The sequence below is a fragment of the Mauremys reevesii genome, linkage group 13, assembly GCF_016161935.1.
Source record: "Mauremys reevesii isolate NIE-2019 linkage group 13, ASM1616193v1, whole genome shotgun sequence".
Taxonomy (NCBI): domain Eukaryota; kingdom Metazoa; phylum Chordata; order Testudines; family Geoemydidae; genus Mauremys; species Mauremys reevesii.
Window position 1 is genome coordinate 7,039,526 of NC_052635.1, and position 120,688 is coordinate 7,160,213.

At 50.1% G+C, this 120,688-nt stretch overlaps 5 protein-coding genes and 2 pseudogenes across 8 annotated transcripts; 4 read left to right on the forward strand and 3 right to left on the reverse strand.

Moving 5' to 3' along the window:
• The first annotated feature begins 7,514 nt into the window (after positions 1 to 7,514).
• Positions 7,515 to 14,078, forward strand: LOC120381068 (mast cell protease 1-like). Its single transcript, XM_039499111.1, has 3 exons — positions 7,515 to 7,550; positions 10,766 to 10,901; positions 13,863 to 14,078. Exons 1-3 carry the CDS (start codon positions 7,522 to 7,524, stop codon positions 14,007 to 14,009), a joined length of 312 nt encoding a protein of 103 aa, XP_039355045.1. The 5' UTR covers positions 7,515 to 7,521; the 3' UTR covers positions 14,010 to 14,078.
• Positions 14,079 to 17,576: 3,498 nt separating this feature from the next.
• LOC120381065 (mast cell protease 1A-like) lies at positions 17,577 to 41,557 on the reverse strand. 2 transcript variants are annotated; one of them, XM_039499107.1, is made up of 5 exons: positions 40,007 to 41,557; positions 22,359 to 22,506; positions 21,128 to 21,263; positions 20,800 to 21,051; positions 17,577 to 17,875 (listed from the first exon to the last, which is right to left on the reverse strand). In XM_039499107.1, the coding sequence occupies exons 2-5, from the start codon at positions 22,457 to 22,459 to the stop codon at positions 17,690 to 17,692; spliced, it is 675 nt and encodes a 224-aa protein (XP_039355041.1). In that variant the 5' UTR covers positions 22,460 to 22,506; positions 40,007 to 41,557; the 3' UTR covers positions 17,577 to 17,689. The 2 variants fall into 2 exon arrangements, with proteins under 2 accessions (XP_039355041.1, XP_039355040.1); XM_039499106.1 differs by lacking the exon at positions 40,007 to 41,557 and having other exon boundaries at positions 22,359 to 22,528.
• Positions 41,558 to 52,175: 10,618 nt separating this feature from the next.
• LOC120380335 (duodenase-1-like) lies at positions 52,176 to 60,658 on the forward strand. Of its 2 annotated transcripts, XM_039497971.1 has the most exons (6): positions 52,176 to 52,290; positions 53,417 to 53,561; positions 56,013 to 56,148; positions 56,458 to 56,712; positions 59,318 to 59,486; positions 60,519 to 60,658. In XM_039497971.1, the coding sequence occupies exons 1-5, from the start codon at positions 52,218 to 52,220 to the stop codon at positions 59,462 to 59,464; spliced, it is 756 nt and encodes a 251-aa protein (XP_039353905.1). In that variant the 5' UTR covers positions 52,176 to 52,217; the 3' UTR covers positions 59,465 to 59,486; positions 60,519 to 60,658. The 2 variants fall into 2 exon arrangements, with proteins under 2 accessions (XP_039353905.1, XP_039353904.1); XM_039497970.1 differs by lacking the exon at positions 60,519 to 60,658 and having other exon boundaries at positions 52,177 to 52,290; positions 59,318 to 59,806.
• Positions 60,659 to 65,452: 4,794 nt separating this feature from the next.
• Positions 65,453 to 69,680, reverse strand: LOC120380337 (cathepsin G-like). The gene is made up of 5 exons (XM_039497972.1): positions 69,641 to 69,680; positions 68,288 to 68,435; positions 67,596 to 67,731; positions 66,585 to 66,860; positions 65,453 to 66,231 (listed from the first exon to the last, which is right to left on the reverse strand). Exons 1-5 carry the CDS (start codon positions 69,672 to 69,674, stop codon positions 66,082 to 66,084), a joined length of 744 nt encoding a protein of 247 aa, XP_039353906.1. The 5' UTR covers positions 69,675 to 69,680; the 3' UTR covers positions 65,453 to 66,081.
• Positions 69,681 to 74,084: 4,404 nt separating this feature from the next.
• Positions 74,085 to 81,446, reverse strand: LOC120379868 (annotated as a pseudogene).
• Positions 81,447 to 86,705: 5,259 nt separating this feature from the next.
• On the forward strand, positions 86,706 to 94,991 carry LOC120380334 (mast cell protease 1A-like). 2 transcript variants are annotated; one of them, XM_039497968.1, is made up of 5 exons: positions 86,706 to 86,781; positions 91,820 to 91,967; positions 93,914 to 94,049; positions 94,227 to 94,499; positions 94,848 to 94,991. In XM_039497968.1, the coding sequence occupies exons 1-5, from the start codon at positions 86,706 to 86,708 to the stop codon at positions 94,989 to 94,991; spliced, it is 777 nt and encodes a 258-aa protein (XP_039353902.1). The 2 variants fall into 2 exon arrangements, with proteins under 2 accessions (XP_039353902.1, XP_039353903.1); XM_039497969.1 differs by lacking the exons at positions 86,706 to 86,781; positions 94,227 to 94,499 and adding an exon at positions 90,506 to 90,557.
• A 10,491-nt stretch (positions 94,992 to 105,482) lies between these two features.
• Positions 105,483 to 113,376, forward strand: LOC120380336 (annotated as a pseudogene).
• Positions 113,377 to 120,688: the final 7,312 nt, after the last annotated feature.

Below are 120,688 nucleotides of genomic sequence, written 5' to 3' on the forward strand. Positions count from 1 at the left end.
GACCTCAGGAGGTTATCTAGTGTACCCCCCTGCTCAAAGCAGGACCAATCCCCAGACAGATTTTTGCTCTGGTCCCTAAATGGCCCCCTCAAGGATTGAATTCACAACCCTGAGTTTAGCAAGCCAATGCTCAAACCACTTGAGTTAGCCCTCCCCCCTCAGCTGTCTTGTCATTATATTATGAATGGGGGATTTGGCGATGTACCAGATCGTCTGTGTCCCCGGTTCCTCTATTTCAATGTTGTGGGCCCCCAGCAGCTCGGTGATGTTACTATGAAATACAAGGGGATGCAGATACTGCAGACAGGCCACTACTATGGATTCAATTCAGGGTTGTTAAGCTTGTTAAAGTGGGTGTGTGTAGATGCTACCTTGGATTCAGGATGAATGTACGGAAGCCAATGCTCGGGGGATGGGGGGCAGCCTTGAACTGGTCCAGGACAGGGACCGGCTGGCTCAGGGACAGAGGATCTTCCATTTTTTACCCCAGGTTGCAGTTACAAAGAGCTGTCGTCAGCACCACGTCCTCTTGGATCAGGAATCCCCTGCAATCTTTTGCTCTTTTTTCTTCTGTCTCTGTGTTCACAAAGGCCATGTAGGGTCTGGAGGGAGGCTGGGCTTCCTGTCCCGCGATGATCTCCCCTGTCAGTGCCCCCAAAACAAAGAGTTAGTTCAGGCCCCAAATTCTGCAAGCTGGTGAACCCCTCCCCTGACTGAGACCAGGGCTCTGTTGTGCCAGGCACTGCAGAGATTTGGACCGAGATCAGGACCCCCACTGTGCCAAGCGCTGCACCGATCATGATGGCAATCAGGGCCCCATTGTACCAGGTGCGGCACAGAATCCCTGCCCCAGGGCATTTAAAGGAAGCAGCCTTATCCCCCTTTCACAGACTGGGAAGTCCAGGCACAAGGAGATAAAGTGACTCACTCCAAGTCACTGCCAGCGTGCACGGTGGAACTGCAAAATGAACCCAGGGGTCTCCCCCGCTCTAACCACAGGCTGTACAGATCTGCCATCCCTGTCCTGGCACTGGCTGTTCACACACTGATGCCACCCCGAGACCTTATGGCCCTGGGGCTCTCCAGTTGTGTCCTGGGCACACACCAGCCCCCTGATCCCACCGCACCCCAGCTGGGTGCATGGGACACACCAATGGCTCTGGGGAAAGCATCTGACTCTGGGGAGGAGTCAGGCTTTGTAGACAGCTCTGATAGCCCCATCACCTACTAGGCTGGGGATATTATTCCCCGTGTACTCCCCAGCCTCAGCCCCAGGGCGGGAGGGAACAGGAGCTGCAGTAGCATTGTCAGAGGGAGCCCGGGAAAAGGGCTGATGTGTCTGCCTCGGGGGTCACTTATAGACCTGGCTGGGGGAGAGGGAAAGGGAGATGCTGCCCCCACAGGTGATGCTTGACTCAGGGCAAACCCCAGCCCCCTGGGAGGAATTCACATGTTGGGTAAGTCAATCAGCAGCTGCCCTGCAGAGCTAGCACAAAGCATCTGGCCAGGGCTGTGCATCTGTGGGCTGGAAATATCTAGGATCCTGCATCCCTGGGGGCTGTGCACATCTGGGACCCTGTACCCAGTGCCGGATTAACGCAGGGGCTTTAGGGGCTGCAGCCCAGGGCCCCTGGAAAAATATCTCCAGGCCACCAAAAGTCCAGAACTTTTTGCAGGGCTCCTTAGCCCAGGGCCTGGGCTGCAGCCATTAGGCTGCATTATTAGGCCCTGCCTGGCAGGGGAAGGGGAGGCGGCTCCATGCGCTGCCGTTCCTCCCTGCTGGGCTGCTAACAGGGAAGCTCCGTCCACACGCTGCCAGCACCTGCAGGCGCTGCCCCCACAGCTCCCATTGGCTGGGAATCACGGCCAATGGGAGCTGCAGGATTGGTGCCTGCAGGCGAGGACAGTGCATGGAGCCACCTGCCCCCCCCGGCCACAGCCAGGGAGATTCCAGTAGCTTCCGGCACTGGCGTGGGGCCAGGGCTGCTGTGCCACCAAATGGGATCTGCCCCAGGTGAGCGCCCCATCCCCCCATCCCTGCCCCAGCCCTGAGCCCCCTCCCGCACCCGAACTCCCGCCCAGACCTCCCACCCCCACCACAACCTCCTGCCCTGAGCCAGCTCCCACACTCCAAACCCATTGACCCTAGCATGGAGCCCCCTTCTCCAACCCAAATCCCCCATCCCCAGGCCCATCCCAGAACCCGCACCCCCAGACGGAGCCCTCACACCCTCCTGCACCCCAACCTCTGCCCCAGCCTGGAGCCCCCTCCTGCACTCTGAACCCCTCATTTTTGGCCCCACCCCAGAGCTTAGGGGAAGCCCCGAGACTCTTCCCCACCCCTCATATGTGACCATTTTGTTCTAAATTAGGAAAAATATTATTTATACAGGGGCCACACCAAATCTAACAGCCCTGGGCCCACAGAAGACATAGGAGCAGCACTGTCAGATTTGTGGGGTGGGGCATCTGCATGGGGGTGTGTTCTCCGGCTGAGTGGATGCAAGGCAGGAAACCTCAGGGTCATGTGATAAGGGCCTTGGGTGGGAGTCTTGCTGTCTCCGCGCTTGAACCCCCAATCTCACCAACTGGGGGTGGGAGGGCGAAAAAGGGGCATCGCCCTCTGCAGCCACTTAGCCGCTGAGTTCATTCTGGTGGAGCCCTGGGCATTGCAGGGCTGCGCTCACCCTGGGCAGTGCCCTGCAGCCCTGCTGAGTGGGGGGAGGTGGCTCAGCTGCTAAGAAGAGGGGCCCAGTTTGAGGTGCAGGCTGTGGCTAACCCGGCCTCGTCTCAGCATCTCTCTGCACTGGGAGGGCTCCTGTGTCTGGTTGGGACCTTTAGAAGCTGCAGGCTCACAGCCTCACTGGCCTGGTGACTTGCAAAGCAACCCCCCCCACACACACACACACACCCCACCTCTGCTCCGTGCATGCACCAAGTGGGGCATGTGGCTAGGGCTGAGACAGCCGCTGACACGGCTTTGCTGGCCTCTTCCTCCAGGCGCCTGGGTCGGAGCAGAGATGTGGGGGAGGGGGAGACCCCAGTGTGATGTTTCCACCGTCCGTTCCTGGAAACCCCACCACACAGGCTGGGCGGAAGATCAGGCCCAGCTGGGTCACACCCCTGCATAGCTGAGCCCCTGGAGCCCTGCCCAGTGGGGGCTGCCTGTTCTGGTGCCAGGCACAGCTGGGGCACACCTAGTTAGGACTGCGCAGCAGCCGTGCACCACTCGGTACTGGGCACAGCTGGAGCAGAGCTGGGGGAGGTGGCTCAGCAGCTAATAACAGCGTCTGAGCTCTCGCCCCGGCTTGGTGCTACTGTGGTGGGAGCCGTGGTTTTATCAAGATGCAGCTCAGCTTCCGGTGGGGCCCCTTGATCCTTCTTAACAGCCCCTCTCCCCTGCAGAGGGGATGTGAGCTGGGGGGGAGGGACATGGGAGTAGATCCCCTCCTCTGTATCAGCGTTGCCTCCCACAAGCTTCTAGATTTGGAGGGCCTTAAATACTGAATCTGATTCTCAGTCTCGCTGAGCCAGCCAGTCTTGGATGGGAGCTGGTGCCCCCTAAAGGAGAAAGGCTCCATGTCCCATCCCCCACCCCCCTGAGCCAGCCGGTCCCTGCCCTGGAGCTGGATCGGAGCCAGCACCCCCTGGAGCAGAAAGGCTCCATGTCCCATTCCTCACCCACCCTCACATTAAGGGTCGCTGGGTAGTGAGAGGTTGGATGCCAAGAGAAGCTGCTTCCATTGCACGGAATGTGGGGCTGAGTGGACTCCAGTGTGTACCAGCTCCTGGCCATATCTTCTAGGAGGCCCATTGCATGTTCAGCACTTGTAAAAATCTCCCCATATCTCCTCAGTGGGAGATGCTGGGCGCTGAGCTTCCATGGGATTGAGCCCCAGCATGTGACAGGATGGGTTGGGCCTTGTAAAGAAGAATCGGGGTGTTGGGGCCCAACGCCAACTGAAGCTAAATAGGATTTTGACACCTCGCTCCTGCAGGTGGCTTTGAACATCCCCGCCTGGCTGTGTGTGATAGTGGTGGCCAGCTGTAAAGGTCCTGGATGGAATTAAATACCCACAAAGGCTGAATGTCACTTCAATACACTGATGCTGGCAGACAGAGAACAGGGAGTGAAATTATCAAGCAAAAACAGGCACCATCTGAGCTGAGACACTGCAGCAATGGGTAACACTGTCAGGGGATGGAGGATGGATGGATGGATGGGGTTTGTGGGGATGGAGGGAAGGATGTAGATTTGTGTATGCATACGGAGAGAGGAAGGGATGAATGAAAGTGTGAATGGATAGAAGGGTGTGGATGGGCATAGAGTGATGCATGGATAGAAGGGTGCGGATGGATGGATAGAAGAGTGTGGATGGGGCAGGATGGATAGATGAAGGGGGTGGATGGACATGGATGGATTGTAGAGTGTGGATGGGAAAGGAAGGATGGATAGATAGATGGTGTGGATGGGGAGAGATGGATAGATGGAAGAAAGAGGAGGAAATGCCGTGAAGGTGTAAAGGTTTCTGTCACACTGATGCTGGTAGAGCTGGAGATCTGACAGTAAGGATGGGCCATTATACCATCTCCTTCATCCAACCATGCAGCACAGGCCAGAGCACCCACCCCAGGGGATCTTAATTACCCCTTCGTCTCTCTTTCCCCACATGGGCTCCCCTGTGTCTGTGAACCCTGCTCATCTTAACACAGACCCCAGACCCCTCTGCTCTTTGTTCTCTTGACTCAATCCCATGCTCAGCTGCCTCTGCTCGGCGGTATTCTGTCTCAGCAGGGTTGGCCATTCCTGGCCAGACAGTCCTAGTGGCTCTATGTCTCGAATACCTGCCCTGATCTCCCATGTCCTATGGAGCAAATCAATTCCACCTGCAAGGGGGAGTGATGTCAAGGAGAATGGGTCACACAGAGACAGATCACCCAACAGTTCCACAGCTCCTGCCCCCAGGGCTGCCTGGGCTTGGATCCCCACTCTGGGATTTGCCTCCTGGCACATGGGATCACAGTGCCATTCACTCAAATTTGGCCTGGCCCTCCCCCTCAGCAATGCAGCAGCTACTCTGGATTTCGAGGCTTCGGGAGTTCATTCATTTCCCAGGAAGGCAACCCTTGGAGTTTGTTACCTTCATTTTTATTCATTGCAGGGTGTGGTAAATGAGCGGGGGAGGGGGAGGGCAGCTCCCTTTTATGGACACCCAACCCGTCAGCTATAAAAATCCTTCTTAGCAGCTGTTCTCTACTTGCTTTACCTGTAAAGGGTTTAGAAGTCTCACTGACATGCTTAGGTAAGAGGAACTGAGTTGGCACCTGGCCAGAAGAGCCAATGGGAAGACTAGACACTTTTAAAATTGGAAAAGAAACTTCCCCTCTGGGGCTGTGTGTTGTTCTCTCGGCTGGAGAGACAGAGCAGCAGCTATGCTGTAAGAAGCTTGGGCCAGGTATAAAAATTCATCAATATTCATACCTAGAATTACTCATTTGGAACTACAGAGGTATAAGTAGAACAGGAAATGGTTAGTTAGACACGATCAAGTTTATCTCTTTATTTTGGGCTTGTGGATTCCTCTGTGCTAAAACAGGTACTTCTGTTTTCTTTTGTAACCTTTAAGCTGGACCCCAAGAAAGCCATTCTTGGTGTTTAATCCTTTTCAGTTGCTCTTTTAATATCTAGAAACAGCCTGATTTTCCAGATGTGTTTTCTTTCTTTTTTTAATAAAATTTAGGTTTTTTAAGAACATGATTGGATTCCTGTGTCTTAGGAGTAAAGAGGTCTGTGCATATGTTATTCATTAGCTACTAAGAGGAACAAGGGGTTCCAGGTTCAGCTGGTGGCAACAGCTGATTTCTTTTTCTTTTCCTTTTCTCGGCTCTTCCCCGGGGGTGGGGTGAGAGAGCTTGAGGGTACCCCACAGGCAGGAATTCCCAAGGGCGGCTTCCTGGGCTCTCAAAGGGGTTCTGCACTTGGGTGGTGGCAGCACTACGACCCAAGGCCAGGGGCATATGTAACCTTGGATAACACAATCCCGCAGTGGCATGTATTATTTTTGTAAAGTCCTTGTTGGCCTCCATCTTCTGCACTCGGAGTGCCAGAGTGGGGAATCAGCCCAGACACTATGGGTACAAAGCAAAGAGCAAAAAGAAGCAGCAGGCATAGTGTGGTGGGGGAGGGGATGGAACAAATGAGGGCCTAGGGATCGATTGTTTCATTTTCAGGTGGTTCAGGGGCAAGCACACTCCACGGCTCAATGTGAGTTTAACTAAGATCTTTGGGGCAGGGAGAGTCTTTCTGTTCTGAGAATGTTCAGCGCCTGGTGCATTGAGATCCTGGGATATGACTCAGGCTTCCCCAACAGAAATAACCAATGCTAGTAATAATAACACAGACCCACATCAATTTAAAAGTGGTGTCATTGGTCTACCCAGGACTCGGGAGGCCTTCTCTACATGGGAAAGTGGCTGCAACTTGACTTCAATCAGTTTTAAACCCACGGTGCAGGTGCTTGGATGTTGGGTAAGCAGTGGGGGAGGGGGGCATCAGCAAGTCAGACTGAATGAGGACAACAGTCCCTTCACAGAGTCCATGGAGGATCCATCAATGGGTACCGAAGCCGATTTAAAGGACAGGTTACAAACCTTAGTTAATAGTTCCGCAACTTCACATTTGAGTTCTTTCAGAACTCTTGGGTGAAGGCCATCTGGTCCCGGTGACTTGTTAATGTTGAGTTTATCAATTAATTCCAAAACCTCCTCTAGTGATACTTCAATCTGTGACAGTTCCTCAGATTTGTCACCTACAAAAGCCAGCTCAGGTTTGGGAATCTCCCTAACATCCTCAGCCAATATTTAAAAAGGGCTCTAGGGGTGATCCCGGCAATTACAGACCGGTAAGTCTAACGTCGGTACCGGGCAAATTAATTGAAACAATAGTAAAGAATAAAATTGTCAGACACATAGAAAAACATAAACTCTTGAGCAATAGTCAACATGGTTTCTGTAAAGGGAAATCGTGTTTTACTAATCTATTAGAGTTCTTTGAAGGGGTCAACAAACATGTGGACAAGGGGGATCCGGTGGACATAGTGTACTTAGATTTCCAGAAAGCCTTTGACAAGGTCCCTCACCAAAGGCTCTTACGTAAATTAAGCTGTCATGGGATAAAAGGAAAGGTCCTTTCATGGATTGAGAACTGGTTAAAGGACAGGGAACAAAGGGTAGGAATTAATGGTAAATTCTCAGAATGGGGAGGGGTAACTAGTGGTATTCCCCAAGGGTCAGTCCTAGGACCAATCCTATTCAATTTATTCATAAATGATCTGGAGAAAGGGGTAAACAGTGAGGTGGCAAAGTTTGCAGATGATACTAAACTACTCAAGATAGTTAAGACCAAAGCAGATTGTGAAGAACTTCAAAAAGATCTCACAAAACTAAGAATCCTGTGGCACCTTATAGACTAACAGACGTTTTGCAGCATGAGCTTTCGTGGGTGAATACCCACTTCTTCGGATGCAAGCAGTGGAAATTTCCAGGGGCAGGTGTGTATATATAAGCAAGCAAGAAGCAAGCTAGAGATAACGAGGTTAGATCAATCAGGGAGGATGGGGCCCTGTTCCAGCAGCTGAGGTGTGAAAACCAAGGGAGGAGAAACTGGTTCTGTAATTGGCAAGCCATTCACAGTCTTTGTTTAGTCCTAAGCTGATGGTGTTAAATTTGCAGATGAACTGGAGCTCAGCAGTTTCTCTTTGAAGTCTGGTCCTAAAGTTTTTTTGCTGTAGGATGGCCACCTTAAAATCTGCTATTGTGTGGCCAGGGAGGTTGAAGTGTTCTCCTACAGGTTTTTGTATATTGCCATTCCTAATGTCTGATTTGTGTCCATTTATCCTTTTCCTTAGAGACTGTCCAGTTTGGCCAATGTACATAGCAGAGGGGCATTGCTGGCATATGATGGCATATATTACATTGGTGGACGTGCAGGTGAACGAACTGGTGATGGTGTGGCTGATCTGGTTAGGTCCTGTGATGGTGTTGCTGGTGTAGATATGTGGGCAGAGTTGGCATCGAGGTTTGTTGCATGGGTTGGTCCCTGAGCTAGAGTTACTATGGTGCGGTGTGCAGTTGTTGGTGAGAATATGCTTCAGGTTGGCAGGTTGTCTGTGGGCGAGGACTGGCCTGCCACCCAAGGCCTGTGAAAGTGTGGGATAATTGTCCAGGATGGGTTGTAGATCCCTGATGATGCGTTGGAGGGGTTTGAGCTGGGGACTGTATGTGATGGCCAGTGGAGTCCTGTTGGTTTCTTTCTTGGGTTTGTCTTGCAATAGGAGGCTTCTGGGTACACATCTGGCTCTGTTGATCTGTTTCCTTATTTCCTCATGTGGGTACTGTAGTCTTGAGAATGCTTGGTGGAGATTTTCTAGGTGTTGGTCTCTGTCTGCGGGGTTAGAGCAGATACGGTTGTACCTCAGTGCTTGGCTGTAGACAATGGATCTTGTGGTGTGCCCAGGATGGAAGCTGGAGGCATGATGGTAGGCATAGCGGTCGGTAGGTTTTCGGTATAGGGTGGTGTTAATGTGACCACCACTTATTTGCACCGTGGTGTCTAGGAAACAAGAAGGATGTGGATAAATTGGAGAGAGTCCAGCGGAGGGCAACAAAAATGATTAGGGGGCTGGAGCACCTGACTTATGAGGAGAGGCTGAGGGAACTGGGATTGTTTAGTCTGCAGAAGAGAAGAATGAGGTGGGATTTGATAGCTGCTTTCAACTACCTGAAAGGGGGTTCCAAAGAGGATGGATCTAGACTGTTCTCAGTGGTAGAAGATGACAGAACAAGGAGTAATGGTCTCAAGTTGCAGAGGGGGAGGTTTAGGTTGGATATTAGGAAAAACTTTTTCACTAGTAGGGTGGTGAAGAACTGGAATGGGTTACCTAGGGAGGTGGTGGAATCTCCTTCCTTAGAGGTTTTTAAGGTCAGGCTTGACAAAGCCCTGGCTGGGATGATTTAGTTGGGTTTGGTCCTGCTTTGAGCAGGGGGTTGGACTAGATGACCTCCTGAGGTCCCTTCCAACCCTGAGATTCTATGATTCTATGATGTACCTGTGGGAAAGGCAGTGTCTGGCTCAAGTAGGCAAGGTTCTGGAGTCCTAAGCTGGCAGGGAAAATGGCTTAGAGGTAGTCCCAGCATATGAGTTGGCAGTTCCCAAGGGGTTTTCTGTGATCCAATCCATCACAGGTTGTTCTTAACCAATCAAGAAATCCTCTACTTGCCTTGTGGGATCTGAGCCCTAATGAACAGAACAGCCTTGTAGGCAATTGACATAGATCAGTGCTGGGGCTCAGCTGTTGTACTAGAGAATGATCCTACTACATTCACTTACAATCATCAGCCACCAATTCTTTCGTGTCTCTACCATGTTTCTCACACTGCACGTCATTAATTCTGCGAGCACTAACGACGACCTTTGCCGGAAGGCGCTCTGTGAATGTGGTCCCTGCTAGTTCTAGTTTTGGGGAGGGTGCTAGTTTAAAGCATGAAAAGCAGTCACCTCAAGTTATCATTGGAGGTTCTCTTAGGCCATTGACCTAGACTGATGAAGGAGAAACAGGCACAGAGCCTGGCTTAGTTAAAATCTAAGTTATGGTTCCTTGAGGTCTCACTTGGCTGAGAACAGAGTCAACACGGAAACACCCAGATACCAAGATTAAAGAAAGACGAGGAGATATAGTCTCTGCCATGAAGTCTCACCACTTCTCCTCTTGTCCTTCCAACCCCGGAGGAGGGAAGGGGCTGTGCAGAGGTACTGGGCCAAGCATCCGGGAACCCTTCTGGAATTCAACATTATCTGATACACTCAGCAAGCTCTCTTATCCCACATACTGGCCTCTGTCTCCTGGGTCATTTGATCTGGCAGATATGGGTATCTTGCTACTTCCATCTGTACCCAGTAGATGGCGATGCTGCATAAAAAACTCTTTGATCTTTTTTCTTTTTTGTATGTTTCATTCACTCCAGCAAACTTATTTCTGTGTCGGCCCAGCCTAGGCATCTGGGATTCCTCCACTTTAAACAATGTATTTTAATATTGCAAAGTTACACTCATGATAGGGCTTTGGACCTTTCCATGCGTGTTTTGTGTTTTCCTTCTGTCGTGCAGTTCAATGACTCAGAGATTCCAAGATCATTGTGATCATCTTGTGTGACCTCCTGTAGAACACAGACCAGAGAACATCCCCCAGATAATTCCTTTTGATCTATAGCAGATCTGTTAAAAAAATGCAATCTTCTTTAAAAATTGCCAGTAATGGAGAATCCACCATTACTCTGTTAAAAATTCATACCATGAAACAATCCTTTAGAAAGAAAAACAAACAAAATCCTTTATAGTCCCTCTGAATTTGAAAACAATTGATTTTGACTTTCTCAGTATAAAGCAAGTTTTCCAATCTTTTGATCATTCTCGTGGCTCTTCTCTGACCCCTTTCTAATTTATCAACATCTTTCTTGAACCATGGACACCAGAACTGGATGATAGGTCACCCTGAATAGGACACCAGTCGGTTGGTCAGTCTTTTGGGGTCTCTTTAGCCAACCAAAGGGTGAAGGAGGAAGTTCATCCATACATAGGTGCATAAGTTGGTCTCTGTGTTACTCAGTCACACAACTTTAGGTAGAAATCTGCATGGGCCAGGAGCAGGGATGTGACAATTCCACTCCACCGTTTAATGCCCTCATATTCTCCCCTTGGCTTTTCCAGCAACATCTTTGTCTACCTGGGAGTCCAAGACTTCATGAAGCCAGGACAGAATTGGCAACGGATCCGGGCCCATCGCTGGGTCCAGCACCCTGACTTCAACAATGAATATTTTCACAATGACATCATGCTGCTGAAGGTACTGCCCCCAGTGACCTCACACTGCCAGTGTACTGCCTCCATCCTGTCACCGTGCCCACAGTGACCTCACACTCACTCCCTGGACACACATCCATGCTCTGGCTGGGTGGTACTGCCCCACAGCGGCTCCCATCCCTGCGCTGTTCTGGGTCCAGTCTCTCTCTCTCACCTATGGCAGCTGTCACACAGCGCAGCGCTGACAGACTGGGTGGTGCCCATCCCCCTGCCAGAGACTGATCACCACGTCAGCACAGTCTCTGAGTGCAGCGTGGCCGGGTGGTGTCAGACCGGAGTGTACACCACCACTGACAGGCTGCAGGAGGCGGAGCAGGAGGTGGTGTTGCACGGCCTGTGCAAAGAGCGGTACCAGCATTATGAACCCACCACCATGCTGTGCGCTGGCAGCCCAGACGTTAAGAAATCACTGTTTCAGGTAAATATTCCCCACACACATACCTGCCCAGAGACAATGGAGGTGCAGCAAGCTGCTCCAGGGCAAGGAGCTGGTGGAAACCTAAATGCCCTTACCCACCTTTCTCCACTGCCCCAAAAGGGGAGCCCATGGTTCATCATGGGAGACGCAGCCCAGGTATGGAGTCAAGCCCCTAGGATGTCTCCAGGGATGTATCTCCAGTATAGTGTCCTTGTGCAAGGTGTTGGTGGAAACAGGCTTAAATTTAACATGGGCTCACGCACTTAGGGACAAGTAACAAGAATTGCTGTTCTGAGCCAGGGACTCATCAGCTGGAAGCAACAGAGGGGGAGGGAATCCTGGGTGTGTTGGTCAATCGCAGTATGACTATGGGCCACCATCAGACCATGGCCGGGAGAAAGGCAAATGTGATCCTGGGATGGAGCAGCCAAGGTGTCTCCAGTAGAGAGGGAGATTTTAATGCCAGAGGAGAAGGCTCTGGGCAGAGCTCAGCTGGAATCTAGTGCCCAATTCTGGCCAGCCCTGTCCGAGTGAGAGGGATTCCGGCTGGACAAGGTGCTGAGAATGTCTGGTGGGATAATCAGGGGAATGGAGAGTCGGTCTGAGAAGAGGGGAATAAAATACCTGGGAAAATTAGCCTAAAACACAGGCTGAGCGGGATCTGATTGCTCTACAAATACATCGGGATGGGGGGAACACAAAGGAGCGAGATGACCATTGAAGCTAAAGGACAAAACAGGGGTGAGGATCAATGGAGGCTGGAGGTGAGGAGAAGTTTCTAATCATCAGAGAGGGAAGGTTCTGTAACAACCTCCAAAGGGAGGGAACAGCTGCGGGGGAACAGCCTAACCAGGATGCCAATGGAGCTTGATAAGTTTATGGATAGGATGATACAATGGGGCTGCCTGGAATAGCGGGGACTTGACTACATGACACAATCCTGTGTTCCCATAAGGGCATGAGGCACCTGAAATACAACTCCCATGATGCACCAATTTTGGGCTTCAATTGTTTAGCAAAATGTTCCAGGAAAAACGCTGGTGAAAAGTCCCCCTCTTTCCCCCCGCATCCCTGCCACGTGTTCTGACCCTCTCTAGTCTTCATCATCACCTGGGGTTCTACCGGTGAACTCAAACCTGAGGCTACTCAACAGTCAGCACCCTGGGTGAAATCCTAGCCCCACGGATGTGGATGGGAGCTTTGCCATTGATGTCCATAGGGCATTGGAGCTGAGGGAGAATCAATGTTCCCATCTAACAGGAAATGGCAACATTTCAATCTTTGTTTTCCAAGAAAAGCTGGCAGAGTGGAAATTCCAAAAAGAGAAATGTGGACTCAGAAATGTTGAAATGTTTCATTGCAACATTTTTAATCAAAATGAAACATGCTGAAATGTGAACACATTTAAACATTTCCTTCTGTGTGAACAAACTGGAGAGAGTCCTGAGGAGAGAAACAAGAACAAATAAATGATCTGAGGTTTAGAACAGCTGGCCTAGGAGGAAAGGCTGAAAAAGTTGGGCATGGTTAGGGTGGAGAAGATGAGGCAGGAGTGGGGAATGTGATAACCATCTTCAAATATGTTAAGGGCTTCTATAAAGAGGAGAGTGACCAAATGTTCTCCATGTCCACTGAAGATGGGGGAAGAAGTAATGGGCTTAATCTGCAGCAAGGGAGATTCGTGTTGGATATCAGAAAAAACTCTCTAACTCTGAGGGTCCTTAAGCTGTGGAGCAGGTTAACTGGGGAAGTTAAGGAATTCCTGTCATTGGAGGTTTTTAAGACCAGGTTGGAAAAACACCTGTCAGGGATGGTCTAGGTTTATTTGGTCTGGCTTCCAAGCGGACGGTTAGACTAGATGGATTGCGAGGTTCCTTCCAGCCCAACATTTCTATGAATCTAGGATTTTGGTTGTTGAGCTTGCCCAAAGTGCTTCATTTCAAGCCAGTTCAACATTAAAGTGCAGTTCCTTATCAGCACATTGCCTTCTGGGAGCTTAGTTCAGGCCTCTATTTTCCCTTACGTAGCCCCTGCCTGGCCTACATCTCCCAAAATGCACTGATTCATGTGAGACCCATGATGCCCGAAACAAACAGACTCAGAGACAAATCTGAGTTGAGATGAGAGAAGATGTCCTCAAGGGAGCCAGGTGCTTAGAGAATGAAGCTGTGAACTACAACTCCCATAAGCCAGTGCACGGATAGGAATAAGCAGTTGAACATTTTGAACTGATTCCTAACTATGGAATATTCTGATTTGGGTGGAACTGACACAAAATGATGCAAACATGGAAAATGCTCAGGAAAATTTTAAAAAAATATGGAAAATTTCAATGTTGTTGATACTGCTTTTTCCACGGTTACAAGCTCTAGATTTCTCTCTCTGTTGACCCATTTCCACGCTGGTTCTGTTTGGTGGAAAGGGCTTGGCCTTCAGCTGCAGAGAACACCTGTCCTGCACACAATCCCTGTTGGACAGGCTGCCCTGGGAAATGTCAGTCACTGATGTTATTCCTCTTATTGGCAGGGTGATTCCGGCGGGCCCCTGGTGTGCGAAGGGCTGATCCAGGGAATCATCTCCAATGGAGATGTGGACAGGCGCCCCCCCAGCATTTACATGAGAATCTCCAAATTCATCCCCTGGATCAACGAAACTCTGCAGAAGCTGAACTAAAGCCTGTGTGGAACCCTGAAATGCTTTAGATCAGAGTATATGTTTCTCTTGTTAGAGAAATGCTACCAATGGCTCAATCCTGAAATCTATCTGCGGCTAGAAACACCATCCGAAGAAGTGGGTATTCACCCACGAAAGCTCATGCTGCAAAACGTCTGTTAGTCTATAAGGTGCCACAGGATTCTTTGCTGCTTCATCAATCTTTGAATTTTTGTTCTATTCTATTGTCTCCCCAAGTGGCTAGTCAATGTTTGAGACCCTGAGGGCAGAAACTGATGATGGAATCTGGAATTTCCTTTGATGCATTCTGGTTTATTTATAAGGAATATTCTGGTTCCTGAACACAGTCAGATTCAAACAGAAGCACACAGCTCCTCTGTCCACTGTCCCAAGCCTGCCTCTCCAGAAAGACTCTGTTCCCAAAAAGCTACTCTTCTTACCTGTTTCTCAGGGCCACATTCCTGTGCTTCCAGGTTATGTGTGCCTGGATTTTTTCTCTCCATCTGTCTCTCTTCTGTCCCCAGGTCTCTCTGTATTATATCTGTCCCATCCACATGCCCCATTACCCAGAAAAGTATTCAGTGACAACCTTTCCTCCTGATTCATTAGCATTCCCATGTGTGCACAGGGTTTTACATCACCCTAGGGGATTCTGGAGTAAGGGTAGAATTTTCACTGTTGAATTCTATACGCGCTCTACAAATGCTGGTCATTCTTATATCCATTGCAGTTTTCAAGGGTTTTCTACCATCAAAATTCCTAGCTGCAGTGTGTCATTGGTGTCTTAAAAAAATTCTTTCATCCAACCAGAGAGCAGGAACGGGGCCATGAGGTTTTGGTGGCCAGCCTATCACCATGAAGTGTGGCTAGCCGAATTAAACAGCACGTGGCAATAGGACACTGAAATGGTTGTGTGAAAATTTTAAAAAATATAGATATGTTTTGTTGAGCACATTTTGAGCCAGACCCAACTTTTATTTGTTTTCAGTATTTTCTTTTCCTTTTCCCTCTCCCATCCCATAAATATTTAATTCTTTATTATTATTGTGATTCTGAATGAAGGTTGGAAAAAGCCAAAGGAAGGGAACCTGGAAAGCATCACTGAGATACATTGGGGAAAAAAATAATTGTGTATTTCAAAGTATTTGGAAGATATTGAAAATGGACACTTGTTTGAATAACCAATGGTTTGAATAACCAGGACAGGGAAGGTCTCTGGTTGAAGGGGGTGGGCTTGTAACACCTGCAGGGCTGGAATTACACCCAGACCCACCCTGACACCCAAATCCAGTAGCTGTGGGGCAGATACAGACAGAATTGATCTGTGTATCCCCACACTCCCCTCCTTGTCTGGCTCTCCCTGTCTGGTTAGAAGTACTGCACAGGCCAGCGCTCCCCAGTACCCAGAGATGCCGTGTCACTGATCCCTGTCTGGCTAAAGGCCAGATTTGTCTGAGCCAGTGGCACGAGAGAGATTCCCAGAGCTGCCGTCAGACACCCTGGCTCCCTCCACCCCAACCTGCTGCAATAACATTCCTTCAATAGATGTGCCCATTCTCAAGTCCAGATGGGACCATGGTGCTCCTCCCATCTGACCCCTGTGTAGCCCCAGCCCTCGGACATCCCGGAGTTAATCCCAGCTGGAACTAGAGCAGAGCTGTTTGAGAAACATCTCGGCTTGAGTTACATGTCACCAGGGCTGGAGAATCCAGCACAGCCCTTGGAAGCAGCATCTCTGAGCCTGATTGAGGCCCAGCCAACGGAGAGATTTAAATGGCCAATTCCCAGGCAAATTCATTCCGATCCCCTGGGCGGGAAGCTCCGGCCCCTGCGGTACGAGAGGGCAGAGGAGTTGGTCTGATGCTTCCATCTGACTGTCACCTCTCCGGCTCTAGGAACAGCTCAGCATCGACGTGACAGAAACCTTTTCACCCTCACAGTGTTTCCTTCTCTGTATTCAGGGCAATTCCTGTTAAACAGAGTCTGTCTCTGGCCGTGTAACAAACACCGCGGGGTTCTTCCACCGCTTGGGAGGGGAGACCCCTAACCGCTGACAGTTACACTGCAGGTTATTGCACTGCTGCGCCCCACTGACCCCAGCTGGGATCTGGCCCCATTGACCCCAATGGAGCTATGTCCCATTGACACCAGCTGGGATCTGGCCCCAATGAATCCAGCTCAGGATCTGGGCCATTGATTCCTAGGGCTGTGCACATCTGGGGCTGTGCACCCCGTGCTGGCCATGCACATCTGTGGCCCAGCACTTGCTTTCGTTGCCATGCTTCCCTCTGCTGGGGGCTCTGCCTCCCTCTCTGAGGCCACCACCATCAGCAGGCCCGGCTCGTGCGTCTCCCCACTGACGCATTATTTCCCCTCCATCTACACAGGGTCTGTGCTGCACCCTGGCTTTTTGGATCCCCATCAGTGTGCCAGCCCCCCGGGGTCCCACTCTGCCTACGGGGGGGGCATGTGGCCTCACCACCTCTGAGACTGAGCCCCTGGGCTCCAGCCCCTCTGTTGCACCCCATGAAGCCAACTGAGAGACTCCTTCTCAGAGACGTCTCCTGGGACCCGTGCACCTCAGCCGGGATTGGCAGTGACACCCGGCTGCCTTTTCCAAAGAGAACAGGGTTTACTGGTTACCTGGACTGAACCCAGACTGGGAACGTCCTCGGCTGAGTCCAGAGAAGCCCAGGTTTAGACAAGTCCATCTGGCCCAGCTGGGTGCACCCCATTTCGGTTCCCTCTCCCTGATGTTGTTTCTGTGCCTGTCCCAGGGGAGAGGCCCTGTGTCTCTGTAAAGGCCGGCTCTCACCCCAGCCTCCTGTTACCTCCAGGCCATTGTCTTCCTGCTGAGCTCCCAGCATGGCCTGCCGGTGATTCCCATGGTGAGCGTGTGGAGTTCCCATCAGCTTTCTGATTCCTCCAGTGGTCTGGGTCAGGTTCAGCCAGTTGTTAATGACCCATTCATGCCACTCCCATATGGTGACATGTCCCAGAACCTCCTGTCTCCTGCTCTATCCCAAGAGCAGATTTTTAATCCTTTAACCTCCTTGCCCAGCAATGCAAAGCACAGAGGGGAAACTGAGGCACACCAAACCTCATAAAACATGACCGAAATTCCCACATTCATCACCCCTGGCCCCCAGCTTGGCCTGCGGCGCTTGTGGCTGAGGCCAAGTCAATGCTGCCCTTTGTGAACCTTTATGTGTGGCGGAAGGGGAGCAGATACCCAGGGAGATAAAACTGGGTCCTGCCTTTTTAAATTGGTGTCAGGGAGGAGAGGTACTGCGGCTGGTGTAATGCAAAGGCTGTACCGAGACTGGGACCCAGGTGTCTGGGATGGCAATGCAGGGCACTCACCTCCAGGGGGGCCCAGAGTGCCCATCCCCAGTGGCATTGGTTGCAGTGCAGGGTGCTTGCCTCCAGGGGGTCCCACAGCGCCTAAGAGGAGAGGCCAGGCTGGGGAATGGGACCCAGGTGTCCAGGATGGCAATGCAGGATGCTCAGCCCTAGGGACACCACGGTACAGAAAGACAAATCTCCCCAAAAAGTCTTGCACAGGATTTTATTACATGGGGTGAGTACGAAGCTGGGTTTTATTCAAGCACCCATTGGGCTCAGCACCACTGCTCTGGGGAGGGGCTCCTTCCACAAACACAAACCCAACTCTGCCCTCTTCAGTGTAGGGGCCCCAGCCTTTCAACATGGGGCCCAGGGCTGCTGAGACCCCTCATTTTTGTCTCGATCCAGGGGATGTACGTGGAGACCCTGGTGAACACCCTCGGGGGGCTCCCGTTCTTCTTGCCGAAGGAGACGATGCCGTGGGCCACCTCATCGCACACCAGGGGGCCCCCGGAGTCGCCCTGAGAAATCAAAGCAGGTAGAGGGTGAATACAAGCTCAAAGCACAGTATTGATCTGTCCTCTCTGAGCTACTCTATAGCAGGGAGCACAGTCCCCCACTGCCCCACCTGGATGGAGCGAGCGAGAGAGGCAGGGTGTATGGGGATAGATAGATAGATAGATAGATAGATAGATAGATAGATAGATGGGGTTTACGGGGATGGATAGATAGATAGATAGATAGATAGATAGATAGATAGATAGATAGATAGATAGATAGATAGATGGGGTTTACGGGGATAGATAGATAGATAGATAGAAAGATAGATAGATAGATAGATCTCTACCCCAATATCGAACTTGCTTTGATCCACCGGAGCACGCATCCCCCGACCCCCCAGAGCACTGCTTTACCGCGTTATATCCGAATTCGTGTTATATAGGATCGCGTTATATTGGAGTAGAGGTGTAGATAGATAGATAGAGGGGGTGGATGGGAATAGATAGATAAGTAGGTAGATAGATAGATTAGATAGAGGGGGTGTGTGTGGATAGATAGATAGATAGATAGATAGATGCAGGGCCGCCCAGAGGATTCAGGGGGCCTGGGGCAAAGCAATTTCGGGGGTCCCTTCCATAAAAAAAAGTTGCAATACTATACAATACTGTATTCTCATGGGGGCCCCTGCAGGGCCCGGTGCAAATTGCTCCACTTGCTCTGCACCCACAGGCGGCCCTGGGAAAAATAAACCTTCTGCATCTTGGCACAAACCTAGTTTTGAGAAAACTTCTTTACAAGGTATCACTGGTTCTCAGCATCAGCCAGTGCTAAAAGGCACTAAAGCTCATTAAAAGGGTTGGACAAATATTTTCCGTCAAAACTTTTTCTGGATCGAAAACTAGGGGTTTTTAAAAAGCAGAAAAAAAATACGGACAGTGTCTGCTTTTCTTCAAAATTTGTTGTGTTTTTTTAATGGAAAAGCTGAAATTAGTCTGCCAAAACCTGAATATGGTTTGGGGTTTCAGAAGTGTTTGGCCAAATATTTGCTGCTTGCTGTGTTTGATTGTTTAAAGAAACAATAAAAAAATTCTGCTTAAAAAAATCCAATAATATTGAACCACCTCAGCTTGTGACCAAATGCCTGAGCCCATCCAGTCAGAGATTTTTCCAGGTTTCTGATACTCTGCTGGCTTCCTTGACTCATATCTGTCTCCATAACTTTGGGTTGATTTAGGTTAGAACATAAGAACAGCCATACTGTGTCAAACCAAAGGTCCATCCAGCCCAGTATCCTGTCTACCGACAATGGCCAATGCCAAGTGCTCCAGAGGGAGTGAACCTAACAGGTAATGATCAAGTGATCTCTCTCCTGCCATCCATCTCCACCCTCTGACAAACAGAGGCTAGGGACACCATTCCTTACCCATCCTGGCTAATAGCCATTAATGGACTTAACCTCACAAACTGGAGACGGTTACTGCGGGTTTGTCTTTAGTATAGCTAATGTACATACTCCACGAACTGAGCATTTGAGCTTGTTCCAGAATCTGGGATGAGCCTATGTTGTGAAAACTGAAATGCTCAAAATAGCACATGCATGTGAATGGACACAGGGTGCTAAAATTAAATTAACCCAGGGGTTCTCAAACTGGGGGTCAGGACCCCTCAGGGGGTTACGAGGTTATTACTGGGAGTCGCGAGCTGTCAGCCTCCACCTCAAACACCGCTTTGCCTCCAGCATTTATAATAGTATTAAATATATAAAAAAGTGTTTTTAATTTATAAGGGGGGGTCGCACTCAGAGGTGTGCTATGTGAAAGGGGTCACCAGTATAAAAGTTTGAGAACCACTGAATTAACCCCTTTGAAGTCTCAGCAAATGCAGGGGGTGGGTCTCCCTTGGTAGGGTTGGGAAGGAGGTAGGTGGTATAGGATATTGCTCTTCTCATGAAGCTACCCTCCCCTGACATGAATCTCCCTATGGCACTGAAATTAAACATAGACTATAATTTGGCATTTGAGAAGTGAAAGGGACGGTTGCCCTAATGGAAAAGCTAACAGCTTGGCTCTTCTGCAAGCCTCAAACTGCTGAATGAGCTTTAGGGTAGGGAAGGCTGTGCCTCCCAAACAGCCTGGTCTTGCCCCCATCCAACCTCCACCCACTTCCTGCCCCCTGACTGCCCGCCCCCCTCAGAATTCCCGACCCATCCTGCTCCTTTTCCCCTCACCGTCCCCCACGGACCCCTCCCCACCACCCAGGGACACCACCCTGCTCCCTGTCCCCTGACTGCCCGACCCTATCCACTCCCCTGCTGAGACCTGACAAACCCCTGGAACGCCCACGATCCAACCCCTGTTTCCTGTCCCCTGACAATCACCCCCAACTTCTGCCCTCCCTGTCCCCTGACCACTACCCCCCACCTCTGCCCCTCCCGGTGCCCTGACTGTCCCTGGGACTCCCTGCCCCTTATCCCACCCCCCAGCCCCGGCCCCTTACCCCGGGCTCCCCCCTCTCCCAGAGCCTCAGCGCATCCAGCAGCCTCCCTCAACAGCGGCAGCGTGGCTCTGGCGGGGCCTGAGTCCCTCCCCGCTCAGAGCTGCGTGGTAAGGGGGTGGGGCTGCGAGCTCCAGGCTGAGCGGAGGGAGCTCAGGCCCTGCTGGAGCTCGCAGCCCCGCCCCCTGACCACGTGGCTCTGAGCGGGGCAGAGCTCAAGGGCCCCGCCGGAGCCACAGTGCAGCTGTGCGGGGATGGGCCTGGATGCGCTGAGGCTCCGGGAGAGGGGCGGAGGAAGGGTCGGGCCAGGGCCAGGGTGGGAGCCTCAGCCATTCTCATGGGGGCCCCTGTGGATCCCGGGGCCTGGGGCAAATTGCCCCACTTCCCCCCCCCCCTCAGGCGGCCCTGGATAGAGGCAGGCCCAGCCACCCACCAGGGACTGGGCATTTACCAAGAATGAGGCCTTGTCCTGGTTGGGGTCCCCAACACACATCATCATCATGGGCCTGTAGTGGCGTCGGTTTTGGCAGGTCTTATTTGACATCACCTCTAACTCCACCTCATGGAGAACATTTGTTTTTGTCTTCAGGCTGGTCCTGCCCCATCCTGCCACGCTGCACGTGTACCCTGGCTCCACGGCTTGGCCAGCCTGGGGCAGCGGAATGGTGTCCACGGCATCAGTCAAGTTTGCCGGCTCCACAAGCTGCAGTGGGGGGAGAGCAGAGAGGTCAGCCCCACACCGAGATGGGGGTGGGGCCAGGGCTGGGCGAGGCAAGTACCTGTAGGAGCATCAGGTCATTCTCACGGCTCCTGCTGTTGTATCTAGGGTGGGGGATCTTGCGCTGCACAGAGACTCGTTGTTGAGTCTCCTCATCACGACTGACGTTGTGAGCTCCGAGGAGCACGGTGATGTCCCTGGAAGCCAGATGGAGACCGGGTTGGAACTGGAGCGGGGCTGAGAGATGTCAGCTGGGCCCTTGGAGGCAGTTCTCACCCCTGCGTGGTGCTAGAGGGCACCATGATGCAGCGATCGGGGTGGAGAGCTCAAGAGGAGGCAACATTCTGCAGGGAATGGGGAGAGGGAGTTGGTAGGGGGTTCTGTGCTGTGAGAAGCGGGGCTGGAGGGCTGGGTGGAGGCAACATCCTGCAGGGAGATGGGCGGGGCGGTTGGTAGGGTGTGCTCCCCCCAGAATGATTGTAATCTTTCTCTTACTCTTCAATCACTGATCTCAGTTGGGGTCTGGTATCTAATGAATTAAATGAGTCATAATGTGTTAAATTATGAATATAAAAGTTCCAATTGCAGCAGCATGATACAATTGTTCAGGGTCTCTTTGTTGTATTGCGCATGGGAGATCCAGCATTGCACAGGCATATTCTGTCATCCCCGTTCCTGTTTTTTAACGATATGAGCTCCCTGAAACACAGTGGTCTAGCTCTAAAAGCCAAGTGGAATATATGGGGTGTTAGAGGCAGGAGCATAGGTGTAGTGGGGGATGGGCACATGTGGGTCTGACTCATAAATACTGATCCTTTGGGAACAGGGCAGATTTCAGTCTCAGACAGAGATCTCGGACTCAGCTTCCAGCCTGATATAACGTATAGACCACGTCATACATTGCTGCAGGTAAACCCCCCATCCCACCGCTGCAGCACAAACACCTGCCCAGTGGTGTTGGAGTCCCAGCCTGTGTTTTGGCCAGCCCCTTGTGCCGTTCCCATGAGCTGCTTCACTTCCCATTGTCCTCCCAGCCTCTGAGTGTCAGCTCCCCTGCACTCCGGTGACCCCTCCTCAGCTAGAGGCAAACAGGGGTCTATGCCCAGGTCTCCCCACCCCAGAGCCCTGCAGAGCCGTCCTGGGGCTGTGAGCCCCTCCCTGTCCCAATCTAGGCAATGGAGCCAGACCCCAGCAGGTGTCAATGGCCATAGCTCCATTGATGTACCCAGCGTTGGATCTGGACCATGCTTTGCAGATGCCTGCCCAGACATCGCCAGAACAGAGGCACTTACTCTCCATTGCAGTGAGCAGCCGTCAGCACGAAGTTCTCCGACACCAGGAACCCTCCACAGCGAACACTCTTGTCTTCACGTCGTATATTCAGATAGGCCATGTAGGGTCTGGAGTGGGGCTTGGCTTCCCGGCCCCCAATGATCTCACCTGGTGGGGGGAACAGATTCATACAAAAAGCCGCATTGTCTCCCTGGGCCGGGCTGGGACCGAGCTCCCCATCCCGAAGGGGAGTCCCCACAGCCTCAACCCACCCGCTGTGATGCTCTCCCTGGGGGATCCCTGTGCCTGGATCCCTTCCCCCTGCTCAGCTCTTCCCCAGACTGGACACCCCATGGGGCTGGAGGGTCAATCTAAAGCTCTGACCTCGCTGTGTGGAGAATCGGTGCCAAAAGCACCAGGAGGGGGTCAGTAATTGCACTGCCCTGAGTTAACGGCTTTGGGGGTCGTCACCCCAGATTTCACCAGGGAGCCATGTCATAGGTTTTCTCCCCCACTGGGAGATGTTGGGTTCCAAGATGGGGACCTGCATGGACTCCTCTAAACTAAAATCCTAGTTTAGATTTGGTTTTCGCTGCCACCAGTTACGTTTAAAGTGGATAACACACTGCCTGTCCCCCAAGCTTCCCCTGGGGAACCCCGATTCAAACCCCTTGAATCTCACCAGAGAGAGAGAAACAGCCACCGAGTCAAATCCCCTTCCTTAGTCCTTGGGAAACATACCTTGAATCAAACTCCTTGAATCAAACAAAGAGGGATTCACTTTTTCCCCCTCCCCTTCCCCTGAAAATCCAAACAAGGGAAGAAATCAATCAAGTTTTAAAAAGAAAAGATTTTATTAAAGAAAGAAAAAAGTACACTATCTCTGTATTACCAGGATGCAAAAATACAGGGTCTAACTTATAAAAACTGGAGAGACTTCCCCTCCCTCCTCCTCAGCATAATCAAAGTAACAGCAAACAGGAATAAAGAATTTCTCCAGCAAACACACAATTGCAAATGTAGAAATCAAATTATAAGACTAATCCGCCTTTCTAATTAATACTCACTATTGGATAGTAGGAACTACTCCAGTAGAACTTGGAGACATGTCTGGCCTCTCTTAGATCCAAAGAGAGAACACAGAGCAAACAAGGAACACAGACAAAGGCTTTCCTCCACAGAGATTTGAAATTATCTTGTCCCTTGATTGGTCCTCTGGTCAGGTGTTTCTCAGGTTACTGAGCTTGTTAACCCTTTCCAGGTAAAAGAGACCTTAACCCTGATCTGTTTATTTATTACAAGCCCCCAGAAGGGCACTGACACATCCCTTGTGGAGGCTTATCCTTCTCCATGAAGCCACAGTGACCAGCCACGGCTGCTCCAAGACTGACATGCCAAACATTTGGTCCAATGGAAAACTGGTTTTTACTAAGGGTATTTTTCTCACAAAGCCTCATCTTGAACCTGTCTGAATCATTGTGGTGAAACTGATTCCTTCCCTCCAGTTTTTGGTAATATTTTGGAAAACGTTTACAATTTTTGCTCACTGTAAAAGAACCACTTTTGGGGGTTTTCTCATGGAAAAATAATCAACCTTTTGTGATCAGCTCCGAAAAAGACTCCACCTAGTGGGAAAATGTGTGGGAAAAGCCCACCTTTAACAAAACGCTGTTACAATATAGCCTCAAAGTTATGAACATCAGAGTTAGGAACTGACCAGGAACTGAGCTCAAGCCCTCCCTGTCCTCCCATTGTCCTGGGCACTGCACAGACCCCAATTAACCACCTACCCACCTAATATGGAACCAGACATACATGATAAGGCAGCAGGAGAGAGAAAAAAAAGACGATCAAAAAAACCCTAGCAAATCCAGTACTGTATTGTGTTAAATGTAAATTACTAAAAAAAATTTTAAAAGGGAAAGTTTTTAAAAAAATGGCAAGGTAAGGAAACTGTTTCTATGTTTATTTCATTTAAATTAAAATGGTTAAAAGAAGCATTTTTCTTTTGCATAGTAAAGTTTCAAAACTGTATTAAGTCACTGCTCGGTTGTAAAGTTTTGCAAGAACCAGAATGTTTTGTTCAGAGTTACGAACCACCTCCACTCCTGCAATGAGACCAAGACGAGGGCCCCCATTGTGCTGGGTGCCGCACAGATCCCAACTGAGATGAGAGCCCCACATTGTGCCAGGCCCTGCACTGACCCACAATCCCTACCTCACAGAGTGTCCAGTTCAAACAGACACGAGAAGAAACATTTTTCTCATTGTAAAGATGGGGAAACTGAGGCCCAGAGAGATTGTTCCTAAACCTGCCTACTTTCCATAAGCGCTCCATGGAAATCCCAGCCCACAGGGAGCCTCGGCTGAACTGGGAACTGGTCCCAAATTTCTTGGGTCCCAGCCCTGTGCCTTAGCCCTGCAATCAGCTCTCCTGTCTGGGGCACAGCTTGGCAGTGGGCTCCCAAAGTAGCCTGTGGGGGCTGGGCCCCCCAATGGCTTGAGCTGCTGTGAGAGCCCCAGCTGCACTCAGGAGAGGCTGCAGGTTTTCCTACAGCCCCTTGACCCCGGTACGATCAGGGGTAGATCCTCACTGCTCCCCACAGCTCCCTTTGCCCGGCAATGGCTCCGCTTACAACAGAACCAAATCTCCCCTTCCCCCCGCAAAAAAAACCAAAAAACCTCACCAGCCTCAGCCCTGGTGGGCAGGAGAAAGGCCACGGGTAGCAGGACCAAGATCAAAATCTGCATCGTCAGAGCCACCCAGGGACAGGAACAGAGCCTCTTCCTCAGCCCTGGAGTTATATGGGCCAGCCAGGGGAGGGGGGCAGGGCTGGGAACCACAGGGGCACGTACACTCCTGCCTAGAAACTCCCACCCCGGATGGGCCAGGTGCAGAGACACCCGTTGAGGAAGCCTCAGGTCACAGCTACATCCACATCAGAGTGGGGGGTGGGGGTGGGGATGTGGCTGGGGATGTGGCTAACACTACTCAGCCCTACTACAGGTGTAAGAAACACCCCTGAGTTTCTCTGCACCGAGATACCCAGACCCATCAATTTCAGGGACAGAGAGGACCGTGGTGACCTTCCAGCTTGACCCCTTGGCCACCCCAGAGCCAGAACCCATCCAGCGATTTCTGCCTTCACCACAGCCCCAGGTCAGTTGCTCCCCTATCTCCATGTTCCCCATTTGCACCATAACACATTCCTCTTATTTGCATTAGGGTGGCACCTTGGCCGAGATCCGGGCCCCACGATTGTGCTGGGTGATGCACTGACCTCAGAGAGTGTCCAGTTCAAACAGACACAGGCAGAATGATTCTTCTCATTGCACAGATGGGGAAACGGAGGCCCAGGGAGATTGTTGCTAAACCTGCCTCAGGGGGTTGAGTGCTCAGTTCCCATCAGCACTGTATGTAAATAACAACCCCAGGGACTGGCCCAAGGTCTCCACAAGGAACCTGGATTGATCTGGGAAATGGTCCCATATTTCTTGGATCTCAGCCCTTTGTCTTAGCCCTGCTGCTAGCTTCATTATGTGGGGCATGGATTCACAGCGGCATCCCACAGGAGCCTGTGAGGCTGGGCCACCCACCCACTCAGGCTGCTCTGAGAGCCCCAGGCTCACTCACTCCTGTTCATTGGAGGTACCATCACCCTGGGGATATTCACATTCAGAGCAGGGAGCATCACTGGTCCAGCCATTCCTGCATCCCGCCTCTGCCAGTTGCCAGTAGTGGATGCTCCATTCCCAGTCAAGCCCCCCTGCTAGCCTTGGAGTATGATCAGTGACCCCTACTGTAGCTACCAGCAGGATCCACATAGCATGTTTTTCCAGCACTGGTAGGATGGGGTGGTGGGTCTAGAAATTAATGACGTTTTTTTCTAGATGGATCTAGAATGGATGGACATGGGTGTGCATCAATCTAGAACTGATCTACATGGTATCTGTAGATGTGGATCAATTTAGACTGGAATTGTTTGATCAAGATGAATCCTGAATTGACCTAAATGTATCCAGCAATGTATTTGTGCATCTGCTTTGCTCAAGAAGGGACCTCAAATACTTCAGGAATGGCTCTAGATAGGCAATGGTGTGTCTACCAGCGGATGGATGGATTCCATCCCTCATCTGTCAGACATGCCAAGTCCATGAGCAGAATCCCAAGCAAAGTAGTGGAATTGCTGAGATGGGACCTCATCAGTAGAGATGTTAAGGGAGAGCCATGTAGCTGATACCAATCAATATGGTTCCATGGAAAACAGGCCGTGTTAAATGAAGACAATGCCATTCTTTGACAACATTACAAGGCTGGTTGATAAAGGCGACTGTACTAAAGGTATGTCTACACTACGAAATTAGGTCGAATTTATAGAAGTCATTTTTTTAGAAATTGTTTTTATACTGGCGATTGTGTGTCCCCCCACACAAAATGCTCTAAGTGCATTAAGTCGGCGGACTGCGTCCACAGTACCGAGGCTAGCATCAACTTCCGGAGCATTGCACTGTGGGTAGCTCTGAGTAGCTATCCCACAGTTCCCGCAGTCTCCGCTGCCCATTGGGATTCTGGGTTGAGATCCCAATGCCTGATGGGGCAAAAACAGTGTCGCGGGTGATTCTGGGTACATGTTGTCAGGCCGGGCATCCCCGCTCCCTCCCTCCATGAAAGCAACAGCAGACAATCGTTTTGCACCTTTTTTCCTAGGTTACCTGCGCAGACGCCATACCACAACAAGCATGGAGCCCGCACAGCTCACCGTCACCGTAAGTCTCCTGCGTGTTCGCAGATGTGGGACTGTATTGCTACACAGCAGCAGCTCATTGCCTTTCGGCAGCAGATGGTGCGTTATGACTGGTAACCATCATCGTCATATTCTTAGGTGCTCTTTTAGCCGACCTCGGTGAGGTCGGTCATGGGTGCCTGGGCAGACATGGGAGTGACTCAGCTCGGTCATTCCCATCTTCTGCTGAGCACCCAGGAGATGACGACGGCTAGCAGTCAAACTGCACCATCTGCTGCCACCCTAAAGATGTAAAAGATAGATAGAGTGGATCAAAACAAGAAATAGACCCAGTTTGTTTTGTATTCATTTGCTTCCTTCCTCTCTCCCTCTGTGAAATCAGCGGCCTGCTAAACCCAGGGATTTGAGTTCCATCCTTGAGGGGGCCATTCTGTGTGACAGTTGTTTGTGTTTCTCCTTGATGTAAAGCCACCCCCTTTGTGGACTGTAATTCCCTGTAAGCCATGTCATCAGTTGCCCCCCCTCCATCAGAGCAGACAATCGTTTCATGCCTTTTTTTTAGCTCAGACGCCATAGCACTGGGATCATGGAGCCCGCTGAGATCACCGCAGCAATTATGAGCACTGTAAACACCACACACATTATCCTGGAGAATATGCAGAACCAGAACCTGCCAAAGCAAAACCAGGTGAAGAGGCAACGGCAGTGTGGTGACCAGAGTGATGAGGACATTGACATGGACATAGACTTCTCGCAAAGTACAGGCCCCGGCAATGTGCACATCATGGTATTAATGGGGCAGGTTCATGCTGTGGAATGCCGCTTCTGGGCCTGGGAAACAAGCACAGACTGGCGGGACCACATAGCGTTGCAGGTCTGGGATGATTCCCAGTGGCTGCGAAACATTCACATGCGTAAGGGCACTTTCATGGAACTTTGTGGCTTGCTTTCCCCTGCCCTGAAGCACCAGAATACTAAGATGATAGCAGCCCTCACGGTTGAGAAGCAAGTGGCGATAGCCCTGTGGAAGCTTGCAACACCAGACAGCTACCGGTCAGTCGGGCATCAATTTGGAGTGGGCAAATCTACTGTGGGGGCTACTGTGATCCAAGTACCCAACACAATCAAAGATCTGCTGATATCAAGGGTAGTGACTCTGGGAAATGTGCAGGTCATAGTCGATGGCTTAGTTGCAATGGGATTCCCTAACTGTGGTGGGGCAATAGACGGAACCCATATCCCTATCTTGGCCTCAGAGCACCAAGCCAGCAAGTATATAAACCACAAGAGGTACTGTTCAATGGTGCTGCAAGCACTGGTGGATCACAAGGGGCGTTTCACCAACATCAACATGGGATGGCCGGGAAAGGTACATGACACTCGCATCTTCAGGAACTCTGGTCTGTTTCAAAAGCTGCAGGAAGGGACTTTCTTCCCAGACCAGAAAATAACAGTTGGGGATGTTGAATTGCCTATAGTTATCCTTGAGGACTCAGCCTACCCCTTAATACCATGAAGCCGTACACAGGCAGCCTGGACAGTAGTCAGGAGCTGTTCAACTACAGGCTGAGCAAGCGCAGAATGGTGGTAGAATGTGCATTTGGACATTTAAAAGTGTGCTGGTGCAGTTTACTGACTCGTATAGACCTCAGTGAAACCAATATTCCCATTGTTATTACTAGTTGCTGTGCGCTCCACAATATCTGTGAGAGTAAGGAGGAGACATTTATGGTGGGGTGGGAGGTTGAGGCAAACTGCCTGGCCACTGATTACACGCAGCCAGACACCAGGGTGGTTACAAGAGCACAGGATGGCGCAGTGCATATCAGAGAATCTTTGAACACCAATTTAATCACTGGCCCGGCTATGGTGTGAAAGTTCTGTTTGTTTCTCTCTACTTGCCTGTAAACTAAACACTGTCCCACACCCCCTTCGATCACTGCTTGCAGAGGCAATAAAGTCATTGTTGCTTCACATTCATGCATTCTTTATTAATTCATCACACAAATAGGGGGATAACTGCCAAGGTAGCCTAGGAGGGGCGGGGGCGGAGGGAAGCGCCGGGTGGGGTGGGGGAGGAGGGAAAGACAAGGCCACACAGCACTTTAAAACTTATTGAAGGCCAGCCTTCAGTTGCTTGGGCAATCCTCTGGGGTGGAGCGGCTGGGTGGCCAGAGGCTCCCCCACCACATTCTTGGGCATCTGGGTGAGGAGGCTATGGAACGTGGGGAGGAGGGCGGTTGGTTACACAGGGGCTGTAGCAGCGGTCTGTGCCCATGGTGCCTTTCCTGCAGCTCAACCATACGCTGGAGCATATCAGTTTGATGCTCCAGCAGTCGGAGCATCGACTCTTGCCTTCTGTCAGCAATCTGACGCCACCTATCCTCCTCAGTCCTCCACCTCTCCTTGCGTTCCTGTTGTGCTTTCCTGCACTCTGACATCATCTGCCTCCACACATTCTGGCGTGCTCTGTCAGTGTGGGAGGACAGCAGTAGCTGTGAGAACATTTCATCCCGAGTGTGTTTTTTTCACCTTCTAATCTTCGCTAGCCTCTGCGAAGGAGAAACATTTGCAGCTGCTGGGGGAAAAGGGAGATTGGTGGTGAAAAAGACACATTTTAGAGAACAATAGGATCACTCTTTCCCGTTAAACCTTGCTGTTCACACTACACAGCACATGTGCTTTCGTTACAAGGTCGCATTTTGCCTCTTATATTGAGGGCCTGCCAGTGTGGTGTGAGAGATCACTCACGCAATGCCAGGCAACAGAATTCGGCTTGCAGGCAGCCATGGTAAGCCACAATCTTTTGGCTTCTTTAACCTTAATAACATGTGGGAATGGTTTCAAGCAGCAGCGTCCTCATTTCCTATACCAAGCGGCCATTGGGTTGGCCATTTAAAATGGGTTTGCAATTTAAAAGGAGGGACTGCGGTTTGCGGGTTAGCGTGCAGCATATACCCAAATAACGCCCCCACACACACTATTCTCTGGGATGATCACCTCCCCCCTCCCCCCACCGCGTGGCTAACAGCGGGGAACATTTCTGTTCAGCCACAGCCAAACAGCCGAACAGGAATGGGAACCTCTGAATGTCCCCTTAATAAAAGCGCCCTATTTCAACCAGGTGACCATGAATGATATCACTCTCCTGAGGATAACACAGAGAGATAAGGAATGGAAGTTGTCTGAATGCCAGCAAACACCGGGACCATACGCTGCCATGCTTTGTTATGCAATGATTCCAGACTACGTGCTACTGGCCTGGCGTGGTAAAGTGTCCTACCATGGAGGACGGGATAAGGCAACTCTCCCCAGAAACCTTTTTCAAAGGCTTTGGGAGTACATCCAGGAGAGCTTTCTGGAGATGTCCCTGGAGGATTTCCACTCCATCCCCATACATGTTAACAGACTTTTCCAGTAGCTGTACTGGGCGCGAATGCCAGGGCAGATGAATCATTAAACACACTTGCTTTTAAACCATGTGTAATATTTACAAAGGTACACTCACAAGAATTCCCTTCTTTGCCTACAGGGTCCGTGAGCATGCCTTGGGTGGGTTCGGGGGGTACTGGCTCCAGTCCAGGGTGAAAAATGTATCTTGGCTGTTGAGGAAACCGGTTTCTCCATTTCCTTGCTGTGAGCTATCTTCAATCTCTTCATCATCATCATCATCATCATCATCTTCCTTGTCCCCAAAACTTGCTTCCGTGTTGTGTGATTCTCCATTGACGGAGTCAAAGCACAGGGCTGGGGTATTGGTGGCTGCACCCCCTAGCATGGCACGCAGCTCAGCGTAGAAGTGGCATGTCTGTGGCTCTGCCCTGGACCTTCTGTTTGCCTCTCTGGGTTTTGTGGTAGGCTTGACTTAGCTCTTTAATTTTCATGCGGCACTGCTGTGCGTCCCTGTCATAGGTCTCACCCCCACTTAGAGCTGTTGGGTTCCAAAATGGGGACCTGCATGGACTCCTCTAAACTAAAATCCTAGTTTAGATCTGGTAAAAGCTGCCACCACCCAATAATGTACGTGTATTGGGACACAGTCCTTCCCCAAAACCCTTGGGGATCCCAAGAGCCCCAAATCCATGGAGTTCTTACACCTAGGAGAAGTAAACCATTCCCCCCTGCTTCCTCCCCCCTCCCTTTTCCTAGGAGAGACACCGGGATTCAACTACAGAGGGATGCCTTCCTCCTCCCTCCTCCCCTTTCCCTGAGAATTCACCCAAGGAAAGATCAACCAAGTCCTTAACAGAAAAGATTTATTAAAGAATAAAAAAAAGTAAACTATCTCTGTAATACCAAGATGGAACAATACACAGGGTCTAAACTTATCAATCTCTGGAGAGAATTCCCTCTCCCTTCTTTCTCAGTAAAAGCAATAACAGTACAGAATTAAAGAAATTCTATAGCAAAACACAGAATTGCAAATACAGAAATAAAAGTATAAGAATACTAGTTCCTTGCTAATACTCACTAGCTTGAATAGAAGAATTTATTGCAGAAACCTGGGAGGACTTGATTAAGATGTCTGGACTCCCTTAACTCCCAAGAGAGACTCTCTAAAAAAAAAGAGATCAGAAAAAAACTTCCCTCCACAGGGATTTGAAAATATCTTGTCCCTGATTGGTCCTCTGGTCAGGTGTTCACAGATACTGCTTGTTAACCCTTTACAGGTAGAAAAAAACCTTAACCCTTAACTAACTGTTTATGACAGTCCCTCTAATGGCCTCTGTCCTTCATGCCCTTTGAGACTTTTTCTAATGTTTTGGCATTTCATTTACTGCAACGGAGTTCTGTTAGCATGGATTCGTCTCCCCATATGGCGAGCAGATCCCGTACCTCCCGTTCGGTCCATGCTGGAGCTCTTTTGTGATCCTGAGACTCCATCATGGTTACCTGTGCTGATGAGCTCTGTGTGGTCACCTGTGGTCTCCATGCTGGGCAAACAGGAAATGAAATTCAAAAGTTCGCAGGCCTTTTCCTGTCTACCTGGCCAGATCATTGATACAGCTACTGAATGACCTCGGGCCCAGAACAGATCTTTTCAGGGCCCGCCACAAACACCCCAGTGGATGCTGATTCCACTCTGAGGGTCACACTTTGAGGAGGATCAGTTAGCCCATTTTGGAGCCATGTTGAGCCTTTAGAGAACTAATTTCTCAATTCAAATACCATGAGGACTCCACGTATATATCACAGCAGTAACCTTCATGAACCAGACGTTAAACGTTGCTCAGAAATGACAGAGTGGTTATTGAACATGATCTGTTCTCCATGAACTCACGTTGACTGGCATTAACTCTGTTTCCATCCTTTAGTATCTGCCTGTTGCTAGATCCAGTCTCAGCCCTTCCATGATTTGTCTTTGGTTGCCCCATCTTTGAACTGGCACATCTGATGAATGGGGGGAGGGATCTGTCCATCCAGATATGACGAGATCTATGTGTCACCATGTAGAACCATTCCATGCTCTATATTCATTCAAGATCCATACAGATGCATGAATACACAACTATCTCCATTTAAATTCATGCTAGATTCATTTCAGTCAATTCTGTTCCATTCCAAATCTATCCATACCCGCATTGCCACTTGCATACGCCTTCTAGATTGATGCACATCCCTGTACACTCATTTGAAGGCCATCTAGATCCCCATACATTCATTTTAGACCCATCACCCACCCTACCAGTGCTGGACCCTTCTGGTAGCTATAGTAGGGGTTCTGACTCAGGGCCAGCATCGGGGTTGGCTGGGAGCATCGATGTCTGGTCCATGGGGAGGTGGGATGTAGGAATGGCTGGACCCGTGATGCTCCTGACTCTGCGTGTGTGAATCCCCATAGGGGGATGGCACCTCCCTGACACGCCAGGGACCCCATGGACAGGGGATGGGGATGAGCCCCTTTGGAGGTTGATAAACTCAGTGTGGGCAGCAGGAGCAGGGGAGGCAAACGCAATCTGTTTGGGGGGGGTATCACGTACACAATGTCTGCGGTGGGGCGCTGGTATCAGGGTGATCAGAGCCACCCGCCTCTATCTAACACACAGGGACAGGGTGTGTTTTCTCACCCAGCACCGATACCGGTCAGTGTTACCCACAGCCCATGTTCACAGGAGAGCTGGGAAAGGGCAGAACTTGGTGCTAGGACCAGTGACAGCAGCACAGAGATGCTCTAGAGGGGAAAGGCCCCACGTCTCATTCTGCACCCCCTGAACCAGCCAGTCCCCTGCCATGGGACTGGATCCGAGATGGCTCCCTACAGGGGAAAGCCTCATGTCCATTCCCACCACCCTGATCCAGCCTGTGCCTGTCCCAGGGCTGGTATCAGTCTCACCAATGCTGCACAGAAAGGCAAAATGAACCTGGTTCCTAACTCCACTAGGCTCCCTGCCATGATGCTGATGGGTTGGGCACTGCCTGTGTGGAGATATGGCCTGGGCGATGCAGCCCCTCTGCAAAGCAGGTCCTACATCTGGGCGTCTCCAGCCCTTGCAGCGATTTTGGGGGTCCCGTTCACCCAGGCTGGCAGTGGGCTGAGCCAAGCCAGTGGCCGGGACCTCCGGCAAGGGATCCGGGCTGAGCAAGGCCTGCGGACAGAACCCCAGACCTGCAACGGGCTGAGCGGCTCAGTCTGCTGCCGGCCTGGGCTTCCATCCACCAGCTCCTGCCAGCCGGGGTCCCATGCGCCGGTCCCGTTTAGCCCGCTGCCGGTAGGGGGTCCTGTTCACCCAGGCCAGCAGCTGGCTGAGCAGAGCCAGCGGCCGGGACTCCAGACCCGCGGCGGGCTGAGTGGCTCAGTCTGCTGCTGGCCGGGGTTCCATCCACCAGCTCCTGCCAGCCAGGGTCCCAGCCACCGGCCCAGCTCAGCCTGCTGCAGGCCAGGGTCCCGTTCACCCAGGCTGGCAGTGGGCTGAGCCGGGCCGGCGGCTGGGACCCCGGCTGGCAGCAGTGTGCCAGTAAAAATTGGCTGGCGTGCTGACACAAACCACGCGTGCGGTGTTACTGTTGCTCAGGCAATATATGTGCCTTTGTGGCATGCGCACGAGTCATACTGATGGATAAAAGATAAAAGTGAATAACGACTCATAGCAAGTACATACTTGGTGTGTATTAATTTACAAAATTTGTCTTATTTGATTTTGTTAAACCCATTTACAATGGATCACTGGCTAAAAACGGGAAGTTTGAAATGTACAAAAGAAAATTATGAAGGAAATACAAACATTAGTGATAATTATGCTGAAAAATGCAGTGATATGGCTACATCAGACAATTGTGACAACAAAATTAGTGAACCGTGTGAACCACCTGTAAGTTTATTGAACATATCAGCTGCAAAGAAAATGAAAAAAATCCCGCAAATATTTTGAAGAATATCTTAAACTGGGATTTTCGTGGACTTGTGATGAGGTGGAGCCTGTTCCACTATGTGTGATTTGTTACGAGACTCTCACAAGTGAAAGTATGAAACCATCCAACATAAAACGCCATTTCGATAGCAAACATAAAGAATACAAGGAAAAATGTGGCTACCACCCTCCCACCCCAAATCATCTTCATCGGAGAAGGGGTACGCCGGTAAGACAAATATCTCAAAAGGGGTTCGCAAGTGTTGTAAGTTTGGGAAACACTGCTCTATGGGAATCCACCATATATCACTTTATCACAGTCTCCTTAACGAACCAGACTTTGAACATTGCTCAGAAATGAAAGAGTGGTTATTCAACATGCTCTGTTTTCCGTGAACCCATGTTGATTGGTATTAACTCTGTTTCCATCCTTTAGTACAGTGTTCTTCACTGCAAGGCCTGCGAGCAAGTGGCAGCTCCCATGGACCCAAACTGTGGCTCCCTGTTGATCGCAATCTCTGGCAACGTCTGGCAGTGCAGAGAGGCTGTTGCTAAGGCAGGCCCTGTGCCTGCCCCAGCCCCACGCTGCTCCCAGAAGTGGCCAGCACTCCCCTGCACCCTCAGGGGCCACGGCTACACTGCTCCTGCCTGCAAGCACCACTCCCTCCAGCTCACATTGGCTGGGAATGGGGAACTGTGGCCAATGGGAGTTGCGGGATTGGTGTCTGCAGAGAGGAGCAGCACGTAGAATCACATGTCTCCCCGGGGGCTGCAGGGGCATGTTGGCCCCTTCCGGGAGTGGCATGGAGCCGGGGCTGCCCAAAGTAAGTGCCACCCCCTCCTGTCCCCCGTATCTCCTCCTGGAGCCAGCACCCCCATAACCCCTCCTGTACCACAAGCCCCCGCCCCCACCCCGAGCCCGCACCCCATACCATCCAGGGAAGGATAGGAGAGAGATCTTGGAGGCCAAAGTTAGACTGTTACATAAGAGATTGAAGTGCACGACCTCCATGGTAGCATTCTCTGAGATGCAGCCAGTTCCACGAGCAGGGCCACTTAGACAGGCAGAACTGCAGGATCTCAATATGTGGATGAGATGATGGTGTAGGGAGGAGGGGTTTAGATTTATTAGGAACTGGGGAAACTTTTGGGAAAGGGGGAGCCTATACAGGAAGGATTGCTGAACCAGATGCACGAGGGAGGAACCAGAGACAGGCTCAAGGGCACCAGGAGGCTGCAACACGCCCCCATTGAAATGTCAGAGCAGGGCAGATTGACGCCTCTAAAGATGAGACAGGCACCTATCAATGGGGACGAGGTAGCTGTGATAAAGAATGAGAAGGACAATTTAACAAAACAAGCACTCACCAAACAACAATTGATTACAGCATGACGGAGCAAAACTCATTGGTCCCAATGAAGGAAAATCACTATATAAACAGGGTGTCTTGCCATGAAACTTTGGGTTCATCCTGCCAAGACTTCCCCGGAGCATCGTGTCACGACTGATGGAACCTGGCTCCTCCCTACCAGGGATCAACCTAGCTGGCCACTAGGTTGATCCAGACTGGTAATTATAATATCGACTGGCAGGACAGTGTGTTCTTGAGAGAGAGAGAGAGAGAGACTGAAAAGCATATGCTAATTGTTGTATCTTCAATAAATACAGTGTGTTGCTTTCTCCCCTATAAAAGATCTTGTGTGCTTTATATAAGCATAACAGGAAGGGATATGAGTCTGACATGCTCATTGAGCTGTGCTTTGCACCCCAGCTACAAACAAGAGAGGACACAAGAACCAGGGCCAATATGAAGGTCAGAGTCAATGATGGGCAGAGACGTCCTGATCCAAGGTGAGAGAAATTACAGTCAATGCAGGGCCATGGGGTCACGCGGGATGGGTGATGAGATGGGAGCAGTATCTGCAGTAGTGTGAGGTCACTGAGTGTGTGAGGATGGGATTTGGGGGTACCTGCAACAGTGTCAGATCACTGGGGGCGGGGTGATGGGATGGGAGGTACATGAAGCAGTGCTGAGGTCACTGGTGGTGGTGGGGTGATGGGATGGGGGCGGTACCTGCAGCAGTGTGAGGTCACTGGGGTCACGGGGGTACGATGGGGGGGGGTACCTCTAGTGGGTTTGGAAATCTCCCTCACATCCTCATCTGTGAAGATGTGAAGACTCCCTCACATCCTCACCCATGAATACTCTTCACAGACAAGGTCAGCTGCCAGACTGCTGCATTGGGCAAAACAGCATGGAGAGGAGGTGAGCAGCCCTCAGTGGTGAAAGAACAGGTTAAGGACTAGTTAGAAAAGCTGGACGTGCACAAATCCATGGGTCCAGATCTAATGCAGCTGAGGGTGCTGAGGGAATTGGCTGATGTGATTGCAGAGCCATTGGCCATTATCTTTGAAAACTTGTGGCGATCGGGGGAGGTCCCGGATGATTAGAAAAAGATAAATATTGTGCCCATATTTAAAAAATGGAAGAAAGAGAACCCAGGAACTACAGACCGCTCAGCCTCACTTCAGTCCCCTGCAAAATCATGAAGCAAGTCCTCAAGGAATCCATTTTGAAGCACTTGGAGGAGAGGAAGGTGATCAGGAACTGTCAGCATGGATTCCACAAGGGCAAGTCATACCTGACCAATTCGTTTGCTTTCTATGATGAGATAACTGGCTCTGTGGTTATGGGGAAAGTGGTGGATGAGATATATCTTGACTTTAACAAAGCTTTCGATACTATCTCCCACATTATTCTTCTCAGCAAGTTAAAGAAGTATGGATTGGAAGAATGAACTATAAGGTGGATAGAAAGCTTGCTAGATTGTCAGGCTCAACAGGTAGTGAGCAACGGCTTGATGTCTAGTTGATAGCCGGTATCAAGCGGAGTGCCCCAGGATTTTGTTCAACATCTTTATTAATGATGTGGATGATGGGATGAATTGTACCCTCAGCAAGTTCGCAGATGGCACTAAGCTAGGAAGAGTGGTAGATAGGCTGGAGGGTAGGAATAGGGTACAAATTGACCTAGACAAATTGGATGATTGGGCCAAAAGAAATCTGATGAGGTTCAACAAGGACAAGTGCAGACCTGCTTGTGATACCAATTCCACTTTTGTTAACTGTTTGAAGCACAAACAATAACAACCACTGCTTCCCTTTAACATAACATACAAGAAAAGTGTATAAAATTAAACCAAAATAAACTTTAAATGCCAGTCTATGCAAACACTTTGAGGGTGGCATTTTTTTGTGACACTTGTTGTGTTTGGGAGGCAAAAGCGGAAACCTGTTGAAAAGATGGAAACCTGCTTAAATTGTTTTGTTAGCTTTATGCTTAAATTGTTATCTTTAAACATTTTTGCTATGACAGTCTTATAATTATATATTGAATACTTAATAAAGGTATAAACTAGTTTATAAAAGCCCAAACAAGAAACTGACAATTTGTTAATATTGCCTTTACCTAAACATTGAGGTTTCCCCTTACATTTTTTTCTTTGAATAAAAAATTAAAAACAACAAAACTGTGATTAGTAAAAGAGAATTATTTTTGCTTGCAATTGCATTATTTTTGAGGCAGAAACATATGTTCACATATTTATTACCTAAACCTTTTTTGAAATTTCAAAAAAAATGTTGTTAATAATGTTATGAGGTTACAACAACCATGATATTAAAATAGTGTGGTACTACTTATATTAAAAAGGTATCAAATTGACTTTTGTTGCAACAAAATAAAAACCAAAACAAAAAATAACCAAGTGACACCCAACCTACATCACAGGACAACATAGACAAACAATGAAAAACAAATGGTGCCAGAATTCTATTTATAACTGTACAAAATAAGGCATTAAGCACTTAGTTTTTAAAACACTGCATTTAAAAACAAGAGACAGGCAAACAAAAGAGTTAAATATTTAAGTAAGCAAAGTATTACTTTTTTATTTTAAAAATAATTTAAAAATTATAAAAATTAATATTAAATTATTTGCCAAATGTGTTGTATTCATTTAATAATATAAGGCATTTTCCATTACTTTGTATTAACTTTATTTTAAAACTCTGCTATATGGAAAAAAGGAAACCCTACGTTCCAAACAATCCAGTGGTTAGGATTAGAAGCAGAGTCTGCATTTCTGTTGTGTGGCAAGCATATCGTCAAGGCTCCTAGGAGTAATTCCAGCTGTTGCATTCCTGAAGGTTTAAAATAATTAATATACTGGATTTAGTTAAAGTAAAGTTTTTACCTAGTTTTCTCTGTTTGTTTTGTTTTGTTTTCAGTTGCTTTATGTTTTGGAGGTTTCTGTAAATTTTTTTAACTTTTAAAACGAAGAGAGCAGAAGTGTGGAAAGGCAAAGGAAAAGGGGGGGAAGAACAGCCTAGGAACACAGGGAGATCTGAGCCAAGAGAGATTCACTGTATCAAGATATCTTAAAGTACAGGCAGGAGCAGCAAGTTTAGCAAACCGACAAAGGGTATAAAGGAAAACTTAACTGGCATGTAAAAATAGTTGAGAAAGAAGGTTATGGTTTTAGCGCTGAGCGAGGAGTGTGGCTGTGTGGATTAAAGCAGTTGGGAACCCACCCCTGCTTTGTATCTTGGCTCTGAGAGGAGAGGTTACCAGCTCTTGTAAAACCTGAATTAGTTTCCCCAGCTCAGGTTGCTTTGTGTGCATGCTAAAGGGATTGCAGGAGTGCCCTTTTTTTCCTGCACTTAACTATTTGGGGGCAATTCTTGTGTTAATGCATCAATTCTAGGTGTGCTCACTTCCCGTTTTTCACTTTGAAATTCTTTATCCGCTCCCCTGCAATCGAGTTGCAGCTCATCTGTACTAGTGGGCTTTGTGAACTTTCATTTTTTCCTTCATTTGATTAGCACCCCCATGATAGTATTGTTTGCTACTTCTCCCTCCTGTGCACTTACTCCTTCTGTTCTAACCTAACCTGCCTTTTGTCATATAGTGGTGGTTGCACTGCCGTCACTGACCCCATTTCATTTCTTAATTTTGCTAGGGCCACCTTCTTCCATGTCTGTCCCCGTTCTTCAGGCACAGGGGAGCTACCTCAAGCCAGCTGTTCACCACCAATACGTATAACAGAGGACGGCACATCTCTTTTTGCAGATTCTTTCCAGCTGTTTCCAATGGTTTATTCTGTTGCTGTGCTTGCTGTAAGGTATAATGTCCCTGGACTGTTTGCTGCCTTGCTGGGAGAGCGGGAGTGTTCCAGGGCTCTGTAGCTTCCCCTGCTTCTTTTATCTCTTCCTCTTTCTGTTACTTACCCTGCCAATGCTGTGGCATGTTCTCTTAGCCGTATAACAGCCGTGGCCATAGTTTGCAATATTCTACATTTCAAGGCTACAGTTTGTGCCCTAGTCTTACAGATTTCATTCCATGTTTCTTCCCCACTATATTTTTAAATTTTCATATGGACCTCCTTGCCTAGCAACCCAGCACACCCAGACCTTAGTAAACTCTGTGGGGATTGCAGGGAGGGGCTAAGGGGATTCCCTAACATATAGTTTTCTGCCATGTTCAATCCTGATTCCTACAGAGGGCAGCTCACCTACTTACCAGCTCCATGGTCAGGGGTCACCAGTGTGGTCAGATGTTTGGCTCCATGTGTGTTCTCTCTGTGTGCTGTCCCAGCTCTGCGCAGACAGCTGGCAGAGCAGACCTTGATCGAACAGTAACTGCAGACTTGTGAGTAGCTAAGGAACTTGGTCAGATTTATTGTCCATGAAGCACAGTCCTAATGCCCTGGCTCAATGGTTACAGGTACACTGACACATGTATGACTTTTGCAATGGACCAGCTCAGTGAATGGCAGGACTTTCCGTTCACCCCTAGGCCAAACAGAAACACTCTCTTTGGGGCTTCATTTTATACATTAATAAAAACAAGTTACATATTGTCCATCTGGCATGGTTAGTGACGGCCCTCTGATGTGGTCTGTTACAGCCCATTACCTTGTACATATTGGTTTGATTAAAACCCCACTGTCCATCACACTGTCATCCTGACCTTGTCTCTAGGAAGTGTCTGTATGTTCTCGTTATCTTTGGGGTGTGTTTGTACCATACCTGGCATTGGGGTGTCTAGTACCACCTCTCTGAAATGTGATTGTGTGGGCGTGGGGCATGTCTCTGTGGGGCAGCACTAGCACAGAGAGTGAATTGACCCTGGCCAGGCTCTGGGAGGTGGACGTGGTTGTGATGCAGGATGCTGCATGTCCGAGGAAACTTAATGGGCCATATCGTGACTATAACGCCTCCAGTATGATGTGGGGGGGGGAGATCCGAAGATGGGCAAAGACTCTTGGGAGGTGAATCTCCTCCTGACTTCAAGCATCCTTGATAAATTGTTATTATTAATGAGGCTGTTTTCGTTGCAGTTGGGCCCATGAGCAGCGATCGGGGATCAGGCCCCACTGCACTAGGTGCTGTACAAATGAATGATAAAAATAGCTGTTCTTCTCCCAGGGGAAGGCAGAGACAGCTGTGGGGGTGGGGACTGGGGGCTGAGACCAGCTGGGAGCCAAGCAGAGACTAGGTAGAGATTGAGGGGTGACACTGAATCCGGCTGCACCGGGGGCTGTCACTGAGCTGTGCATCAGCAGGAAATGACTCCGTGAGCTGTTCTCCATCTGTGGCTTGTTTTATTTCACAGGGCAATTCTGGGGGCCCCCTGGTGTGTGGGGAAACAGCCCAGGGCATTGTCTCTTGGGGATCCGAGGATGAGAAACCTCCTGGGGTGTACACAAGAGTCTCCACCTTCATCCCCTGGATACATGCGACGATGAGGAGGCTGCAGCCCTGAGACAAGCCGGGAATAGCTGTGGGGGCCAGAGCTGTGTCACTTCTGTCCTTTGTTGATGCCCAGATGTAGGGCCTGGTTTGCAGAGGGGCTGAGACCCCTCTCCCCAGGTTAGCCCCTGCCCAGCCATTCCTTTGCTCAGGTAGCGCCCAAACCATGAGCATCAAGGTAGTGAGCCCTGGGGAGTTAGGAGCCAGGTTCAAGTCAAACTCCCATTGGCTCCCTTCGCAATCCCAGCCCAGACCCTTAGGCTGCCTCTTCGCTAGGGAAACAGCTGGTTTATTTCTCCTGTGGTAACAGACACGGGCCAAACCCTGGGGCAGACCCGGCGGTTTGTAGCTCTCCCCCATGTCAGCTGGTCGAGTGATCGTTTATGGAAGATTCTTGTCATTACCTGACCTGCTAACTCCTGTTAAAACTGCAGCCTGCCCTGTCCTCACTGGGCCTTTTTCACGTATTAGTTCCCCCCGGAGTGGCCACCTCCTGTTCCAACCGCACCTGTTCCCAGCGCCAGCAAGGCTAGTGGGAAGGGAGCTCAGCAAAGGCCATGCTGAAATTGATTGCAGATCAATCCCCAGTGCTGATCGCCTCCTTCCCACCTCCTCTCCCCGACCCTCCGCGTGGCCTGTTGCATTTCGCTCCCTGCTTTTTAGCCATCAATGAATAAAAATGAAGTTACAAAAAAAGAGATTCTGGGAATGAGTGAGCAACCCAAGCTGTGAAATCCAGAGCGGCTGCTGCACCCGCCAGGGCCAGGAGGGAATTGACCCCTACGGGGGAAGGCTGGGCTTGTAGTCAATGCAGTGGGCTGGCACTTAGGACAGATCACATGGATTATTTCCTACACATTATAGACAGGTGTGCAAGGAGCCAGGCATCCTTTTTCCAGAGTGAAATGATGGTCCGTAGCAGACACCAATTAATACCCTCTCTTGTGCTTTGTTTGGTAGCACATTGCTCCATAAACATCCAGGATCATTTTCTTTTTCTGTCGGGGCAGGTCGGGTGTTAGTGGGTGAGGGGGGAGCCGATAGTTCTGTCGCTGTCGTAGGTTACAGGGAAGGAGCAATTAGTACGAGAGGCTGGGAGAGCAGAGCCCAAGGAGAACAGTTTATCACTCTCCTATTCATAACAATATTTCAGGCATTTGAAGACTGTTATCATGTCCCCCTCAGCCTTCTCTTCTCCAGATTAAATAGACCCAATTTTTTCAATCTTTCCTCAGAGGTCATGTTTTCTAGTCCTGTAATCATTTTTGTTGCTCTCCTCTGAAATTTCTACAATTTCTCCCAGCTTTCCTGAAGTGCCATGCCCTCAGCTGGACACAACATTCCAGTTGAGGCCTAATCAGTGTGGAGTAGAGCAGATGAATTATTTCTCGTGTCTTGCTTACAACACTGCTACTAATTCATCCCAGAATGATGTTTGCTTGTTTTGCAACAGGATTCCATTGTTGGCTCATATTTAATTTGTGGTCCACTATGACCCCAGATACTTTTCTGCAGAACTCCTTCCCAAGCAGTCATTTCCCATTTCGTCTGTGTGCAACTGAGTGTTCCTTCCTAAATACAGAGATTTGCATTTGTCTTTATTGAATTGTGCCATGTTTTTTTCATAACATCTCTCCGGCTTAAAATCATTTTGAATTCTAATCCTGTCCCCAAAAGCACTCGCAACCCCCTCCCAGCTTGATATCATCCAAATGCTTTATAAATGTACTCTGTATGCAATTATCTAAATCATGTATGAAATTATTGAATAGAACCTGACCCGCAACAGATGCCTGTGGGACCCCACTCCATGTTCCCTTCCTGTTTGGCTGTGAACTACTCTATAATATCCCTCCTTAGTCGACTCTTTTCCAAGCTGAAAAGTCCCAGTCTTATTAAACTCTCCTCATATGAAAGCCATTCTATACTCCTAATTATTTTTGTTGCCCTTTTCTGAACTTTTTCCAATTCCAATATATCTTTTTTGAGCTGGAGCGACCACATCTGCACACAGTATTTAAGGTGTGGGCGTGCCATGGATTTATATGGAGGCAATATGATATTTTCTGTCTTATTGTCTATCTCTTTCTTGATGATTCCCAACATTCTGTTCACTTTTTTGACAGCCGCTGCACATTGAGTGGATGTTTCCAGAGAACTAGCCACAATGACTCCAAGATCTCTTTCTTGAGAGGTAAGAGCTAATTTAGACCCCATCATTGTATCTGTATAGTTAGGGTGTATAGTAGTGCATTACTTTGCAGCACACAAAGGGAACATGCACGCAGCTGATTGATATCAACATTGAACAGAGCAGAACACCACACCGGTAGCATCTGACAACAGTCTCGGCTTGAGTTACACGTCACCACGGATGGAGAATCCAGCCTGGCCCTGGGCAGCAGCGTCTCCGAGCCTGACACTGGCCCAGTTGCCGAAGGGATTTGAATGGCCAATTCCCAGGCAAAGTCATTCAGATCCCCTACGCTGGGCGCTCTGGCCTGCACTGCATGGGGGTGGGGAGAGGAGATGGCCTGATGATCCCCACAGGCTGTCACCTCTCCAGCTCTATGAACAGCTCAGCGTCGACTTGATATAAACCTTTTCACCCTCACAGTGTTTCCTTCTCTCTATTCAGGGCAATTCCTGTTAAACGGAGTCTCTCTCCAGCCATTTAACAAGCACCATGGGTTTCTCCCACTGCTTGGAAGGGGAGACCCCTAACCGCTGGCAGTTACACTGTGGGTTATTGCACTGCTGTGCCCCACTGACCCCAGCTGGGATCTGGCCCCACTGACACCAACTAGGGATGTGAGCCACCAGGATGGTGAGGGGGCAGGTTTAGGGACATGGGGCTTTTCCTGTCCAGGCAGCGCTGTCTCTGATCTGGCCACAGGGCGGGGGACTGGCTGGCTCAGGGGGGAGGTGAATTGGATTTGGGGCCTTTTCGCTTTAGGGGCCACCAGCTCCCATCTGGCCTCAGGGATGAGAACTGGCCGGCTCATTGGGTTGTATTTTCCCAGCCTCAGCAAGATATGTGTGAGAGGCCCTGCTATCACTAACACCTTGAAGTGCAACATTTGGTATCTCTGACCTCAGCCCCTCCCCCTGTCTCTGTCAGGGTGGGGGGAGATGTGAGAAGGATCAAAGGGCCGGGTTCCCATCCACAGCTGAGATGAGTTCAGGTTAACCACAGCCCACACTACAATAGGCGGGGAGAGACTCTAGTGTCTCTGGTGTTAGCAGCGAACTCACGTCCCCCAGCTCAGCACCAGATGTGCACGGAGACAGCAGCTGCAGGGCCCCAGCTGGGCCCAATGGGGCATGGGCCAGCCCCAGCCGTGCAGGGCTCCAGGCACTGAGCAGCCCCAGAAGATGCCCAGATGTGCAGACTCAGCAGGGCCTGACCCTCCCCCCAGCCCACACGGGGACTTCTCCAGTGAGCCACATGGCAGAGAGTTTTACGCTGAAGTTTCCTGTTCCCTCCAGCCATTTCTATAAAACCTCCGGGGCTGTGTGTGAAACACCTTCTCCTTCCCTGCTCTGGTGCAGGGGGTGTTGCTGCTACTCCTGCTCCCCTTGGCTGTTCTCCTCCCTCCAGGGCTCGAGCTTCTGAGTATGGGGGGGCCCCATAGGGAGCAGAGCCTGCACATGGCTCAGTGGAAGGGCCTGAGGCTGCTTCCCCAATACAGGAATCACGGGGGGCTGTGAAAGGAGGCAGCTTCTCCTCACCATCTCCCCTGCCCCCTTGTGAGGTGCCCCAGGGCCGAGGCATCTGCGGGTCAGTGAGGTGGGGAGCGGCGGGGGTGGAAGTTGTTGCCACAGATCCATGGGGATCTTGTCTGCATTAGGGAAGCTTCCCACAAATGAACATCAGCCCCCGATCATGGGTGTGTGACATCCCCTGGAGGCCACATGCAGGATAACAACCTCCTAGTGCTGCCGGCTAACTGCCTCACCCCTTTAGCTCAAGGGCTGTGCCCCATGGCTCTGGTTAACCACAGAGCTGGGAGGCCATTGGATCAGCACATTTGGGAGCCCACCTAATTTTTCAGCCCTGGGTGGAGACCGGCTCTTCCTGCACCAGTAGCCAGCGCAGGAGACCTCTGGGCTGCCCTAATCTGTCTGTGCCCTATGGGGCCATTCTGGTAGCTGGGCAGAGCTGGGAATGTCCAGGGATTGACACTGATCTGCTGCCCCCCATTTCTAGGCTGCCCGGGGCCCTGCCAGAGAGATTGCGCTTACAGCTGATTAATGGGGCAGGTGTTGCAAGGGCAAGGTGGGTCTGGAAAGATCAAAACCCCCCTGGCTAGGGGGGGCAGATCTGACCTGAGACATGTGGGGCAGGGTTTCAACAGAGCTCCATAATCACTGACCTCAATGGGATTCTCCAGTGAACTCAGTGCGGTGGGAGGGGAGTGCTAGTGATCTCCACCTTAGCTGGGTTGAGTAACCGATCCAGGAGGAGGGGGCACGGAAACTGGGCTGGCTGGGTTGAGGGGCTGATCTGGGCAGCAGAGGGCAGGGTTGAGGATGAGGGTAGGGATAGGACTGAGGTCCTTGGTTAAACACTCCAGCCTCCTGTTGTTCCAAAGCAGGTGAGTTTTACCCTCCCCGTCTCTCTGCCAGGGGAGATCATCCCGGGAAAGAAAGCCGAGTGTCACCCCAGAACTTACATGGCCTTCCTGAAGATAGGGACAGGCGGAGATGGAGATGGATGCTGTGGAGGGGATCTTGATTTCAGAGGATGTGGTGATGACAGCAGCTCGTTGTAACTGCAACCTGGTGTAAGAAACATGCCATCCCCCACCCCTGAGCCAGTCAGTCCCTGCCCTGGGGCTGGATCAGAGCCAGTTCCCCTAGAGGGGAAAGATGCCATATCCCATTCCCTGACCCCTGAGAGCGGGCCGGGCCACTGCTTCTCACAGCTCCCATTGGCCGGGAACAGCGAAATGCAGCCAGTGGGAGCTGCGAGCGGCCGTACCTATGGATGCTCAGGTAAACAAAGCATCTCGCGGCCCACCAGGGGCTTATCCTGAACAAGCCACGGCCCAGGGTTGGGAACCCCTGATGTAGATTACCTTCATTACTCTTAGAAAAATGCTAAGAATTGATTGGTCTCAAAACAGATTGTGAGTAGGGGAAGCAGTTCATAGCTGCTAGAATAAAACCCGTGTGTGTCTCTGGGACTTTTTGGACTATCCTATGGGATTCCGGTGCAGGATTCAGATTCTCTCTATTAAACCCTAGAGGATGGTGCAAAAAAAAACAACCCTCTATAGAAAGGCTGATATTTTGGAGCCGGCACCCCCTGGAGGGGAAAGCCACAATGTCCCATTCCCCCATCCCTGAGCCAGCCAGTCTCCACTTCCTGGGGTCCAATCAGACCTGGTACCATCTATAGGGGGCAGGTCCCATATCTGACTTTTTCAATTCTTACCGATCCTGATCCGGACCATGATTCTGCCCTGTGCATGAACCTTCGCTCAATTCACGCTGGTTCCGAGACATTCCTGAGAAAGCCGTTGTGAAACTCTTCTTTCCACTCGGCACATGCCACTTGTGGTACAATAAAATGCTTGATTCAGCATCCTCCACGTGTGTGTCTGGATTCCAGTCTGCATCTGACTGCAACTGCTCTGCCTGGTGTTCGCCCCACGTCTGCCCCTCATGGCCACTGAATGTGAACAGAGGATTTGTTGCTATACCCTGTTCCCTGTCTCCTAGAGATACTGACTCAGCGGGAATTCCCTTGTTGTGACAACAGCACCCCCTACTGTCCCAATGTGTGTATAGCTCGACCGTTGTTTAACTTAACAGATGTTTTGCAGCATATATATATATATATATATATATATATATATATATATATATATATATAGTATCTTTATATATATATATATATATATACAGCTTTGTTGGAGCCTGCAGGTCCCAGGATATTTCAGATATCCTACTACATCAATTTCTCTTAGAGAGAGACAAGCTTTGGAGCTTACACAGAGCTCATCTTCTGGTCCAGGAAAGATCGTCCGTGTGTCAAAGCTCAATGCACGGTGGAAACAGATTGTTCAGCACATGAAGTTAACACGTATTTCAATAGAGCATTCAAGATGAAGTAGCCTGTTAACACCTCTCCAGTAATAGCGGGAGAAAAAGTGTGGAAAAGGTGGGGGGGGAGGAGTTTAGTGGGTTACAGATTGTTGTAATAAGCCATGAATCAACTGTCTCTATACACCTCTTCTTCTTCTTCTTCTTCTTTTTAGCTTTTTTTTTACTATCTAGAGAAGTTATGAATTTAAGCTCCCAGGCTCATCTTTTGCAAGAGTTGTGCAGGTTTCCTTTGAGGATGAGGACCGAGAGGTTAGATACAGAGTGATCATTTGGTGAAAAGTGTTTGCCCCGGGCCGAGTGATAAGGTCTTTTTGTCTTTCATCATTTTTCTGTGTGAGTTCATTCGAGGGTGGTTGTCTCATTTCACCCACCTATTTGTTATTGGGGCATTTAGTGCACTGGATGAAGGAAGCCACATGCTGTGATGGGCATGTGTAGGACCCATGGGCCTTGAAAGGTGCATTGTGGGAGGGGGTGTGGATCATTGTAGCAGTGGAGATGTGTCTGCAAGTTTTGCATCCTTTGTCCTGGCCTGGTCTGATGCTATTTTGAGTTGGTGGGTCCTGGTCTGTGCGGAGCTTGCTTCTGATGTTGAGCTTGGAAAGATGTATGTGCTCACTGCTTAGGCTAAACAACATGTTCCACCTTGTACTTAGCTGTCACACCCCGAGAATCTTTCCCAGACCTGAAGAAGAGCTTTGTGTAGGCTTGAAAGCTTGTGTCTCTCATCAACATAAGTTGGTCCAATAAAAGATATCACCTCATGGACCTTGTCTCCTTTTGATCAGATTACAACTTTGGTTGATAACGGTAACAGTGGTGATGTTATACACATAATTCTGGAAGGCATTTGACTTGGTACCACAGATGTTGATTAAAAAATTAGAACACTATAAGATGACCATGGCACACATGACATGGATTAAAACCTGGCTAAATGAGAGGTCTCAAAATGTACCTGTAAATGGGCAATCAACATCAAATGGGTGTTTCTTGTGAGCTCAGGGATCTGTTTTTGTCATATGCAATTTACCATTTTTATCAATGCCCTTGAAGAAAACATAAAATCATCACTGATCATGTTTGCAGATGACTCAAAAATTGGGGGAGTGGTAAATAATGCAGAGGACAGGACAGAGTGATCTGGATTTTTTCATAACTGGGTGCAAGCAAACAATACACATTTTAACATACCCAAATGTCAATGTATACATCTAGGAACAAAGACTGGGGCACTCTAGCCTGGGAAGCAGGGACTCTATGAAAGATTTGGGGGCCAAGGTGGATAGTGGGGTGGGTCGGGGACTTTTGGGAAGAAGTGGATTGGGGATGGGGTGAGAGTGGGTCAGGGGTGGGGTCAGGGGTCGGGGGGGTCGAGCACCCACTGGGAAGAGGGGAAGTCGGCACCTATGCTGGAAATAGGGTATAATTTTTTGACAAGGGGGGTCATTAACTATTGGAACAACTAGCCAAAGGTCAAGGTGTGTTCTTCATCACTGACCATTTTTATATCAAGACTGGATGATTTTTTTTCTAAATAATCTTCTCTAGGAATTATTTTAGGGAAGTTCTCTGGTTTGTGTTATACATGAGGTCGGACTAGATAATCTAGTAGTACCTTCCTGCCTTAGAATCAATTAATTTAGATAGACGTCTATGGGGATGGATGGAAGTTTATGAGGATGGATAAATGTACAGATGACTGGGATGCATGGATGGATGGATGGATAGGAGGGGATCAGTGCATGTATGGATATGCGTGGGCATTGGAGGATGTACAGGTGGCTTGGATGGATGCATGGATGGATGGATGAGTGGGCAGAGATGGATGGGTGGATGGAGGGATGGTCTTTTCAACCATAAGAATTACACTTGCAACATTGATGCACCCTCCTTATTAAGCCCAACGTAACCTGAAATAATTACCCAGAATTAAATCAACATCAACAAACAAATTTTACTAAACAAATAAGATCTAAACAATCAAAACTCAAAAGAAAGAAAGAAAGAAAGAAAGAAAGAAAGAAAGAAATGTAGGACTGGATGGGACCTTGATACATCATTTGGTCCAGTCCCCTGCAATGAGGCAGGTCTAAGTATTATCTAGACTATCCCTGGCAGGTGTTTGTGGAACCTGCTCTTAAAAATCTCCAAAGGCAGCAATTCCACAACATCTCTGGGCAATTTGTTCTAGTGCTTAACCACCCTGACAGTCAGGAATTTTTTCCTAATGTCCAACCTAAAATTCCCTTGCTGCAATTTAAGCCCATTGCTTCTTGTCCTTTCTTCAGCGGTTAAGGAAAACAATTTATCACCCTCTTATTCATAATGATCATTTAGGCATTTGAAGACTGTTACCATGTCCCCTTCAGCCTTCTCTTTTCCAGACTAAACAAACCCAATTTTTTCAATCTTTCCTCAGAGGTCATGTGTTCTAGTCCTTTAATCAATTTTGTTGCTCTCCTCTGGACTTTCTCCAGTTTCTCCATATCATTCCCGAAGTGCCGGGCTCTCAGATGGACACAACATTCCAGTTGAGGCCTAATCAGTGCTGAGTACAGCTGAAGAATTACTTCTCGTATCTTGCTTACAACACTCCTGTAATACAGCCCAGAATGACGTTAGCTTGTTTTGCAACAGGATTACATTGTTGACTCTTATTTAGTTTTTGATACACTATGACCCCAGATCCTTTTCTGCAGTGCTCCTTCCCAGGCAGTCATTTCCCATTTTGTTTGTGTGCAACTGATTGTTCCTTCCTAAATAAAGAGATTTGCATTTGTCCTTATTGATTTGTGTCCTGTTTATTTCAGACCATCTCTCCAGTTGGTTAAGATCAGTTTGAATTCTAATCCTGTCCTTCAAACCACTCTCAACCCCTCCCAGCTTGGTATCATCCGCATACAATATGAGTGTAGTTTCTATGCCATTATCTAATCATTTATGAAGTTATGGACTAGAATCTGACCCAGGACATATCCCTGCAGGACCGGTCTCATTATACCCTTCCTGCTTGGCTGTGAACCACTGATAATGACTTTCTGGGAATGGTTTTCCAAGCAGTTGACTACCCACCTTATAGTAGGTTCATCTAGGTTACATTTCCCTAGTTTGTTTATGAGACGGTCTTGTGAGACAGTATCAAAAGTTTTACTAAAGTCAAAATAAACCACATCTACTGCTTCCCCCATCCACTAGGCTTGTTACCCTGTCAAAAGAGAGTAGGTTGGTTAGACATGATTTTTTCTTGACAAATCCATGTTAACTCTTAGTTATCACCTTCCTTTCTTTTAGGTGCTTACAATGTGGGTGTTGGAATATTTGCTCCATTCTCTTTCCAGGTACCAAAATATAGATGACTGGTCTATAATTCCCTGGGTTGCTCTTATTCCCCTTTTTATAGACAGGTGATGTCTTTGCCTTTTCCAGTCCTCTGGGATCCCTCAGATTGTCCATGAGTTCATTAATGGCTCAGAGATATAGATAGATGGTGGCGGGGGAGAGAGAGACAGACTCTGGACTTGCACTGCAGCTAAGATCCCTATTGGCCTTTGGGGGCTGAGCATAATTTAAGACCTGGCCACATAGTTTCTCTCAGATGCAGAGGTTGCTGAAGGATTTTAATCCTGTCTTCAGCATCCCCGGCTGCCCCACAGACCCAAACCCAAGAGAACCAAGTTCTTTCCTAAAGCAGTTTCTCTCCATCCCAGCTGGTGCAGAATTCCCCAGCCAAATATTATTTTGACCCGACTAGGGCCATGATGATCAGGACCAGGGAGGAGTGTTTGGGAATTGGGATCATGCACCAGTTCTGGGAAGTGCATTTTTAAAGGGATGGTGACAAACTGATGATGGGGCAGGACGGGGCCAGGCGGGGCGGCGCTAGGGTTTTTGCTGTCCCAAGCAAAAAAAAAAAAAAAGCCGTAGTGCCACCGCCAAAGCAAAAAAAAAAAAGAAAGAAAGAAAAAGGGCCGGAGTGCTGCCCCAAGCGCTGTAATGCTGCCCCTTGAGAAGTGCCACCCCAAGCACATGCTTGGAGCGCTGGTCCCTGGAACCGGCCCTGGGCCAGGCCAATGGTGCGAGGGCTGGAGAAAGCACCTGGCAGTGAGAGACTGAAAGAGCTCAGCTCACTTTCTTTGGTTTCTCCGCAAGTTCCTGAGGAGGTGCTTGTGCTTGGGGCACAAGGACCTTCAAAGGGAGATGAAACCAAGTACCAGGAATCTCTTCAATTGAGCAGGGAAAGGCAGAGCAAGAGCCTATAACAATAGCTGAAGCCCAACCAAATCAAACAGGAAAGGAAACCCCAGTGTAGGACAAGGAGGGAGAACCAGCTCCCTCGGGTAGGGGGGTTTCTCTGTCTCTGGCTGGTGTCAGACCCAACCTGTCTGCCTTGCTGGAAGAGGCGTTCACTGGACACCAATGATGGGGCTCAGTCCGGGGGAGCTGGGCGAGGTTCTCCAGCCTGGTCCCTCGGGAGGGCAGATGGGAGGGTGGAATGGACACTGTTGGCCTGAACATATGTGGATCTAAGATCCAGGGGCCGAACAGACAAGAGGGGAGTTTGCCATCTGCAGTTGGAAGGCATCAGTGCTGGCCACGATCCCAGCCAAGAGCAGGGATGGAACCAGAGCAGGAAGGAAACTCCCCCAATGCAGAAGGGGATGTGGCTCAATATTTCCTTTCAGGGACTCTCCAACCCTGACACATCACTGCTGGGGAATTTTTTTCATAGCTGGGTACGTGACCCTGCACTTCCCAGCTCACCTCTACCCAGGGGTCCCTCCCCGCCACCCGCTCTATATAAACCTCGGGGCTCTGACAGACCCACCAGTCCCAGCCCCTGGATTTGAACCAAGGATGCTGCTGCTGCTCTCCACAGCCTTTCTCCCGTTCGCCGCGGCCTTTTTCCTGCCCACGACGCTTCATGCTGGTGAGTGGAGTTGAGAAACTGGTTGATGTCCCGGCCCTGGGGGGGCTCACGGTCAGAGTGGAGCTGAGTGAGTCGCTGAGTTTTTGGGTCCAAAAATCTGGGCAAAATAATTTTTTCTTCTTGAACGAAAACCCTAAAAAGATATTATTTCAAAGCAAATATTTTTCAATTTTTTCCATTTCCTTTGGGGTGCTTCCTTTGACCTGAAACAAATGTTTCTTTTTCTTTTTGGTTTCATTTTGGGGCCTGTTCAGGTGTTTTTCATCCTTATTTTCTTTAATTAGCTGAGTTTTGAATCAAAATACAATTGTGAAACAAAACATTGATCCAGAACCAATTTTGTTTTCTTTTTGATTTGCTGCCAGGTGCTTCCTTCAATCCCCCATAAAAATGTTGGGGGTGTTTTCTCATTTGATTTCAGCTCACTTTAAAGGGTTTTTTCCCCACTGTTTTAATCATTTATTTAAAAAAAAATCACGCCATTTCTAAACAAAACAACATTTCAAACCAAAAAAGTGAGATGCCTAGAATGAAAATTGCCTACTTTTTCCCGAAAAGAATTCTTTGATCCAAAATAATCCTCAGAATTTGGTTCTTTTGATGCCCCAAAGTTGCATTTTTTGGCAAATTAACCAATTGCTTAAAAACTTTTACCTGGCTCTAGTGGTGAGATGTGGGAGATCAGGGCCCGAGGGCAGCACAGGCCATGCCAGGGGCAGGGGGATAGAATTAACCATCAGGCTCAGGTGGGTATCAGGAGATGGGACATGGGGCCGAGTGGTGAGAGGGAATCCTTGGCCTTGTTCAGAGACTGATGATGGCCAGGCGGTGGCCCCACAGACGGACAAATTGATGGGCATGTATGGGATAAGGGATGGATGGATGGATGGATGGATGGATGGACAGGTCCACGTGGGAATAGGTAGATGTACAGCGGGTACATGTATGGGTAGGGACCAGGCTGGTTGGGGTGAGGGGATAATCCAGGGGGAGGCTGGGCTGGGGGGCCCCAGGGGCTGCCCCAGGTGGGCTAGGGGATGGGCTGAGGGATTAGGGTCTGGGTTGCATTGGGCTCTTGGTCTCACTCTCCAGACTCCCTTTTGAACCCCTCCCTGTCTCTCTCCAGACTGGGTCATCGAGGGCCAGGAAGCCCTGCTCAGCTCCAGACCCTACATGGCCTATGTGCAAATTGGGTCAACAGAAAACTGCGGAGGGTTCCTGATCCGGGAGGACGTGGTGGTGACGGCGGCTCATTGTAACTGCAACCTGTGGTAAGAAACGTGCCCTCCCCCACCCCTGAGCCAGCAGATCTCTGCCCGGAGCCTGGAGAAAGGCTCCCTGAGCCAGCCAGTCCCCGACCCTGGGGCTGGATCAGAGCTGGAAATATATTAGCCCAAAGATTAGAAGTGTTTACGGGATGTGAAAATTACAAATTTGCCTGCGTGCCTGTTAGATTTTAAAGCCTAAACCCCGCAAACTAGATACAATCTTTGCCACAAACTCTCACCACTTTTTCTCATGTCCTGCTAACCTTAGAGGAGGGAAGGGGCTGTCCAAAGGTGCTGAGCCAAACATCTGGGCACCGTTCTGGGCTTCAACGTCTTTTGTGATGCACTCAGCAACCTCTCATATCCCACTTACTGACCTCTGTCTCCAGGGTCATTTCCAGGGACAGATCTGGGCTTTCTGCTACTTTTGTCCATAACCAGTAGATGGCGACGGTGCATAAAGAATTCTTTGATCCTTTTCTTATTTGTCAGGTTTCAGAGTAGCAGCCGTGTTAGTCTGTATCCACAAAAAAAAAAAAAAACAGGAGTACTTGTGGCACCTTAAAGACTAACAAATTTATTTAAGCATGAGCTTTCATGAGCTACAGCTCACTTCTTCGGATGCATAGAATGGAACACACAGACAGGGGATATTTATACATACAGAGAACATGAAAAGGTGGAAGTATGCATACCAACAGGCAGAGTCTAATCAATTGAGATGAGCTATCGTTAGCAGGAGGAAAAAAAACGTTTTGAAGTGATAATTAAGATGGCCCATAGAAGGTGTGAGGAGAACTTAACATAGGGAAATAGATTCAATTGGTGTAATGACCCAACCATTCCCAGTCTTTGTTTAACCCACAGTTAATAGTATCTAGTTTGCATATTAATTCAAGTTCAGCAGTTTCTCTTTGGAGTCTGTTTTTGAAGTTTTTTTGTTGCAAAATTGCCACCTTCAAGTCTGTCACTGAGTGGTTAGAGAGGTTGAAGTGTTCTCCCACTGGTTTTTGAATGTTATGATTCCTGATGTCAGATTTGTGTCCATTTATTCTTTTGCGTAGAGACTGTCCGGTTTGGCCAATGTACCTGGCAGAGGGGCATTGCTGGCACATGATGGCATATATCACGTTGGTAGATGTGCAGGTGTATGAGCCCCTGATGGCGTGTCTGATGTGATTAGGTCCTATGATGGTGTCACTTGAATGGATATGTGGACAGAGCTGGCATCGGGCTTTGTTGCAAGGATAGGTTCCTGGGTTAGTGTTTATGTTGTATGGTGTGCGGTTGCTGGTGAGTATTTGCTTCAGGTTGGGAGGCTGTCTATAAGCGAGGACTGGCTTGTCTCCCAAGATCTGTGAGAGTGAGGGATCATCTCTAAGGATAGGTTGTAAATCTTTGATGATGCGCTGGAGAGGTTTTAGTTGGGGGCTGTAGGTGATGGCTAGTGGTGTTCTGTTATTTTCTTTTTTAGGCCTGTCCTGTAGTAGGTGGCTTCTGGGTTCTCTTCTGGCTCTGTCAATCTGTTTTTTCACTTCACATCCGAAGAAGTGAGCTGTAGCTCACGAAAGCTCATGCTTAAATAAATTTGTTAGTCTTTAAGGTGCCACAAGTACTCCTGTTTTTTTTCTTATTTGTATGTTTCATTCATTCCAGCGATCTTATTTCTGTGTTGGCCCTGCTTAGGCATCTGGATTCCCCCTTTTTCTTTTACTATTTCAAAGTTACAACCAGGTTAGGGCCTTACACGTTTCCAGGTGTGTTTTCCTTCTTCTGCAATGTAGTTCTAAGATTCATAGATTGCAAGGTCATTGTGATCATCTCGCATGACTTCCTGTATAACACAGATGACAGACCATCTGCCAAATAATTCTGATCTACAGCAAATCTTTAAAAGAAAAATCCAGTCTTGATTAAAAGTGGCCAATGATGAAGAATCCACCATGACCTTTGGAAATTGTTCCACTGGTTAGTTACAGTCCCTGTTAAAAAATCATACCATGAAACAATAATTGAAAAAAAAAACCAAAAAACCAGAATCCTTTATAGTGCCTGTGAACTTGAAATCAAATGACCTTGAGTTTCTTAGTATAGGATAGGTTTTCCAATTGTTTGATCACTCTCGTGGCTGTTCTATGACCTCTCCCCAATTTATCAATGTCTTTCTTGAACCATGGACACCAGAACTGGACAATGGGTCACTCTGAATAGCAGAGTAGTGCGTAGGTCAGCCTTTTGGGGTCTCTTTAGCCAACCAGAATGGAGAAGGAGGAAGTCCATCCTGATGTAGGTCCGTAAGATGGTCTCTGTGTTACTCAGTCGCACAACTTTAGGTAGAAATCTGCACAGGGCAGGAGCAGGGCTGGTGTCCCTTCCCGAGGGCCTGTAACGGACCCAGCCTACCATACAATGGGCACTATCCCCCCCCCCATATTCTCCCCCTGACTTTTCCAGCAACATCTTTGTCTACCTGGGAGTCCAAGACTTCACGGAGCCGGGACAGAACTGGCAAATGATCCGGGCCCGTCGCTGGGTCCAGCACCCTGACTTCAACAATGAGAACTTTGACAATGACATCATGCTGCTGAAGGTACCGCCCCCATCCCATCATCTGCCCCCAGTGACCTCACACTGCTACAGGCACTGCCCCCATCCCATCACCTGTCCCCAGTGACCTCACACTGCCAGGGCACTGCCCCATCCAATCACCTCATCCCCAGTGATCTCACACTGCTGCACACTGCTGCAGGCACTGCCCTTATCCTGCCACCTGGCCCCCAGTGACCTCACAATCGCTCCCTGGACACACATCCATCCTACACCCAGGTTGGTGTTGCCCCACAGCAGCTCCGATTCCTGTACTGATCCTGGTCCATTCTCTCTCTCTCATCCATGGCAGCTGTGGCACAGCGCGGAGCTGACCGAGTGGGTGGTGCCCATCCCCCTGCCAGAGGCCAATCACCACGTCAGCCCAGGCACCGAGTGCAGCGTGGCCGGGTGGGGTCAGACCGGAGTGAACAGCACCACCAACAGGCTGCAGGAGGCAGAGCAGGAGGTGGTGTCGGACAGCCTGTGCAGAAAGCAGTACCGTCATTACGACCCCACCACCATGCTGTGCGCCGGCAGCCCCCATGTCAAGAAATCACCGTTCCATGTAAATATCCCCCCGCCTGCTTGGGGGTACAGAAAGCTGCTCAAGGGAAAGGAACTGGTGGAAACCAGTATGGCCATGCCCCTCCCATGCTCCACTGCCCCAAGAAGGGAGCCTATGGTGCAACGTGGGAGATGCAGCCCAGCCAGGGAGATCAGCACCTAGGATGTCTCCAGAGAGGTATCTCCACTGTTAGTGCCCTTGTGCAAGGTGCTGGTGGAAACAGGATGAAATTTAACATGGGCTCATGCATGTAAGGACAAGTAACAAGAAAATTGCTGCTCTGAGTTGGGGGCTCATGAGCTTGAAGCAGCTGAGGGGGACGGGGAGGGTGTGTCAGTTGATTGCAGCATGACTATGGGCAGACAGTGGGTGATGGCCACGAGAAAGGTTAATACAATCCTGGGATGGTGCAGCCGAGGTGTCTCCAGTAGAGAGGGAGGTTTTAATGCCAGAGGAGAAGGCTCTGGGGAGAGCTCAGCTGGAATCCAGTGCAGAGTTCTGGGCAGCCCTGGCCAAGAAAGAAGGATTCTGGCTGGACCAGGTGCCGAGAAGAGCTGGTGGGATGATCAGGGGAATGGAGAGACGGTTTGACAATAGGGGAGCAAAATACCTGGGCTAGCTAAGCCTAGCACACAGGCTGAGAGGGATCTGATTGCTCTACAAATACATTGGGATGGGGGGAACACAAAGGAACAAGATGACCATTGAAGCTAAAGGACAAATCGGGGTGAGGATCGATGGAGGCTGGAGATGAGAAGAAAGTTTCTAACCCTCAGAAGGAGAAGGTTCTGGAACAACCTCCAACAGGATCAGTTTGAGGGAACAGCCTAACCAGGATGCCAATGGAGCTTGATAAGTTTATGGATGGGATGATAAAATGGGGCTGTCTGGGATAGCGAAGCCTTGACTCCATGACCCAGTAGGGCCCTTCCTGTCCTGTGTTCCCATAAGGGCAGGAGGCACCTGAAATACAACTCCCATGATGCACCATAACTAGAAATTGTTGGTCTTCGATGTTTTAGCAAAATGTTCCAGGAACAATGTAGATGAAAAAGGGGAACACCCGCCCCCCTGCATCACCACATGTTCTGAGCCTTTCTACTCTTCACCATCAATGGAGGATCTACTAGTGAAGTCAACCCTGAGGCTACCCAACAGACAGGATCCTGGGTGAAATCCTGGCCCCATAGATGTGGATGGGAGATTTGATGTTGACATCTATGGGGCCAGGAAGGAACTGGAGCTGAGGGAGAGTCAGTGTTCCTGTATCACGGGAATTGGCAACATTTCAATCTTTGTTTTCGAAGAAAAGTTGAGATATGAACATTTTTGGCAGAATGTAAATTCCAAAACAAAGGGGTTGACTCAGAAATGTTGAAATGTTTCATTGCAACATTTTTAATCAAAATGAAACATGCTGAAATGTGAACACATTTAAACATTTCCTTCTGTGTGAACAAACTGGAGAGAGTCCTGAGGAGAGAAACAAGAACAAATAAATGATCAGAGGTTTAGAACAGCTGACCTAGGAGGAAAGGCTGAAAGAATTGAGCATATTGAGGCTAGAGAAGATGAGGCTGGAGAGGGGACATGATAACCATTTTCAAATATATTAAGGGCTGCTATCAAGAGGACAGTTAGCAAATGTTCTCCATGTCCACTGAAGGTGGGACAAGAAGTAATGGGCTTAATCTTCAGCAAGGGAGATTCATGTTGGATATAAGGAAAAACTTTCTAACTCTAGGGTCCTTAAACTTTGGAACAGGTTAACTAAGAAGGTTGAGGAATCCCTGTCATTGGAGGTTTTTAAGACCAGGTTGGACAAACACCTGTCAGGGATGCTCTAGGTTTATTTGGTCTGACTTCCAAGAGGAGGGTTAGACTAGATGGCATCTCGAGGTTCCTTCCAGCCCAACATTTCTATGAATCTAGGATTTGGGTTGTTGAGTTCACTCAAAATGCTTCATTTCAAGCCAGTTCAACATTAAGCTGCAGTTCCTAATCAGCACATTGCCTTCTGGGAGCCTAGTTCAGGCCTCTATTTTCCCTTAAGTAGCTCCTGCATGGCCTACATCTCCCACAATGCACTGATTTATGTGATTCCCAAGATGCCCCAAAGAGATCAGTCAGAAGCAAATGTGAATTGCATTATGGGAGATGAAGTCCTCCACAGAGACAAGCCCTTAGGAGGGAATGAAGACCTGAACTACAACGCCCATAAGCCATTGCATGAATAGTTAAAAAGCAGTTTAAGATTTTGTTGCACTGATCACTAACTATGGAATATTCTCATTTGGGTGGAACTGGCTTGAAATGAAATATTTAATTTCAATATTCCTGATACAAAAATGGAAAATTCTCAGGGAAATAAAAAAAAATTATGGAAAATGTCAGTGTTGTGGAAACTGCCTTTTCCACAGGTACATCATTCTGCCCAGCTCTAGATTTCTCTCTCTGCCGACCCATTTCTAGGCCAGTTGTGTTTGGGGACCAGGTCTGGGCCTTTAGCTGCAGAGAGCACCTGTCCCACATGCAATCTGCGATCTCCTGAGGACAGGCCATGCTGGGTAATGTCAGTCACTGATCTTCTTCTTCTTGTTGACAGGGAGATTCTGGCGGGCCCCTGGTGTGCGATGGGGTGGTCCAGGGCATCGTCTCCAATGGAAATCTGGATGGGCGACCCCCCAGCGTATACACGAGAATCTCCAAATTCATTCCCTGGATCAATGAAACTCTGCAGAAACTGAGTTAAAGGAGACGCTCCCTTTTAAAGGGTGAATTTAGCCATACTGGGTTCCGTGCCTGTGTGTAACTCCTGAGATGGTTTATATTAGACGGATTTTTTTTCACTGTTAAAGAAATGCTACGAATGGCTCATCCTGAAATCCTTTTGTGGCTACAAATGCCCCTTCGATGTACAAAATTTTGTTCTATTTTATTGTCACCCCAAGCGGCTAGTCAATGTTTGGGGCTCTGCGGGTGCTCTGGTTGGAAGTGGAAATTCACAATAGGGCCTGGTATTTACTTGATGAAATCTGATTTATTTACAAGGAATATCCTAAGTCCTGTTTCCCTGAACACAATCAGAATCAAACAGCAGCAGACAGCTCCTCTGTTCACTGTCCCAAGCCTGCCTCTCCAGAAAAGACTCTGTGCCCCAAAAGGTACTTCTCTTACCTGTTATTCAGGGCCACATTCCTGTGCTTCCAGGTTATGTGTGCCTGGATTTTTTAATCTCCGTCTGTCTCCCTTCTGTCCCCAGGTCTCTCTGTATTATATCTGTCCCATCCACATGCCCCATTACCCAGAAAAGTATTCAGTGACAACCTTTCCTCCTGATTCATTAGAATTTGTACATGTGCACAGGGTTTTACATCACCCTAGGGGATTCTGCAGTAAGGGTAGGAATTTCACTGTTGAATTCTATACACTCTCTACAAACGCTGGTCATTTTTATATCCATTGCAGTTTTCAAGGGTTTTCTACCATCAAAATTCCTAGCTGCAGTGTGTCATTTATGTCTTAAAAACTTTCTTTCATCCAACCAGAGAGCAGGAACGGGGCCTTGCGGTTTTGGTGGCCAGCCTATCACCACGAAGTGTGGCTAGCTGAATTAAACAGCACGTGGCAATAGGACACTGAAATGGTTGTGTGAAAAAATGAAATTTTGAATGTTTTGTTTTGTGCATTTTGAGCCGGACCCAACTTTTATTTATTTTTAATATTTTATTTTATTTTATTTTATTTTTCCCTCTCCCACCCCACAAATATTTAATTATTTATTATGATTGTGATACTGAATGAAGGTTGGAAAAACCCAAAAGAAGAGAACCTGGAAAGCATCGCTGAGATACATTGGGACGAAAGAAAGACTTGTGTCTTTCCAACTCTTTGGAAGATATTGAAAATGGACACTTGTTTGAATGACCAATGGCCCCTGAGGGGGAAAAATCCATTTTTAAAAAAATAAAAAAAATTGTCTTGTTTGAACAATTTGCTCCACCTTTTCCAGTACTGGCCTCTAGACTGACGTTGTGTGTGTGAATGATCCAGGGTTGGGGAGGATAATGGGGTGGTGGGCAGGATAGGGAAGCTGGGTTGAGCCATAAACAAAATTAGAGCTAAATAAGACCATGTAGGCCTGGAACCTCAGAGGGGTTTGGATGCCTAACACCCATTGAAATCACTGGGAGCCTGAATACCTGTGTGGATCTGGGCCTCAGCTCTTCCCATGAGCAGATCTCCAAGCACTTTACAAAGGCGGTTGGGATCATTAGCCCCAGATGGGGAAACTGAGGCATGGAGCGGAGCCATGACTTCTCCAAGGTCACCCAGCAGCAGAGCTGGGAACAGAACCCAGGCATCCTGAAGCAGAGGCCTGTGGGCTTGCTACTAGGCCTCACTGCTTCCCCACAGCTCACAGCAGCTCAGTCAGGCACTCCCAGAGCCTGCGGCCCTGCAGCCCCTCCATCGCAGAGCCTGTTAATTTCACTTCCTGTCGCGTATCCTCTGGACTCAGTACAGAGGTGATACAAACATCTCCAGCACTGAGCTCCCTCCTGACCCATGTCATGTGGGGCAGGGAAGGTCTCTGGTTGCACGAGATGGGGCTGTAGCAACTAGAGGGCTGTAATTACACCCAGACCCACCGTGACACCCAAATCCGGTAGCTGTGGGGCAGATACAGACCCAGTCGATCTGTGTATCTCCACCCTCCCCTCCATCTGGCTCTCTCTGTCTGGTAACAGGGGCAGTGCTGGCCAGCACTCCCCAGGGCCAGGTGATGTCGTGTTGCTGATCCCTGTCTGGCTAAAGGCCAGATTTGTCTGAGCCAGAGGCATGAGAGAGATTCCCAGAGCTGCCTTCAGACACCCTGGGTCCCTCCACCCTGACCTGCTGCAATAACATTCCTTCAATAGATGCGTCCATTCCAAGTCCAGAAGGGATCACGGTGCTCCTCCCATCTGACCCCTGCGTAGCCCCGGCCCTGGGACGTCCCTGAGCTAATCCCGGCTTGAACTAGAGCAGAGCTGTTAGAGAAACGTCTCAGCTTCAGTCATATTGTCAGGGATGGAGAATTCAGCCCAGCCTTTGGCAGCAGCATCTCCAAACCTGATCCAGACCCAGCCAACAAAGAGATTTGAATGGCCAATTCCCAGGCAAATTCATTCAGATCCCTGAGGCTGGAAGCTCCAGCCCGTGTGGTATGGGAGGGCAGAGGAGATGGTCTGATGCTTCCCGCTGGCCGTCACCTCTCCAGCTCTAGGAACAGCTCAGGATTGTCATGATAGAAACCTTCCTAACTTCACAGAGTTTCCTTCTCTGTGTAAGCAGAGTCAGGATGAGTTCTACCCTGACATCTGGTGGTGAATTGTGGCAAGTGTGGAAAAGAACTTCAGGGGTTGATCTGGTGTGCATAGGCACACCCACCCTGCCTAGCATGAGTGCACAGCAGTCCAAAATGGTCACTTTGACAGCTGTGGGATCCCCAGTTTCTTCATTATTGGGGCAGGAGGAATAAAGTGTTGTTACCCTGATTATGTGAATGAAGGACTATGAAACTGCTTTATGACAGAGGGTCTCACCATCAACTAAGTAGCACTCACTAGACAAGGGATATAGGTTCCAAACCCACTGAATTGACAGAAAGTGGGCCAGCTATTTGTATCCAGTGGTGTCAGTCTTGCCTGAGAGCTTGAAACACCAATTAAACTGCCTCTTCTTTCCACTATGAAATAGCACAGTTAATTTTGATTCTATTAAGGATCTAGTTACAGGCAGCTGTGCTGAATTCATTTTGTGCCAATGGTGCACCAGCACTGAGGCTCCCCTTTTATGAGAAGAAATCACTAAAGAGTTAAGATCCCTGAGTGCTGTGTTTACCAGTGGGGGAGCCTGAAGATATATTGCTCAGCAGCTGGCAGAGCAGTTTGTGGGATGGAGAGTGGAGCTGAGCAGCTTGTGAGCTGGTTGGAGTGGCCCGTGAGATGGCGAGGGGAGCGCAGGGGAGCTGAGCTGAGCAGTTTGCAGGCTGGTTGGCGTGGCCTGTGGGATGGAGAGCGGAGCAGTTTGTGGGACAGCAAGAGCAGCTGACAGGACGGCTGGTGGAGTGGAGCAGCTCGTGGTGAAGGCTGCATCAGAAACCCACGGAGAGGCGGGGCAGTTGGCCTTGGACCATGTAAGGTGCCCCTTAACACTCTGTGTGCCCCTTTGTCCCCTCCACCCAGATGGCGGGGGGAGGGGTGTAGAGCTCTGCAGATAAACTTTTGAACTCTGGGGCTGCACTGACCAGGGACAGAGACTTTTGCGTTGTTGGACTTTTGGGGGGATTTGGGGATGCTGGACTCAAGGGACTCTTGGGGTGTTGGACTTTGGGATTTTGGGGTGATCTTTTGGGTGGCTGGACTTAAGACCCTGAGGGGAAAAGGACACTGACAATCTAGTTTGGGGATGGGTCTTTTGCTCATGGTTTGTGTTATGACTCCTGTGCCCCTCCCCCTCTCCTTTTGTCCACTTGATCCTTCCAGAATAGGTTATAAGCATTGATTTTGACCATCCAGTCATGAGAATCATCTCACCAGGTTCCAGTCATATGAACTAGACCAAACTGATGCTCATAGATGAGCAGTTCCAATTCCTCATGTTTGTTTGAAAGGGTCGTAGTATTGAAGTACAGGCAAGTCAAGAATTTTTTCTCGTTGCGTCTTTGGGTTCCTTGATTAATTTTGCTCTCAATTTTGTGCTGGGAGCTCATTTCTTCCCTCTTTTTACCCACCCCTTTGACTATTAGTTTAACCCCCTCTTAACTCCTTTAGCCAGATTGTGCCCAGAAAGTTTGGTTTCCCGTATGTGGAGGTGGAGGCCATTAAAACTCTGCAGCCCCATAGACCAGGTCAATGACATCATAAAATCCTCACTGATAAAGTTTGCAGATGACACAAAAATTGAGGGAGTGGTAAATAATGAAGAGGCCAGGTCACTGATACAGAGACAGCTTGGATCTGTGGTAAACTGGGCACAAGCAAATAATGTGTTTAAATACGGCTAAACGGAAATGTATATGGTGACGCTGCACCCCATATTCTTCATAGAGATATTATGATATGATTATGACATAGGTATGATGTGTTTTATGCAAGATAAGTCATGTGAGGTGTCAATGGAAAAGTTATGATTTGCTGAATGTGATTATCCTATGTGTATGCATGTATCATTTTTGTATCTGAAGTCATGAATATTGACTATGTATCTATATCTCACATGTAGTTACACCTGGGTAATGCCCAGGAGGCAAAAGGCTCTCAGTCTAGATGGCTGGCTGGGAAGGGCCCCTTCAGGTTAATGAGCCATTAGGAAGTAACAATAGGCCTAAGAAGAAATGTATCTCCCAGCTGGGGAGCCTTCCTGAAGATGCAAGTAGGAAGTTGAAAATTTGGAGCGGGATCAGAGGAGAGCTGCAAGAATAGTTCAAGGTTTAGAAAACTTGCCTTAGAGTGAGACACTCAGGGAGCTCATTCTGAAGCTTAACAAAGAGAAGGTTACCTGGTGCCTTGATGACAATAGTTAACAACGGGCTCTTCAGTCTAGCAGAGGAAGGTGTAACGTGATCCAATGGCTGGAGGTTGAAGCTTGAAAAATTCAGACTGGAAATAACGTGCAAACGTTTAAGAGTGAAAGTAATTAACCATTGGAACAATTTCCCAAGAGTCCGGCATAGCTGATTTTTTAATTAAGATTGGGTGTTTTTCTACGGGACCTGCTCTAGGAATTCTTTTGGGGCAGGCCTATGGCCGGTGTAAGACAGGAGCTCAGACTAGAAGATCACAATGGTCACTTCTGGCCTTGGAAGTCATGAATTCTTCTCAACTGCCCCCCACCCTGACTGTGGGTGTGAGCTGGGAGGAGAGATGTGGGCCAGAGAGACCAGATCTCCCCATCTGTGATAGCATCATTTCCCGCAGACCCCTTGATAAGGTGTGGGGAATAATGTGTCTGATTCTCAATGCCCCTGAGCTAGTCAATCCCCCTGCCCAAGGCAGACAGGGGCCAGCATCCCCAAAGGGGAAAGATCCCATGTCCCTTCTCTGCTCCCCTGAGCCAGACAGTGCCCGCACCTCCTAGAGATGAAAGAGATGAAAACTGGTTCTGACATAGCATGGGGGGGCACTATGGAGATATTGATAGACAGAAGGTTATGTGTATGGGGACAGGTGTGTGGAGAGACACAGATTAGATAGATAGATAGATAGATAGATCAGTGGGTGGGGGTGGGGATAGATGGATGGGTGGATGGGGATTGCCTAGAGAGATAGATTGGGATAGGATCGATGGATGGATGGGGATGGGAAGAGGCAGATCACTATCTTGTCACTAGAACTATTTCAAACCTGTCCCATTTTTGTCCCAGAAGTTGAACCTCTGGAACCTGGACAGCCGATTGCTCAGGCTGCTTTTCTCCTTGTAGTTCCCTTTCTGTCCCAGCAGGCAGGGACTCCTCCAGCCCTGAGGGGGTTAATTCCCCCCGGCACCCGCCAGATCCTCATTCTGCATGAAATCACTGAACCCAGATGTCCTGGGTCCCAGCCTAGTGCATTAACCACAAGCCCAGCCTTCCCCTGTAGGGGCCAATTCCCTCCTGGCTGTGGCAGATGCAGCAGCTACTCTGGATTTCACAACTTGGGTTTATGTGGCAGTACCCGAATCACTCTTTTTTGTTACTTCATTTTATTCATTGCTGGCTACGAAGCAGGGAGCGAAATTCAGCAGGCCACTCAGCAGGGCAGGGGAAGTGGGAAGGGGAGGATCAACGCTGATGTTTGATCTGCGATCAGTTCAACGTAGCCGTCGCTGTGTTGCCTTCCCACTGTCATTGCTGGCACTGGGAACAGGTGTGTCTGTTCCCAGGCACAACAAACCCATGGGAACAAACCCATGGGAAAGGCCCAGTGAGGACAGGTCAGGCTTCAGTTTCAACAGGAGTTAACAGGTCGAGGTAACAACAAGAATCTCCCATGAACCGTCACTTGACCTGCTGACACGGAGGAGAGCTACCAACCACTGAGTCCAGGGTTCAACTCGAGTCTGTTACCTGGGAGGAAATAACCCAGCTGTTTCCCCAGCAAAGAGGTAGTCTAAGGGTTGGGATTTCCAAGGAAGCTGACGGGAGCTGGCCTCAAACCTGGCTTCTAACTCCCCTAGGCTCCCTACCTTGACGCTCATGGGTTGGGGGCTGCCTGAGGGTAACAAAGGCTGGGGGAAGGGATCAGCTTAGGGGGGCTCCACCCCTCTGCAAAGCAGGCCCTACGTCTGGGCCTCTCCAAAGGACAGAAGTGGTGCAGCTCTGGCCCGTGCAGTGATTCCCAGCTCTGCTCAGGGCTCCAGCGTCCTCATCATCTCCTCTATCCAGGGGATGAAGGTGGAGACTCTGGTGTACACTCCAGGGGAGGCGCTCTTTTGGGATCCCCAGGAAACGATGCCCTGGGCTCTTTTCCCACACACCAGGGGGCCCCCAGAGTCGCCCTGCAAAATTAAACAAGTCACAGTTGGAGAACAGCTCAGTGAGTCGTTTCCTGCTGATGTGCAGCTCAGTGATACCCCCTGGCGCAGCTGGTCCCAGTGTCACCCCACAATGTCCACCCAGCTCTCCTGGAACCCCACAGCCCAGCTGGTCTAAACACCCCAGCCACTCCCCTGTCCAGCTGCTCTCTGCCTTCCCCTGAGACAAGACCAGTTCTTTTCCCATTCATTTGTACAGCACCAAGCACAGTGGGGCCTGATCCCCTATTGGCTTCTCATAGGCCCAACTGCAACCCCAAAAGCCTCATTCATAATAACGATTTATCAAGGGAGCTTGAAGCCAGAATGAGATTCACCATAAAAGAGGCTTTGCCCTTCTTCAGATAGCCCACACACATCATGGTGGAAGCATCATAGTCATAGTAGGTCACATCAGGATTTTTCAGACACACGTCATCCTCCAGCACCTTCAAATTCGCCTCCTGGAGTGTGGTGGCTGGGGCTGATTTACTCTGTCTGCTGGTGCGGCCCCAGCCGGCAACGCTGCATTTGGTCCCTGGCTTCACTCTCTTGTTGGTGCGTGGCAGGGGGATGGTTTTCACCCATTTATTCAGCTTCACTGTCTCTGCCAGCTGAGCGACAAGAATGATGAACATCAATGTGAGGGTCACTCTCATGGACATCCATCCACACCCTGTTCCCAGCAAAACCCCTCGACCATGTGGTCACTGGGGACAGGGTGATGGGCTGAGGTGGTGCCTGCAGCAATGTGAGGTCACTGGGGGGGGGGTGATGGGATGGGGCCGGTACCTGCAGCAGTGTGAGGTCACTGGGGGCGGGGTGATGGGATGGGGCGGTACCTGCAGCAGTGTGAGGTCACTGGGGGCGGGGTGATGGGATGGGGGTGGTACCTGCAGCAGTGTGAGGTCACTGGAGAAGGCGAGGGGATGGGGGTGGTACCTGCAGCAGTGTGAGGTCACTGGGGGCAGGGTGATGGGATGGGGCGGTACCTGCAGCAGTGTGAGGTCACTGGGGGCGGGGTGATGGGATGGGGGTGGTGCCTGCAGCAGTGTGAAGTCACAGGGGGCAGGGTGATGGGATGGGGGTGGTACCTGCAGCAGTGTGAGGTCACTGGAGGAGGGGTGATGGGATGGGGGTGGTACCTGCAGCAGTGTGAGGTCACTGGAGGAGGGGCGATGGGATGGGGGTGGTACCTGCAGCAGTGTGAGGTCACTGGAGGAGGGGGGATGGGATGGGAGCGGTGCCTGCAGCAGTGTGAGGTCACTGGAGGAGGGGTGATGGGATGAGGCCGGTACCTGCAGCAGTGTGAGGTCACTGGAGGAGGGGCGATGGGATGGGGGTGGTACCTGCAGCAGCATGATGTCATTGTTAGTGGTCTCATTGTCATATTGTGGGTGGAGGATCTGGTGGCACACGGGGATCTCTTGTTGGCTCCGTTCCTGTTCACTAATGTTATGGGCTCCCAGCTTGACAGTGATCTCGCTGTAAAAGCCAAGAGCAACACATGGGGCATCAATAGCAGGAGCGTATGTGAGGTGAGGGGTGGGCACCTCTTGGTCTGATTCACGAACCGTGATATGGATGGGGCAGGGCACCCTGGGGCTGTTCCCCTGAGCTGCTTCACTTCCCCCTTGTTCTCCAGGACCATGGGTCTCATCTCCCCTGCACCCTGGAGAACAATCCCTGCCTAGATCCATACGGGGTCTATGCCAGCTCCCCCCAGCCCAGAGCCCTGCAGAGCTGTCCTGGGGCTATGAGCCCCTCCCTGCCCCGATCTGGGCAATGGGCCAGAACCCAGCTGGTGTCAGTGGCCGTAGCTCCATTGATTTACCCATCGTTCGATCTGGACCATGGTTTGCAGAGGCCCCTAGAGACACACTAACGCCCCCTGAGCAGATCAGACCCCTGGGCTCTGCTCTCCTGGCCTGTCTTACTAGCTGCTCCTTCCCTGCAACCTACGATGGCGCCAGAGCTCCCAGCTCCCCCATCGCCCGCTAACCCCGACCTGCCCCGACATCCCCAGCACAGAGGCTCTTACTCTCCCTTGCAGTGAGCGGCCGTCAGCACGAAGTTCTCCGACACCAGGAACCCTCCACATATTTTTATATACTGTCCGTCTTGTATTTGCAGGTAGGCCATGTAGGGTCTGGAGTGGGGCTTGGCATTTTTTCCTCCAATGATCTCACCTGCAGGGGGAGACCAGGTTCATCTAAAGAATCCCATCATCTCCCTGGGCCAATCTGGGACCGAGCTCCCCATCCCAAAGGGGAGTCTCCACAACATCATCCCACCCCTGCGATGCTCTCCCTGGGGGATCCCTGTGCCTGGAACCCTGCCCCCTGCTCAGCTCTGCCCCATACTGGACACCCCGTGGGGCTGGAGGGTAAATCTACAGCTCTGATGTCTCTGGATGGACAATCAGTGCCAAATGCACCAGGAGCGGGTCAGTAATTGCCCTGCCTTGAGCTAATGGCTTTGGGGGCCAACCTCACCCCGGATTATGCCTCACCACTGGGTGAGGAATGGGACACAGGGTCTGTTGCTCGGTGCTGAGCTGCTTGGTGCTAGTGTCACTTTTTTTGCCCTACCCAAACTCTTCCTTACGTGGGCAGTGGGTGACATTGATCGATATCAGTGCTGGGGGAGACACCATGCCCGGATCCCCCCTGACATTCTGTACCCCTGTGTTAAACCCATTACAGGATGGAGATAAACTCTGCACAAAGCATGCCTTGGGAGGGCTCTCTCACCACATGTTTCTGCAATCTTACTGGCTTAGTTACTTTCAGTCAGGATCCATCCCCCATGCTGCTTCCTTTCTACTTCCGGTGTTGTGTGCGCCATGGATAGAGAGAAAGGGAGAGGTCATGTGGGAGGGAGGGGTCTGGGTCTTTCTTCTTCAAGAATCATCTCCGGCTGGGATTGAGAAGACAGAAAGTCTGCACAGACAGTAACACTGAGCTTTTTCTTTGTCAAGATGTAAATTTTTCACCCACATCTTCCCTGCCCAAGAATGGCCACGTAACCAGGTGATGGTCCATTTGATTACATTGACACTTGGCTGAGGTATCGGCTAGCTGTTTGTCTGTGGGGAACTGGTTTGTGGTTTCCCCCCAGACTTGAAACATGTCTGAGTAACTCCATGCAATAAATGTTATAACTTTACATGCCACACATATTTTACCAGAACAATAATGATCAGCAAATTATGAGTTTTCAGATGATAACTCGCAAGGCACACTTTGTATAAAATTTATCATAGTCCTGTAAAAGTAGTGAATATATGGGTACAGATTGTCACAGACCCCTAGATACCACTCACTGACCCCAATCCCTGAGACCTCCCCATTCACCCCAATGTCCCAGGAGCCCTAATCTCAGCTGTACTTACCAGCCCAAGCCCCGGGGCATAGGAGAAAGGCCATGGGGAGCAGGAGAAAGCTCTGGGCCTGCATGTTTGGAGTCAGTGCAGGGACGGTGAATCTGCCTCAGGCCTGCAGGCTTTATAGACTCAGCTTGGAGGGCCTGGGGCGGGGGAGGCAGGAAACCTCAGGGTCGACCACACACTCATCTAAATGCAGGGCTCAGGTGTCTCAATTTCCAACCACAGCCAACTACATAGGCCAGGGGGAAGTACAGGCCGTGTGTCAGTCGGGGATCCTGCACAGCTGGCTGGATCCTGCATGGCTGGCTCCCTGCACAGCTGGCTGGATGATGCACTGCTGGATGGAGAAGACACTGCTGGGTACTTCTGGGATTCAAACTCACCTGGCTCCATCCTTGCCCGGCTCCCTGCCCGTGTCTCTGTGATAGGGGCTGTGGGTGGCAGCGACTGATCTCAAGTGGCTGATAGGAATGTGGCCCTTTGATCTTTCTCATATTGGCCCAGCTGTGAGCAGGGTGAGTCTGGGCAGACCAGCCATTGGCCCTGATCACAGCACCCACAGTGGGAGGGTTTCTGACAAGCCCCTCCACTTTGGGGAGTCTGTGACCACATGAAGGGGATGTGGCAGCATCTGGGCAGCCGTACAGCTGGGAGCTATGACTGTGCAGCACCAGATAGGAAATGACACAGCAGAGCCAGCAATATAACCCAGGTGTCCTGGCTCCCAACCCCCCACCCCCTTCCCCCACCCTAACTGCTAGACCCCACAATCCTCCCAGAGCCAGGGACAAAGCACAGGAGACTTGGCCCCCAACCCGCTCCTCTTCCCCTTCTCTAACCATTAGACCCCACTCCCCTCACATAGCCAGAGATAGAACCGAGGAGTCCTGGGCCCGGCGCCAATGTTCCCTCTCATTTTTCCCACCCCTCTGCCGAATGAATGTTCTTATGTGCACCAGTATGGAGTTGAGGTGTGGCACAACCCTGTGTGACACATCACCTTCATATTGGTGCACATAGCAACATTCATGTGGCGGGGGTGAGGCCAAAGGTTTCTGAGTGCGGGAGGGGGCTCAGGCCTGAGGCAGAGGGTTGGGGTGCAAGGGTGTGAGGGCTCCGACTGGGGGTGCAGGCTCCAGGGTGGGGTTGGGGTGAGGGGTTTGGGGTGAAGGACGGTGCTCTGGGGCTACCGCGAGGAGAGAGGACTCCCCCCAGCGCTCTCCTCACAGCAGCACCCGGGGGGCGGGGAGGTGCCTCCCTCCACCGTGGCAGATCCAGGGCTGGGGCTGCAGGAAAGGCGCCCCTCCCCCCGGCCCTGGCAGGTTTCACCTGGGTCTGGGTTGGAGCAGGGGGAGGGTGACAGATCCTGGTGCCCCGGCCGCAGTAGCTCCGGGCTGCCCTGGCCCTGGCTGAGTTCAGGCCAGGGTAGGGGCACCCTGGCCTCGTCTGGGTTCAGGTTGCAGCAGAGTTGGAGCCAGGGGAGGGGCACCCCATTAGTGGCAGGTCCAGGCCAGCACTGGGTTCCAGCCACTCCTCCCCCACCCACGGCTCATTGGAGGACAGGCTAGGTTGGGGCTGGGGGAGGGGCGTCTCTCCCCTGGCTGCAGCATGTCCCCGGGCAGGTTCCTTGAGCACCTGCACAGCACTAATAGATGGCTGCGCGGCTGTGCCGCTTGCAGGAAATTTGGGGACTCCTGGCTCCCAGCCCTCTGTGACCCCATTGGTGCCAACAAGCAAAGTGTTCACTGTCCTTCACAAGCCACTCTGGTCTCAGACCAAACAAACTCACTACAGCTCAGACACCACTTCCCTGGGCTTTACTGCACGAGAGGGCTTTACTGAAAGCAGGTAACTTGTTAAGCCTCATGCTCTCTGCAAGCCGTGCATATGGTTGGCTAACGTCCTTATCCTGACACCTACAGTTAATGGTCTTGGGGTGATCCTCCAGAGAATTTCATGGCTTGGGAATGGCCCATTCATGCAGGAGAGAGCTGACAGCCCCAACCCGCCAACTAGCCAGTGGTGGACTACAAGGTGTGACACTGGCAGACCCAGGCAGCTGGCAGTAACTGAGAACTAACAAACTCATAGCTGGAGACCAGACCGTTCACCCGTGTGTTAGTTTCACCCAAAACCGGGACGAGTCTTACAAGAAAGTATTTAGTGTTCAGACTCTATGAAATGCTCAGAAGTACCTCCCTGCATTGATCTCACATGCAGTGTCTGTGATCCAGGCTATAAGGAAAGATGTACATTTTGCATTATAACACCAAAATGTTTGCTCTGAACATGAGCACCCGGGCACTGGAATTTTCCTTCCACCCCACCCCACACATCCAGAAGGACGATCAAAATCAGATGGGCCATCACAGGCCATCACGTTAAAAAGGATTTTTGAATGGACCTCTGGCTAATGGAAAATGGTGCCTGCAAAAAAGTACTGTGGGTTTGAATGTTGAATGGAGTAAATAAAAGGAAGCCACTGGTCAATTTTTTCACCAACACAGACACTTTCCTTAATTGTGTCTTTCTGGGCATCTAGTAAAGTCTTCTGCAACAATTTCTATTCCTAGGGGAATTCTTTGCCGAAAAAAAAAGTGCCAAAAATTAAAATTTCTGCACACAATATTTTAAAATTCTGCAAAAATTGTGTATATTTTATTTGTCAAAATAAAACAATATATTCATGCCAGTTTTAATTATTTTGGTAACTTAGTTCAAAATATCTGTCAGCCAATATGTCTGTAAAAATACAGAGGGAAAAAAAAGATTCTGGTAAATTCCTTACTAGGCATATTAAGGTGGAACTTTTTTTCCCACAGAAAATACACACTGCAACAGAAGTGCTGCAGTTCTGCCTTTTGCCCACAAAAGGCCGCTGTGGCAACAGGTTTCAGAGGGGTATTCGTGTTAGTCTGTATCCACAAAAACAATGAGGATTCTGGTGGCAGCTTAAAGACTAAGGGATTTGTCTGGGCATAAACTTTTGTGGGTAAAAAACCCACTTCTTCAGATGCATGGAGTGAAAATTACAGATTCAGGCCTAAATATTTATTGGCACAGGAAGAAAAGGGAGTTACCTTACAAGTGGAGAACCAATGCTGAAGGCCAATTTAGTTAGGGTGGATGTTGTCCACTCCCAATAATTGATGAGCAGGTGTCAATACCGAGAGGGAAAATTGCTTTTGTAGTGTGCCAAGCACATCTAGTCCCTATTCAAGCCCAAATGGATGGTGTTAAGTTTGCAAATGAATTGTAGCTCAGCAGTTTCTCTTTGAAGTCTGTTTTTGAAGTTTTTTGGGTGAAGTATGGCTCCTTTTAAATCTGTTATTGAATGTCCAGGGAGACTGAAGTGTTCTCCTAGTGGCTTTTGTGTGTTACCATTCCTGATGTCCGATTTGTGTCCATTTATTCTTTTACGTAGAGATTGTCCGGTTTGACAATGTACATGGCAGAGGGGCATTGCTGGCACGTGATGGCATATATCACATTAGTAGATGTGCAGGTGAATGAGTCCCTGATGGTGGGGCTGGTGTGGTTGGGTCCCATGATGGTGTCGCTAGAGTAGATATGGGGACAGAGAAGGCAACGGGGTTTGTTACAGGGATTAGTTCCTGGGTTAGTGTTTCTGTGGAGTGGTGCGTAGTTGCTGGTGAGTATTTGCTTCAGGTTGGGGGGCTGTCTGTTAGTGAGGACTGGCCTGCCTCCCAAGGTCTGTGACAGTGAGGGATCGTTTTCCAGGATAGGTTGTAGATCATTGATGATGCTCTGCAGAGGTTTTAGCTGGGGGCTGTACGTGATGACTAGTGGTGTTCTGTTATTTTCCTTTTTGGGCCCGTCCTGTAGTCGGTGATTTCTGGGTACCCGTCTTGCTCTTTCAATCTGTTTCCTCACTTCCCCAGGTGGGCATCACTGGTCCCACGGCTCAATAAAGATCTTGTAGGGTGTGGGCCAGTCTCTGCATTTGTGCTGGAGCTGAACTGGAGAGTCTAGCTCAGCAAGAGAGAGTTGAGGGGAGCCCATTCTGTCAGGGGGGTTATTCTGGTTTCCCAGCACATCAAGGGAGAGTCTCAAGGGGGTCTCTGTGACTAAACCCGTCGGGGGGACCAGCTGGGGTGCAATGAGAATAGGGCCTTTCCCCTCTGAGAGGCGCCAGCTCCAATACACACCTTTCTATTTTTTTTCTTTGCCCCATCCTATAGGATTGAATAGAGAGAATCTGATTCCTGCTCCAGAATCCCATAGGATAGTCCAAAAAGATCCCAGAGACACACAGGGGTTTTATCCCAACATTTACAAACTGCTTCCCCCACCCCCAATCCATTCTGATACCAATCAATTCATAGCATTGTTCTAAGAGTAATGAAGATCATTTGCATTTCACAACCAAAGCCTAGTTAGCCAATGGCTGGTCTAGCCAGGCAAAGAGCCAGCAAAATGGGTGTCTCCTTTAATGCTGGTTCTGCAGAATGTTCTGGATCCAGGGGATGAATTTGGAAAGTCTTGTGAACACACTTGGTTTGTAGAAATTCACAACGTATGAAGTGATGCCCTGGACTACTCCCTCACAAACCAAGGGGTCACCGGATTCACCCTGGGATTGAGAATAACCACAATTACATCTTGAACATCTCTAGCGCCACTTTTCATCTATAGGTCTGATTGCATCAGAGTAGAGAAGGTTTACATATTGTACAAGAAATATCTTTTGTGTAAAGAAAGAAGCCTTTCTTAAACTTTGGCAACTTCAGGAAAAATGTTTGCTGTGTTGAAGTGTTTTCTTTTTTGTCTGAGTCGCACTAGTAGGGTTGGGTAGGATTTTAAACGGGTAGTATTTAAGACAGGTTGAGGTTGTGTTGGGTAGAATTGGTAGGATTTGAATTGGATGGATGTGGGTAGGGATGAATCTGGATAGAATTTAGTAGGATGGGGTAGAGCTGGATAGGACAGTAGTTAAATTAAGTAGAGATTAGGTAGTGTTGGGTAGACTTGTAGTTGGGGAGAGTTGTGCAGGACAGGGGTTAAGTTTGATACAGTTTAGTTAGGATTGTGTTGCATGGGGTTTGAGTTTGAGGAAGGGTTGGGTACAGTTGTGCTGGGTATTGTTTGAGCTTTAGCTAGCATTAGGTTGGGCTGTGTTGGGTTGGGGTAGGATTGGTAAGGTTGTGTTGAGTGGGGTTTGAGTTTGAGTAGGTTTGGAAAGGGTTTTATAGAGTGGGGTTTGAATTTGAGGTAGAGTTGGTAGGATTGTATTGGCCAGGGTTTGAGTTTTGGGTAGTGTTGGTAGGTTTGTGTTGGGGGGCAGGGGGTTGAGTTTGAGATAGAGTTGTTTAAGGTGGGTTTTGAGATTAGGGTAGAGTTGGTACAGTTGTGTTGTCCATAGCTTGAGTTATGATAGGATTGATAAAGTTGTGTTGGAGAATGTGGGGGTTGAGTCTGGGGAAGGGTTGCGTTAAGTGGGATTTGAGTTTGGGGTAGAGTTGGTAGGGTTGTGTTGGGTGGGCTTTGAGATGAAGGAACCTCAATAACCAGGTGTAATAAAGGATCTTGCTCAAGCTAGTAGGAGCTGTGCTAAGCTGGTCTCACTATCGCTTCACCCTCTGGGCCGATCTGATGTCTGCATCAACACCCCGTCTCCTGAGTGGGGCTAGGTTGGTAGGGAATCATTGCACACTTAGATACTTAGCCCTGGAAAGTATCTCCCCATTTCCTCCCAGCAGTGGCCAAGGAGCCTCCAGGTCAGCAGGATATTTACCCAAGAAGGTAATTTCTCAAAGCCGGGCTTCCCCACACACAGCATCCCTGAGGGGTTGTATCCAGGATACAGCTCGCACATGTCATTATTAATGACCTCCAGGCCCATCTCAGGCAGCGTGTCAGTTCTTCAGTTCCAGCCAGTCTGACCCCACCCGGCCACCCTACAGGTGGATCCCGGCCTCACCCAGGTCTTGGTCTTTGGCAGGGGGGATGAGCCACACCCAGTTATTCCGCACTGTGCTCTGTGCCATAGACAGGAGTGTCTAGAGCATAGTGCGAGGTCACGGGGGTGGAGTGATGGGATGGGGGTGGTACATTCAGCAGCATTATATCATTGTTAAGGGTCTTTCTGTCATATTGCAGGTGGGGGACCCGGCGGAGCACGGGGATTTTCTGTTGGCTCCGTTCTGGTTTAATAATGTTATGTGCTCCCAGAGTGACAGTGATCTTGCTGAAAAAGCAAAAAATTTTACGTGGGGCGTTAGGGTCAGGAGCGTATGTGAGGTGGGGGATGGGAACATGTGGGTCTCACTCATGGACAGTGACTTAGGGCAGCCTGGGCCTCTTAGGCCAAGATCTTGGACTCATCTGCTGGCCTGGAGAATGTATCTATCACTGTACACACTGCCAGCTGTGATCCGGCCCACGGCTGGGGACTGGCTAGCTCGGGAGGGTGGGGCTGGGAAATAGGAAAGGGGCCTTTCCCCTCTAGGGGGTGCCAGCTGCAGCACAAACACCTGCCCAGAGACGTTGGCCTCCCAGCCTATGACAGCACCAGCCACTTTTGTTGTTCCCTGAGCTCCTTCACTCCCTGTTCTCCTCCGAGCCCCAAGGTCCCAGCTCCCCTGCATCCCGGTGACCCCCGTTCCCGGCTAGAGCCACACAGGGGTATATACCCAGCTCCCCAGAGCCCTGCAGAGCTGTCCTGGGGTTGTGAGCCCCTCCCTGCTCCAATCTGGGCAGTGGGCCAGACCAGCTGGGGTCAACGGCCATAGCTCCATTGACTTACCCAGCGCTGGATCTGGACCATGGTTTGCAGAGGCCCCTAGAGACACGCTGATGCCCCTGAGCAGATCCCCTGGGCTTTGCTCTCCCAGCCAGTCGCACTAACAGCTCCTTCCCTGCAACCTATGACAGCGCCAGAGCTCCCGGCTCCCCCGTCACACGCTAACCCTGGACTGCCCCAACATCCCCAGCATGGAGGCGCTTACTCTCCCCTGCCGTGAGCAGCCGTCAGCACCAAGTTTGGCTTAACCAGGAACCGTCCACATTTCTTTGTACCCTTTCCCTGTTGTATTTCCAGATAGGCCATATAGCATCTGCAATGGACCTTGCCCTCCCGGCCCCTGTTGATCTCACATGCAGGGGAGACCAGGTTTTACAAAGAGCCCCATCGTCTCCCTGGGCCAGGTTGGGACTGAGCTCCCCATCCCAAAGGGGAGTCCCCACAACCTCAACCCACTCCTGTGATGATCTCCTTGGAAGATCCCTGTGCCTGGAACCCTGCCCCCTCCTCAGCTCTCCCGCAGATTGGACACCCCAGGGGACTGGAGGATAAATCTAAAGCTCTGACCTCCCTGGGTGGAGAATCAGTGCCAAACGCACTGGGAGTTGGTCAGTAATCGCACTGCTTTAACTTAACGGCTTTGGGGGTCAGGTCACCCCAAATTAACTCTGGCAGCGTCCAGACATGCACTGACAGGTACCTTGTGGACACTTCTCCTTCTCCATCAGCCAACGGTGACCAGCCAGGGCTGTGCCAAGACCGATCCATGAAATGTTTGTTCCAATGGGAAATTGTGGTTTTTACGAATGGCATTTGTTCTCAGAAAGCCTCTTCTCGAACCTGCCTGAATTATTGTGGGGAAACTGATTCTTTCCCTCCAGTTGTGGGTAATATAGAGGTGAACATTTTCAGGTTTTGGTCACTGTAAAAGAAACATTTTTGGCATTTTTCTCAAGGAAAAAAAAACATTTTGTGATCAGCTGTGAAGAAGTCTTCACCCAGGTGGGTGGGTGTGTTGGAAAATCCCAACTTTAACAAGTTGTACTTAGACCAAGATAAGGGCCCCACATTGTGACGGGCGCTGCACTTACCCACAAACCCTGCCCCTATCAGCATACAGACCTAGGCAGAATCATTCTTCACATTGTACTGATGGGGAAACTGAGGCCCAGGGAGATTCTTTGTAAATCTGCCTAAGGGATTTGGATGCCCATCGGCAAGTCCATGCAAGTCTCTGTCCACAGAGATCCTAGGCAGAGGTGGGAACTGGTCCCAGATTTCTTGGGTTCTAGCCTTGTGCCTTAGTTGGCCTTAGCTGGCCTCCCTGGCTGGGACACAGACTGGAAGAAGTGACCCAAAGAAGCCTATGGGGGCTGGGTCACCCAATCCCTTGGGCTGGTCTGAGAACCCAAGCTGCATTCAGGGTTGGATTTGCACTTTGGGCACCCCTACGAGCAGGGGTTGGGAACCACCCCCCCTGCACACGCACACGCACACACACCACTGCGGGCGGTAGAGGTTCCCCCACCACTTTTTTTTTTAAATTTAACCACAGGCCCCCCGCCACAGCCCCACCACAACGTCCCAGTCCCCCACACAGACTCCCCAGTGCCCAGCACCCCCCACCCCTCACTGCCCAGAGACCCCCCCACACAATCTGCCCCAGAGACCCCCTCTCTCAAGCACTCTGTGGCCCCACTGGGAGATGACTCTCTCCGCCGGGCTGAGCGAGGAGCACTCCAGCAGGGCTGCATGTATCCGTCTTCCCCTCAGCCCCATGGAGCAGGAGAGAGGTTTCCTCCTTGCTCTGGTGCCCACCCAGCCTGGCTGCAGTAGGCCCTTCCCTACTAAGGGTGTAAGAAACACCCCAGAGCTTCTCTGCATCGAGATACCCAGACCCATCAATTGCGAGACTAGGAGGGACTATGGTCACAGTCAAACCTGGCCCCCAGGATATCCCAGAGCCAGAAGCCACCCAGCGACTCCTGCCTCCACCATGGCCCCGGGTCAGTTGTTCCCCTGGCTCCATGTTTAATATTTGCACATTAGTCCCAGCCAGACCTTTTCTGACTCCAGCTCCCGGCCATCGGGTCTTGTCCTGCCTTGGCCAGAGGGGTTGAAGAGCCCCCTGCTCTCAGAAACCCCCTCCCCATGGAGGTTCCTATAGATGGGGGCTGAGTCCCCTCTTCACCTCCAATACTCTCAGGAGATCACTCTGCTTGGAGCTCTCCCGGCCAAGCAGGGTCTCCAGATGTCAGCTCTCTAGAGATCTGCCCTAGCTCTGCCTGCAGAGCCGGGCTGGAGGGCAGAAGCTGGGTGGGTTCTGGCTCCGGGGTGTCCAGGTGGGTACATCTGGAAGGTCAGCATTGCCCCTCCTGGCTTTGATATCTATGGGTATGGGAATCTAGGTGCAGAATAGCCCAGGGGTTTCCTTTCACTGGAAGCTGGAGGGGGAGCAACATTAACCACATCCTCAGTCATGGGTTCGGGGGGAGCAGTGTTAGCCACATCCTCAGCCAGGGGCATGGGGGGTGGGGCATCATTAGCCACTGCCCTCAGCCAGTTTATTTAGGCAACAGAGCAGAGAGGAAACCCTCCCCCACCCCATTGTGGGTGCGGCTGTGACCTGACAATTTCCCAATCGGTGTCTCTGCTCCTTCCCCAACCAGGATGGGGGTTTCCAGGCAGCAGGGTAGTTGGCCTGTCATGTCCTGTCCTCCTCTCCCCCAACCTGGTCCATAAAATCCCCAGGGCTGAGGTAGAGTCTCCCCTCATGTCCCTGGATGGTGCAGAGGATGCAACTCTTGATCCTGGTCCTGCTTCCCACGGCCTCTCTCCTGCCCCACAGCTGCCCATAGTGAAATGAGAGCTGTCCAGGGTGGGGAGCTTTTGGAGCAAACCATGCCTCTCGGATGGACCAATCATAAGCTGTTCTACAGCTATATCATTGCATGAATTCTTCCTGAATCAATCACATCATAACAAGATTTTAAAACATGAGCCCCCCACCTCCCTCCCACAGCTGTTAAGCTTTATAAAGGGAGGATGTCATATCCAAGAACATTTCAAAAGAAATGTGTAACTGAATGAAGGAGTACGCTAAATACCCGCACATTCTGCCTTGTTATTTGAAACGGTTAACTACTGCAACAAAATGTGTATTAGTATTTATAAGACAAAAACTATCACTTTGTGACTACATGAAGCTCAGAGATAGCCTATCTGAAGCACCCCAGGCCCCTTCCTCCATTTAACACTTTTGCTAAGTCCAGGAATTCTTTTCCTATCATGAAATAATATAACTGCATGACAGGAATATTAGCTGGTTTTATACTGGATGACACTAAGAAAACAGCTTAAAAAAATTAGCTACTTTTTTCAAATGTAACTTGCCAGCAAATTAAAGAAGTATGGGCTGGAGGAATGGACTATAAGGTGGATAAAAACCTGGCTAGTTCATTGGGCTCAACAGGTAGTGATCAATGGCTCCATGTCTAGTTGGCAGCCAGTATCAAGCGGAGTGCCCCAAGGGTCAGTCCTGGGGCTGGTTTTGTTCAATATCTTCATTAATGATCTGGAGGATGGTGTGGACTGCACCCTCAGCAAGTTTGCAGATTACATTAAACTTGGAGGAGTGGTAGATATGCTGGAGGGTAGGGACAGGATACAGAGGGACCTAGACAAATTAGAGGATTGGGCCAAAAGAAACCTGATGAGGTTCAACAAGGACAAGTGCAGAATCCTGCACTTAGGACGGAAGAATCCCATTCACTGTTACAGACTAGGGACTGAATGGCTAGGCAGCAGTTCTGCAGAAAAGGACCTAGGTGTTACAGTGGATGAGAAGCTGGATATGAGTCAACAGTGTGCCCTTGTTGCCAGGAAGGCTAACAGCATTTTGGGCTGTATATGTAGGGGCATTGCCAGCAGATCGAGGGACGTGATCATTCCCCTCTATTCAACATTGGTGAGGCCTCATCTGGAGCACTGTGTCCAGTTTGGGGCTCCACACTACAAGAAGGATGTGGAAAAATTGGAAAGAGTCCAGCAGAGGGCAACTAAAATGATGAGGGGGCTGGAGCACATGACTTATGAGGAGAGGCTGAGGGAACTGGGATTGTTTAGTCTGCAGAAGAGAAGAGTGAGGGGGGATTTGATAGCAGCCTTCAGCTGCCTGAAGGAGGGTTCCAAAGAGGATGGAGCTCGGCTGTTCTCAGTGGTAGCAGATGACAGAACAAGGAGTAATGATCTCAAGTTGCAGTGGGGGAGGTTTAGGTAGGATATTAGGAAAAACTTTTTCACTAGGAGGGTGGTGAAGCACTGGAATGGGTTACCTAGGGAGGTGGTGGAATCTCCTTCCTTGGAGGTTTGTAAGGCACAGCATGACAAAGCCCTGACTGGGATGATTTAGTTGTGGTTGACTCTGCTTTGAGCAGGGAGTTGGTCTAGATGACCTTCTGAGATCTCTTTAACCCTAGTCTTCTATGATTATACTGTGTCCAGTTCCGGGTGCCACACTTTAGGAGAGATGTAGAGAAACTGGACAGGGTCTGGAGGACACCCATAAAAATAGTCAAAGGTTTAGAAAACCTGACTTTGGAGGAAAGGTGAAAAAAACAGGGTATGTTTTGTCTAGAGAAGAGGAGGCTAAGGGGGAACCTGAGAACAGTCATCCAATATGTTAAGGGCTGTTCTAAAAAGTATAGGGGTCAATTCTTCTCCATGTCCACTGACGGTAGGAAAACAAGTAATGGGCTTCATCTGCAGCAAGGGAGATTGTGATTAGTCATAGGAACTTTCTAACCCTAAATGGAGTTAATCTCTGGAATAGGATCCCAAGGGAGATTGTGGAATCCCCATCACTGAAGGTTTTTAAGGCCAGGTTGGATCAACATCTGTCAGGGATAGTCTAGGTTGATGTGGTCCTTCCTCACAAGAGGAGGATGGACCAGGTGACCTCTCGAGGTCCCTTCCAGGATGATATTTCTATGATTCTACTCTATGAAATGTCTTCTGATGTGAAATCACCTGAGCTTTGGTCCCCTCCATTGCCCGTTATCTGGTGACCAGCTAGTCAGGGGCCAGGGAGATATGAAACGTTACACCGAGAAAACAAAGCTGGTCTTGAAAGTTTTCTAAGAACCGGGAGAAGAAAGAAAGGACTCAGAGTAGTGGGGACTGGAGAAATAACAAATTTGAAAACAACGATGTAGACATTTAATAGTCTCACTGGTGCAGGCCAGAGGCAGTGCAGTGTGGGGTGGGCAGCCAGTATGTGACCACAAATGCCCCCCAAGGTTTGCTACTTAGCTTATACTGACCATGCTTACATGGACTGAGCATGCGGGATAGCACTGCTGAAACCGGCTGCCCTCATGCTGTGCCCCCACTATGGGCAGGCCTGGGTCATCTCTGCCGGTGACCCTCAATCCCAAGCTGCAGACGCACCATCCTAGTCGAGGACTCAGACCCTCAGAGAGCTCAGTTTGTGCTCCCCAATGTCTGACTCTGAGAACTGTTTCCGTTTGTGACATGGCCGTGGGTGGGGGATGAACCTTTCACTGCCAGGGGGATGGGGAGATGTCCCTGCTCACACACTCAGCTTGTCAGTCAGGCCTCAGTGCCGACAGCCTGCTACAGATGGGAGGGTTTTACTCTCCAGGCCATGGGCACCGGGTGTATGTCTACACCACAAATAAACCCATGGCAGCAAGTTTCAGAGGCCGAGTCAATTGATCCCTGGGTGCGGACCAGACTGGACACTGCCCCAGCTGTGCAGAGCCCAAGGTGCTGAGTGTCTGCAGATGTTGGGGGCCCGTCCCTTCTCCCTGCCATGTGGCTGGGTGTACATGGGCCAGGACAGCCTTGCACCCACCTACGCACTGGGAACCTGATCTGAGTTTTCCTGTCCCCACCCAGCTGGGGTTGTAACCCCTCTGGGCCCAGGCAGAAGCGCTGCCCCCTCCTCAGACAGGCCATGAAGATGCCGCTTGCAGCGGGGTTGGAGGAGGCCCCTTTGGAGAGAATGGGGGGGGTCTCATACTCTGTGGGTGCTGTCTCACAGATATTGGGGCACCCCGAGGGAGTGGGATGGATGAGGAGAAGGCCAGGGAGCTTTATGCATTTTGGGGTCGGGTCTTCAAGCTCTTCTCCGCAGCTTCATGGGCTCAAAATGTCCAATTTACCAGAAGAGAAGCCGAGATTCACAGGTGATCCCATGACTCCTGATGCTGAGGCTTTACGAAATGCACAAAGCCATTTCAGGAGAGTTCGGAGCTTGATGCAGAAATGTGACCGGGCCCTCAGGGCAATTTTAAGCCATTTTCTGGGGCCCAGAATTGTAGGCATGTGAGATGTTCAAACATCTGAGGGGTGGGGGGCTAGCTCTGATACAACCTCATGGCTGGGGACTGGCTGGTTCAGGGGGTGCAGAATGAGACGTGGGACATTTCTCCTCTAGGGCATCTCTGTGCTGCTGTCACTGTTACACGCACCAAGTTCTGCCCTCCCCAGCTCTCCTGTGAACATGGGCTGTGGGTAACACTGATCGGTATCAGAGCTGGGTGAGAAAACACATCCCTGTCCCCCTGTGTGGAGGCAGGTGGCTCTGATCACCCTGATACCAGCGCCCCACCCTAGACATTGTGTACGTGACAACCAAAGTGACACCCTCATTGAGTTTATCAGCCCCCAAGGGGGCTCAGCCCCATCCCCTAACCATGGGGTCCCTGGCCTGTCAGGGGAAGTGCTGTTCCCCTATGGGGATTCACAAGCACAGAGCCAGGAGCATCACTGGTCCAGTCATTCCTGCATCCCACCTCCCCAGGGACCAGACATGGATGCTCCCAGCCAACCCCCGTGCTGGCCCCGAGTCAGGTCGGTGACCCCTACTGTAGCTACCAGCAGGGTACAGACAGCAAGTGCGTCCAGTACTGGTAGGGTGGCAAGATGGATCGAGAATTGATGTATGGGGGTCTAGATGGATATAAAATGGATGTACAGGGATGTGCATCGATCTAGAAGGGATCTACAGGTGGTTATGTGAGTATGGGTAGATCTAAAATGGAACAGCATCAACTGAAGCGAATCTAGCATCAATTTAAATGAAGTTAGTTGAGTATTCATGGATCTGTATTGATATTGAATGGATCTAAAGAGGTTCTGGAATTGTTCTAGATATGATACTGAATGGACAAATCCTACACCTCATCCTTCAGACATACCAATTCCAAGAGAAATGTCCAGAGCCAAATAATGGAATGGCTGAGATTGGATCTACCAATAGCCAGATACAAAAATATGGAAACAGAGTTAATGCCAGTCAACATGGGTTCATGGAGAACAATCCATGTTCAATAACTACTCTGTCATTTCTGAGCAACATTAAAAGTCATGTTCATTAAGGTGACCGTGCTGATGTGATATATACGTGGATTCCCATAGGAAGTTTGCCCAAGTACCACACAACATTCAAATTGAGAAATTAGCTCTCTAAAAGCTCAACATGGCTCCAAACTGGGCTAACTGATTCTCCTCAAAATATGATCCTCAATGGGGAATCAGTATCCACCAGGGTGTTGCTGGTGGGCCCCTCAAAAATCTATTCTGGGCCTCGGGTTATTCAGTATCGGTATCAATGATCTGGAAGTTCATGTAAACTTGTTGCTGGCAAAGTCTGCAGAGAACACAAGGATAGGTGGGGTGGAGGACATCTTCACGCTACAGAGCTACCTGGGTCACCTGGTGAGTTGGGCTCAATTAGAACTGCATGTGAATCCAGCCAAATGCCTGGTCAAACATAGAGGAACAAGGGACGTCATTCATGCTGGCAGGACAGGAACTGTGCACTGGAGAGGAGGGACTATGAAAGGGAGCATGGTGGAAACCATTCAAACAAGAGAATGCTGGAGCTAAGCAGGCAGATACCATCCTTGGGTACATAAACCAGGGGATATTCAGTAGCAGCAAGGAGGTGAGGTCTGTGACAGGTTCGGTCACAGAGATCTCCTTGGGACAGTCACCTAATGTGCTGAAACCATGATTTGAGGACTTCATTAGCTCAGACATAGGTGAGAGGTTTATTGCAGGAGTGGGTGGGTGAGATTCTATGGCCTGCTTCATGCAGGAGGTCAGACTAGATGATCATAATGGTCCCTTCTGACCTTAAAGTCTATGAGTCTATGACATTACCCCAAGCCCATTTTCCCTGCCAGCTTGAGACTCCAGAACCCTGCCTTGTTGATTCAGACATGCTAGACTGCTGCAACACAGACATGGGGTCTGAGACACACCCCAAAGCTTCAGACTTTAACTAAAAACAGCTCAGCAGGTTACCTGTCTGCGGCACCCAGACACCCAGCTCCCAGCTCTATCCAAACCCCAAATAAACCCATTTTACTCTGTATAATCCTTATAGAGGGTACATTTTTTAATTGTTCACCTTCTATATCACTGATAGAGAAATATGCACAGCTGTTTGGTCCCACAGGTATTAATCACTTACTCTGGGTTTATTAATAAACAAAAGTGATTTTATTAAGTATAAAAGTAGAATTTAAGTGTTTTTAAGTAATAACAGCCAGAACAAAGTAAATCACAAAGCAAAATAAAACAAAACACAGAATATATTAAGAAACTGATTAGAGGTAATATCTCCCCCTCAAAGATGTTCCAATAAGCTTCTTTCACAGGCTAGACTCCTTCCTAGTCTGGGCCCAATCCTTTCCCCTGGTACAGTCTTTGGCCTTGGCTATGCTTGCAATTTTGCAGCGCTGCAGCAGGGTGTGAAAACACACCCTCTCCAGCGCTGCAAATTGCGGCACTGCAAAGCGCCAGTGTGGTCAAAGCCCCAGCGCTGGGAGCGCGGCTCCCAGCGCTGTACGTTATTCCCCACAGGGAGGTGGAGTACGGACAGCGCTGGGAGAGCTCTCTCCCAGCGCTGGCGCTTTGACTACACTTAGCGCTTCAAAGCGCTGCCGTGGCAGCGCTGCCACGGCAGCGCTTTGAAGTGCAAGTGTAGCCAAAGCCTTTGTCAGATCCAGCAGACATCTCAGGTGGTAACCAGGGCTTTTCTCATGACTGGCCTCCTTTTGACCTGCTCCACCCCCTTTTATAGCTTTGCCAAAAGGCAGGAAGCTTTTGTCTCTCTGGGTCCCCACCCCTCCTTCTAAATGGAAAAGTACTAGATTTAAGATGAATTTCATTATCAGGTGACATGGTCACATGTCACTGTAAGACCCCTAGTCTCCATCCCCCATGGGCTGGTCCACACGTACACAGGAAGGCTTTCAAGTAACCAAGGCCATTTACAACTGATTGTTTCTAGAGCACCCTTAATGGCCTCCACTTAATATGTTTACATCAGTGATACATGTTTATACCTTATTCTCCTAACTCCAGATATAGAAATAATACGTGCCAACAAATAAGATGAACACACTTAGTAGATTACAAACTTTCTAATGATGCCATACAAGGGGTATTTAGTGTAAAGCATATTCCAGTTATGTCATATTCATAAGCATACTTCCATAAAGCATATGGAGTAGGATGTCACAAGGATCGCCTCTGGATTCGGCCCTTGTGGGACCATGACTGGAGATTTTGTCCACCTGAAATGTCCACACCTCTAGCAGCACTTCAGCAAATTGGAAAGAGCTACAAGAACAAACTGGCGGGGAGAGGTAAAAGGAGAGTGGTCTCCTGAAGACACAGGAGGTGAAGAAGGGACTTGGCCCCCTTCTGTAGGCACCTCCATGGGGCAGGGGTTTCTGGGAGCAGGGGGCTCCTCAACCTCTCTGGCCAAAGCAGGACAGGACCCGATGGCTGGCAGCTGGAGTCAGAAATGGTCTGGCTGAGACTAATATGCAACCATTAAACAACTGACCCAGGGCTGTAATGGAGACCAGAAATGCTGGGTGGGTTCTGGCTCTGGGGTGCCCACCAGGGGGTCAGGTTGGGAGGTCACAATGGTCCCTCCTGACTTTGAAATCTATGGGTCGGGGTATCTCAGTGCAGAGAAGCCCAAGGGTGTTTCTTACACCTGTAGTAGGGAGGGGGCAGGGTTAACCACATCCGCAGCCAGGCCGAGCGGACACCAGAGCAGGAAGGAAACCACCCACCCTGATGTGGGCACCGCTGTGGCTGGAGGCGTCTCCAATTGGCGTCTTCACCCCTGGGCCATCTGGGGTGGGAGATTCCGGGCAGCAGGGTACACGTCCCTGTGGTTGGTAGGCCCTGCCCTCCCCTCCCCACACCTGGTCCATATAAGCCCCGGGGCTCAGGCAGAGGCTCCGTGCCCATCCCTGGATGTCTCTGACAATGCAGCTCTTGTTCTTTGTCCTGCTTCCCGTGGCCTTTCGCCTTCCCCCTGGGTCTCAGGCTGGTAAGTTTCTTTGGGGGGGGATAAGGGCCCATGGGTAGCGGGACCCTCATACCATATGGGGATCTGTGGGCCGCATTTAGGGTCTCCCCCTTGCTCCTGCTGGGGCCAAGCACCTGTATCAAACCCTGTATCCTCTCCTGAGTACACCTGGGGCTCTCAGAGCAGCCCAAGGGGTTGGGTGTCCCATCCCCCACAGGTTCCTTTGGGACTCCACTGCCAGGGCCGGTGCAGGGATATTTTGTGCCCAAGGCGAAACTTCCACCTTGCCCCCCGCCCCGTAACATCAGTTCATTGAGGGGAAAACACCAATGAGCCTTTATAGACCCCGAGACCAGCCATGCCCAGGGGCTGCTCCCCAGACCAGGTTCCCTCCTCCCCACCCCCTGAACTCCCCTGGAGGGTGCACAGCCCCCCCTCGAGCCCTCCTCATCCCACCCCGGCGGCCCCCACCCCAAGTCCAGTCTCTGGCTTTGCCGGGCTTGGGCCGCTGCTGCAGCTCGGCAGGGAGGAGCTGCCTTCTGGGGGGTTCCTGAAGGCTCCTGCAGCAGATGCATGTGAGCAGAGGCCCCCATGCACCCCCCCCACCACGCTCGGGCTCTGCAGCTCCTGGGAGTGTGAGCTGTCGCCGCTGCCCCTCCCAGAGCAGGCTCAGGGCCCCACACCGCGGCAGCAGCTCAGATGCCCAGGAGCCGCAGAACCTGAGCATGGCGAGGGGGGAAGCTGGGGGGCACATGAGGGCCACTTCCTGCATGCATCTGCTGCAGGCTGCAGGAGCCCCCTGGGGGGGCACCAGGCCACAGCCTCCCCGCTAGCGTTACTGCCGCCTTTGCAGGGCTTTTGCCTCCCTGCGCCGCACCGGCTCCTCCATGGCTGGGGCTCGCCTCCGCCGCAAGCAGGACATTCTGGCTCTCCGGTGCCTCTGGAAGGCGGCTCCTCCCTGTCATAGAATCATAGAATCTCAGGGTTGGAAGGGACCTCAGGAGGTATCTAGTCCAACCCCTGCTCAAAGCAGGACCAAACCCAACTAAATCATCCCAGCCAGGGCTTTGTCAAGCCTGACCTTAAAAACCTCTAAGGAAGGAAATTCCACTACCTCCCTAGGTAACCCATTCCAGTTCTTCACCACCCTACTAGTGAAAAAGTTTTTCCTAATGTCCAACCTAAACCTTCCCCTCTGCAACTTGAGACCATTACTCCTTGTTCTGTCATCTTCTACCACTGAGAACAGTCTAGATCCATCCTCTTTGGAACCCCCTTTCAGGTAGTTGAAAGCAGCTATCAATTCCCCCCTCATTCTTCTCTTCTGCAGACTAAACAATCCCAGTTCCCTCAGCCTCTCCTCATAAGTCATGTGCTCCAGCCCCCTAATCATTTTTGTTGCCCTCCGCTGGACTCTCTCCAATTTATCCACATCCTTCTTGTAGTGTGGGGCCCAAAACTGGACACAGTACTCCAAATGAGACCTCACCAGTGCTGAGTAGAGGGTAATGATCACATCCCTCGATCTGCTGGAAATGCCCCTACTTATACAACCCAAAATGCCATTACCTTCTTGGCAACAAGGGCACACTGCTGACTCATATTCAGCTTTTCGTCCCCGTAACCCCTAGGTCCTTTTCTGCAGAACTGCTGCCCAGCCATTCGGTCCCTAGTCTGTAGCAGTGCATGGGATTCTTCCGTCCTAAGTGCAGGACTCTGCACTTGTCCTTGTTGAACCTCATCAGGTTTCTTTTGGCCCAATCCTCTAATTTGTCTAGGTCCCTCTGTATCCTATCCCTACCCTCCAGCGTATCAACCACTCCTCCCAGTTTAGTGTCATCTGCAAACTTCCTAAGGGTGCAGTCCACACCATCCTCCAGATCGTTAATGAAGATATTGAATAAAACCGGCCCCAGCACTGACCCTTGGGGCACTCCACTTGATACCGGCTGCCAACTAGACATGGAACCATTGATCACTACCCGTTGAGCCCGACCATCTAGCCAGTTTTCTATCCACCTTATAGTCCATTCATCCAGCCCATACTTCTTTAACTTGCTGGCAAGAATACTGTGGGAGACTGTATCAAAAGCTTTGCTAAAGTCCAGAAATAGCACATCCAGTGCTTTCCCCTCATCCACAGAGCCAGTTATCGCATCATAGAAGGCAATTAGGTTAGTCAGGCATGACTTGCCCTTGATGAATCCATGCTGACTGTTTCTGATCACTTTCCCCTCCTTTAAGTGGTTCAGGATTGATTCCTTGAGGACCTGTTCCATGATTTTTCCAGGGACGGAGGTGAGACTGACTGGCCTGTAGTTCCCTGGATCTTCCTTCTTCCCTTTTTTAAAGATGGGCCCTACATTAGCTTTTTTCCAGTCGTCCGGGACCTCCCCCTATCGCCATGATTTTTCAAAGATAATGGCCAATGGCTCTGCAATCTCATCGGCCAATTCCTTTAGCACCCTCGGATGCAGCGCATCCGGCCCCATGGACTTGTGCTCGTCCAGCTTTCCTAAATAGTCCCGAACTACTTCTTTCTCCACAGAGAGCTGGTCACCTCCTCCCCATACTGTGCTGCAGAGTGCAGCTGTCTGGGAGCTGACCTTGTCTGTGAAGACAGAGGCAAAAAAAGCATTGAGTACACTAGCTTTCTCCACATCCTCCGTCACTAGGTTCCCTCCCTCATTCAGCAAGGGGCCCACACTTTCCTTGACTTTCTTCCTGTTGCTAACATACCTAAAGAAACCCTTCTTGTTACTCCTAACATCTCCGACTAGCTGCAACTCCAAGTGTGATTTGGCCTTCCTAATTTCACACCTGCATGCCTGAGCAATACTTTTATACTCCTCCCTGGTTATTTGTCCAATCTTCCACTTCTTGTAAGCTGTTTTTTTGTGTTTAAGACGAGCAAGGATTTCACTGTTAAGCCAAGCTGGTGGCCTGCCATATTTACTTTTCTTCCTACACATCGGGATGTTTTGTTCCTGCAACCTCAATAAGGTTTCTTTAAAATTGTCCTGGTTGATGGGAGCCATTAAGATTCCAAACCACCATTAATGGCTCACACTTTGCATAATTACAATAGGCCTTCAGAGTTATATTTCATATTTCTAGTTTCAGCTACAAGAGTGATACATTTATACAAATAGGATGACCATACTCAGTAGATTATAAGCTTTGTAATGATACCTTACAAGAGATCTTTTGCATGAAGCGTATTCCAGTTGCATTATATTCACTCATTACCATATTTTTAGAAAATCACATAGACTGCACAATGTCACACACGTTCCCGCCCACCACCCAGACCAGTCACTGTCACACAGCCCCCAGCACAGAGCCACGGGCAGGGAGCTGAGCGAGGATGGGGCCAGATGAGTAAGAGCCCCAGATGTGCCCAGCTGTGAGCCAGCACCCAGAGCAGTCCTGGATCTCGCTAGACACATCCTCACTAGGGTCTTCTGCATCCAGTGGTACATCATCCATCCAGATGCAGGGACCCAGGTGGTCAGCATCCATCCAGCTGTGCAGGATCCTTGGCTGACACATGGCCTGTCCTTCCCCCCCAGCCTGTGTGGTTGGCTGTGGTTGGAAACTGAGATGCCTGAGCCCTGCATTTAGATGAGTGTGTGTGACCCTGAGGTTTCCTGACCCCTTGATCCCCTCCAAGCTGAGTCTATAAAGCCTTGAGGCCTGAGGCAGATTTACGGTCCCTGCACTGATGTCGAACATGTGGGTCCAGATCTTGCTCCTTCTCCCCATGGCTTTTCTACTGCCCCCTGGGGCTTGGGCTGGTGAGTACGGTTGGGATTGCAGGACCCTGGGAATTTGATGTGAATGAAGGGGTCTCAGGAATTGGTTTCAGTGGGTGGTATCTAGGGGCCTGTGACAGACTATACCCTTATGTTCATCCCTTGTACAAGACTATGATACATTTTACAGCAAGCATGCCTTGTGAGGTATCATCTGAAAATTCATAATTTTCTGATCATTATTTTCCTGGCAAAATATTTGTGGCATGTAAAGTTATGGGATTCTACTTTATGATGTTACTAAGACATGTTCCAAATCTGGAGAGCAATCACAAACCAGTTTTCCTTGAGACAAAATGCCAACCGACACCTCAGTCAAGTGTCAATGTAATCAAATGGACCATCACCTGGTTAAGTGGCCATTCTTAGGCAGGAAAGAGGACGTGGGTGAAAAATTTACATCTTGATGATCAAACAGATTGGGGTGCCCCTGCCCAGAGACTTTCTGTCTCCTGAACCTCAGCTGGAGATAATTCTCGAAGAAGAGAAAGACCTAGAAGAAGGGGGAGGCGATGCCCCAAATGATCTCTCCCTTTCTCTCTACCCATGGCATTCACAACACCGGAAGTGAAAAGGAAGCAGCATTGGACTGTGGGAGGGATCCTGACTGAAGGAAATTCAGCCAATAAGTTTGCAGAAACATGTGCTGAGAGAGACCTCACAAGGCATTCTCTGTACGAAATTTATCACCGTCCTGTAAAGGGGTGAACACAGTGGTGCAGACTGTCACAGGGGACCAGGGTGTGTTGTCTCACATGGCACCGATACTGATCAGTGTTAGCCACAGCCCAGGTAAGGAAGAGCTGGGGAAGGGCAAAAATAGTCCCTTGGAACAGTGACAGGAGCACCAAGCTGTCCTCAGGGGGAAAGAGCAGATGTCCCATTCCCACCCCCTGAGCCAGCTAGTGCCCTTCTAGGGGTTGCCTGGCCTAATCTGGGGCGACGTTGGCCCCTCAGAACTGTTAGATCAAGGCAGTGCAATTACTGACCCATTCCAGGTGCATTTGGCACCAATTCTTCACCGAGCGAGATCAGAGCTTTAGATTTACCCTCTGACCCCATAGGGTGTCCAGTCTGCAGGAGAACGGAGCAGGGGGCAGGGTTGCAGGCCCAGGGATCCCCCAGGAGATCATCACAGGGGGTGGGTTTTGGCTCTGGGGACTCCCCTTCAGAATTGGGAGCTCGGTCCCAGCCGCACCCAGTGAAATGATGGGGCTCTTTATATGAACCTGGTCTCTCCCCAGGTGAGATCATCGGGGGTCGGGAAGCCAAGCCCCATTCCAGGCCCTACATGGCCTATTTGGATATACGACGTGGAGACAAGAGGTCTTACTGTGGAGGGTTCCTGGTGTCGGAGAACTTTGTGCTGACGGCCGCTCACTGCAATGGAGAGTAAGCGCCCCTGTGCTGGGGATGTCGGGGCAGGTCGGGCATTAGCAGGTGATGGGGGAGCCGGGAGCTCTGGCACTTTCGTAGGTTGCAGGGAAGGAGCAGTTAGCAGGACAGGCTGGGAGAGCAGAGCCCAGGGGCATCAGCATGTCTCTAGGGCAGGGGAGGGCTAACTTTTTGCCTGAGGGCCTCATCAGGTTTCTGAAATTATATGGAGGGCTGGTTAGGGGAGGCTGTGCCTCCCCAAACAACCAGGCATGGCCCAGCCCTGCTCTCTATCTGACCCCCTTGCTTCTCGCCCCCTCATGGCCCCCCTGGGACTCCTGCCCCATCCAACCCCCCCATTCCCTGCCCCATCCACCCCCCTACTCTCTGACCCCTAACTGCCCCCCGCTGCCCCATGCAACCCCCTCTCTCCTTCCTGACTGCCCCTGGGGACCCCTGCCCCATCCAACCACCCCTTCTGCCTCACCGCTTCCCGCCCCTGCCCCCCTATTACCCCATCCAACCCCCTCTCCTTGCTGACTGCCCCCGGGGACCCCTGTCCCATCTATCCCCTCTGCTCCCTGTCCCCTGTCCAACCCCAGAAACCCCACCCCTGACTGCCCCCTGCTGCCCCATCCAACACCCCCCTCCTTCCTGACTGCCACCCCGGGACTCCTGCCCTCATTCAGCCCTGCTGTTCCCTGCCTTCTGACTGCCCCGGCCTCATCCACCCCCCTGCCCCATCCACCCCCACCCCCACTTCCTGTCCCCTGACCACCCCGGAACACCCACCCCTGGCTGCCCCCACCGCACCATCCAACCCCTGCTCTCCTTCCTGGCTGCCCCCTGGGGACTCCTGCCCCATCCATTCCCCTGCTCCCTGTCCCCTGACCGCCCCTGAACTCTCAACCCTGACTGCCCCTGCCACCCCATCCAACCCCACCCTTCCTGACTGTCACCCCGGGACCCCTGCTCCCATTCAACCCCCCTGTTCCCCGCCCTCTGACCGCCCCAACCCCTATGCACACCCCGGCCCCCTGACCACCCCCTCAGAACTACCCTGCCCTCTATCCAACCCCCCTGGTCCCTGCCCCCTTACCACATTGCCTGGAGCACCAGTGGCTCTAGCCCCGCCACGGCGCAGCACAGAGCTCCAGGGCAGGCAGCCGTGCCACCCGGCTGGAGCCAGCCCCATCACAGCGCAGCACAGAGCACTGGGTCAGGCCAGGCTCTGCAGCTGCCCTGCTGCCGAAAGCTCGCAGCCCCACCATCCAGAGCATTGCGCCAGTGGAGGAACAGCGGGGGAGGCGTTGGGGGCTAGCCTCCCGGGCTAGGAGCTCAGGGGCGGGGCAGGAGGGGCCCATGGGTCCCGCGGGCCATAGTTTGCCCACCTCTGCTCTAGGGGCCTTTACAAACCGTCGTCCAGGTCCAGCGCTGGGTAAATCAGTGGAGCTACAGTCAGTGACGTGAACTGGTGTCTGGCCCATTGCTCAGATCGAGGCAGGGAGAGACTTACAGCCCCAGGATGGGACTGCAGGACACTGATCTGGGGGCAGCTGGGCATGGACCCCTGTCTGGATCTAGCCAGGGAGGGGTCACTGGGGTGAGGGTAGCTGAGAACCAGGGACCAGGAGGACAGTGGGGAGTGTAGGTGCTCGGGGAACAGCACAAGGGTTGGGGGAGACACCAGCTGGGACCCCAGCATCACTGGCAAGAGGCTTTGTCCTGCAATCTGAGTTGTGGGCAAGGTCCCTATGCTCACCTGAGGCAGCCAGTCCCCAACCCTGCGTGCAGTGGTGTCAGTTTTTCACCTCAGCAGCAGAGTCCGAGATCTCGGCCTGAGAACCCAGGTTGCCCTTTGCCCACAAGATCAGAATTTATGAGTCAGACCCACATGTGCCCGTCCCCCACCTCATGTACGCTACTGCTCCTAATGCCCCATGTACTGCTCTTGGCTTTTACAGCAACATCACTGTATACCTGGGAGCCCATAACATTCAACAACAGGAACAGAGTCAACAGAAAATCTCCGTGCGCTGCCAAATCCCCCATCCGCAATACGAGAGAGAGACTCTTAACAATGACATCATGCTGCTGCAGGTATCATCCACTTCCCATCACCCCGCCCCCAGTGAGCTCACCCTGCTGCAGAAACTACCCCCAGCCAATCACCCCCACCCTCACTGACCCCATGTTATGGGTTTTGCTGAGGATGGGGATGTCTCCTTGTTCTTGAGCACAACTCTGACATTGATCTTCATCGTTCTTGTGTCTCAGCTGGCAGAGAGAGCGAAGCTGAAGAGAGAGGTGGGTACCATCGCCCTGCCCCGCGCCAACAAGATTGTAAAGCCAGGGACTTGGTGCAGCGTCGCTGGCTGGGGCAGAACTAGCACAGAGAGTGAATTGACCTCAGCCACGCTCCGGGAGGTGTATGTGATGGTGATGCCGGATGCCAAGTGTCCGAAGGATCCTTATGGGCCATATAATAACTATAACCCCTCCACCATGATGTGTGTGGGGGACCCAGCACAGTGCAAAGACTCTTCAAAGGTAAATCTGCTCCTGGCTTCGAGCTCCCTTGATAAATGGTTATTAATGAGGCTGTTGATGTTGCAGTCAAGCCCACGAGTGGCGATCAGGGATCAGGCCCCACGGCACTAGGTGCTGTATTAATGAATGGGAAACTAACTGGTCTCTCGGCAGGAGGCAGAGACCAGGTGGACAGGGGAGTGGGTGGGGCGCTGAGACCAGCTGGGCCATGGGGGGGCCAAGCAGAAACCGGGGGGACATCGAGGGTGACACTGAGTCCAGCTTCATTGGGGGGTGTCACTGAGCTGTGCATCAGCAGGAAATGATTCACTGAGCTGTTCTCCATCTGTGGCTTGTTTCATTTCACAGGGCGACTCTGGAGGCCCCCTGGTGTGTGGGGAAACAGCCCAGGGCATCGTCTCCTGGGGGCCTTGCAGAACACCTGGAGTGTACACAAGAGTCTCCACCTTCATCCCCTGGATACGGGCGACGATGAGGAAGTTGCAGCCCTGAGCCAAGCCAAGAATCGCTGCACAGGCTGGAGAAGCGCCGCTTCTGTCCTTTGGCTTGGCCCAGATGTAGGGCCTGCTTTGCAGAGGGGCTGATCCCCCACCAAGCTGAGGCCCACCCCCCACTAACTGCCCCAGCCATCGCGCCACTCAGGCAGTGCCCAGCCCATGAGCATCAAGGCAGGGAGCCCAGGGGATTTAGGAGCCAGGCTCAAGGCCAGCTCCTCTCGGCTCCCTGGGGAATCCCAACCCAGACCCTTAGGCTGCCTCTTCGCTAGGGAAACAGCTGGTTTATTTCCCCCGGGGTGATGGACATGGATCAAATCCTGGGGAAGACTCAGCAGTTTGTATCTCTCCCCTCGTGTCAGCTGATTGAGTGACTGTTTATGGGAGATCCTCGTCGTTATCTGTCCTTCTAAGCTGGTAGTGGGTACCTGTCCTGCTAAGTTGTGTTAAAACTGCAGCCTGCCCTGTCCTCACTGGGCCTTTCCCATGGGTTAGTTCCCTCAGGGTGGCCACTGCCCGTTCCAAACACACCTGTCCCCATGGTTGGCAAGGCCAGCCGGACGGGAACTCAGCGAAGGCTACTGATCGCCTCCTTCCCACCTCCCCAGCCCTGCCCTGCCCTGCCCTGCTACTCGGCCTGCTGCATTTCGCTCGCTGCTTCGTAGCCAGCAATGAATAAAAATGAAGTTACAAACAAAAGCGACTCAGTGACTGAGCGATGGACTCAAGCCATGAAATCCAGAGCAGCTGCTGCACCTGCCAGGGCCAGAATGGAATTAGCCCTTATAGGGGAAGGCTGGGCTTGTGTTAATGCACTAGGCTGGGAACCAGGACACCTGAGTTTAGTGATTTCATGCAGAATGAGGGTCTGGTGGGCGCCAGTGGGGAATTAACCCCCTCAGAGCTTGAGAGGTCCCTGCTGGCTGGGACAGAGATTCAGAGGGAACTACAATGAGAAAAACAACCTGAGCAATCAACTATCCAGATCCCAGAGGTTCAACTTCCAGGACAAAAGTGGGAGAGGTTTGAAACTGTTCTAGCCACAAAAAATTGACCTACATCTTCCCATCCCCATCCATCTACCGATCGAAACATCCATCCCCATCCATCGATCTATCCATCTGTCCCCATCTACTGATCTATCCTATTCCCATCCATCTATCCACATCTATTCACCAAGTATCAGAGGGGTAGCCGTGTTAGTCTGTATCCACAAAAACAACAAGGAGTCCGGTGGCACCTTAAAGACTAACAGATTTATTTGGGCATAAGCTTTCGTGGGTAAAAAACCCACTTCTTCAGATGCATGGAGTGAAGTTACAGGTACAGGCATAAATAAATATTGGCACATGGGTTTAGTCACACTCACTGCTGCAGAAGTCATGGAGTTTGTGGAAAGTCACAGAATCCGTCACTTCCATGACCTTCATGACAGACGTGGAGACCTAACGATAACCCCCAGATCCTTTTTAGCAGTACTACCACCTAGACAGTTATTCCTCAGTTTGTAGCTGTGCATTTGATTTTTCCTTCCTAAGTGAAGTACTTTGCACTTGTCTTCAGTGAATTTCATCTAGGTGATTCCAGACCAATTCTTTAATTTGTCAGTTTCATTTTGAAATCTAATGCTGTCCTCCAAAGGGTTTGCAGCCCTTCCCAGCTCGGTATCATCTGCAAATTTTATAAGTATATTCTCCGCTCCTTTATCCAAGTCATTATTGAAAAGATTGCACAGTACCAGACCCAGGAAAGACCCCTGTGGGATCCCACTAGAAATGCCCTCCCACGGTAACAGTACACCATTGAGAACTATGCTTTGAATATGGTCCTTCAACCCATCCTCCCCCCTCATCTAGAGCACATTTCCCTACTTTCTTATGTAACCCTTCTGCCAGGTGCAGTGGGCAGCAACAAGGGCCGGGTTCAATATCTAGGGGTTCCTTGTCAACAATACAACCCAAAATCGGCTCGAGCCCCGACCCAGCAACCTAGGAGAATTACACACCACCCCCTGGGCGGCTCTCAGAGGCAATTCTTCCCCATTCACAAGCACAGAGTACGAGTGTAGAAAAGAAATTATTAATAAAAAGGTGGAAGTGACCCTGTACTAACTTGGGAAAATGCCACAAGGATTCATAAATATAAAACAATGAGCAAAGGCCCCACCCCAGAGTATATTGGGCAGTGTCCTTTCATCTCAGGTTCTTAATTTCAGCAACAAAAAGTTCCATTAACGTGCCCCTCATTTCATTGCATCCCACTCAGTTGTTCTCCTTGGTCAGCACAGATCCAGAGTTCAGATGTCACCTCCCACCTTGGCTGGAGGAGGCAAGACATTGCATTTTGCGCTCAATTGGCAAACCAGATTTTAACCCATTTCACATGGGCCGTGTTGATGTTACAGTTTCTCAATCCGAAAGGCATGTGGCAGGTTGGCAAATGTCTTCTGTGTCAGGGTCCTCAGGGTGCAACCTGGACTGTGGGACAGCTGAGCCCTCTGTCCCACCAACCTGGGCGGCCTCTCACACTGTGATGCTGATGCCAAGCTACAAGCCTCCGGCAGGCACTGCACTTACACAGCCATCCACAGGCAGGGACATGCCCAACTGAGGTACATGAATGTTCTTCCAGCCATTCATGAACCCACAAGAGGGAGGCTCCAGCCAATTCCCCCAGCTCCCCAGCCTTGCACCCTAGAACTGCACTGTCTTGCACTGATCAGAGGCCTGGCCAATGTAAGTTCATTACCTAGTTTGACACTTTTTCAAATGAAAGTGGACAAGCACCAGCCTTTGTAACCTGATCAGATTTCCCAAGCACTTTAAACAAATTCACCGGTAAGGATAAAACATTAAAATAAGATTATTAACTACAGAAAGGTAGATTTTAAGTGCTTATAAGTAGCAAGTTTAGAGATCAAAGTTGGTTCCTTAAGAAATAAAAATAAATTTGCAGTCTGAATTCTACAAAATCAAGCCATGTCTCACCCTGACAGAGGGTACAAACAGGTCACAGATCCTCAATACACAGCCTGGGACTGGGACTCTTTTCCAGCCTAGGACCACCCTTCCCCTGTTCAAAGTCTTTGTTTTCCAGACATTCTTCCAGGTGTTGAGATTTGGGGAGAGAGGCCAAGTCATGATGTCACTTCCCCTCTTTTATACTTTATTTCCAGCTTGCTGGAAAGATCTTTGCAGTGATGCGGGTTAGTCGGCCCCCATGGTGTACTTGCCTTCTCCTAGAAGCCTCTGGGATAGTGGATTGGGTGTTGATGAGCCATTAACGCTGTCTGGCTATTGATGGCTACTCCTTTGTTGTAACTGAAAGGCTGGTAGTGGATGCTCCCAACCTCACAACATATTGCAGTAACACATGCAGAATATTTCATAACTCCACCTATAACACTAGCACACATGTGACAAAGTGGATTTCCCCCCATTATTATGTTGTATGTGAGCCTATATGAGTCTTACTGTTATGCATGAATACTGTGAATGCCTCCGTTCCCCTGTGTATTGCACCAATGCCTAGATGGTGGGAATAAGGGTGTGATTTTGCTGAGACTTTCGGTGGCAGGTAAGGTGGCTCCACCTCCCTGTAGGTAAGCAATGGACGGTGCCATTCGTAACCTGAAACGCAGGAGGGGGATGTGACCAGGTGACGCTTTGCCTGGGAAGTGAGACAAAGACCAGGAGGAGAGGCAACAGGCGTGTTGAAGGTTGGGTCACTGGAAGCTGGGCAGTCTCCTGTTTGGGACTTAGAGTGGGGAGTCCAGCGTATCCGGCCTGGGGTCCTCCCAAGATGGACTTTGCTGAAAGTCACTGATTATTGTGCTAACAAGCTCTGTTCTACGCTGTGTTCCTGTCGACTAATAAAACGTCTGTGTTACAACGCTGGCTGAGAGTCACGGCTGCCTGCGGAGTTGGGGTGCAGGGCCCTCTGGCTTCCCCAGGGATCCTGTCCAGGTGGATCCACCAAGGGGCAATGTGAGGTGTGAACGGGGATGCTGAATGCTCCAAGATCAGACCAGGAAAGCTGTAGCCAAGGAGGCTTTTTGCCCTGGACAGGCTGCTCTGAGGGGAGTCACGCTACCCAGAGTCCTGGCTGGCTTCATACAGAGCAGTCCCAGAGCATCGGACCTGTGACTCTGTCACAACATACAAATCAACAGGATATTAATGTTTAGCAGATCAAGACTTTTAAAATGATACCTCAAAATGCACACTTTGAACAAAAATATCATGATTGTTGACTGTGGTAAATATGGGGGTTTCAGGTGCTATTTTGAAGTACAGAGTGTCAGACATCCCTGCTTAATTTACTGCAGGAGTGTTAGTCACTGACTAATGTGGAGGAAGTGAGCCCAAAATCCTCTTTATGTTTTGACCATAGAACTCTATGCTGCTAAACATTGTAGTGTTAGTCACAAGAGCTCTTGCAAAGTTCTGTCTACCTTTTAACACTTTGTAAGGGGACTGTTGCCCCCTTACTAACATTCAGTGGGGCTGTTTTGGTTGCTAGCTCCCAGCACTAAAAGGGGAGGGATCGATGGCAAATCAGGACCCTGAGACTGACAGTCCCCAGGAACAATGGCAAGAGGCCAATGCTCCAGGTCAGCCTGATTGACAGGGCGGGCAGGCTAATCAAGGAGACAGAAGGCCAGGGTGGGTCCCATCCTCCTTGTGAGCAGGAATTGCCTTCGTTAGACAGAGTGGGGCCGAGCATAGGAGAAAGCAGGGGTCCATGCTGAGCTGGAGAGCAGAGCTGTGCCAGATCTAGAGGGGCCAGAGCCAGGTGTGGCGAGCAACTGGGGCCAGCCAAGGGGGGGACCTTGGTAAAAGGGCCCAGCGCAGAAAGATGCCCCAGCCAAGGGTCCATGCAGGCCAGGCTGGGAGGGGGGCTGACGTGGGGCTGATGCTGGGAAGAAGGGTCCCACCACCCAAAGCCCAGAGGTGTGTGGTCACCACCATTGCAAGTGTCTAACTGGCAGCATCCCTGCAGCACAGCCAGGGCCTGAGAAGGAGGCCTGGGACCTACAAGGAACAGACTGCAAAGTGCCTTGATGTCCAGAGACACTGTTTGTGATGTTCCCTGCCACAGAGCAGGATGATGTGTTTTCCTGTAACCTTTCCCATTTTTTCTTATTCTTTTCTTTAAATTAATTGTTAAGTAAACAACTTGTATTTGCTTTAAATTGTCTGGAATAATCAGTGGGTCAGGGAGGTGCCCAGTGCAGAGAGGGTACCCCGGAGTGGGGACACCTTAGCCCCTGCCCTAGGTGACCACAGCAGGGTTGGGAGTTGAGCCCCCCCAGGAATCCTAGGCCCAGCCTTGTTGGGGCTACGAGAACTCTGCCAGACAGGAGAGTCCTCAAGGGCAGGAAGGCCTCTGGGTAAAGGAAGTGGGAGCAAGGACTCAGATCTTTTCACTAGCCCACTTCACTGGGGTAGTACAGAAGCCAGGGAAGTTCCCCACAATAGCGGGACCATTCCCCCGCTTACATAATTGGCATCACGATCAGGATCCTATCCACAGGGTCCACCCCATTGGTTTACTGGTTGAATTCTAGTTGCACAGTCCGGGCCTGGTTGAGCACCCTACCATGGCTGGAATTGAAGAACTACAGGCCCAGTTTGCTGAACTTCAGCGCAGATTATCAGACCAAGCTGAGGCATTACAACAAGCTAGAACTGAGCAGAGAGAAGCCTTATCACTGGCTAAGACAGTGATAGACCAACAGACAGCAGAAGCTAAGAAACACCCTCTATTTATGTCCCACGGGAGCGGAAGGTCACGGAGTTTGGTGGCTTCCCGACAAGACCAGGAGACATTACGGTAGAGGAGTGGGTCAAGTCTGTGAAGGCGGCTCTGCGTGTGCTAAGAGTACCTGTAGAAGATCATGTGGACTTCATAGAGAAGTACCTCATGGGCCAGGCCAAGGCCACAGTAAAGTTCATGGCAGTGGCAGACAAGAAAGATGTGGAAAAGGTATTTGAACTCCTTCTAGAAGTATATGGAGACATGGTACCTATTGGAACCCGACTAAAGGAGTTCTTTGAGAGAAAGCAGGAGCCTGGTGAAACTGTCCGGGCATATGCATATGACCTCCAGGAGAGAATGAGTAAAGTGGAGCGGCGAGACCCTCAACGAGTTCCAGACCCAGATACAGTTCTGAAAGAGCAGCTGGTGTTGGGGCTTCGTGATGACTCCCTCCGACGTGAAATGAAAAGAAGGTTTAAAGAAGAGCCCAGTAAGAAGTTCCATCAACTCATGCAGGCTGCCATTATGTGGTCAGAAGAAGAGGAAGTTCCTGTGGCAGAGACAGCCAAGCCTAACCCCCGTACCCGAAGTGGGGGCCTAGTGAATGCAGCTGCTGGGGGAAAAAGCCCTGCCCCAAACACAGCTAACATTGGAAAGCTTAAGTGAAGCTGTCCAAAAACTGGCAGTCCAACAGGGGGAGATGCTGAAAGTGATGACTGAGGTGATGAAAGAGAAAAACCCCACCAATATGCCAAGACATCCAAGAGCCCCAGGATCCCAAAGATCTCCACCGAAGGACGAGCTGGGAAGATACATTTGTTACACTTGCGAAAGGCCAGGGCATACTAGCTGAGAATGTACACTGAGGAGACTGGAGTCCCAGGCACCTGAAATTCAAGAGGCACGGGGAGCAAGCAGCCCACCGTCAGAAGGCTGAGCGGGGACTGAAGGGTTTCTACGGCTGTCCCTAGAAAAAGGGCAGCGTGTCAGCAGTGAGGAAAAGGACCCTGATGATATTACTATATTCAATGACTTCTGTGGCCGAGCTTTCGGGGACTGCTTGACAGTGGAAATAACCATAGCAGGGGTGAGAACCCGCTGTTTGATAGACACTGGCTCAGAAGTCACCACTATTTCTGAATCATATTTCCGAAACCACTTAAAAGAGAGAGATCTGACCATGCATAATACCCGATTTGTACAGCTAACGGCAGCTAATGGACTTGCCATCCCTGTGGTGGGGTGCCTTGAAGCTGATGTAGGGTGCATGGGTCGAACACCCAAAGTGACACCCTCATTGAGTTTATCAGCCCTCAAGGGGGCTCAGCCCCATCCCCTATCCATGGGGTCCCTGGCCTGTCATGGGAAGTGCTGTTCCCCTATGGGGATTCACAAGCACAGAGCCGGGAGCATCACTGGTCCAGTCATTCCTGCATCCCACCTCCCCAGGGACCAGAGATGGATGCTCCCAGCCAACCCCCCTGCTGGCCCCGAGTCAGGTCAGTGACCCTTACTGTAGCTACCAGCAGGGTACAGACAGCAAGTGCGTCCAGTACTGGTAGGGTGGCAAGATGAATCGAGAATTGATGTATGGGGGTCTAGATGGATATAAAATGGATGTACAGGGATGTGCATCGATCTAGAAGGGATCTACAGGTGGCTATGTGAGTATGGGTAGATCTAAAATGGAACAGCATCAACGGAAGCGAATCTAGCATCAATTTAAATGAAGTTAGTTGAGTATTCATGCATCTGTATTGATATTGAACGGATCTAAAGAGGTTCTGGAATTGTTCTAGATATGATACTGAATGGACAAATCCTACACCTCATCCTTCAGACATACCAATTCCAAGAGAAGTGTCCAGAGCCAAATAATGGAATGGCTGAGATTGGATCTACCAATAGCCAGATACTAAAATATGGAAATAGTGTTAATGCCAGTCAACATGGGTTCATGGAGAACAATCCATGTTCAATAACTACTCTGTCATTTCTGAGCAACATTAAAAGTCATGTTCATTAAGGTGACCGTGCTGATGTGATATATACGTGGATTCCCATAGGAAGTTTGCCCAAGTACCACACAACATTCAAATTGTGAAATTAGCTCTCTAAAAGCTCAACATGGCTCCAAACTGGGCTAACTGATTCTCCTCAAAATATGATCCTCAATGGGGAATCAGTATCCACCAGGATGTTGCTGGTGGGCCCCTCAAAAATCTATTCTGGGCCTCGGGTTATTCAGTATCGGTATCAATGATCTGGAAGTTCATGTAAACTTGTTGCTGGCAAAGTCTGCAGAGAACACAAGGATAGGTGGGGTGGAGGACATCTTCAAGCTACAGAGCTACCTGGGTCACCTGGTGAGTTGGGCTCAATTAGAACTGCATGTGAATCCAGCCAAATGCCTGGTCAAACATAGAGGAACAAGGGACGTCATTCATGCTGGCAGGACAGGAACTGTGCACTGGAGAGGAGGGACTATGAAAGGGAGCATGGTGGAAACCATTCAAACAAGAGAATGCTGGAGCTAAGCAGGCAGATACCATCCTTGGGTACATAAACCAGGGGATATTCAGTAGCAGCAAGGAGGTGAGGTCTGTGACGGGTTTGGTCACAGAGATCTCCTTGGGACAGTCACCTAATGTGCTGAAACCATGATTTGAGGACTTCAATAGCTCAGACATAGGTGAGAGGTTTATTGCAGGAGTGGGTGGGTGAGATTCTGTGGCCTGCTTCATGCAGGAGGTCAGACTAGATGATCATAATGGTCCCTTTTGACCTTAAAGTCTATGAGTCTATGACATTACACCAAGCCCATTTTCCCTGCCAGCTTGAGACTCCAGAACCCTGCCTTGCTAGCATGTCTGAATCAACCTGCTGCAACAGAGACATGGGGTCTGGGCCACACCCCAAAGCTTCAGACTTTAACTAAAAATAGCTCAGCAGGTTACCTGTCTGCAGTACCCAGACACCCAGCTCCCAGTTCTATCCAAACCCCAAATAAACCCGTTTTACTCTGTATAATGCTTATAGAGGGTACATTTTTTAATTGTTCACCTTCTATATCACTGACAGAGAAATATGCACAGCTGTTTGGTCCCACAGGTATTAATCACTTACTCTGGGTTTATTAATAAACAAAAGTGATTTTAATAAGTATAAAAGTAGAATTTAAGTGGTTTTAAGTAATAACAGCCAGAACAAAGTAAATCACAAAGCAAAATAAAACAAAACACAGAATATATTAAGAAACTGATTAGAGGTAATATCTCCCCCTCAAAGATGTTCCAATAAGCTTCTTTCACAGGCTAGACTCCTTCCCAGTCTGGGCCCAATCCTTTCCCCTGGTACAGTCTTTGGCCTTGGCTACACTTGCAAATTTGCAGCGCTGCAGCAGGGTGTGAAAACACACCCTCTCCAGCGCTGCAAATTGCGGCACTGCAAAGTGCCAGTGTGGTCAAAGCCCCAGCGCTGGGAGCGCGGCTCCCAGCGCTGTACATTATTCCCCATAGGGAGGTGGAGTACGGACAGCGCTGGGAGAGCTCTCTCCCAGCGCTGGTGCTTTGACTACACTTAGCGCTTCAAAGCGCTACCGCGGCAGCGCTGCCACGGCAGCGCTTTGAAGTGCAAGTGTAGCCAAAGCCTTTGTCAGATCCAGCAGACATCTCAGGTGGTAACCAGGGCTTTTCTCATGACTGGCCTCCTTTTGACCTGCTCCACCCCCAACTGATTGTTTCTGGAGCACCCTTAATGGCCTCCACTTAAAATGTTTACATCAGTGATACATGTTTATACCTTATTCTCCTAACTCCAGATATGGAAATAATACGTGCCAACAAATAAGATGAACACACTTAGTAGATTACAAACTTTCTAATGACGCCATACAAGGGGTATTTAATGTAAAGCATATTCCAGTTATGTCATATTCATAAGCATACTTCCATAAAGCATATGGAGTGCGATGTCACAAGGATCGCCTCTGGATTCGGCCCTTGTGGGACCATGACTGGAGATTTTGTCCACCTGAAATGTCCACACCTCTAGCAGGACTTCGGCAAATTGGAAAGAGCTACAAGAACAAGCTGGCGGGGAGAGGTAAAAGGAGAGTGGTCTCCTGAGGATACAGGAGGTGAAGAAGGGACTTGGCCCCCTTCTGTAGGAACCTCCATGGGGCAGGGGTTTCTGGGAGCAGGGGGCTCCTCAACCTCTCTGGCCAAAGCAGGACAGGACCCGATGGTTGGCAGCTGGAGTCAGAAATGGTCTGGCTGAGACTAATATGCAACCATTAAACAACTGACCCAGGGCTGTAATGGAGACCAGAAATGCTGGGTGGGTTCTGGCTCTAGGGTGCCCACCAGGGGGTCAGGTTGGGAGGTCACAATGGTCCCTCCTGACTTTGAAATCTATGGGTCGGGGTATCTCAGTGCAGAGAAGCCCAAGGGTGTTTCTTACACCTGTAGTAGGGAGCGGGCAGGATTAACCACATCCGCAGCCAGGCCGAGCGGACACCAGAGCAGGAAGGAAACCACCCACCCTGATGTGGGCACAGCTGTGGCTGGAGGCGTCTCCAATTGGCATCTTCACCCCTGGGCCATCTGGGGTGGGAGATTCCGGGCAGCAGGGTACACGTACCTGTGGTTGCCAGGCCCTGCCCTCCCCTCCCCACACCTGGTCCATATAATCCCCGGGGCTCAGGCAGAGGCTCCGTGCCCATCCCTGGATGTCTCTGACAATGCAGCTCTTGTTCTTCGTCCTGCTTCCCGTGGCCTTTCGCCTTCCCCCTGGGTCTCAGGCTGGTAAGTTTCTTTGGGGGGGATAAGGGCCCATTGGCAGCGGGACCCTCATACCATATGGGGATCTGTGGGCCGCATTTAGGGTCTCCCCCTTGCTCCTGCTGGGGCCAAGCGCCTGTATCAAACCCTGTATCCTCTCCTGAGTACACCTGGGGCTCTCAGAGCAGCCCAAGGGGTTGGGTGGCCCATCCCCCACAGGCTCCTTCGGGACTCCACTGCCAGGGCCGGTGCAGGGATATTTTGTGCCCAAGGCGAAACTTCCACCTTGCCCCCCGCCCCGTAACATCAGTTCATTGAGGGGCAAATCCCAACGAGCCTTTATAGACCCCGAGACCAGCCATGCCCAGGGCTGCTCCCCAGACCAGGTTCCCCCCTCCCCACCCCCTGAACTCCCCTGGAGGGTGCACAGCCCCCCCGCGAGCCCTCCTCATCCCACCCCGGCGGCCCCCACCCCGAGTCCACTCACTGGCTTTGCCGGGCTTGGGCCGCTGCTGCAGCTCGGCAGGGAGGAGCTGCCTTCTGGGGGCTCCTGAAGGCTCCTGCAGCAGATGCATGCGAGCAGAGGCCCCCATGCACCCCCCCCCACCACGCTCGGGCTCTGCGGCTCCTGGGAGTGTGAGCTGCCGCCGCTGCCCCTCCCAGAGCAGGCGCAGGGCCCTGCGCCGCAGCAGCAGCTCAGATGCCCAGGAGCCGCAGAACCTGAGCATGGCGAGGAGGGAAGCTGGGGGGCACTTGGGGGCTTCTGCCCGCATGCATCTGCTGCAGGCTGCAGGAGCCCCCTGGGGGGGCGCCAGGCCACAGCCTCCCCGCTAGCGCTGCTGCCTTTGCAGGGCTCTTGCCTCCCTGCGCCGCACCGGCTCCTCCATGGCTGGGGCTCGCCGCCGCCGCCGCAAGCAGGACATTCTGGCTCTCCGGTGCCTCTGGAAGGCGGCTTCTCCCTGTCGAGCCAGGACACTGCTTTTTGGTGTCCCCAGGGCTGTCCTTAGGATTGATGAGGCCCTATGCAGTATTATTAAACTGGTGCCCCTATGCCCCAGGGCAGCCTGAGCTTGCAGCTCAGCGGGGCAGAGGGATAAGGCAGAAGGCGCCCAGCCCACCTCACCATGGCGGAGAGTCGCAGTTCCCTGCAGAGACCCCTCTACCCTCTCCCTCCTGCAGAATGGATGTGCAGAAGCACTACACTTGGGAATAAAAAATGTCAGTCACAGCTTTTTTGATATGCCCTGAAGTTTGTCAGACGTTTATTTGGAAAAACTTTGTAGTAAGGGCGAGTCAGCTGTCCTGCTGAATACAACATTCAATATTATGGAATACGTGATGCAGCTCTTCTCTGTTTTACATTTTCTTAATCAATATTTCTAAGCTGTTTTTATATTTAAAATATACTCTTAAACAGACTCATTCCAGATTACTACATATTTAACTCACTGAAACAGACATTATTTTAAATTAATCAGTCACAGAGGTTTAGTGTGTTTATAGCAATGTTCATTGCTTTTAGAAAAAGAGGATGCTAATTTACTGTGTGTGTTCTCCATATCAATAGACGTGTTTATGAAATTTCACCAACTTTAAAAAATATCAGAGGGGTGGCCGTGTTAGTCTGGTTCTGTAAAAGCAGCAAAGAGTCCTGTGGCACCTTATAGACTGACAGATGTATTGGAGCATGAGCTTTCGTGGGTGAATACCCACTTTGTCGGATGCATCATGCTCTAATACACCTGTTAGTCTAGAAGGTGCCACAGGACTCTTTGCTGCTTTTAAAAAATATGTTTCCAAAGATTTTAGGCATAACAAAGGATTTTATATCTTACTAAGGTACTGATTTTGCTTAAAACTAGTTCATCAGATAGTCAGAAGTAAAGAAAGGGAAACTCTTAGTCCAGCTATCTGGAAGCAAAGGGCTGTTGCTTCATTCAGGGCGGTGGCAGCGAGGGGTGGGAACAGGGAAAAGGGAAGAGGGGGTGAAGGGAGATATGGGTGGACAGAAACGACAGGAAGACTTTGAAAGTAATTTTTTTACTATAGTAATTAAAATGTATTTTAGCTAAGAGGGGTCTTTTGAAGAATTTATTTAAAAAACCGTATGTCTGAAGATCCCAGGATTTAAGGCTAAACATGATTGTGCATCTAAAAATCTGTGCAAGGATTTTTTAGAGATGTGATTTTAAAATCTTCACCAACTCACTAATGACATACTTTTAAAGCAAATTTTAAATTAAGGTCCTTTAGAGTAACATGTTCTGAGTAAATATGACAGTCCTGTACAACTGGTTTTGTCAGTACATTCAGAAACTGAAGGTAGATACCTGGGGGTTGGCAAATGCCTGTTAAATGTCTGCATTACCCCTTGAATGGCTCTTTAACAGTTTCAATGTTGTGCTAATAGGTCTGGCAGGCTGGCGACTTTTTCTCCTTTAACTACTAGATCCCCTTCCCAGGAAGACTCAGAGCCTGCAGGAAGGGTCAGAAGAGGGATAGGAAAAGCAGTTGGGTGGACACTAAGACCCAGTGGTGCCCCAAATTGTCAGGTGCCCTACCCAGCTGCCTATGCCTAAGGAAGGCCCTGGGTGCCCCCAACCACTTGATACCCTACACCACTGCCTAGTTCGCCTAATGGTTGCACCAGCCCTGCCCACTGCCAATCCCTGTTCCATACAGAGAGGTTGGCCATGGGGCTGGGCCACTGGGCTGGGACCGAAGAAATCTGGGACCATTCCCAGATCTGCCCAGGATCTCTGTGGACAGGGATTTGTATGGATTGAGGATGGTCACCGGAATCCCTTAGGCAAGTTTACAAACAATGTCCCTTGGCCTCAGTTTTCCTATCTGTACGAAGTGAAGAATAATTCAGCTTGTGTCAGGACACTGCCTGGGTCAGTGAAAGGCCTGGAGCAAGGGAGCCCCTGATCTCGGTTAGTTTCTGCGCAGCCCCTGGCATAATAGGGGCTGGATCTCAGTCTTCGTGCCACCCTCATGCAAATAACAGCAATTTGTTAAAGGTGGGATTTTCCAACACACCCACCTACCTGGGGGAGACTTTTCAGAGGTGATTAGAAATGTTTTTTATTTTCCACAGGAAAAAACCCCAAGTGGCACTTTTAAATGTTCACCTAAATATCACCCAGCACTGGGGGGGAAAGAATGAGATTCACCACAATAATTCAGGTTTGAGACGAGGCTTTCTGAGAAAAAATGACATTCATAAAAAGTTTTGTGGGTCGGTCTTGGAGCAGCCCTGGCTGGTGACTGTGGGCTGATGGAGAAGATGCATCCACAAGGGACCTGTCTGTGCCCTTCCAGGGGCTGCCTGGCCTAATCTGGGGTGACTTCGGCCCCCAAAGCTGTTAACCCCAGGCAGTGCGATTACTGACCCACTCCTGGTTCTTTCCATGGTGGCCAAGCTTAGGATGTCAATGCTCCAATCTTCGATTGTTGGTCGCTTTTTGGATTTCCATTTTTGTGGGGCTGGTCTGTTCACCACTGTTAGTGCTCTGCTTAGCCAGAGTCTTTCAGATTTATTCTGCTTCCAATTAACACTCCTCAGGTTGAAAATTACAGCTTTAATTTTATTTGAGAAGAAAAAATTTACTCTCCAATTGAGTTCCACCCAAAGCCTGTGTGTCTAGGTGCCTTCCCAGAGCATATGGTTTAAGTCAGCACCTGCCGAATCACAGAACCAATATTTGTCTGACTCAGCAGCATCTGGTTTGAACAGTGGAAGGGAGGTCCGGGACCTCCTGCGTATGATTCCTGTGGAATTAATCTTAAATGTAGCTCCAAGGAGCAGTTCGGAGCAGTGGCTAACGTTTGTTTCCATTTGGTTAGCAGAAAATAATTGGCCTTGTTCCTCCTCCCAATGCTTGTCTAGGGGATCGGTGTTTAGTTCAAATTTGCTGGCCAGGTGTGCATATAATGTTCCATAGCTCCTGGCAATCTAGGTAACATCTGGAGAAATGAAAGCAGGGATAATGAAGGCATCGGGGCTAAACAGATGGGGCGGGGGCGGCATGTTTCCATTTCATACCTCCTCACTCCATCTTAGTCTGTAGCGTGACCAAAGAGAAAATTGTTTTGGCGACCGAAAACTTACAAACTGTCAGCTGAAAAGTGCCGGAAGGTGGGGGAAATGACCAGTTTGCCAAGAAAAATTTTAAAATGTTTGAGGCGAGGAGACGCTTTCTGGGAATTTTTTCATTATCTAGAAAACCCGATTTTCTGTACAAAAACAGTTTGGAGGGGCAGCTTGGCAGCAGCCCTCACCTGTCACTGGGGGTTGAAGGAGAAGGTGAAACATCATCAGGGGACGTGTCTGTGGCATTCTGGTGCTACTGGCCCCCAAAGCTGTTAACTCAAGGCAGTGTGGTTACTGACCTGCTCCCAGTGCATTTGGCACAGATTCTCCACCCAGCGAGATGAGAGCTTTAGATTTACCCCAGGGGTTTCCAGTGTGGGGGAGAGCTCAGCACGGGGCACAGTTCCTGGGACAAGAATCCCCCAGGGAGAGCATCACAGGGGGAGGGTTGAGGCTGTGGGGACTCCCCTTTGGGATGGGTAGATTGATCTCAGCCTGGCCCAGGGAGACAATGGGCCTCTTTACATGAATCTGTCCCCACCCCCAGGTGAGATCATCGGGGGCCGGGAAGCCCAGCCCCATTCCAGACCCTACATGGCCTATCTGTCTCTATGGCGTGGACACAAGAGCTCCTTCTGCGGAGGGTTCCTGGTGTCGGAGAACTTTGTGCTGACAGCCGCTCACTGCAATGGAGAGTAAGTGCCTCCGTGCTGGGGATGTTGGGGCAGGTCGGGGTTAGCAGGTGATGGGGGAGCCGGGTGCTCTGGTGCCGTTGTAGGTTGCAGGGAAAGAACAGTGAGTGCGACAGGCTGGGAGAGCAGAGCCCAGGGGTCTGATCTGCTCAGGGGGCGTTGGCATGTCTCTAGGGGCCTCTGCAAACCATGGTCCAGCACCAGTGCTGGGTAAATCAATGGAGCTACGCTTGATTGACACCAGCTAGGGGTCTGGCCCCATAGATTCCAGTGAAGCTCCATCCCATTGCACCAGCTTTGGATGTGGCCCGTTGTCCTGACCTGGGCATGGAGGGGCTCACAGGGCTCTGCTCTAGGGGGAGCTGTGTATAGACCCATGTCTGGATCTAACTGGGGAGGGGTCACCGGGCTGCAGGGGAGCTGAGACCCAGGGGCCAGGAGGACAATGGGGAGTGAAGGAACTCAGGGAAACAGCACAAGGGGTGGTAGAGACACAGGCTGGGACCCCAACACCACTAGGCAGGGGCTTTATGCTGCAACCGGCACCCCCTAGAGGGAAAAGGCCCTGTGTCCCATTGCCTGCCCCAATGAGCCAGCCAGTCCTCTGCCCTGAGGTCAGATCAGACCGGCCATGTGTCTAGGGGTATGTACATTATTTCACGCTATAAGCTGAGTCCTAGATCTCTTCCTGAGAGCCCCCAAAATAAGTATTTCACGAGTCAGACACACATGGAACCATCCCCACCTCATGTGCACTGTTGCCTCTAATGCACCATGTGTTCCTCTTGGCTTTACAGCATCATCACTGTCAGGCTGGGAACCCACAACCTTAGGAATTGAGAACACAATGAACAGAGGATCCCTGTCTGTCGCTCAATCCCCCACCCGCAATACAACAGAGAGACTCTTAACAATGACATCATGCTGCTGCAGGTACCGCCCCCATCCCATCACCCCGCCCCCAGTGACCTCACACTGCTGCAGGCACCTCCCCCATCCCATCACCCCACCCCCAGTGACCTCACACTGCTGCAGGTACCATACCCATCCCATCACCCTGCCTGCAGTGACCTCACACTGATGTAGGTACTGCTCCATCCCATCACCCCACCCCCAGTGACCTCACACTGCTGCAGGTACCGGCCCCATCCCATCACCCTGCCCCCAGTGACCTCAGGGCCTTGCATTGGCTCTAATTTCCCTCTTCTTGGATTGGGACGTCTTTGCCCATCATCGTCTCTGACCTGTGTATTGACCCTGGTCCTTGTGTCCTCTCTTCTTTGTAGCTGGGGCACAAAGCAGAGCTCAATGGGTATGTCAGGCGCATCCCCTTGCCCCTGCCCCATCAGCAGGTGCATCCAGGAACCGTGTGCAGCGTCGCCGGCTGGGGCCGGACCAGTGCACACAATCAGCTGAGCTCGGACACACTCCGGGAGACGGACGTGGTGGTGATGCAGGATGCTGCGTGTCCGAGGGATCCTGGTGGGATATACCGTGACTATAATGCCTCCACCATGATGTGTGTGGGGGACCCAGTAAAGGGCAAAAGTTCTTTCCGGGTAAATCTCCGCCTGCCTTCAAGCTCCCTTGACAAATTGTTATTATTTATGAGCCTGTTGGTGTTGCAGTCGCGCTGCAGCGCGCAGGTCAGAGATCAGTCCCTGCTACGCTCGGTGCTGTACAAATGAATGGGAAAATAGCTGGTCTTCTCCCAGAGAAGGCAGAGACCAGGTGGTTGCCTGGGATGGGAGGGTGTGATGCTGAGACTGGCTGGGCTTGCGGGGGGTGCTGCTGAGACCTATTAATTAACTGTCTCTTGTTCTGTTTCGCAGGGTGACTCTGGGGGGCCCCTGGTGTGCCAGGGAAGAGCCCAGGGCATCGTCTCTTGGGGATCTGAGGATGGGACCCCCCCAGGAGTGTACACAAGAGTCTCCACCTACATCCCCTGGATATGGGCCACGATGAGGAGGCTGCAGCCCTGAGCCAGGCTGGGAATCGCTGCAGGGGCTGGAGCTGCGCCGCTCCTGTCCTTTGGGGAGGCCCAGAGGGCTGAGTCCCCCCAGGCTGATCTCCCCCACCCCAGACATCGCTCCTCTCAGGCAGTGCCCAACCCATGAACATCAAGGCAGGGAGCCTGTGGGAGTTAGGAGCCATGTTCAATTCCAACTCCCTCAGCTCCCCTGGCAATCCCAACCCAGGCCCTTAGGCTGCGCCTTCGCTAGGGAAACAGCTGGTTTATGTCCCCCGGGGTAACAGACACAAGCCAAACCCTGGGGCAGACCCGGCAGTTTGTAGCTCTCCCCCATGTCAGCCTGTCAAGTGGTTGTTTATAAGAGATACTCATCATTACCTGACCTGCTAACTCCTGTTAAAACTGCAGCCTGCCCTGTCCTCACTGGGCCTTTTCCATATGCTATTTCCCCCGGGGTAGCCACTGCCCATTCCAAAGACACCAGTTCCCAGCGCCGACAAGGAGAGCGGGAGTTTGTTCATGGGAAGGGAAATTAGGAAATTATGCACTGAACTGATTTCAGCTGAAATGACAGCTCTGAGCACCTCCCTCTAACCTGCCCTGACCTGCTCTGCCCTGCCTCAGGGCCTGGTGCATTTCGCTCACAGCCTCTTACCCAGCAATGAATAAAAATGAAGTTGCAAACAATGAAGTGGTGCCTTCCTGGGAATTGAATGAATGCCCTCAGCCTCGGACTGCCAGCTAACTTGTACCTAGCAGGGGTAACCAGGGTTTGGGGCCCGGTGGGGAATTCACCCCCTGGGTTTGAGTAGTTCATGGCGGATCTGCCGGAAAGACAAGGAAAATCACAGGTGAAAAAGCAAATCACTGTGTGTGTTGTCAGCTCGCCTGACTCTGGTATCCCACCTCTGACACCTCCCTGCCAGCTCCCAGCTAACAGGAGTGCACTTTAGGCCACTGGAGGAGAACTCGGTACCAGGGTATTCTTAGTTCCCTTGTACGTCATTCCTCTTCCACTCTGCACCTGTCTGGGGACAGAGGGGTCACAAACAGCAGGCAGGCCAGGCCCTCCATCAGGCATCTCAGCCCAGATGTCAAGGCCTGATCCCAAAGAGTCTCTGTGTGTGTCCCCCAGCCTGACTGACTCTAATCAAGGGATATTCAGGCAGGGGGCAAACTCCATTCCTGTTTGCACCAGCTCCCCTGCAAAGAAAATACATGTCAAACTGAGCCCAGTGCAGCAGGGATCCACAGACCGGACGCAGATTTGATGCTCTGGGAAGAGACTTCTCAGACTGGAACAGACAGGAAAAAAAACCAAGTGGCACTTTTAAATTTTCACCTAAATATCACCCTACACTGGGGGGAAAGAATCAGTTTCACCACAATAATTTAGACAGGTTTGAGATGAGGCTTTCTGAGAAAAAGTTACATTTGTAAAAAGTTTGGCAGATAAGTCTGGCTGCTCCTTGTGGGCTGCTCACTGTTGGCTGATGGAGAAGACGCATCCACAAGGGACCTGTCTGTGCCCTTCCAGGAGCTCCCTGACCTAATCTGGGGTGACTTCGGCCCCCAAAGCTGTTAACCCCATGCAGTGCGATTACTGACCCACTCCTGGTTCTTTCCATGGTGGCCAAGCTTAGGATGTCAATGCTCCAATCTTCGATTGTTGGTCGCTTTTTGGATTTTCATTTTTGTGGGGCTGGTCTGTTCACCACTGTTAGTGCTCTGCTTAGCCAGAGTCTTTCAGATTTATTCTGCTTCCAATTAACACTCCTCAGGTTGAAAATTACAGCTTTAATTTTATTTGAGAAGAAAAAATTTACTCTCCAATTGAGTTCCACCCAAAGCCTGTGTGTCTAGGTGCCTTCCCAGAGCATATGGTTTAAGTCAGCACCTGCCGAATCACAGAACCAATATTTGTCTGACTCAGCAGCATCTGGTTTGAACAGTGGAAGGACGGTCCGGGACCTCCTGCATATGATTCCTGTGGAATTAATCTTAAATGTAGCTCCAAGTGAAGGCATCAGGACTAAATGGATGGAGGACGGCACGTTTCCATTGCATACCTTGCCACTCCTTCTTAATCTCCAGCGTGACCAAAGAGAAAATTGTTTTGGCGACCAAAAACTTACAAACTATCAGCTGAAAAGTGCCGAAAGGTGGGGGAAATGATCAGTTTGCCAAGAAAAATGCTGAAATATTTGAGGTGAGGAAACGCTTTCTGGGAGATTTTTCATTATCTAGAAAACCCGATTTTCTGTACACAAACAGTTGCGGGGAAAGCTTGGGAGCAGCCCTCACTTGTCACTGTGGACTGATGGAGAAGGTGAAATATCAACAGGGCACATGTCAGTGGTGTTCTGGGTGCTACTGGCTCCCAAAGCCATTACCCACTCCTGGCGCATTTGGCACTGATTCTTCACCCAGGAAGGTGAGAACTTTAGATTTACCCTCCAGCCCCATGGGGTGTCCAGTGTGGGGGAGAGCTCAGCACAGGGCAAAGTTCCTGGTACAGGAATCTCCCAAGGGGAGCATCACATAAGACCTGAAGAAAAGTTCTGTGTAGGCTCGAAAGCTTGTCTCTCTCACCAATAAAACTGACCCAATAAAAGATATCCCCTCACAGACCTTGTCTCCTTTTGATCAGATTACAACTGTGGTTGGTAAAGGTAATAGTGCTTATAATTCTGGAAAGCATTTGACTTGATACTGCACATGCTGATTAAAAACTTGAATGATATACGATTACCACGGCACACATGACATGGATTAAAAGCTGGCTAAATGATCAGTCTCAAGATATAATTGTAAATGGGGAATCATCATCAAATAGGTGTGTTTCTTGTGGGGTCAGGCATCGGTTCTTGTCCTATGCAATTTACCATTTTTATCAATGCCCTGGAAGAAAACATGAAATCATCACTGATATGTTTGCAGATGACTCAGAGATTGAGAGAGTGATAAACAATGAAGACGAAAGGGCACCAACACAGATTGATCTGGATTGTTTGGTAAACTGGGTGCAAGCAAACATTACACTTCTTAACATGGCTAAATGTCAGTGTATACATCAAAGACAAAAGAATGTCAGCCATACCTACAGGATGGGGACTCTATCCTGGGAAGCAGAGACTCTTCAGAAGATTTAGGGGTCATGGTGGATAAGCAGCTGAACATGTGCTCCCAGTGTGAAGCTGTGGCCAAAATGGCTAATGCGATCCTGGGACACATAAACGGGAATCTCAAGTAGGAGTATAGAGGTTATTTTACCTCTGGATTTGACACTGGTGCAACTGATGCTGGAATCCTGTATCCAGATCTGGGGCCCACAATTAAAGAAGTATTTTGATAAATTGGGGAGGGGTCTGAGAAGAGCCTGAGAATGATCAAAGGATTAGAAAACTTGCCTTACAGTGATCGACTCAAAGAGCTCAGTCTGTTTAGCTTAACAAAGAGAAAGCTACTGGGTGACATGATCACAATCTAGACGTAGCTACACAGGGAACAAAGATTTAACAATGGGATCTTCAATCTTCCACAGAAAGGTCTAACACAATCCAAAGGCTGGAAGCTAAAGCTAGACAAATTCAGACTGGAAATAAGGTATAAATTTTTAACAGTGAGGGTAATTAACCATTGGAATGACTGGCCAAGAATCATGGTCGATTCTTAATCACTGACAATTTTAATATGAAGACTGGATGTTTTTTTCTAAATGATTCATTCTGGGAATAACTGTGGGGCAGTTCTCTGGGCAGTGTTACACAGGAGGTCAGAGTAGTTGATCACCATTGTCCCTCCAGGCCTTGGGATTAATTTAGGTGCAGGGAGGGATGGACGGATGGATGTGTGTGGGGATGGATGGATGTACAGATGGCTGGCATGGCTGGCTCGCTGCATAGGTGGGGATGGATTCAAGGATGGATAGATGGATAGGCAGGGATGGTGTCATAACCATACAGCTAAGGGTAGCCTAAAATTCCTCCGTTACCTCAAGTAACCTGGTTGGCACCTAACCAAAAGGACCAATGGGGAAAGAAGATACTTTCAAATCTGGAGGGAGGAGGGGGTGGGAAGGGTTTGTTTGTGAGTTTGTTTGTGCTCTTTTTTTGTGGGTTCTCTCCTGGGACTCAGAGGGGCCAGGCAGAAATCCATCTCCTCCAAACAATCCTGAAACGAGTCTCTAATAAGTAAGTAAATCCAGGCAAGGTGTGTTAAGTTATCTTTTGGTTTAGCTTGTGATTTTTCCCTGTGCTGGAGGGAGGTTTTTTCCTGTTTTTTTGTAACTTTGAAATGAAGCCTAGAGGGAGTTCCTCTATGTTTTTTAATCTTTGTTACCCTGTAAAGTTATCTTCCATCCTGATTTTACAGAGGTGATTCTTTTACCTTTTTTTAAATAAAAAATTCTTCTTTTAAGAACCTGATTGATTTTCAGTGTCCTAAAGACCCAGGGGGGTTGATCTGTGTTCACTTTGTAACCATTTGGTTAGGATATTATTCTCCAACCTCCCCAGGAAAGGGGGTGTAGGGGCTTGGGGGATACTTTGGGTGAGGTAGGGCTCCAAGAGGCCCTCCCTGAATGTTTGGTTAAATCACTTGGTGGTGGCAGCAATACCAAGGGCGAGAAAGGGAATTTGTGCCTTGGGGAAGTTTTTAACCTAAGCTGGTAGAAAATAAGCTTAAGGAGTCTTTCATGCAGTCTCCACATCTGTACCCCAGAGTTCAGAGTGGGGAAGGAACCCTGACACATGGATAGATGGATAGACAGATCAAGGGACTGATGGATGAACAGATGGATGGATGGATGTGTGATGGGTTGGATCACAGAAACCCCCTTGGGGCTGCCAACTGATGTGTCAAGACTACTTCTGCCCCTGCCTTCTCTGCCAACTTGCAACTCCAGAACCCTGCCTGGTTGTGCCAGACATGCTTGCGGGCTACAAACACAGACCCAGGTCCGAACCACATCCCACAAACTGGAGGCTTAACTGAAAGCAGCTTAAGAAGTGTTCCTGTCTCGAACACTCAGATGCCCAACTCCCAATGGGGTCCAAACCCCAAATAAATCCATTTTACCCTGTATAAAGCTTATGCAGGGTAAACTCATAAATTGTTTGCCCTCTATAACACTGATAGAGAGATATGCACAACTGTCCCCTCCCTCCCACCCCAGGTATTAATACATACGCTGGGTTAATTAATAAGTAAAAAGTGATTTTATTACATACAAAAAGTAGGATTTAAGTGGTTCCAAGTGATAACAGACAGAACAAAGTGAATTACAAAGCAAAATAAAATAAAGCATGAAAGTCTATGCCTAATACATTAAGAAGCTGAATACAGATAAAATCTCACTCTCAGAGATGTTCCAATAAGCCTCTTTTACAGACTAGCCTCCTTCTAGTCTGGGTCCAGCAATCACTCCCACCTTCTGTAGTTACTATCCTTTGTCCCAGTTTCTTTCGGGTATCCTTGGGGGTGGAGAGGCTCTCTTTTGAGCCAGCTGAAGACCAAAATAGAGGGGTCTCCAAAGGCTTTATATAGTTTCTCCTTATGGATCTAAACCCCATCCTCCACCTGTGCAGAATCCCAGCTGCAAGATGGAGTTTTGGAGTCACATGGGCAAGTCACATGTTCATGGGTGACTCAGAACTTTACAGGCCAAGCCACATAGCCAGGAAAGCTCAGGTGTGGATTGGCGTCTGTCAAGGTCTATTGTCAGTTTAAGTGATTCTTGATTGGGCACTTAAGTTGCACATTCCTCTCTAAAGAAACTGACCAAATGCCTTACTAAGACTACTTAAACTCAAACAAGTACACAGCCCATATTCATAACTTCAAATACAAAAATGATCCATGCATACAAATAGGATGAATATATTTAGTAGATAATAAGCTTTACAGAGAGATGTTACATGGCATATGTAGCATAAAACATACTCCAGTTATGTCATATATACATTCATAAGCATATCTCCATAAAGCCTTATGGGGTGCAACATCACGGTGACGGGATGGATGGGCTTTTCCACCATAGGGATGACACTCGCAACATTGGCTCACCCTCCTGCTTTAGTAAGCCCAACCTAACCTGAAATAATTACCTAGAATTAAATCAACATCAACAAACAAATGTAACTAAACAAATAAGATCTGAACAATTCAAAAATTAAAAGAAAGAAAGAAAGAAAGAAAGAAAGAAAGAAAGAAAGAAAGAAAGAAAAAGAAAGAAATGTAGGATTGGAAGGGACCTCGAGAGGTCATCTAGTCCAGTCCCCTGCACTCATGGCAGGACTAAGTATTATATAGACCATCCCTGACAAGTGTTTTCTAACCTGCTCTTAAAAATCTCCAGTGATGGTGTGATAAATGAACGGGGGTGGGTAGCTCCCTTTTATGGACACCCTGCCAGCCAGTCAGCTATAAAATCCCCCTTAGTAGTTGTTCTCTACATGCTTTACCTGTAAAGGGTTAAAATGTCTCCCTGCACCATAGGTAAAAGGATGGGAGTGGGCACCTGACCAAAAGAGCCAATGGGAAGGCTAGAACTTTTTAAAATGGGGGGGGGGGAAATTCCCCTTTGTCTGTCGTTGTTCTGAGGGAGAAGCAGAACCAGGGCTGGAACTATGCTGTAAAAAGCTTGGGTCCAGGTGTGAAAAATCATCTGAATCATACCTAGAAACTACTCACTTGAAACCCCCAGATATATAAGTAGATCAGGAAATGTCTAGGAAGATGTGATCAGGTTTATTTCTTTTTATTTCTTTATGGCTTGTGGACTCCGCTGTGCTAATCCCAAATGCTTTTGTTTTGCTTGTGACTTTTAAGCTGGACCTCAAGAAGGTTATTCTTGATGCTTAATTCTTGTAAGTGGGTTTTTTAAATCTAGCAATAGCCTGAGTTTTCAAATGTATTTTCTTTCTTTTTGCTTTTAATAACATTTAGCTTTTTTAAGAACAGAATTGGATTTTGTGTCCTAAGAGGTTTGTGAACATGTTATTTAATTAGCTGGTGGCAACAGCTGGTTTCCTTTCTCAGCTCTTCCCCAGAGGTGAGTGAAAGGGCTTGAGGGTACCCCACAGGCAGGGGCGGCTCTAGGAATTTGGCTGCCCCAAGCACGCTGGTCCCGCGGCTCCAGGGGACCTCTTGCAGACGTGCCTGCGGAGGGTCCGCTGGTCCCACGGCTCCGGTGGACCTCCCACAGGCATGACTGCGGCAGGTCCGTCGGAGCTGCCTGCCGCCCTGCCAGCAAAATGCCGCCCCAAGCGCGCGCTTGGCGCGCTGGGGTCTGGAGCCGGCCCTGCCCACAGGAAGGAATTCCCAAGTGCACCTTCCTGAGTTCTCAAAGGGGTTTTTGCACTTGGGTGATAGCAGCATCTACCCATCTAAAGTCAGAGAGAAGCTGTAACCTTGGGAGATTAATACAAGCCTGGAGTGGCCAGTATTAATTTTAAAAATCCTCGTGGGTCCCCAACTTCTGCACTCAAAGTGCCTAAGTGGGGAATCAGCCTTAACAGATGGAGATTCCACAACCTCCCTAGGCAATTTATTCCCATGCTTAACCACTCAGACAGTCAGGAATTTTTTCCTAATGTCCAACCTAAATCTCCCTTGCTTCAATTTAAGCCCATTGCTTCCTGTCCTCGGTGGCAAAGGAGAACAATTTATCACCCTCCCATTCATAGTAATCTTTTAGGTATTTGCAGACTTGAATCTTTCTTCAGAGGTCATGTGTTCTAGTACTTTAATCATTTTTGTTGCCCTCCTTTGCACTTCCTCCAATTTCTCCACATCATTCCTGAAGTGCGGGGCCCTCAGCTGAACACACTCCAGCTGAGGACTAGTCAGTGCTGAGTACAGCAGAAGAATTACTTCTCATGCCTTGCTTACAACACTCCTGCTAATACAGCCCAGAATGACGTTGGCTTGTTTTGCAACAGGATTCCATTGTTGACTCATATTTAATTTGTGGTCCAGTATGACCGCAGATACTTTTCTGCAGAACTCCTTCCTAGGCAGTCATTTCCCATTTCGTATGTGTGCAACGGATTGTTCCTTCCTAAGCACAATTATTTGCATTTGTCCTTATTGAACTGTGTCCTATTTATTTCAGACCATCTCTGCAGTTTATCAAGATCATTTTGAATTCTAATCCCATCCTCCAAACCACTCGCAACCCCTCCCAGCTTGGTATCATCTGCACACTTTATCGGTGTACTCTCTATGCCACTACCTAAATCATTGATGAAGTTATTGAATAGAACCTGACCCAGGAGAGATCCCTGCAGGACCCCACTCAATGTGCCCTTCCTGCTTGTCTGTGAACCACTGATAACGACTCTCTGGGAACGGGTTTCCAACCAGTTGTGCGCTCACCATGTAGTAGGTTCA

Excerpts from the sequence above, each read along its gene's own strand:
- LOC120381068 (XM_039499111.1), top strand. The coding sequence starts at position 7,522 with ATGCAAGCAGTGGAAATTTCCAGGGGCAG. Across the intron at positions 7,551-10,765 it reads GTGGAAATTTCCAGGGGCAG|CAACATCTTTGTCTACCTGG; the intron begins GTGTGTATATAT and ends TGGCTTTTCCAG. Across the intron at positions 10,902-13,862 it reads ATGACATCATGCTGCTGAAG|GGTGATTCCGGCGGGCCCCT; the intron begins GTACTGCCCCCA and ends TCTTATTGGCAG.
- LOC120381065 (XM_039499106.1), bottom strand. The coding sequence starts at position 22,528 with ATGAATCTGTTCCCCCCACCAGGTGAGATCATTGGGGGCCGGGAAGCC. Across the intron at positions 21,264-22,358 it reads GCTGCTCACTGCAATGGAGA|GGACATCACCGTGCTCCTCG; the intron begins GTAAGTGCCTCT and ends TCTGGCTTCCAG. Across the intron at positions 17,876-20,799 it reads AGGACAAGGCCTCATTCTTG|GGCGACTCCGGGGGCCCCCT; the intron begins GTAAATGCCCAG and ends TTGATTTCTCAG.
- LOC120380335 (XM_039497971.1), top strand. The coding sequence starts at position 52,218 with ATGCTGCTGCTGCTCTCCACAGCCTTTCTCCCGTTCGCCGCGGCCTTT. Across the intron at positions 52,291-53,416 it reads GCCCACGACGCTTCATGCTG|ACTGGGTCATCGAGGGCCAG; the intron begins GTGAGTGGAGTT and ends GTCTCTCTCCAG. Across the intron at positions 56,713-59,317 it reads TCAAGAAATCACCGTTCCAT|GGAGATTCTGGCGGGCCCCT; the intron begins GTAAATATCCCC and ends TCTTGTTGACAG.
- LOC120380337 (XM_039497972.1), bottom strand. The coding sequence starts at position 69,674 with ATGGCCTTTCTCCTATGCCCCGGGGCTTGGGCTG. Across the intron at positions 68,436-69,640 it reads ATGCCCCGGGGCTTGGGCTG|GTGAGATCATTGGAGGAAAA; the intron begins GTAAGTACAGCT and ends CTCCCCCTGCAG. Across the intron at positions 66,232-66,584 it reads AGGGCAAAGCCTCTTTTATG|GGCGACTCTGGGGGCCCCCT; the intron begins GTGAATCTCATT and ends TTAATTTTGCAG.
- LOC120380334 (XM_039497968.1), top strand. The coding sequence starts at position 86,706 with ATGTCTCTGACAATGCAGCTCTTGTTCTTTGTCCTGCTTCCCGTGGCC. Across the intron at positions 86,782-91,819 it reads TCCCCCTGGGTCTCAGGCTG|GTGAGATCATCGGGGGTCGG; the intron begins GTAAGTTTCTTT and ends GTCTCTCCCCAG. Across the intron at positions 94,500-94,847 it reads AGTGCAAAGACTCTTCAAAG|GGCGACTCTGGAGGCCCCCT; the intron begins GTAAATCTGCTC and ends TTCATTTCACAG.